The sequence below is a fragment of the Mytilus galloprovincialis genome, chromosome 4 (genome assembly GCF_965363235.1).
Source record: "Mytilus galloprovincialis chromosome 4, xbMytGall1.hap1.1, whole genome shotgun sequence".
In the NCBI taxonomy this organism is placed as follows: Eukaryota; Metazoa; Mollusca; class Bivalvia; order Mytilida; family Mytilidae; genus Mytilus; species Mytilus galloprovincialis.
Window position 1 is genome coordinate 15,915,566 of NC_134841.1, and position 144,179 is coordinate 16,059,744.

General features: G+C 31.5%; 7 protein-coding genes across 15 annotated transcripts; 4 read left to right on the forward strand and 3 right to left on the reverse strand.

Moving 5' to 3' along the window:
• Positions 1-3,041: 3,041 nt before the first annotated feature.
• LOC143071466 (uncharacterized) lies at positions 3,042-6,608 on the forward strand. 2 transcript variants are annotated; one of them, XM_076245767.1, is made up of 3 exons: positions 3,042-3,133; positions 3,723-3,924; positions 5,726-6,608. In XM_076245767.1, the coding sequence occupies exons 1-3, from the start codon at positions 3,066-3,068 to the stop codon at positions 6,230-6,232; spliced, it is 777 nt and encodes a 258-aa protein (XP_076101882.1). In that variant the 5' UTR covers positions 3,042-3,065; the 3' UTR covers positions 6,233-6,608. The 2 variants fall into 2 exon arrangements, with proteins under 2 accessions (XP_076101882.1, XP_076101883.1); XM_076245768.1 differs by lacking the exon at positions 3,042-3,133 and adding an exon at positions 3,385-3,422.
• An 18,605-nt stretch (positions 6,609-25,213) lies between these two features.
• LOC143071467 (E3 ubiquitin-protein ligase RMND5A-like) lies at positions 25,214-33,513 on the reverse strand. Its single transcript, XM_076245769.1, has 9 exons — positions 33,293-33,513; positions 31,217-31,362; positions 30,582-30,719; positions 29,297-29,397; positions 28,636-28,802; positions 28,050-28,215; positions 27,092-27,194; positions 26,419-26,573; positions 25,214-25,794 (listed from the first exon to the last, which is right to left on the reverse strand). Exons 1-9 carry the CDS (start codon positions 33,426-33,428, stop codon positions 25,731-25,733), a joined length of 1,176 nt encoding a protein of 391 aa, XP_076101884.1. The 5' UTR covers positions 33,429-33,513; the 3' UTR covers positions 25,214-25,730.
• Positions 33,514-44,555: 11,042 nt separating this feature from the next.
• On the forward strand, positions 44,556-46,782 carry LOC143071470 (fatty acid desaturase 6-like). The gene has a single exon (XM_076245774.1). The coding sequence runs from the start codon at positions 44,598-44,600 to the stop codon at positions 45,309-45,311; it is 714 nt and encodes a 237-aa protein (XP_076101889.1). The 5' UTR covers positions 44,556-44,597; the 3' UTR covers positions 45,312-46,782.
• Positions 46,783-49,701: 2,919 nt separating this feature from the next.
• LOC143071468 (U5 small nuclear ribonucleoprotein 200 kDa helicase-like) lies at positions 49,702-86,961 on the reverse strand. 2 transcript variants are annotated; one of them, XM_076245770.1, is made up of 44 exons: positions 86,803-86,961; positions 85,833-85,996; positions 84,934-85,105; positions 84,377-84,566; positions 83,478-83,536; positions 82,877-82,975; positions 82,399-82,554; positions 81,338-81,437; positions 80,824-81,041; positions 80,227-80,347; positions 79,801-79,856; positions 79,299-79,436; positions 78,773-78,928; positions 77,998-78,168; positions 77,247-77,305; positions 76,412-76,670; positions 75,625-75,774; positions 75,075-75,136; positions 74,634-74,814; positions 74,225-74,329; positions 72,404-72,506; positions 71,720-72,051; positions 71,289-71,369; positions 70,552-70,742; positions 69,911-70,208; positions 68,938-69,008; positions 68,582-68,682; positions 68,056-68,229; positions 67,415-67,575; positions 66,849-66,947; positions 66,438-66,566; positions 64,081-64,272; positions 63,603-63,857; positions 61,843-62,045; positions 61,499-61,572; positions 61,121-61,197; positions 60,379-60,603; positions 58,900-58,987; positions 58,110-58,231; positions 55,800-55,943; positions 54,944-55,120; positions 53,296-53,456; positions 51,845-51,926; positions 49,702-50,885 (listed from the first exon to the last, which is right to left on the reverse strand). In XM_076245770.1, the coding sequence occupies exons 1-44, from the start codon at positions 86,845-86,847 to the stop codon at positions 50,640-50,642; spliced, it is 6,447 nt and encodes a 2,148-aa protein (XP_076101885.1). In that variant the 5' UTR covers positions 86,848-86,961; the 3' UTR covers positions 49,702-50,639. The 2 variants fall into 2 exon arrangements, with proteins under 2 accessions (XP_076101885.1, XP_076101887.1); XM_076245772.1 differs by lacking the exons at positions 49,702-50,885; positions 51,845-51,926; positions 53,296-53,456; positions 54,944-55,120 and adding an exon at positions 55,152-55,274.
• A 161-nt stretch (positions 86,962-87,122) lies between these two features.
• Positions 87,123-96,217, forward strand: LOC143071469 (tetratricopeptide repeat protein 1-like). The gene is made up of 6 exons (XM_076245773.1): positions 87,123-87,272; positions 89,767-90,255; positions 91,560-91,733; positions 92,354-92,539; positions 92,987-93,041; positions 94,449-96,217. The coding sequence occupies exons 2-6, from the start codon at positions 89,866-89,868 to the stop codon at positions 94,574-94,576; spliced, it is 933 nt and encodes a 310-aa protein (XP_076101888.1). The 5' UTR covers positions 87,123-87,272; positions 89,767-89,865; the 3' UTR covers positions 94,577-96,217.
• Positions 96,218-105,461: 9,244 nt separating this feature from the next.
• LOC143071471 (PWWP domain-containing protein 2A-like) lies at positions 105,462-116,711 on the reverse strand. The gene is made up of 3 exons (XM_076245775.1): positions 116,349-116,711; positions 109,273-110,897; positions 105,462-107,963 (listed from the first exon to the last, which is right to left on the reverse strand). Exons 1-2 carry the CDS (start codon positions 116,495-116,497, stop codon positions 109,280-109,282), a joined length of 1,767 nt encoding a protein of 588 aa, XP_076101890.1. The 5' UTR covers positions 116,498-116,711; the 3' UTR covers positions 105,462-107,963; positions 109,273-109,279.
• Positions 116,712-122,588: 5,877 nt separating this feature from the next.
• Positions 122,589-135,836, forward strand: LOC143071472 (cyclin-J-like). Of its 7 annotated transcripts, XM_076245777.1 has the most exons (6): positions 122,640-122,655; positions 123,538-123,618; positions 126,625-126,971; positions 128,817-129,122; positions 130,996-131,155; positions 133,100-135,835. In XM_076245777.1, the coding sequence occupies exons 3-6, from the start codon at positions 126,689-126,691 to the stop codon at positions 133,353-133,355; spliced, it is 1,005 nt and encodes a 334-aa protein (XP_076101892.1). In that variant the 5' UTR covers positions 122,640-122,655; positions 123,538-123,618; positions 126,625-126,688; the 3' UTR covers positions 133,356-135,835. The 7 variants fall into 7 exon arrangements, with proteins under 7 accessions (XP_076101894.1, XP_076101897.1, XP_076101892.1 ...); XM_076245779.1 differs by lacking the exon at positions 123,538-123,618 and having other exon boundaries at positions 122,589-122,659; positions 133,100-135,836; XM_076245782.1 differs by lacking the exon at positions 123,538-123,618 and having other exon boundaries at positions 122,597-122,655; positions 133,100-135,836.
• The last annotated feature ends 8,343 nt before the right edge of the window (positions 135,837-144,179 follow it).

Consider the following 144,179-nt stretch of genomic DNA (forward strand, 5'->3'; position numbering starts at 1 on the left):
TTCAAAAAGTGTTTATATAGATCTAATTACACCACAGTGAACTATACTTTTTAAATATTAAGGTCGGCATTTTAATTCGCCATCTTGGATTGTAAATAACAGAAAACCTAAGGTCTAAATTTTTAATCAAATTAGCAAAATTTGACGAGGAATGTAGATAACTAATCTGAATTTTCATTTTACAGATTAAATTCATAAGATTTTAATTAATAAATATTAATATTTTTACAAGCGTAGATTATTTTTGCTTGATTTTTAATGTTTTTAAATTAGCATTTTAAGGGGAGATAACTCCGAAATAGTGCATTTCTGAAGGAATCTATATGAATTATTTTTTTCTATTTTTGTCACAACCTGTAGCTTGAGAAAATGACCGGTCGACTATCATTTTTATTGAATTTTTGTACATATCACATTATATACTACATTTTGGCCAAAAAAAAAATCCGCTCGCCAATCTCATTGGTTATCCGATAGGTGTCTGTGTCTCAACGAACAAGAGAACCCGGGGTCGCTCTGTTCGGAGTTCTTGTTTGTTTTGCTTGACTAGTATATTCGAAATGGATTCAGGAGTTCCTAACATCGGTAATCTACTCAGTTGCCTCATGAAATCAATTCCAGAAGCACATGGCAAGAATACAGATTTTATAAGTTAAGACAAATAGTAATATGTACAAGATATTCTTTAAATAACTTGATGATAAAGTAAACTGTCTTTATAAATAGGTTTAAATTGACCATAAATGTACACATAATAACATACCAAACAAATCACATGATACCGTACACATCAAAATATTATTTATGTGTCCAGCAATTAATTAGAAAATCAAAGCATGTCACAGAATAAAGGGAAGACGTGTTTTGATACATGACCCTAGATAAGGGTTAGCGTGTTGTGGGTCAAGATAGTACTATCCGCTTGCATAGGTTCGGACCAGGTGACATGTATCCAAAAAGCACGTCATGTATTCAAAATCGCAAATCATTTTTACATTAACGGTTCAAGCATAGATGTAATACCCATAGATATGGGCATTACATCTTTGGTACAAGTGAGTCTTTTTTTAATTTTTGTGCGATTTTTCAAAAATTGTATTGACTTGGTAGATTGCAATGTCATTGAATGGTCGATTGACAAAATAAAACAAAACTAAATTTTCTTTTGACAACGGGTTATTAACAAAATCGTAATAATTCCTCAATAAAAAGATAAATAGATATAAACAGCTATACACTTGAAAAGAGAACGGATAGACAAAACAGCTATAAAATTGTTATTAACGAGTTTAACCACACCAGCTGGATTAGGAAAAGAGAGACGAAAAACACCAAATTGACACTCAAACACACAAGTTGAACACAAACTTAGAAACAACAGTACACAACACACCAAAGATTGAACAATATAAACCACACTAAAAACCGAGGATGGGCTCAAGAGGATTAAAGAGCACTGTCAATTTTCTTCCTAAACTGGGTTCAAAAGGAAAGGGTAGTTACAAAACCACCAAACCCGTATAGTCCTATATATTTGCATAGTGTCTGGATAGTGATCCAGGCTTCTTTTAGCTTCCTGTATAAATTCTCATTAATTTTTACAACAGTCTTGACATCTTAGAACTTTATAACCCGTCTTAGGAACTATCGAAATTGTATTGCTTTTATATAACTTAACTATATTTTAGTGAATTGTTCTGGTTTTTTTTTTTATCTCGTGTTAATGTCTCGTCCTCTTATTGTTTTCTTCACAGTTTTGACTAATACAAAGTCAAATAATTTATTCTATAAAATCATATTAAAACATCATTATAAACAGAAATTGTTAAATGTTAAGCACAATATACCAAACTGATAACCCCAATTTTTTAATATGTTAAACACAATATATTAAAATAATATGCTTCAGATCTGTTTTTACCACAATATCCACATTTAAAAACACCTTTTCCTTCTCATATCGAATCAGATTTTACGACACGCCTAAGAGAAATACAGTGTTCAGTAAAAACATCTGAAGGTACCCACAAAAAAGGAAATTAGCAACCTCGAACTGGTTCAAACAAGATACCATAATGGCATGTTTTGTGGCCTTGCGATATCCCTTTTCAGACGTTATGTGAACAATTGACATTATGTTTTTCGGGTTTCCCTTTCCTCTTTTATCCTGCTATGAGAATATTTCACCGAATGCCAGCTTCCTCTAAAATTTTGTTCTGTTTGTTCATCCTTATATATAGTTATGCCTATTTTTCTATACATTTAGATGCATAAGTTCTCTCAGTTTGACTTTCTTGTTCATTTGAAGAGAGAAAAAAAAAACCACCACAAAACAGATGTTCCATAATCTTTTTCACAATTTGTTATACATGTACGACAACTAACATGCTCTGTGGATTTGAATATCCATTTGTTGCTGGCTTTTATAAACAAACATTACATGTAAATTATAGCTATAAAGGCAATGTTGATATTATTAATTTTGAAGTCTTCAACTTTATCTCGAAACCCTGTGTTGGTTATATTTTTAAGATCATCCTCTGTGGTTAAAAGCAAACATATTTCATCTGGCAAGGAATATGAAAGAAAAAAATGATAATTTGTCTATATTAATTTTTTTTCAAACAAAGGATCCTTAAATTATTGACAATCCCTGAAATCATATTAGGGAATTTGTAGAATAATGATTAAACTGTTCAGTGAAATCACTGGTCCTTTTCAGGGATTATATATAATTACTAATGATTTTAGTAATTCTACATATTCCCTGAAAAAATCAGGGATTCTACCTAATCCGTGATTATACAAATTCACTGTAACATATACACGAGAAAGAAAAGAAGCATGGTAAGTTAAAGTTGAATTAAAAGTTGCAGTTCTTAGGTATATCTATAGAAAAAGACATATCGAATATGCAAAACGATTGTCTGATTCTGCCGCATATTTGTCAAAGTTCCAAAAACGGAGATATGCTCAACTGATGAATGTCATCCAGGTCAAGTGTGTCATTTTGATGAATGTTGTTAAATACTCCATTTTACCTGTATAAAGGTGTGATTAGTGGGATGAGGATAACAAGTCATGGTACCATAGTCATAAAAACCACGGAGGTAAGAGGTGAACCTCATATAAGGTAAGGTGGGATTGTATGATAAATCAACAACAAGATTCATAGTTATTTCAATAAAGAGTAAATAATATTTTTTATCTGTATTCTACATCATTAAAGTTTGATTGTTCAATACTATAAATTTTGAAATGATTTGAACTGGTGATCAAATGAGGCAATAATGTTGGCGTACAAATCTTAATGTCATATTTCAAAAACAAAGAGTGTGCAAACATCCTTGAGACTACTTGTATTCCACAAAACGTGTGGTCTAGTTCAGATGTATAGGGATGGGAAAAATACTATATACAAGGTAAGGTTACACTTTCAAGCATATTTACAACAAGGATGTGCATAAAAGAGGGACGAAAGATACCAAAGGGACAGTCAAACTCATCAATCTAAAACAAACTGACAACGCCATGGCTAAAAATAAAAAAGACAAACAAACAAAAGCACAGACATGACACAACATAGAAAACATAAATCATGGTTTGAATTCTTGTTAATAGTCGTGGATAATTTAGATACATAATGTTTTGGTTATAATTATTTAGTACATATTTTAATATTTAACGTAATGCATTCCCGAAATAACTTTTTTTATTTGCAGAATGAATACCAGATATGTGTGGTTACTTCTTGCAAGTTTCGTGTGTGGGAGTTTCGGATTTATTGGTGAAATGTTAGATTCTATAGAGGATATACCAGTACGATTTGTCTCAGGCACATGCTTTTTATTATTACATAAAACATATGATCCTGGAGAATTTGAGATGCGTATTCGGCTGAATAAACCAACCATAGATCTTTATGTAAGTATATTCGACTTAGAAAGTTCCTGAGGATATTTAATCCAGATAAGCGCACGGAATGATCAACAATTAAGCAAAGTTGATAACTCTGATACACAGTATTGAACTATCCAGCTGAATAAATGATAATAATGACGAAACTGTTTACATACCTGATAAAAAGCTATAAATGTCCACCTAGACTAATTTAAGCATTGTATTTAATGAATGTTGATTAAAAAGATTAGTATTCAATGTGCAACAGAGATAGATTAGTATGTGCGAGCTTCCATTGTTTACTTCATCTTGATGAAATATAATTTTATGTATTCACTAGTTTTCCCTAATAAATCGTTTTATTCACATACATGTTAAACGAAAAAATACTTCCTATCCTATGATAAATTTGAGTAATTAATTTACATGTCATTTGAGTATGGTCCATTAGATTTTACGACTAAGGTTTACCACAAATATGGTTACTGGTCTGGTTTAGTGACCTCGAATTGATGTAGGCCAGTGTCAGCTTTATAATTCATAATGTTTGTTTTAATTTTTAAATTGCTAAGTTCTTTTTATACAAAACATAAGCGTAACAATCAATATGTGTAAATACAAACAAATTCCGACACATGACATTTGTTTTATTTCTAAATATAATCGAGTGTATCTTCCAGTACCTCAAACGGACTAAAATTTCCCTGGAGTTCCGTGTTTTTGTTATTTTACTTTTTCAAAGAGAGGCAGAATAAAGGCAGCAGTAGTATACCACTGTTCAAAAAATTGTTCGTAAATCTATGGACAAAAAACAAAATCGGAGTAACAAACTAAAACTGAGGGAAACGCATTAAATATAAGAGGAGAACAACGACACAACATTCAAATGTAACACACATAGCAACGGACTAAGCATTAGACAAAATCCGATGAGAATAACCAAATACATGAATTTGGGATAGAAAAGTACCGTGACACGTCTTATAGTAATGTGAATTCACACTCAAATATAGAAGAAAACAAACGACACAACGGAAACACAACGTAAAAATGTTACACACACAGAACGAACTATGATATAACAAAGGCCATTTTCCCGACTTGGTACAGGACATTTTTAAAGAAAAAAATGGTGGGTTGAACCTAGTAAGATTTAAAAAACGCAAAATTAAGAGAGACATGTTAAATTCTAGTAAAACGATACAATCATTGTCGAGTGATTAGATTAGCGCTTTCCTTATGATAAATATTGAATATATATGTCGTATGCATTTTTAGTCATGTCATTTTTATTATTATTAATACACTTTGTCAAGTCACTTTTAATCTGAAGATTTATTACAAATGCCCTAATTTGAAAGCTTTAAGCTGACTTATTGTGTATATAAATACATATTTTCGTGTTAGAAGTATACTTGGTGTGTCATTTACCTTGTAGCCTTCTTATTAATAACATGTCTATATGAAATTGTTTTCTGGGATGCTTTTAACCTTTCTTTAATTAAATCTCAACGTTCTGTCATTATTTTAGCGAATACTTAATTCAACATCAGGAACTCGTGATTCTGTATGGACACGTTAAATATCAAGGTTATGTCTGTAATGTGTATGTTAAACAGATTTAGTAATGTTTTATAATTGTATCTATTGACAAACATTATAATCGTCATAGTCGAAATATCTGATCTATGGTAAGTCTTGAAAAAAGCTATGCGACAGAGTATTCAGATGATACTCAACTTACCTTTCCCAATTGGTAGCCGTAGTAAATATTAAGTTTTGGATTTTCATTTCAATGTTGAAAGATATTTTTTTTATTTTTCAGTCTTCAGACTTCTACTCGTTTGATAGGCAGTATCACGGTATGACATACAGGATAATTAACTTAATACCTTTGAAATCAGGACTTGCTAGCGTTAGATTTTCTGTTGGTTATTTTGGATCTCGTTATCATAGTCCACGCTCTTGGTGTGAAAGAATAACACCTGTAGCGACTCCTACCACTACAGTCCCAACCCCTACTACGACAGTGTCAGTCACTACAACAGCGGACCGAGCGACAACAACAACGTTATCGACTCGGAGTCCAACTACAAGTACAGTATCGCAATCAACCACATTAACCACAACAGTTCCAGTACCTACAACACCAATTGGACAAAACACCACATCTACTACTCAAGACACAACGTCTACTACCCAAGACACCACGTCTAATATACAAGACACCACATCTACTCCTGAAAGTATGACCACTCTACCTACAATCACAACCCCTGTTTTCGGAACCTCAACTCTTGGTACACCGCCACCACGCCCAACACCGGCTTGAGCTTTCAACCATTAATTTGGAGTTTTTGTGATTTTAGGGCCTTGTTAGCACAGGCGGATAGATGTCGCCACAAAACAGCCACGGTGGTGTAATGATAATACACTTTAGTTGAGATCATTTCACGTCTAATTTCGTGTTATATTTGCCATCACTGAGCTATTATATCATGTATATTTGAAGCCTTTTTAAAACAATATGGCAGATGTGTGTTTATTTAATAAATATATTGTAACCAGAAAGTTGCGCAGCTATAAAATATTTCAGATAAGATCATGTCACATCATATGTCACGGTTTCATCAGCTATATTATTTTTTAGAACGTTTTACAATGATTGCAGAATTTCATTATATTCAATAAATGAATTGTGATCCTCGCATTGTTTTCACATGCGTGATCTCTTTTACTTCCTCAAATAGATTGTTATATTTAATAAATTAAAGATGTAAGTAAAAGATAACAGACGAAGCTAAAAGCCAGGAGAATGGACAAACAAAAACAGATATAAGGAATACGATTCCATGTTAGTCTTCTGATTTCATGCGATTCCCTCCGCTTTTATTATTTTCTTGATTGATATCTTTTACTTGTTTAATGAGATTTTAACTTCGGTTAACTACTGTTGCCCAAAATTAAACGACTAAATGCAATAAACATCCACACACATCAAAACCATAACTGGTCTTGGGTGCTTCGAAAAACCCATTGATTTAAAGTCAGTAAAAAGTCAAATGCGGATAGGACACAAATTTGTTGAGAAACATTGTAGCAATGATTGCAATAAATTGCACAATATGAACGCAACACAATTACAAAAAAGACATCTAGAATTCATTTATAAATACAGTATGTGGGGATTTTGTGTCATTTATCGATACATCCTATCTTTTCTTTTCCATTATATCATTTAGACGAGTTCGTCTCTAGTGATATTAGTGGCCGTGGCTTGAGGTATATGCTCTTATATTTTTTTTATAATGGGTTATGGCGTTTTCATTCTTGTAATAATTTCTTTTATTTGTTCTTTTTAATTTTTCAATTTTGGTTAGTTTGAAAATTGTATGTAGGTCAACCGAATAATTTGAAGTATACACTTGCAAAGTTATTTTATATTTTTCTTGGTATGCCTCGTGACTGTCAAACTTTTGTATTATAAAGACGTTTCTGTAAAAAGTAAAATAACATAAATACCGAACTCCCGAGGAAATTTCAAAACAGAAAGTCACTAATCAAATGGCAAAACAAAAAAAAAAGCTCAACCATCAAAAAAATGGATAACAACTGTCATATTCCAGACTTGTACAGGCATTTTCTTATTTAGAAAAAGGTGGCTTAAACCTGATTTCATCATTTATGGTGATATTGTCCGCTATTTATGATGGCAATAGTTAATGTAATGTCTTTGTTAGATATTTATAGATTATGCATAGTTTGTTAATATTATCACGCAGCTGTAATCTTCAGGATAAGAGGGGTTAGCGTGGCATCTAGAATATAATTTCGCTTAACGAAAGTCAAAAGATTTTTGCACAATGCAATTGGTTTTTTTCATTTCCTATCGTTAATTATCCATTTTTAGTCGGTTACGTTCCCTTGTCACCATCTTATATATATAGGGATATAGTTACGATACTGTTGTCATTTCATTAAAGATTGCATATGTTGGCTTTAATATTGATTCACTTATAGGGTCTTTGCATAAGAACTAATCACATTTATTCAAAAAAAATAGTTGTTGGCATGACACGGGTTATGTTCTTCTCATGTATTTTATGATAGTATGATACTAAACCCCTAACGGGAGGGATTGTGCCTGATATTCATATGATGAAAACATAATCTGTCAATCAGTTTAATTGAGGTCTGGAGCTGGCATGTCAGTTAACTGCTAGTAGTCTGTTGTTATTTATGTATTATTGTCATTTTATTTATTTTCTTTTGTTACATCTTCTGACATCGGACTCGGACTTCTCTTGAACTGAATTTTAATGTGCGTATTATTATGCGTTTACTTTTCTACATTGGCTAGAGGTATAGGGGGAGGGTTGAAATCTTATAAACATGTATAACCCCGCCGCAATTTTGCGCTTGTCCCGAGCCTCTGGACTTTGTTAGTCTTGTATGATTTTTAATTTTAGTTTCTTGTGTATAATTCGGAGTTTAGTATGACGTCCATTATCACTGTACAAATATACATATTTTCTAAGGGGCCAGCTGAATGACGCCTACGGGTGCGGGAGTTTCTCGCTGCATTGAAGACACATTGGTGGCCTTCGGCTGTTGTCTGTTCTATGGTCGGTTGTTGTCGCTTTGACACATTCACCATTTTCTTTCTCAATTTAATGCAGTAATGTTTAGTCGTTAACCGATACCACACATTGATTCTTTTTTCCATTCAGACAATGGTTGTTCCACGTGTACTAGAGGGATAAGTAACATACAATCAAAGCGCTGTAAGCGCTGAAGGCAGTTAACCAAAAACCAAGGCAACCGTAATTATGAAAACTGTGTTGCCTCAACATTAAACATTCATATATAGTACATTCATGTTTATCTAATGATTTATTTATTAAGGCAAATAATTTATATGTTATCATGGTTTCAAAAGCAATGCATATATCAATGTATATTTTTTTTTGGCGAGTCTGCAGTGGTACAAGTTCCCAATGATTGCAGTTGTTCTACTTGGTAGTTAACCTTGGTTTTATTTGACTGCTAGAAGTTCAATTTGACGTAGTATGAACATGTAATAGTATGAATGGACTGGTTTCCCTGGAAAGAAAACTGAGTGTGTGTTCTATAGTACAAAAGTTATGAGACACGAATTAGACAAATGTTCACTACAACAGGGATCAAAGATGAGGTCTGACTGACTTGCCCATAGTAAATGTAAATGATTTGTTATTTTGTCCCATACAAATGAATATATATAATTTAGGGGTAGGGATCTCAACGGTTTTCAAGTTCTCAAACAGGTAGGGGTAGGCAGAGGATTTAGGGGGCAGGGGGCCCGCCCCCCCCCCCTTTTGGGGAAAAAATTTGGTTGCTTATATAGGTAATCACTGAAGCATGACTGGAGCGGGCCCCTCTTTGGTCAGTCATTGGGCCCCACTTATGAATATTTCTGGATCCGCCACTGGGGGTAGGGTGACCCTAGGGACTTCCCCTACATTTCATTTTATTTGTTATATTGTCCCATACATGAATATATATGGTTTAGGAGTGGGGATCTCATTGGTTTCCAAGTTCTCAAACAGGAAGGGTAGGGTGACCCAAGGCACTCCCCCTATATTTCATTTAATTAGTTATATTGATCCATACATGAATATATATTGTTTTGGTGTTGGGATCTCGACCGTTTCCAAGTTCTCAAACAGGAGGTTTGGGATGACCACAGGGACTTCCCTTATATTTCATTTGATTTGTTATATTGTCCCATACATGAGTATATATGGTTTAGGGGTATGGATCTTGACCATTTCCAAGTTTTCAAACAGGAGCGTGAACAGTGACCTCAGGGACTCCCCTATCTTTCATCTGATTTGTTATATTGTTATACATGAATATATATGGTTAATGCCCGCGTCACACTGTCCCGATTATTATATGCGATGGACACCCGAATGCGAAAATTGTAAGTTCGTACGAAGTTGGTCCCGATCTCGTTAAAATACCAAAAAGTGACCGAAGCAAGTACGACGAATAACGAAGTCTATACGATGGTGCCGAAATTATATATGATAGCAAAAGATGGACGTACGAAGGTTAACCGAAGACGGGTATTTTAGCTTCATATATCAGCCGAAGCCTACACGATGGATCACGAAGGCTACACGATGGATTACGAAGGCTACACGATGGACTACGATGATGGCGCGATGGCCATACGATGTCTAAAAGATACGAACAGAATTTCGACAACATATCGTTTCTGTACAAGTCTGCCATGCATGGCGGGAAATCGATCTTTTTGTCTAATTCTTATAAAACTTAGTTTATTATCCCCTCGCCTACTACATGTAAGATGCGTGTAGATAAAATTGTTATGGACACTCTAGAACCAAAATGCTCAAAACTTGGTATGGTGTTACTTGTTAAGAATATCTTAAGCGCTATTGACTTTAAAGTCAAAGGTCATGGTCACAGTGGCAGTTGTAATACAAGGCGATATCACCCTTGTGGACACTCTAAAACCAATATGCTTCAAAAGATTTTAACCACATTTAGTATATTGTTTCTCCTTGTAATGATCTGAATTTTTTTACGTTCAAGGCCAAAGGTCAGGGTCATGCCGATGGACTTGTTTTTCCTCCTTGAAATAGCATAATACACAGGAAATTGGTTGCTCATTTTTTACCTGCTAGTTCTAAAGACAATATTAAAGGTATTTCCAGTACTGAATGTTTTGGTTGATTTCTAAAAAAATAGTTTATGTATCAAATATGCATATTCAATTTACCATTTCTGCATGTTTCATATACAAATATAGTGTTCATATTTGAGCCCCAATATGTTACATACGAGGGGATGCCACGCATTGCCTTGTTTGAACTGTAAAATGTGTGCACTAGTCTGAATAATCACCCATAATTATGCACATGTTTACTGATCTATCTTAAAGGTAAGGTAATGGGTTCGTTGATCCCTTTTATTCAAAAAGAGCTCTTTCCAGGAGAATATCATAATAATATAGACAAAGGGAAGGATGTGGGGAAAGCAACAAATGCGGTAAAATATGACATATAGAAAACAAAATGGTAATGGAGTAAACATTCGTGTGACAACAACTCAGACGATACATAAAAAAATCAGAATAATGAAGAAAAAGTTGGTTTCCCTTTATACGTGTGCCTGCAGTGTTGGTGTACGAGGCGCATTTATGATTTTCATTATGTTACTTGATATGAAAAATTGACAAAAATAATATTTTACTTGTAAAAGTAAATCCTGAGCCTGTAATAGCTGCTCTTTTTGTTCCATTTGAATTAATAGAAACAACGCTGTCGCCTTTCTTGTTCTCATAGAATCATATGATATGATCTCCATGTTTTGTGAACATCTTTCTTAACTGTCGTATTAGACTGACCAGTGCATATCGCGCATGGCACTTTAAATGTATTTTAGCGCGAAAATGAACCTACATTTAACTGGATTTATTGCCGTCGTAGTTCCATCTTGTCGCCTTCGTACTTTTATTCGATGGCAACACGACGGGATTACGAGGTCTTCACGAAGTCGTGTTGCCATCGTAAGACCTTCGGGTATCTTCGTGATTCATTCGTGTAGACATCGTAATGTCAAAACTGCCCGATGGAAACGATGGAAACACGAATGCAATACGATGTGCAAAGATGCATTCCCGGTGACATTACGATGGTGAGGATGGTGATACGAACTCAATACGAACTCTCAACATCGGACGCACCTTCGGGGATTTTTTAACACGTTAAAAAATTTACAACCCTTCCCGAAGTTGTCCCCGAAGGCTAGAAAAAGTGGCCGATGGTTCTACGATGGTTAAAAATGGCACTACGAATAGCCCGATCTGGATACGATCAGTCCCGATTTTGAAAATTTCCATTATCGTGTTGCCATCGGCGTAAAAATCGGCACAGTGTGACGCGGGCATAAAGGATGGGGATCTCGACCATTTTTAAATTCTAAAACAGGAGGGGTGAGGTGACCCCTAGCGACTCTTCCTATATTTCATTTGATTTTTCATATTGTCACAAACATGAATATATATGGTTAAGGGGTGTGGATCTCGACTGTTTCCAAGTTCTCAAACAGGGAGGGTGGGGTAACTCCAGGGACTCCCCCTATATTTCATTTTTTATTTATTATATTTTCCTATACTTGAATATATGCAGGGGCGGATTTAGACGGGGGAGGGTTGCGGGCTTGCACCCCCCCCCTTAAATTTGCAAAGCATGGGTTGTTTCTCAGCTTAATAAAGAAAATTCCGATAATTTTACCTCAATTTTTTTTTAGCCTCGCTCTGCTCAGCAAAAATTTAAGTTTGCGCCCCTCCTAACCTAAAATCCTGGATCTGCCCCACATATGGTTTAGGGGTAGGGAGCTCGACCGTTTCCACAGTGGCGGATCCAGGGGGGGTTCCGGGGGTTGGAACCCCTCCCTTTTTTTGGCCGATCAATGCATTTGAATGGGAGCATATAGTTGGAACCACCCCCCCTTTACTCTGGGTTGGGAACCCCCCTTTTTAAAATGGCTGGATCCGCCATTGTTCCAAATTATCAAACAGGAGGGGGTAGAGTGGCCTAAAGAATGCCATCATATGATTTACTTACATTAAGGTATATATATTATTTGTGAAACTAAAGAATGAAACTTTCAGCTACCTTAATTGACCCTTCAAAATTGAGAAAAAAACAAATAGCCCCTCGAAATTGCAGTAATATGTTTACACTTTAAAAGCATCTCACATGCATTATCATGATTTATCATTTATAAAGAAAATTTAGACTGTGACCATGAACATGTATATTGTTAAATATACTGTTCCCAGCTGTCACGTTGTATTGGATTTTTAAATTAAAATTTATCAAAAAGTAATTTTTAGTTTTTGAATAAAATATGTTTCTGCTGTTTCTTTCTTTTACATATATCTTTTGGTTTACAATACTAGTGTTTATATTCATTTACCATGCATAGATGTATTTTTTCACCTGCTTGGATTTATTTTGTAAATGATCGCCAAACCCGGAATTACCCTTATCCGCTTCCGGAATCGGATCCGATTTTGTAAAATTTTGTCTTCACGGCCGCCATTGTTATGTGTTTACAATGTTGTTTTTGTCAATCAGATACGATTTTACTCGAATTTATACAATATTTGTCGGTAATTTTCTGTATAAAGCTAGCGGTTGAACAAAATAAACATCGCCGTCATGAAAAATAATGATAAAAATAAGTTTTTAGCTCGTTTAATTGGAGACTTTGGTGAACATGGTGAAAAGGTTTGCAAAGTAATTTCTTATTTTCTTTCAAATGTAAGGCGACTACGTCGGGCGTAGCTAGAAACCAACTATCCTAGTCGAAATTCCGCTTGCAAAAGTGGGAAGTCTCGGACCACTGCTAATTTGCACACCTGCCTCCAAATTGAAAAGCTACGAAAATTTCTTTTTCTAATTTGAAATTGCCGCCAACAGCATGAACAGTTGAATTATATAATAAACTACTGACGTAGTTGTACTACGTATTGATGACAAACAATATTCCTACGACTTTTGTCATTTAGGAAATCTAAACTGCTTGTCCTAAGAAATTTTCGGCGATTAAATATTTCATACAATTGTTCTTTGACATCTTAGCTAAAAGCACAAGTCATAATGAACTACACAAGGATTTTTAATAAGCACTACTTCTTATGTGTAACTTTAAAACTTTTGGATAAATCGACGATCATTTAAGGTTTTTCTGGTCATTTTTTTTGTAATCCAGAATAAAAAGTATTAAAAAAGTGTTCAATTAGTTATATATAACATAGTAACAAGCTAGATAATAACAATGGCAAGTATTTCAGGATTTATTGGGTAGAACACAAATCTATGCAGCTTAACTGCATAAAAACGTAAAACCTTAAGTATTTTATCTCTCTTATCAACAACTAACTATATTAATGGGATACATTTATAAAACTATTGTACGGTTTAAAACAAAATATACCAATTGTAATCGATAAACTTAGATGAACCAGATTGAAGCGGCCGACTGGACTTCTTTTCCGAAACAATAACTTTTGTCATACGAAGTAGGTTTTTTCGATATAAGTGTTATTTTGAACAGAAAACGGTGCTGTAGTAAATTAAACTTTGTATCATACGAATAGGTATCAAAGGTACTAGGATTATAAGAAGTTTAAAGTATGCATAATTTTCAATTACTGTTTCATAATAAGCATCAATTGCAAGTTTATAAGCTGTTAAAAATTATTTTCTATAAGCTCATGTCAAATTTACTGTTCAAACATCTTTTAACCGTGAGAAGCTATATCCTGATTTTCGTATATTATTAGTTACATGGTGTTCTTGTGACCTAATACGGTATATATGGGGTCAGTAAATTCCATATGGGATGAGAGCGAAGCTCGAATCCCCATATGGAATTTACTGACCGCATATATACCGTATTACGTCACTAGCACACTATGTAATGAATTTATCTTACCAACTATCTTAACGCGTGGACTAATGACCTATCAAAATAAGCAAGTCTTTGATACTGTTAGCATTAAGAAACTACTTCCATCGATCCTACAAAAACAGATGCCAACAAGAACAACTTGTTAGGTTTAAATGTGTTTTATGAATTTATTTCCATCGTAATCATCAATTTCTTCGGCTGTTGATAATGGAATAGTTATGCCATGTCGACATAATAATGGTACATATTCGCATTTAAGTATAATATCAAAAATATAACAAATCCATTTCAACAAGGTATTACCACCGTATATTATATGTTCGTTGCATACATAGTCCGGCCCTGGCTCCTTACCACATTTTAAAGTTTAAATTTGCTCATATGTTTCATCTTCAATGTAGAGCACATCGAAAAAAGCATTAAACGGTTTTCTAATTTGACTGCTATATTCACAATTTTTTTCTGTGACATCCATATAAAAAGATTGATAAAAATTGTCATTTTCATTTTCATTAGGAGTATACAAATCACTAAAATAGGTACTCCACAATTTGCAAATATCCCCGTTATTAGTGGTTATCAAGTTTATATATACATGTATATCAAAACCGCTTTATTTAAAATAACCACACAATAGGTGAAATACACAATCTGTGATGATTAAGATCTAATCATTCTAGTTTCTGATTTCCTTCTAACTATTTTTTTTTGTGTTATTTCATTAATTCTTATAAGATGTTTTTGTCGTAATGATACGTCGGATTTAAAAAAAAATGGAATTAATAGATCCATCATATTTTGTGTAAATATATCTTTTAATGATAGACCTGTTTTACAGAAGGTGTTGGTGTTTTCCTTTTCTGCTGAAAAACAACAACTCATGTTCAACATCTATGGTTCCCATGTTACATTGTCCAGTTTCATAACTGCGTTTCCTTTTCACTTTAAGTTAAAGACAGACCTGATCATATCTTCAGAAAACTTCATAATTTCCGAATTCTTGTGGATAGTAAAATCAGCATTCTGTTACCCATATATTTACTTATCTTACCTCCTATACATTTCTACGAATATGATTGGTTAAAAGCGTCCGCGTGCAAACCGTGTATATTTGATAATTAAGTTAGTAGGAAGGCGGGGCTTATTTCATCCACGGTTAGTAGTGGAGTTACGTCCCTTTATATTCCATATTAGGTAAGAAGGGAGGCGGGGCTTATTTCATACACGGGTAGTAATGGTGTTACGTCTCTTTATAAAAACAAAACGGTACTGAGAAAAAATCTTAAAGGTTTCGAAACGCGCGTCTGGCGTATATACAAAATTTTGTCCTGGTATCTATGATGAGTTTATTTACAACCACTGGGTCGATGCCATTACCGGTGGAGATTTATTTCCCCGAGGGTATCACCAGCCCAGTAGTCAGCACTTTTTGTGCTGACATGAATTATCATTGATATGGTTATATTTATAAATTAACTGTTTACAAAATTTAGAATTTTTGAAATACTAAGGCTTTTCTACATCAGGCATAGATTATCATAGCTGGATTTGGCAAAAACTTTTAGGAATTTTGGTCCTCAATGCTCTTCAACTGGTATCTATGATGAGTTTATTTACAACCACTGGGTCGATGCCACTGCTGGTGGAGATTTATTTCCCCGAGGATATCACCAGCCCAGTAGTCAGCACTTTTTGTGCTGACATGAATTATCATTGATATGGTTATATTTATAAATTAACTGTTAACAAAATTTAGAAATACTAAGGCTTTTCTACCTCAGGTATAGATTACCTTAGCTGGATTTGGCAAAAACTTTTAGGAATTTTGGTCCTCAATGCTCTTCAACTTCGTGTTTTATTTGGCCTTTTTATTTTTTTTGGATTCGAGCGTCGCTGGTGAGTCTTTTGTGTACGAAACGCGCGTCTGGCGTATATACAAAATTTTGTCCTGATATCTATGATGAGTTTATTTTCAACAGCCGAAGAAATTGATGATTACGATGGAAATAAATTCATAAAACACATTTAAACCTAACAAGTTGTTCTTGTTGGCATCTGTTTTTGTAGGATCGATGGAAGTAGTTTCTTAATGCTAACAGTATCAAAGACTTGCTTATTTTGATAGGTCACTAGTCCACACGTTAAGATAGTTGGTAAGATAAATTCATTACATAGTGTGCTAGTGACGTAATACGGTATATATGCGGTCAGTAAATTCCATATGGGGATTCGAGCTTCGTGGAGTACCTATTTTAGTGATTTGTATACTCCTAATGAAAATGAAAATGACAATTTTTATCAATCTTTTTATATGGATGTCACAGAAAAAAATTGTGAATATAGCAGTCAAATTAGAAAACCGTTAAATGCTTTTTTCGATGTGCTCTACATTGAAGATGAAACATATGAGCAAATTTAAACTTTAAAATGTGGTAAGGAGCCAGGGCCGGACTATGTATGCAACGAACATATAATATACGGTGGTAATACCTTGTTGAAATGGATTTGTTATATTTTTAATATTATACTTAAATGCGAATATGTACCATTATTATGTCGACATGGCATAACTTTTCCATTATATAAAGGAAATAACAAAGACAAGAGTAAACGAACAGTTGCAGAGCTATTGTCCTAACATCCGTATTTGGAAAATTACATGACAAAACAGACCTTCATCGAATAAATACTTTAATAAAGACTTTTCCTGATCCTCTACTGTTTGGATTTGTTCCTGAACATAGTTATATCCCCGCTTAATACACACTCAAAGAATGTATTCACTTATTTTTGAAAAGTAAATCTAAACTTTATGTGGGTTTTCTAGATAATGAGAAAGCATTTGATAAGATCTGGCACAACGGACTTTTTCTGAAATTGAAAGAAATTTGTGCAACTGGTAAATTATGGAACATTCTTTTTATGTCTTACAAATCTGCTAGTGCACATGTGCAATATAATGGACTTACTAGTGACAATTTCTCCATTTCCCAGGGTGTATGGCATGTGAGAGTACTCTAATCTTGACTATTTTCTTTGTACATTAATGACTTAATATTATAGCTGATTTCGACAAATTGTGGAATACGAATTGGTTATTTGAACATTCCTGCCTTCTTCTTGCGAACGACACAACCCTTCTAAGTGCTTCGCCAAAAGGTCTACAAGGTCTTCTCGATTATGTACAAACTAATGCGTGTAAAAGGAGACTTAAATATAACGGAACAAAAAGTTGTGTCTTGACTTCTAATAATAATACCGATGTTGACATTAAGCTTGGAAATACAACAATAGCGTGTAAAAATGAAACAATATTATGCTGATACATTGATAACTCACAATAACAATAAAACGTTTGAAAGGACAAAAAATGCGGCAAAGAATATTAAAGAAAAATCTACACTCATTGTATAGTGCTGAAGTTAACCCGAAAGGCCTTACACCGATTACAAACACGTTGATATGGAAACCTTTTGTTTTTCCTACAGCATTGTACTCTTGCGAAGTATGGGACAACTCTCAAATTCTGAAATAGAACTTTTAGAAAGAACACAACGAAATCTGCGCGATATATATACAATGCATGGACAAATATTCACCAACGGACTCAATTACAAGTAACCTTGGTTTATGGTCATTAGAAACTGTAATTGACAAATTCAAGCTTTTATTCTTTGGGCGATTATGTAGGAGTAAATATGGCACAACTCATAAAAAATTGTTCAACATATGCATCAGTCAATTTAATGTGGATGAAAATGCCGAACACTCTATAACATATAATCTTATAACAACTCTTGTTAAAAACGATCTATTTTCCTTCCTTGAAACCTATGCAAATGATGATAATATACCAGAAAAAGTGCTGTGGTCGAAAATTGTTCGTCAGTCTATTGAAATTTATGATGAGAACAGATGGAAAAGTAATTTAGAAAATAGAAACGAACTCAAACGGTATTCCAAAATTCATCCTTCCGTCTGTGAACATATATTAGTTCGGTTGACAGTCTTATATCCCGGTACAAAACTCAAACTGTTAGTACTTGTAGCTTTAGGATCGGCAGCCACTAAGAAAGCTTCATGTACTCTATGTAACAAACAGTCTTTTGATATCGTTAAACATCTAATATTGGAGTGTCATGTTTTACTAACCGAAAGAAATGTTCTGTTTTATAAAATTGTGGATGAACTTCTCATTCAAAAGTCCGTGGATATTTGCAATATACACGACGATGACCTTCTTGAAGTATTATTAGAAGCTGTTAATAATACTGTATACGATCTCGATCCTATAGTTTGATCTAGAAAGATGTATTACATAGCAAAACATGTTTACCCCATGTTTAAAAGAGTCAGACATGTATTATTTGAAATTAATTAATTAATTAATTAATTCATTCATTCATTCATTCATTCATTCATTCTTAATTCTCGTATATGTAAATATAAAGGTAATAATTAACTGACTGCTGATTTTACTATCGACAAGAATTCGGAATTTATGAAGTTTTCTGAAGATATGATCAGGTCTGACTTTAACTTTAAGTGAAAAGGAAACGCAGTTATGAAACTGGACAATGTAACATAGAAACATAGTTAAACATGAGTTGTTGTTTTTCAGCAGAAAAGGAAAACACCAACACCTTCTGTAAAACAGGTCTATCATTAAAAGATATATTTACACAAAATATGGTGGAACTATTTATTCCATTTTTTTAGGATCCGACGTATCATTACGACAAAAACATCTTACAAGAATTAATGAAATAACACCAAAAAAATAGTCAGAATGAAATTAGAACTAGAATGATTATATCTTAATCATCAATGATTGTGTATTTCACCTATTGTGTGGTTATTTTAAATAAAGCGGCCAAGTTTTTGATATACATGTCTATATAAACTTGACAACCACATAACTACGTCAAATTCCATAAATATGTATTAACGGGTCTGCAAATTATCCCTCAGTGACAATAAACTGTCTAATTCAAGTGAAAAGTGTTAAAATGTTTGTTCTTGTTTGTAAACAAGAGGAAACTCAGTGCAATTTAACAGAAGGTACATGTCTTTCTATAAAAAGTAATTTTCCCCAGCAGCAAAAGCAGATTTCCTTTAAAACATGATTTAAAGTAGTCTTATCTCATTAAAAATAATAAAGACAACAAATTATGTTTACCTTCTCCAATTTGTTACTTTACTAGCTGTGAGGTAAAGAGTCTGAAATAACTGAAGACTATAATCTTACATTATCTATTATACTTTGCATGGAAACATATTTCTTCTTTGAAGGTAATTACACTCTATAAAATTATCACAATACAGGTAACAATGCGGTATTTTTGTGTTAATTTCCTTGATTTGATTATTTGTTTTATAATTTTGTTTTGTTTAATATACTGTTTAAAAATTTACACATCAGTAAAAAAATTGTGAATCAGGACTATATTTAAAAAGGAATGATTATAATCGTCGCTAAAATGAAAAAAAAAATGTTGTAAAAAAAGAGAAACAGTTCTTTTGATGAACTCTATTTCTAATGTTTAATCCACATTTCACTTTTGTAAACTTTAAAAATATATGCATCAAATGGAAAGTAAACACTTTTATTCAGTAGAAAATATTCTGCGATGAATCCTTATTGAGTTTAATGATTTTTTTTTCAAAAAGCAAGAAAAAATTAACCAACCAATCAATTAAAAGAAACAAACCAAACCAAACCAACTAACAAACATAAAAAGACGAATACTATTCTATCATTAAACTCATAATACATTACAGAATGTGTTTGAGGTTAACTTTTCTATTGATTGTACTCTGTATACCAAGAACAAATGGTTTTATTGCTGAGTCATTGGAGTCTATGGCAGAACAACATCTTCGGTTTGTTGCAGGAAGGTGTACATTTCATTTCGCTTCATCGTATAAACCTGGAGAACTACAGGTGGTTGTCAAAACAGACAGACCTACGTTAGATTTATATGTATGTACCTCTCAATTCTTAAAAAAAAAAACAGTGACTCGCTAAGCAGTTAAAAATTTGGTTAATCAATGTTTTTCTTTTTATATTTATTTTAGTATTTCCTGTCTATTTGTAATACTTTATTAACGTATTTGACGATGCCATCGATATTTCTTTGTTTTTTACCAATGTCAGTTTACTATCCATATCCGTGAACTGAATCCTAGGATTTTTCAGTATACGGATATGGATAGTAAACTGCACATTGCTAGAAAACAAAAAAATATCGATGGCATCGTCAAATACGTTAATAAAGTATACAAATAGACAGGAAATACTAAAATAAATATAAAAAACATTGATTTACAAAATTTTAATCTGCTAACCGAGTCCCTGTGTTAATTTCCAGTCAAATAGTTATTTCAATTAAAATATTTACTAACGCCAAAATCACGTTTGTTATTTTTACACACACCTGAAGCGTTCATGACCAGATGAAACATTTTAGCAGTAAATTGTGATATAATGAGATAATTAAATAATGACACAAGTCGCATTGTTAACCAACATAATAAATCTATATTTTATTTGTTTTTATTGTGATTTATGTCATTACTCTACAACATTTCAATATCAAAATAAAAAACACAAACTATTTGAAAGACAAGAAAAACGATGATCAAGGGCTTTCGCCTAGCCAGATAATTGAAACAATTTTGTTCCTTGTGGTCAAATGATAGAACAGATGAAAACATATTTTCAGTGGATTATTTCGCACAATTGTCAGATGACCTTGGTATATTTCATAGTGTTCGTTCTTTTCTGATGTAAAACCACAGGGTGACAGGTGCCTGTGTGTGAAACTATTGCACAACGCTTGAAGATAGAGACATACGTACTAGTCAAAGTACATTAAAACTGTTTATGTCAACTTTGCTTATTCAATTCATTTGGGAAATACATCATGTGATGACAAGTCTGACAGATGAAAGGCGTATTGAGCCAGCAGTCCGTAATCTTATCCAATATAAAGTCAGGTGACCTTGGTCTTTGACCTTGATATCAATAGGGGTTCAACCTAGCATATGCAAAACCATTCACAAAGTGTTACAAATGAGGATGATCTTGAGAAAGATGCCTACTTAGGTTTGTTCACATCTCTTTTGGTCAAGGGCGTTAGACATCAAACCAATCTTATACTATAGATCTAGACCTTGTATCTATATAGTGTCATAGATCAAATTTATTCGTTCAGTGTATGTTTACTTGTTTTTGGTCGAGTTGTACCATTTCAATGGATATTTTATAGTGTGTATTTCTATATTGTAATTTTACACTACTTTTTCTTGTCAGGGTGAAAGTTGGTGCCTGTTAAAACGTTTAAATCTCCTGCATTTGTTTTTCACCTGTCCTAATCCAAAGACATTAGCTTATTGTTCAGTGGTTGTCGTTTGTTGATTTGGTTTATAAGTATTTCTCGTTTTTTTAATGGACCTTGATCCGTTGGGTTTCCTGTTTAAAGTGTTTCACACTAGTCATTTTGGGGTCCTTATAGTTTTACATGTTTATTGTTTATAACATCTTTTTAACTCTTTTACTTTCCTATTTTTCAGTCTAAGAATTATGTTTCCCTTGGTAGGATATTTTATGGGATGTCATATAAAATAGTTAACCTGGAACCAGTTAGACCTGGAAAAGGAACAGTGAAATTCACCATTGCATATTATGGTCCTCAACTGTACAGTCCAAGAGCCTGGTGTGAGAAAATAACAGAACAAAAACAAGAACCTGTTACAACTCCTGCACCTGTCATGCTATCCCCAGGTCCACCTAGACCAGAACTGTCTTGAAGAAAACATTTAACAATGTCTAATATTTTAAATAATATTGCATGCATATCTAAAATTGATATATATCAGGATATTAGGTCTCTAATTCACGTTATACATTTTTTTAGCAATAGTAAATCAATACAGTTCTGATGTCACCATGTTGGTGTTGTTCTGTATCTTTCCTCCACTGTCTGGAGAACTAACTTGCTTATGGTAAATATGTCTTGTGAATGAGAAATACCAGAAGTCTTATTAATAACCTTTAGTCTATGTTACAACTGTTAGGAGTGTTATTAATAAAGAACAGTCTGCAAGTCAAATTGACCATTTCAGCCTTTTTTTGCATTTCATTGCATTGCATAAAGACTGTATGGAAAATAATATATTACCCTGTCCAACTTCTTTGACTTCTAGCAAATATTGAAATAAATCTTTTTATCCTTGAGTATATTGTCTTTCCTTAAATCAAAATTATTAGATAAATTTTATCAAAATTAACAAGTAAAATAAAGTTAACATCCTCTTCTTCAGTCCCCATTAAGCAAAATGTGTATAGAACTAAACAATTCAACTGTATGGCTTAGATACTTTAGAAATTTTATGCTCTCAATATTTCATTACGTGTATGTTGGTTTGAGATGCCATTGCTATTCTTTAAATTTTGGCTTGGAGTATTCATATTATATTATCTAATTTACAAAAGGATATTTTATGAAGTAACTTCGTGAATCAAAAAAAAAATCTACCAATATTTACAGTCAGCAATGAGAGTTACATGAAAATTAAAAAACAAATCCTCAGAAAACATAAAATTTACAGATTTTATTGTAAATACTTGCATAAATATGCTTAAATACTCAAAAAGAAGGGCATTTATAATATAAATAAACACATATACTTTAAGGACATGTTTATTCAAATAAGTTCACAACTATATTGTTTTATTTTGTCTATAAATTAAAAAAAAACAAACATCATAACAAAACTTGTGTTTTTTCTGCCAGTCCCTGATTAAAAAGTTGCATTATGTTTTTATGTCAATTATGAAAAAAGGCTTCACAAGTTATAGTAAATCAGTAATGAATAATAGATCACATTGTGGAAGCAATAGTGAATAATTAATGGATAATGTATCATAGTTTGGTGATTCATAAGCCATAATTATTCATGGATAATAGATCACACTTTGATGATTCACAAGCCAAACTAAATCATTGATAGATAATGGACCACACTAGGGTAACACACAAGCCAAACTAAATCATTGATGGATAATGGACCACACTAGGGTAACTCACAAGCCAAACTAAATCATTGATGGATAATGGACAACACTAGGATAACTCAAAAGCCAAACTAAATCATTGATGGGTAATGGACCACACTAGGGTAACTCACAAGCCAAACTAAATCATTGATGGATAATGGACCACACTATGGTAACTCACAAGCCAAACTAAAATCATTGATTGATAATGGACCACACTAGGGTAACTCACAAGCCATTTGTTAATCATTGATGTATAATGGTGACATACAAGCCATAATAAATCACTGATGAATAATGGAACACAATTGTGTTTCATAAGCCACAGTTAATCACTGATGAAAAATGGATCACACTGATGCGATTCACAAGCCATAGTAAATTATTGATGTATAATGAATCACACTGAGATGAAAGCAGTTAGTACACTAGACTACGGCATTATACAAAGTCAAAACAAACAATACACTTGAATTGAAATCAAGTCATATTTATTTACAATTTTGCTGTCAGATTTGCATGATGTCTGATATTTACTGTATTTCTTAAATCTTTACATGAGGAATATGTAAAGGGAAATTATATAGACAGTTGATTCAGCAGTCAATTATGGGTTGCTACCAAATGAATTGTGTTTGCATAATATGGCATGTGAAGACCACATGTGAATAATGATAGAAATGAATAAACAACATGATTATTACAGGCTCTGTATTATGTCAATATTTCCTCATCAATAAAGAAGGGGAGAGATTGATATCTGAACTAAACTGCATCAAGTTGATATAACTTAAAACATTTAACCTAGGTCATCTTACATGAACACAGGATGATGTAATTTAGCTAAAAACGTGATTCCAAGACAGTGATTACTGGTTCATGGTGGAATTGTTCCAATTATACTGTTTATGGGTAAAAAAATCATGAAAACATATAACTCAAGTTTACTTAATAAAAGTATTAGTTTCTTGGTTGTGCTTTCTTGATATCTGCAGTGAAAACCATACCTTATAAAAAGTAAAAATAATACACAAAAGCTTATGCCAACATTGCCTGACCCTAGACATGCACATTACTGGAGTTAAAATTAATATTTTCATAATTAAAAGAAATAAGATGGCATTTTGAATTATGTAAGATAATGTCATATGTTAAATAACCATTGAAGTCATGTGACTAAAAGAAAATCATAATATTGTAACATTTGACCCACCATTATATACAAGGAAGTATGGACATAAGAACTTTAAGTAGTTTATTTTCTAGAAAACCTTCAGACCTGCTGATGGTTCTACATAACTTATGTCTATTATATAAGACAAAAACAATAGAGCCCCATCTTTGACCAGTTAAATATTGATGAAGCTACACCATGTACTCTTCTTCATAGTTAGCTTCTAAATACCAAAATAAACTATTCAAATCATGTTTTTCACCTTACTATTGGTTCATGCCATGGTTACTATGGACAAAGATAATCCTGGCTACACTATCTACAATGTGAGACAGTGTTCATGCACATTTTCCACACAATTTCTATAATTTCAAATCCATTAAAACTATAAAAGGGTGAGAGAAACAATTTAACACTGTCACCAATGCAAGGCTTGTAAATCTCAGTAAAAATCCTTGGCTGCCTGAGATTAACCAATCTTATACTCTTTACAGTGTCAGGTTTGTTATGTCTTACAACCAAATGAATCAAGTTATCTTTGTGTTTTGTGACAATTTGGAAGATCTAAAAATCCTTTGTAAGGGTTTACGTTTTACAAACTGCCTTTAATGTATGTAATGTCATATACAGTATTAAAAACATATCATAAACAAGAAATGCATTGCTTGTTGAATATAAATTAACAAATAATTCCACATATAATAATTACAATATGTAATAAATATATCAACATTGTATTTTCATGAAAATATTTAAGTAACAATGTTTTTCCTCTTGTTAAATTATCCACTGATGATATTTTACTTGAAGCATTGTTCTAAATTAAAAGTTAGTTTAGGACAAATCAGGTTAAAACTAGAAATCCACTTCATTCTGCATTAAAACTACCGGATACAAACGACAAAATATTTTCAATAGAAAAGTCTGTCATTTATATTATACTGTACTTTTGTTTAGCAGATAAAACTCATGAATAAACTTCATCTGAATGTTTATCAAGCTTTCAACAAAATGTCATTGCAGGGTTTGCCCATACTTTCTGATTTTCATTATACCAAACGATAAAGTCTGTATTGGTTGCCAAGAGCATACACACAGTGACTAGAAATGCACTTGTCGGGCATCTGAAGGTGATTGTTCCACAGGACAGTAAGGACATTTCACCCTAAAATGTATTGATAAATATATTACTTCCTCTTTAGTTGAACACAATCTTTCTCTTGGGTTGTATTTAAATATTTACACATTCATACTAATCAATTGAAAAATAATAATATTTCTGTGTTCCTTGTAAAAAATTAAGTTTTTTTCCTTTTCTTACATTCAGATACATCTTCTACAATTTTAGATATTGTTCACTATGTTTGTTTTTTTTAATACGGGGCATAGTTATATGATGTCATATAGGAAAAGCTGTTAAAAGGGAAGTAAGCAATGATCTGTTATTTCAAAGTGTTTGTCTTTTTACTGATAAAAAAAACCAGATTATTAAAGTTGAATAACTAAAAATATCATTGAGAATGTATTTACTTAGAAACACATGTAAACCAAGTAACATTATGTATCATTCAGGATATTTTTACTAAGATCCAAAGGAAATTAACTGCCAGAACCTATCAGTCAGGATGTACTTACACAGAACCTTTGGAAAGTAACAGAACAGGAGCTATCATAAGGTTGTACTTACTTAGAACCAATGGAAATTCACAAACAGAACCTATCACTTAGTATGTACTGACACAGAACCACTGAAGTCACAGAACATGATCTATAATAAGATTGTACTTACTTAGAACCACTGGAGAGTTTGGTTAAAGCATCTTTTGATATCACATGACCACATATTAGTCTCATTGGCGGATTGGTATCTGTACTCTGTTGACGTAGAATTGGACAGGCAAATACGGAATGGTATCGGAAATCAGTTCCCAATTCTATCTCAACCTATCAATACAATATATATCAAGCTATTCTTAAGATAAACATGAAAAGAACAGTTTAATTTTCTCAAAGAATATATATGCATTGTAACAATTTGTACATACACAAAAATACTATTATAAAAAATAATCTGAATCAAGTACTTAATTCCTTTTAAATTTGTGATTTGTATAAAAAAATATTTTCTCTTTTTTCTCTTGTTTCCTTTTCTTTTATCAAAGCAATATAAAAACTATAAATAACTTCAAATTCAATAAAATATAAACAAAATGTGTGGTATGTGGTATTATTTCCTTCATTTTTTTACCCATAAAATAGGATTGCAAATTGATTTATGACACTCTTTATTGACTTTGATAAAACTCTGCACAAGTAAATAAAGATAACTTTACTGCATGTGTTATTGCATAGTAAGAGAGATAACATTGATTTACTACACAGTCAAATTAACAACCATATAGAACATTTTTGGCTTTTTTTATGTTTTCAGATACATTTTTAAAATCTTTAAATCTACAAACCGGCAGTTCATCTTTATTACTCCATACTCCTGACACTTGTCTTTGCTGCATCACTTGTTTTATATTCAGTAATGGTGGCAGAGCAATACAACCTGCTTTAATGCTGAAATATAGCAAATTAATCATAACATAACCTACTTTAATGCTGAAATATAATAATGTATTTACTGCAGCAACATAGAGCTGTGACACTAACTTCTCATTCCTTTTCACACTGTATTTAGAACACATACTTATAAATGCAATGTCAGAAAGCCTTCTCTGGGTGATATCCTTTCCTCGATTAAACCTCTATAGAACTTTTGGAGTTAAAATCATCATAGTTGAAAGACTTTTACAGACACCTGAATTACTCCATTGATTTTGATAGCTTGTTGAGGGAATATTTATAAATATAAACCCTAAACATTGTGCAGGTGTTAAGTGGTAGTTGAGGTGTGTGCTTAACTGCTAAAAAGTAATAGACACTAAAAATATCCAAAGACTTCTAGAATTAAGACAAAGGATACAGATTCTTTTTCTTATTACTGGGGATTCATTATTATTCGTTGGGATACCAATTTTCATGGGTTTCGTGGGTACAGTTGAACCATGAATTCAAATGTTAACAAATAACATATTAATATGGCCGGGTTGTTGTCTCTTTGACACATTCTCAATTGTAAAAATAGGCTTTGTATACAGAGATTAGCAAAACCATGAAATCAAACATCCATGAATATGTAAGTTCTGAACAATCCCAAAAAATTGATACCCATAAAAATAAATGAATCCACAGTATTGTTTTTTTATGATGATTACTCATAAGATCCCTTTTCATAAAAGGGTAGTGGAATATCTATAATTTCACAACAAAATCAAGATTATTAATAAGATGATATACCACCATACCCACAGAAGTCCTTGGTTGTAAACCAACAGGGATTTTAAACAACTTCTAGAGTTTTGGCAATCTTACCTGACACTTAATGGACTCTCCATGGACATGCCCATCAAGGTACATGCATCTCTTGTAAAAATATCACAGATTTCATCCCAGTATATGGTAGAGAGAAGATGTCTATACGATGAATTCTGTATTCCATGTCTTAGAAATAACAAACTTCCCATCAATATCTGTATATCTGTAATATAAGTGGTCAAGGATTGAAAATCTCAACTATTTACTAGTAAGTGTATGGCCAACAATTGGCTAGAGCAAGAACTTATGTGAAATTCTAAAGCAAATTGTTCTAAAAGAAATACAGTAATGGGATGGGTTCATGAAAAGTTAAAAGTATGCATTCAAAATTGTAGAAATTTAATTAAACTCTAGACCTATTCTTATTAACATGTTAAACAATGTTGAGCTACACTGCCAACTAGAAAAACTTATATGCTGGCCTGAAGGACAGACATACAAATATACAGACAGACAGAGGGAGTACAAACCTAAGGTCCCTTCTAATTCTTCGGTTAGGAACTAATAAAAGCAGGTTTGTGTAAATAATTTTCAGTTCGTTTTAAAATATATCTATTAATTACTATGAAGTTCATGTGAATACCTCTAGCATGCTGATCTGCAAACTTCTCAAAATTTTTAGAATAATAAAGTGCAGCTAGTTGTGCTGAAGGTCCTTCTTTTATCAAGTTTATAAACTTTAATCTGTGCAGCTTAAATTCCAATGAACTGTTCATTTCCCTCAATTTAACTGCATGTGTATGTGCCCAACTGAAATACAAAAGTTAATATATTAAGCATAAAAATTTAAACAATTCTGCTTGTTTCATTCTTTTTCTTCATATTAATCTTTTTTCAATAAAAAGAGAAAACATATAAGTGGAGATAACTCTAACTTTTTCATTAGGTTTTTTCTTCTGCTTTCTGAAATCATTTCAATTGGAATCTTTTCATTAAAGTTTTTCTTTATTTTCCTTTCTTTTAGTTCACACTAAACCGTTACAAATGTATAACTGACTTAGCTGTTGCCACAACAAATATATTTTTACTTTGCTTATTTCAACTATTTTGTTAAATTCAGATATTCCATATATTAACTATATATAACTTTGAAATACTTATAGCTCAGTTATTCCAAAATCATATGTCTATTTATTCCAAAATTATATGTAGATTGTACTTTTTATATAAACTATTGAATTTCTCTGATCAAAATTTTTTCCCCATACATTCTGGAATGTTTTATTCAAACTGACTAGACTTACCATAGTGCTGGATCAAGATCATTCATTCTTAAGGCACCAAGTATTCTGTGTAATTCCATAAATGGTTCTTTCTTATCTTCAGCAATGGCAAGGTCTGCATCCTATTAATAAATAAAATAAAATAAATAAATAATAATCTATCTTATTATTGTGTCACATATTGATTGACCTACATATTATACAATAATATTAAAACATACATAGAACAATCAATACCCAGGCTTATCATTTGGCTTATGAGACACATTGCACAAAATATATATACATGTTCTTAAAAATCCAACGACACTTTGAAATACTATATTTTTAAAACTTATAACTATGATTTGAGAGTAATTTCAACATGATGAATAAAACTTAAGTGAAAAAATAAGACTCAAGATACAAGATACACCTACAGAATGGAATTCAAAGTCGAAATATCTTTAATAAGTTAGAGAAACTCTTTCTTTTATGTATGATTTAAGAGAAATTGACAACTCTTCAGTAAGGGTACTAAATTTGCACCTATTTTGACACTTTAGTCACCTTCCTGTGATTTAGAAACTGACAAGCCTTTCAATTTTCATTTTGTATCCTTATTTCCCATTTTCTTCCACAATCTAATTTTAAATCCATACTGAATTGAACTAAACCTTGTAATCAATCGATCAATGTTTTTCTAAAGAAGAATACCTAAACTGCACCCATACTTAACTAGCTAATAAAATTGAGCTTTTCGTTTGTTTTTTTTCCTACACAATTTTTTTCCTATTTTATAACAGTATATGCATATGTGTTTTATATGAAATGGATGTCTGCAACATATTTTAATTTCTCATTTTTCACTGTTACGCTGGACAAAAACCTTAGTTTTATAAAGGTTTGTGTACTGAATGATAAAAAGGAGTGATTTACACATTCATCGAGGTTTACTGGACTTGACTCTTTTGACTTAAAAGCCTCAAATATTTCAATTCTTCATTCTTATAATATATTTTTTTAGACTATTGTTTCTTATAAATTATATTTTTTAGACAATTGTAGCATTGCATGTATAAACATACTATTGTTCATTAATCTGTATTTTCCTAAATGATGTCATTTTTTGCAGTGTAAGTTAATATTTTTTAGACATAATTTCTTTATCTTTAGCAATGAAACTGTAAAATAAGTGTACAGATGTTATCAGTTGTCATCACCTAAACTAGAGCTTTTAAAATGTAAAATATTAGAATTGAAAAAGAATTAAGGTGGTGACAACTATCAAAATCTACTCACTCAAGGATAACATATCAATAAATACCTCAACAATAGAGTCAGCCACATCTAGCATTCCTTGCCTCATGAAATGTTCACATACAACTTCATTTAATAACATAGCTTTCTCTTGACCATCAAATGCTCTATCAACTATGACTGATGAGAAGTCATTTACAAAGTTCTGAAATTAAAGGGAATACTTATAAACTTGATACAATGTAATAAAGTGTACATATTACTTAAATGATTGTCTAATGTGACTTTATCTGTATGTAATTGAACATTTTAGAAATTAAATGAAGAAGGTGTACATGGGACAAAGACGATGCCCAGGCTTGCATATAACGTAATAAAGAGGCATGACTCTGTAACAGTAAAAGTAATGCAGCCAAATTTGAAATTGATCTAGGTTTAGTGATCATTAGCATTGTGTACAATTTTCATAATACATTGTATTAGGTTGAGGGAAACTATGTCATTAAAGATGTACACTTTACAGAGTTCACAATTTTTTTTTCCCTGGTGGTCCTTGAAGAAAATCTGCTGGTCTTCACTTTTAACCCTATTGAAAAATACAAAAATTGTGCCAGTCCTATGCAAAATTTTGGTGGTAAAATCCTGAGGACCACCACTTTTCGCGAACTCTGACACTTTGTCTATAACACATTTATAAAATACCCTGTCCACAGATTTTCCAACTTTTGAGACAGTACTGTGAAGATCTTTGTGCTCCTGGCCATATCTTGACACAGCTTCTTTTAGTCTTCTTAAAGTCTGGATAAGAATCAATGATTGTGTGGCTGTCAACTCATGGTCTTCAGGTCCTTTCAAAATTAACAAAAGGGTCATTTCAAAATGCATACAATAATACGTTTTTGCAAGTTACAATAAATCTTTGTTTAATAATTTCTAATTTAGTGATCTTAGGTCCCTTTTGAATGAGATAAAGGGGTCACTTTAAATATCCAAAAGGTAATGTACTGGATTTATTTGATGTTCAATATTTTTAAATATACACATGGATATAGTATAAGCCTTTTAGTACATTGTACACTTTAAAAAAAAAAACAAAAATCAAAGAGCAGATTGCTCTGAAGGATATGATTGCCATTGTTTTCATTGACACATGTATACATGTAGCTGGATAATATTATTTTCAAAACTAATTCAAGACAAATGCACATGTAAAATGTAATTTATGTAATCTAAATAGTTACAAAATAGCCAATCCCAGATACAAGTGTATGAACAATGTACATGTACTTAGGCCTATTGTGTTTTATTTTTGTACTATCAATTCCAAGTTTACACAGCAATCACGTGAGAAGGTATTTCACTTCGTATCTTTATAATATTATCACCTATTTTCCTACATTGATTCTAGGAGGAACCCCATTCCTAACTCTTTAAATATTTCATTTCCTTTGGGTCAGTGGTCATGACTCCTTTCCGTACACATCCCTCGGTTTAAATTGCGATCATTTTTAATATAATACGACGTTTATCAACAGAAAGAGTTAATTTGTATCGTATATTGGTCTCTCAGAATTGACGGAATTTACTTCCGGAAGGGAGACAACTTAAAACGATAAACTACATTTATTTTAATTTAAATGATGCAGATGATTTAAAGTTATGCAACAACAATAACCCTCAATAGCAGACATACATAGAAAAGATCCCATGAGTTAATCAATTGAGTGGGGAATCCAAAGCAATCATTCAATCTAATACCCCTTAAAGTCAGGAAAACTATACGCATGCGCACAATTACCCAAACAAACCCTGGAGCAAGAACGTGTATTAAATGTTAATTAAACGACCTAGATGGTTCTCTATTTCTTTATTGAAGTACACTATCAAATATCAGTTTCATAACGGTGACATATAAGAAAAACTCCATTTCAGTTCTTATATGACAGAAATAGATTGATTGGAATTCAGAGAACTCTCGCATTTTTAACAAAACTGGGGAATTCCCTCTGACGTGTTTCTAAATTTATAAAAACACTAAATATAAATACTGCTCAAATCTGATTTTCTGTGTTGTTAAAAACAGGCATATAAGTCAAGGGAAATATCAAACATGAAGATTATGAAAAGAACATAATAGGAAAGTTGTTTAAGTTCAATCCCTTTGCTTGTTTCTACCTTTTAAAGCAAGACAATCATACGAATCTAAGATGTTCCTTAGTGTTTGGAATAAAACGGTTGCCGTGAGGGCATAGACCTGAGCCACTGGTATAAGTCTACAGATTGCTTAAAAGCAATCGTATCCCAAAAAAACCACCTTAAACAAGATACATCACCTATATATTATAGTTGTTTACTTCTATGTCATTTGGATAGATTTCTCATTGGCAATCATACCACATCATCTTATATTCATATTGTTTCACTCAATGATTAAGTTTCTTGATACTAGAAATTAAATTGCATGATGTATATAAACACCTTTAAATTGAGGAAATTATATTGCTATTTGTCTGCAATAACTGGACATCAAAAGAACCCATAAATTTTGTCTTCAGATTTTTCACAAGAGAAAATGTTTGATGCCACAAAGGAAAAGTGGCTGTTGGACTACTTTGTAGTTTGTGTGATGTTATTGTTAGCTAACTTCTTACTTTGATAATAATTCTTTAAAAGCAATAATTATTAAACAATTAAGCTTTATTTAGAGTCGGCAAAGTATACAAACACAGACAAAATAAGCTACAATTATGCATTCAACAGACAAAAACTCAAGCACACCTTCATTCAGTTCTTTTTGAATGCTCTGGATGGAGTTCGTCAGTTCATCTAAGTTATTCGCATAATGTTGGTTTAAACCTGTAAATTTTTCAAGAACTTTGTTGACTTCTTTTTCAACAGCTTGGCATGCATCCATACTGTCAATTATCAAACACAAGTTAAAAGAAAAATACCAATCAAAAATATGTTCCTTTCTTTGTTGTCATTTTTTCGTCACCGGAAATAAGAAATGAAGGTCAAGGTGAATAAAAATCTAACTAGACACCAACATCAATTGTTTTAATATTAAACAAGAACGGACTGTCTGTTATTTACAAAACTTTTCCTAGAGCTGATGTCGAAAATAAGTAATTAAACTTATTGTGGCAAGTAGCTACAAATATATGTTAGGAATCGTATTATAAACTAGAGGCTCTCAAGAGCCTGTATCGCTCACCTGATTCTACTTGGGTTTTTGAAATCATATGAAAAAATATAAAATTTGGCTAAAAGTGACAACACAACCTCATTGATAAGGAAAGGAACATGTTTAATTTCATTCAAAAGTCCCCCACTGGCGGCCATCTTGGATGGCGGATCGGCTACAAAGTAACAACACTTGGTCAGCACCTCATAAGGAACATTCATGCCATGTTTGGTTTTATTCCATTCAGTGGTTCTCTAAAAGAAGTCATTTGTATACATTTCCCATAGGGTCCTATGTTAAACTAAGTCCCCTGCTGGCGGCCATCTTGGATGATGGATCTGCTACAAAGTAACAACACTTGGTCAGCACCTCATAAGGAACATTCATGCAATGTTTAGTTTTATTCCATTCAGTGGTTCTCTAAAAGAAGTCATTTGTATGCATTTCCAATAGGGTCCTATGTTAAACTAAGTCCCTGCTGGCGGCCATCTTGGATAATGGATCGGCTACAAAGTAACAACACTTGGTCAGCACCACATTAGGAACATTCATGCCATGTTTGATTTCATTCCATTCAGTGGTTCTCTAAAAGAAGTCATTTGTATGCATTTCCCATAGGGTCCTATGTTAAACTAAGTCCCATGCTGGCGGCCATCTTGGATGATGGATGGGCTACAAAGAAACAACACATAGTCAGCACGGCATAAGGAACATTCATGCAATGTTTGGTTTCATTCCATTCAGTTGTTCTCTAAAAGAAGTCATTTGTATGCATTTCCCATAGGGTCCTATGTTAAACTAAGTCCCCCGCTGGCGGCCATCTTGGATGATGGATCGGCTACAAAGTAACAACACTTGGTCAGCACCCCATAAGGAACATTCATGCTATGTTTGGTTTTATTCCATTCAGTGGTTCTCTAAAAGAAGTCATTTGTATGCATTTCCCATAGGGTCCTATGTTAAACTAAGTTCCCGGCTGGCGGCCATCTTGGATGATCGATCGGCAACAAAGTAACAACACTTGGTCAGCACCTCATAAGGAACATTCATGCCATGTTTGGTTTCATTCCATTCAGTGGTTCTCTAGAGGAAGTCATTTGTATGCATTTCCCATAGGGTCCTATGTTAAACTAAGTCCCCCGCTGGCGGCCATCTTGGATGATGGATCGGCAACAAAGTAACAACACTTGGTCAGCACCTCATAAGGAACATTTATGCCATGTTTGGTTTCATTCAATTCAGTGGTTCTCTAAAAGAAGTCATTTGTATGCATTTCCCATAGGGTCCTATGTTAAACTAAGTCCCCTGCTGGCGGCCATCTTGGATGATGGATCGGCTACAAAGTAACAACACTTGGTCAGCACCCCATAAAGAACATTCATGCTATGTTTGGTTTTATTCCATTCAGTGGTTCTCTAAAAGAAGTCATTTGTATGCATTTCCCATAGGGTCCTATGTTAAACTAAGTCCCCGGCTAGCAGCCATCTTGGATGATGGATCGGCAACAAAGTAACAACACTTGGTCAGTACCTCATAAGGAACATTCATGCCATGTTTGGTTTCATTCCATTCAGTGGTTCTTTAAAAGAAGTCATTTGTATGCATTTCCCATAGGGTCCTATGTTAAACTAAGTCCCCCGCTGGCGGCCATCTTGGATGATGGATCGGCTACAAAGTAACAACACTTGGTCAGCACCTCATAAGGAACATTCATGCCATGTTTGGTTCCATTCCATTCAGTGGTTCTCTAGAAGAAGTTCAAAATGTAAATTGTTAACGACGACGACGACGACGGACGACGACGGACGACGACGACGACGGACGACGACGGACGACGACGACGGACGACGGACGCCAAGTGGTGAGAAAAGCTCACTTGGCCCTTCGGGCCAGGTGAGCTAAAAAGTGGTTCTATAAAAAATTTCAAATGGAAAAGCCCACACCGGACCACAGGGTCATAAAATGTTAATTGTAATTTCAATCTATGTATGTCTAATATAGGAGAATAAAAAGAAATTTTGCACTCTACTTTATTTGTTAATTTCTTAGGAAAAAAATCCACTTCAATGCAAGAAAATGTTGAATTCAAAAGAACTACAATACCACCGAGAAGGTGATATAGCTGTGACAGAAGTCCAGCTAAATTAATGAAACAAAGTTTTTACGCCACAGCCTACAGATCTTATCATGAACTATCTGTTGACTCTGGTATACTTTCAGATCAATAGAACAAAGGAAACACAAGTAACTCCAATTTATATTAAAACAATCCTTTAAAGGGGTACTAGCTGTCAAATTCATGTTTACCGATTGACTTAAATTCTCCGTACAATGTATTTGATTTATAACAATGTAAAACATTTTATACACATTATGACAAGTCTTAAGATAACAAAATACCGGGGATGGCATCGACTATAATGTATCTAATCAGAAATTGACAAATGTATCATTTTTTTTTTCTCAAGAATACATAAAAAGATAAAAAAAAAATAAATGCTTCCGATTTTCACAAATATGATAGATTGTATTAAAAAAACAAAACGTGTCCCTTACTGGTCTGATTTTGTTATTACTAAAGCATGTGATAAAATTTTGTATTTTTGAGGGTCTCTTAAATTTTGTCCCAAGGGATAATTTCCCTCCTGTTACCACTGGTTTTTTCACCTGGGGAAACGTGTTAAAAGACCGAGATTTTATTTCTTGTAATGTAATGAGGATAGCATCATTTCCTGATTGTATGACTCCTTATGTATTGATGAATGGCAACCAGTTTGAAAAATCCGAACTCCCCAAAGATCAGAATTTAGAGACAAACAATTTGGTTGTTCTCTCCTGTTACAGCTTTTTTGTACCTTCTGTGAATATTTCTTTGTCAACACTTTTACGGTAAATGTGTTTCAGTTATAGTATCTTATTAATACAGATGGAAGTAAACTTCTACACAATTCGAATAAACAGACAAAAGTGCTTTGTAGTTCCTTTCTGTTACGTTCTGTCATGTTACCTGATAGAAAGTAACCGAGCATAACCATAGTCAGTAACAGGAAGGATGTTTAAAGACAATTTCACTGATGAACCGCAAAGTTAAGTACTATATATACCATGGTTCTTCGTGACGAGTTAACATATTTAAACAAACGAATCCGTAGGATGAGTTTGTTTGAATATGTTAATGAGTATGACACATGGTATATAACATTTGTAATATAAATAAAATGATTGACAGCTTGAAAACCTTGAGATAATATTGGAAATTAATCACGTTACAGTTTTATCCAATGAAATGGAAGCTCGCGCAAGTCACTTTTGCGCCTCGTGTATAATATTCTGTGCATTTCTTTAAATAGAGCCCAAGAATTTGCAGAAAGTAAATAAAATGTGGGATTTTCCCGATTTTTTAGATTTGCGACCTGTGTATGATCGTATGAGTCATCAGAGAGTAAACAAAAATGTCGGATTCCAGCGACAAGGATTAAATGATTATTCTAATGACCGTTATAATTTTGTTGTTTTTTTTTTGGTTTTCGTGGTATCATACAAATTAATAATAATTTAAAGGTTGTTCGCTGCTCTTCTTCCGTAATTTTATTAATTCGATTACATGTATTAGATTATTTATTAAAACACAATTTTAATGAAAACTAAACAAGTGTATCCATAGATGTAATACGGGTATTACATCCATGGTGTACCCTTTTTGATCGCAAAACGAATCCTGTATTTTTGTAGCCGATATTTATTCCTTTTTCTATAGTTACCCCCATTTTTTGAATCGAGATTTAATCGAATTTTCGTAAAGGAAATGATACTAAATTGTAGTATTGCATTGTATTTGCTTCAGAACTGAAAGAAGAAACTTTTAGTATTTTTTTCCAAAATTAAGGAAACTCGTAACAATCCTATATAGTTTTAAAAAGGTTTCTTAAGATGTGGTACACATGATTTATTGCTTTTTGTTATAAAATGAAAACAAATGAAGATCTTGACCTTTTACGTTTTTCAATTGTCAATATTTCAGAGGCGGATACCTTTCAAAAGAAAGGATGGAGCTTCAGCAATGGAATAACACGAAAATTAATATACTGTACCATAGCTCAGCCCCGCCTTCTTTCCTTTTGATTCTAGTTGAGTTGCATATTTAATTAGTAAAATATGGTATAACATCAAATTGCAGATAATATACCATGGTTTTCCCTCAAAACAATTTTTAAGCAAATTATTTCGTAAAAACATCAAAGGAAAAAATCCAATTTATGTTACAATCTACTATATGCCAACCATTTTATTTAATATAAGTTATGATCATCATATATTAAATAAATCTCAACATAATGAACAGTATATTGAATGAAGAGATATGTTTTTTACTTTTAATAACAGCAAAACATGGTAACAGAAAGGAATTTATTTTAGAATTTTTCATTACCTAGGCAGATTTTTCATGTTGCAAATACAGTTTCAAAACCGGATAACTGACAGTCTTGGCTGTTATCTTCCAATTGTGACCAATCTGAAATTATGCATGTTTCTAAAACTATGAAATAAAGCAATTGTTTTGAAAAAAGCCTTCCTGTTACCAACTCTTGTCCTGTTACTCACGATTTTTTCAAGTTACCGACATATCGGACTATATCTTAGTATATTTCATAACCTTATGTATTGCAAATGCTAGAATACATAATTGGCATTTGATAAACTATTGCAGGATATACCAATAAACCACAAATAGTATCTTAAACTTTTCCCTTATTCCCATTAAAAACTTTTTAAAATTGATTCACTTTGGTAACAGGAAAGAACAGGAACTTTTTGTACCATTTTTAAAATTTCCATTGTTACCACATTTAACAATTGTTTGAATTACAGACTACGGTTCCTAGATCCTCAATGTGTGTTCTTCGATTTGTGCTATTAAAATACCGGTTCTAAAGACATTTTTTTTTTTGGTTTTTCCTATTGCCAAAAAATAGACATTTTCATGTATTGTATCATTTAAAGTCGGGTTGCATATATACATAATAACAAGGAACATTATCTCGTAAGGGCTATTCAACCGACTGATATTAATAAACCAAACATACATCTAATAACATCAGATACATATAGAACCCAAACATACATAAAAAAAAATTAAGCAAAGCAAGATATGATATCAAAACAAATGTCAAATATCAGCACATAATAGCATACAGTATTTATATCCGAGTAGCACATGCAAAATTAAACGCTACAAGCACTAGCACAAGTAAGAGACTGTATGCGGCTAAAGCACAGGTTATGCATAAGCAAAATAAATAAATAGAAAAAAAAATAACTGCAAACCAGATGCTCCGCAGGGCGTAGCTTTATACGACCGCAGAGGTTGAACCCTGAACAGTTGGGGCAAGTATGGACACAACATTCAAGCTGGATTCAGCTCTAAATTTGGATTGTGATTAAATAGTTGACACAGCATAGGTTTCTGACACAGAATGAATGTGTTCTAATGAACTTAAAATTTTTGTTTTCTCTTAGAGCAATTCACTATGCTGTTGAATATTAATCCTCTCAAAAAAATGTTTGAAGAAATTTTCTTTTTTATTTATGAAATTTCAATGAGAAAAATTGAACCCAATTTTTTTAATCACATCCCCCTTTCCCTTATTCCAAAACTAATCTCAATTAAAATTTCTAATGGAGTTTGCAACAATAACTACTCATCTAAATACATCATAAAATATTAAGATGTAAAAAAACTGCTTGTTATCACTGAATGGTAAAGATTATTTTAATTTATCAGTTGGTAGTAAAAAGTGAATATACATTGTATATTGTATATAACAAAGATTTAAGTTGATTCTGGACAAAGAAAGATAACTCCAATTAAAAAAAAAATCTTGCTATTGCACAATATTTTGCAATTAGATATTTCTTGCTTACTATTCTGGACAAAGAAAGATAACTCTAATTAAAAAAAATTTGCTGTTTCACAATATTGTGCAATTAGATATTTCTTGCCATTGCGCAATACTGTGCAATTGAAAAGACTTGCTATTGCACAATACTTAATATAATAATTTTAGATCCTGATTTGGACCAACTTGAAAACTGGGCCCATAATAAAAAATCTAAGTACATTTTTGGATTCAGCATATCAAAGAACCCCAAGATTTCAATTTTTGTTAAAATCAGACTAAGTTTAATTTTGGACCCTTTGGACTTTAGTGTAGACCAATTTGAAAACAGGACCAAAAATGAAGAATCTACATACACAGTTAGATTTGGTATATCAAAGAACCCCATTTATTCAATTTTTGATGAAATCAAACATTGATGAAATCAAACAAAGTTTAATTTTGGACCCCGATTTGGACCAACTTGAAAACTGGGCCAATAATCAAGAATCTTAGTACATTTTTAGATTCAGCATATCAAAGAACCTAACTGATTCATTTTTTGTCAAAATCAAACTAAGTTTAATTTTGGACCCTTTGGACCTTAATGTAGACCAATTTGAAAACGGGACCAAAAGTTAAGAATCTACATACACAGTCATGACAGTTAGATTCGGCATATCAAAGAACCCCAATTATTCAATTTGGATGAAATCAAACAAAGTTTAATTTTGGACCCTTTGGGCCCTTATTCTGTTGGGACCAAAACTCCCAAAATCAATACCAACCTTCCTTTTATGGTCATAAACCTTGTGTTTAAATTTCATAGATTTCTATTTACTTATACTAACGTTATGGTGCGAAAACCAAGAAAAATGCTTATTTGGGTCCCTTTTTGGCCCCTAATTCCTAAAATGTTGGGACCAAAACTCCCAAAATCAATACCAACCTTCCTTTTGTGGTCATAAACCTTGTGTTAAAATTTCATAGATTTCCATTCACTTTTACTAAAGTTAGAGTGCGAAAACTAAAAGTATTCGGACGACGACGACGACGACGACAACGTGATAGCAATATACGACGAAAAATTTTTCAAATTTTGCGGTCGTATAAAAATAAAAACATAAAAATTGTGTTGTGTTCATGACTTTTGTAAGTGTGTATTATATTTTGTTATTAAATTGATTTGAAAAGCTCACCACAGCTCATGTTCATGCAGTTTATTGAATATCGAATCTAAATAAAACTTTGAATTGAATTGAAAATTATTAGTTAGAAGTTCTATAACGTCCGTTCTTGGCTATTTTCTATTAGATCATTTTTTGGTGATAAGTTATATATCTGTTGTTATCAACCATCATCACATGACTTAAAATTGATTGATGTATCAGCTGTCCCTTAATTTATTACTGCTGCCGGGAGATTTCTTGCCATTCGTTCAAAATGTCTAAGAGTAGACCCAAAGCTAGTAAGGAAGTCAAAGTAATCGAAGGAAAGGATGAGAAAAATGTTTATGATTATGTTTCTCTCAAAGAACTTCCAAACTTTGCTGAATTAAACCAACAAGTAACCAAGCTTGTAGACAGCAGTAGTTGGTGGGACCGGCATGGAGTGGACTGGATGATTCTATTCCTCAGTTTTGGACTTGTGTTTGTTGCTCTTTTCTTAATGAAATCAAGCAATATACAAACCGTTGCGTTGGGAGTATTTGTCCTTGGATGCTGTCATTCAACTATAGCTATTAAAACTGCACATTTAGTTGAGGGGGGGCAAGGGGTTTAGCTGTTATGCTGTTATGGGGCATTTTAATTCTTTGTTATCTGTTATTCTGAAAATATATTTGCTGTTAGCTGTTATTGTCTTATTCATTGTTAGCTGTTATTGGGCTTTTAGTTTTTTTGTTATCTGTTATTGTGATAATGTATTTGCTGTTAACTGTTATTGAAAATTGGAATGTTAGCATTTTTTTGACAGTCAAAATCGGTAGAAATTGATGATCATTGGACATTGGAGTCTACCACTACTAATATGTTGGTCCCGTATTCGAAGAAGGATTCCATTAACATATACCCATCACAGAAGTGAAGTCCAGGACAATTCCAGTATATCTTATGATTATATCTTGTAATTAATTCCATTTTTTTTTTTGGAACATTTATTTAGAATTTTCTTATTTTTTTGTATGAGGAGTAATGTTCCTTGTTTCGCGTACGAACATATTAAATAAGAACAGTTCTTAATATGACAAAAAGGAATATCTAGCAAGGATCTCAATTAAGTACTAGGTCCTTACAACCAGTTAACCTTTTATACTATAATATGGTACATAGACTCAGCTCTTTTCAAAGCAGAACCAAATACATTGTACAATGAAAGTTCGCACCATGTACTGGGTTCCGACGCTGCACATAACTCATTACAAACAAAGATTTATTTCGTGTTCAAGCCATTGTTCCCCTATTAAGCTACTATGTATTCTACTAACTAGTAGACTTGGTACATTCAAAAACCTGATAAAAAATGTTCAAATAAGGCCTTTTGAAATAGTGGAATAAATTACTTTTGGAGTGTCAAAATTGGTTTGAGGTACTTGCTAAATTGCATGCTTTAAATATAATTGGTGCTTTTGATTTTTCTACCCTATATATACAACTTTGCCTCATAGTCTTATTCAGAAAAATTCACACACGTCATAAAATGGGCATTTCAAAAAGTCAGAATGCTAATATAAATATTCAAACTCTTTTAGGTCAGTTTTTAGTAGCAAAAAGCACAAGAACTATGTCAATTGGACCTACTTTGATACCATAACTGCCCTTGAATTTTTACTAGATATCATTTTTGTCTCTTTGACATATTCCTCATTTCCATTCTCAATTTAATTACAGACTAGTTAAATTACAAGCATGTGTGAGTTTCCATAACTGTACAACAATAAATGCTGAAAAAAGTATTCTACAACAACAGCTACGCCATGAGCGCATGATAAGCCCGTCGCCTTTTTGAAATATTCGATAACTTCTCAATGTCATACCAGATATTTATCAAAATCGAAAGGTAGCTTCAGTCAATATATATCATGTATATAAACAATACATCAAAGTTTCATGAGAACTGCTGAAAATATTTTTGAGTTATTGTCCGAAAACTGGAAAATACAATCTTTTTTAATGAATAAACCCCTCAACTGAATAACATAAAATCGAAAGGGCGCTTATAACAATAGATATAAACAATTCAGCAAAGTTTCATGAGACCTGATGACAACGTTTTTGTGTTTATGTCCGAAAACTAGAAAATCCCCCTTTTTAGCTCACCTGGCCCAATTCAGGGGCAGCAACCCAACAACAGGTTGACCGATTCATCTGAAAATTTCAGGGCAGATAGATCTTGACCTGATAAACATTTTTACCCCATATCAGATTTCCTCTAAATGCTTTGGTTTTTGAGTTATAAGCCAAAAACTGCATTTTACCCCAATGTTCTATTTTTAGCCGTGGCGGCCATCTTGATTGGTTGACCGGGTCACGCCACACATTTTTTAAACTAGATACCCCAAAGATAATTGTGGCCAAGTTTGGATTAATTTGGCCCAGTAGTTTCAGAGGAGAAGATTTTTGTAAAAGATTACTTATATTTATGAAAAATGGTTAAAAATTGACTATAAAGGGCAATAACTCCTAAAGGGGTCAACTGACCATTTCGGTCATGTTGACTTATTTGTAAATCTAACTTTGCCGAACATTATGCTGTTTACAGTTTATCTCTATCTATAATAATATTCAAGATAATAACCAAAAACAGCAAAATTTCCTCAAAATGACCAATTCAGGGGCAGCAACCCAACAACGGGTTGACCGATTCATCTGAAAATTTCAGGGCAGATAGATCTTGACCTGATAAACATATTTACCCCATGTCAGATTTCCTCTAAATGCTTTTATTTTTGAGTTATTCAAATGAATAGGACAACCGGTTATTGGGTTGCTGCCCTCCAATTGGTAATTTTTAAAGAAATTTTGCTGTTTTTGGTTATTATCTTGAATACTATTATAGATAGCGATAAACTGTAAACAGCGATAATGTTCATCAAAGTAGGATCTACAAATAAGTCCACATGACCTAAATGGTCAATTGACCCCTTAAGGAGTTATTGCCCTTTATAGTCAATTTTTAACAATTTTCATTAATTTGGTAAATTTATGTAAATTTTTTCCAAATATTTTTCTCTGTTACTAATGGGCAAAGTTCATTATAGATATAATTGTAAGAAGCAAGAATGTTCAGTAAAGTAAGAACTTCAAACACATCACCATCACCAAAATACAATTTTGTCATGAATCCATTTGTGTTCTTTGTTTAATATGCACATAGACCAAGGTGAGCGACACAGGCTCTTTAGAGCCTTTAGTTAATTAATAAAACCCCTTATAACTCGGAAACATAAAATATAAAATTTACAAAAAATGAAAGGGAGCTCATGTCAATAGATCTGAACAATTCACCCAAATTCCTTGCAAATTTGTGAAAGGATTTTTGAGATATTATCAGAAAACTGAAGAAAAAAAAACCCACCATTTTTATTGAATAAAACCCCATTACTCAGAAACTTAAAATCAAAAATTTATATAAAAAAAACGATAGTTAGCTGGCGTCAATAGATATAAACAATTTCCCAAAGTCTTATGTAAATTGGTTAAAGAGTGTTTGAGTTAATGTCCGACATGTTGACAACGGACGGACAAGAATATACCAAATATTTCTCTAAAACTCTAAAAATCATGTTCATAGAAAATGGAATTCATTACAAAGGATTATACCCGTAATAAGAAATACTGGATTTGTCAAGGACCCGACTAATTTTAATATTTCATTTACTGTTATCTGTTTTTGTCCATTTTAATTCCTTGTTATCTGTTATAAGCCAAATCAATTTGCTGTTTTGCTGTTATTGGGACCCCCCTTGCCCCCCTCATTAGTTCAACACGGGGCACTTTGTAGTAGTAAAGCGCTAGGCACATTTATGGTCTATTTCGTTTCTGATCTATGTGGCTCATTTTCTGGAGATCTTGGATATGATATCCACATTAAGGTTCATCATCCACACACAAACATCATTGGATTAGGAGATTCTAGCACATGGAAAGTACCATTTGTACCAAGCTACTTATATATGTTTGTAGTACCTTTGTTTTTACCTGTTGTAACTATACCTATTGTACTAAAAGACATATGGGGAAAATGGAAAAGTCTACTGACATATCTAATACTGATGCCTCTTGGACTTACAATTAACTTGTACCTTTTAATGAATATATCTGGATTTTCATTCTGGGGAGCAGTTTTGTGCACTCTTACCTACAGGGCAGTTCTTGCCATACCTTATATTCATGTCAACATTTTCCAGCACATTGGATTAGCAATGTACTCGCCTAAAAGTCGTCCAAAGAGGATTTATCAGATGTCCACTGGTGTACTCAACCTTCCACGGAATCCATTCTTAGATTATACATTTGGACATGCAATTGTAAGTTGCCACATAGAACACCACCTCTTCCCTAAGTTATCGGACAACATGTGCCTAAAGATCAAGCCACTGGTGACTAAATTCATCAAAGAGAATGGTCTTCCATACTATGAAGATACTTACATGAACAGAATGTGGATGTTCATAGAACAATACAATGAACTAATGGTGAATGCCCCACCCATCAGTCATTTTGTTGGGATTCAATGATCGAAAGTTATTTATTTACAGAAATTATATTGTATTATTGATGTTGAGTGTTGTATTAAGTGCTGTTTTTATTATTTTTCTATGTTTTAAAACTGTTTACCATGACATTATACACAGATGTATAAAGTTTTGTTATTTTTATTTTACTTTTAAGGCCAGTCTATAAAATATCAAGCTGACAAAAAACTATTATGACAGCATTATGTTTTAAAAAACAGAGCATACATGAGATGGGCAAAATTTACATCATTAGGAATGGTACATGTGCTTTAAGTCCAACTAGTCTTATTCGTGGCACATTTGTTCGATTATGATGATACCCACAATTTGTATTAGGGAAGCTCATTCCAAGTCAGGAGTATGTCCATGTTTTTGATGTGTTTTGTAATTTTGATTTTGCCATGTGATTACAGGCTTTTCAAATTGATTTTCCTCTGAGTTCAGTATTTTTGTGACTTTACTTTTTTTTCAGTAAAGACTGATTTATAAAAAGGTGTGGTCACTGAATTGAAAGTGTCTTAAGATTGTGATATTTAAATGTACTGCTGCATTATGTTCTTAATCTAACAATTAGAAAGTCATACAAGTACTTACAAGTTAAAGGAGTATTTTTTTCTAACACCCCACTGTATCATTTCCTTAAAACTTCTTTTACACACATTTCAGGTTTAGCTTTTTTTTGTATTACAATAGGTTTGGTAGAGCAGCTTATACCTTGCCAGATGAATGGTTTTGCTGAATCAATACAATACTCATATTTTGTACATTTAATATTTTTTTCACATTTACCTTCTTGCATATGGGTAGCTGTAAAGTCATTTACATGATATAGCAACATTTAAAATCAATAACGGGTAAATTATCTTATTTTCATGTCTCTTTTGAATAAAATTGCCAACTATAAAAAAAGAAAACATTTTTGGTGTCAATGGCATTAGTATGTAAATACATGGAGCTTGAAACTATATGCAATGTATTCAAGGTTTGTTTTTGCTCTTTTATTAAATCTTTGTTGTCATTCATTTTACTTATTTTATGGTTATGAACAAGCTGTCCTTATTCCATATTCATATTAAAGATAACTGTTGTTCACTAACAGATTTCAAAAATATATTTTGAATTTAAAGCACATAAAAGTGAAATTTACTGATTATATATATCCAAAGAAAGATTAATACAATAGAATACATGTACACACTCAAGGTTGTATATTTTATAAATCTGATGTCATAAATGTATTTTAAGAAAGGACTTCCATTCTTTTAACTAAAATTGACCTTGTAGTTTTATTAACATGAGTATTTAGCTGGACCAGAATAAACAGGTTAAATTATTGAATTGTAACCCACTGGATATCTATAAGTTTCTATTATTTTTATTGTTGTTTGATAGCTTGATAATCAGTTGTTGTATGTTTTGATATTTTGTTAAAGGTTGTAACTTTTTAATGAATAAAACAATAGATATTTGACATTTGTTTTCTTAATTGGAATAAACATATTTTTGTCATCTAATTCTGTTGAATAACATGCATCACAATTGTTTCTTCTACCTAAGTGGTTTCATGGTCACCTAAAGTGCAGAAGTTCATATTGGTTAAAACAGATATAACATGAACAGAACTGACAGAGGCCATCAGTTCAAAGGAGCATAACTAAATAATTTCCTTTTGATATGCACATCCACACAGTATGTCCTTATTGTCTACAAAGTTTCCTGTTGTGGGAGTTTCTAAAGAGTTGTGATAACAAGAACAGGACTGATGGACTGTAGTATATTGAGGCAAATAAGTTGAAAGAGGCAGAACTCCTAGAAAAAACTTGAATCATAATTTCCTGTCTATACAATTTATGCACAACTACATAGTATGTCTTTATTATCTATAAATTCTGTTGTGGTTTCAGAGAAGTTGTTATGGCAAGAACAAGACTAGAAGGAATGACAGGCTAATGACATTATATCTGACACAAAAATTGTTTGGGGTATTAAATTAGTTTCTGTTGCTTCTCTGCTAATCACACTGCATTCAGGGTTTTTAGATCAAAGATAGGTTGGGTTAATCAAAAAATATCATGTGTTTGGGTAGGGTGACACATATTCCTGCCAACATAAAAATAAGGAGATGTGGTATGATTGCCAATAGGACAACTATCCACCAAAGTTCAAATAAATTAGACGTAAGCAACTATAGGCAACCATACAGCCTTCAACAATAAGGAAAAACCCATATGGTTTGGTTGGGCTATAAAAGGCTCCAACATGAAAAATATGAAAAAAATTCAATTGAGAAAACTTACAGCCTATTTATAACTTAACAAATTACAAAAAAACAAATATGACAAACATGAACCAATTACAACTACCTAAACCCCAGGCTCCTGACTTGGGACAGGCACATAAAGAATATGGTGGGGGTTAAACACAGAGTGCTAATTTCAGACCAAATAATAAAGACAAGACAAGCCAATTATTACAACTTAGGCACATGTATGATGCTACAAGAGGATAACAAAGCAATGTTACTATACAACAGTAAAAAAAACCTTCAGCATTTAAATTGGCAATATCCATATAGACCAGGGATGGGGTAATTAAAAATGTAATGGTAATTAAGTGTAATGCATTAAATTTTCCATGTAATTGAATGTAATGTGTAATTGAGCATTTTTTTAATTACATGTAATGGTAATTTAATTAATTACATTGAAAAAAGCATGTAATGCTCAATTACTTTTGAATTACATTTCAATTACATGTACTTTTTGGTGTTACAGTTAAGGATTTGTGTTTAATAATTTAAATTGTAAAATTATATATATTTTTCAAATATTAATATCAATGCTTTTTTAATATATGAAGTCTGTAATTTATTCTGAAGTTTTCATATCATTTATTTGACCTACAAATATTTTGGTATAGTCTTATAATTTAAAAAATGTGATAAACATATATAAGGGTTGTTGAGTTTTTAAGAAAGATCTTTAACTAAATAGATTGATAGGTAATAAACACCTTGTTAAACAAAAACAGTAAAATGTGTCACTGTGAAACATCTTTCTAAGACAGTTCATTTAGAATTTAAAATCACTGCATACAATCATGTTGTCAAATTAGTATACACAAAAGGATTATTGAAATAAAAATTAACAGCTGTAAAAACAAACAGCAATTAATTAGATTAAAATGTCCAGGGGCAATGCCACTATTACAGATATTTTATCTAATTAGCAAAATATTGCTAATATTTGGACATTATATACATTGCTTGTACTAAAAAAAAATTTCAATATTGTGACAAGTACACTTTTTAATATTTTTAAAGTAAAATAAAAAAATATTTTAAATTCATTTATAATTTCTTTATTCATATTATGTTTAATTCGATTGAGTTCATTTCTGAGATGTCAAAATACCCCTTGATGTATTGGCAAGTTAATAGGAACGAATTCCCTCTCCTATCAATATAATGATCTTCTAATCATAAAACTTCCATGTCCTGATCAAACAATATCTTGCACAACATTAGCTCCTGTTGAAAGACTATTTACAATTGCTGTTTTCAGACCAGAAGATTCAGACTAATTGACAAAACATTAGATTAACTATATTAAATGATTATCAAATGCAATGCTTAAACTATGCTTACATGAATATTTTACACATGCATTATATAAAAATGTAAAATATTGTTAAAAAATATCATGATGAAATGTAATGTGTAATTTAATTAATTACTTTAGTAAAGTAATTGTAATTTAATTAATTACATTTCAAAAACTGTGTAATGTGTAATTAGTGTAATTGACCATTTTTGCAATGTAATGTGTAATTTAATTAATTACATTCCAATGTAATTGACCCCAAGTCCTGTGTAAACATGAAATATCTGCTAATTGAAAATATATCAATCATTTACAATACACCGTATTGCAACCAAGGGAATTCAATAATTTTTAACCAACTATATCTTTGAAAACAAAGCACTGCGAGGTTGACACTGCAGAGAAGTTTATCATTCACACCAAGTTGTAAAATAGCATGAAAAGTTCATTATCCACATACAAGTTACAGCATGTGTATAAAGACAATAAGCACTTAACATAATCTTATTCATTCTAATTATAGACCATAGAATCCTGATCAAAGACAATTTTGTTAAACCTTACAGGATGGCTAAGAAAACAAACTAGTTGTTGTCTCTTAGACACATTCCCCATTCCATTTTCAATTTCAGTTTTATTGTTTGTAACTTAGATAATGAATTTTTAATTGTAATTTTGAACTTACTGTAATGTCATTCAACAAAGCTTTTTATAAGTGTCAAGAGACCTTATTATAATTTATAACTATACAAAAAGTTTAACTTTATATATACCACCAACACTGTAAAACAGATTTTCATTATTTATTACAATGTACATATACATAAAGCAACAATACAGCACTGGAATATAAAGATGTAGGTTATGAAAATTCCAGTAGAAGTGATCAACTGAATATGAACAACAATTATATGACATGTTAAATGATAATAAACTTTATTTGTCAGAGATTAAATTGCACTCAACATTTCACTTAATTATTTGTGTGATTTTTTTTTATTCCAATAACAAATATCTTAACATAACTAACCATAAATAGTAATCAGTAATCTTCATATTTTTTTTTTATTTCAATAATTAAACAAACAACACAGACCAGAAGTTACTTTTGAAACATAATTTAACCAGATGAAATTTATAATTTTATAATACTTCATATCTCACTAAACTGATTTTTATATGATATATCATGTATAAAAAAATTATATTTACACTTCAAAATTATTTTAATTTACATGTGTAAAATAACAAAAAATTATAATGGACTTAACAAATTATTGCTTTAAATTTTTCAATAACCCCATTTTTATTATCAACAGATCAATCTGTGTTATGTACATCTGGTCCTATTCTCTCTTATCTATGTTTACATATTTACCAATGGTCATCAAAATTGTCATAAATAATCTGAATACATTTGTCAACAATCAGATCAATACACACAGTGACATTATTTACATATCTTGGTCATGTGACAAGTTATGCAAATATAATCAAGATGATCTACATGTTAAAGGTCACACATTGTCATTATATATTTGAAAATTTTAAAGTACTTAAACATGATTTAGATGTGTTTTAATCAGTCAATGACATTGAGAGGATAATCTTATCAATTATTTACTGGTTTTATCAGGTTGTCCAAATTTCACTGTTGACCAGACATCTTTGTCCATCATTGAGGACACGCACCAAAGTTGTATTAGTTGTCTTACTTTGTCACAGTTTAATCACTGTCACTATCACTCTCATCACTTTCACCCTCCTTAACATCTATGCTGAACTTGTACTCCTGATCACATCCCATGTAGGCATCACTCATATAGTATATAACATAGTTATAATGTCCAGGAGAGGGCGCCACAAAGTCCAACTTAATTTTGGCTTTCTGTTGTAATGTTAAACGTTTGATAGATAACAGAGAATTATTTTTGCTGTCTCCAATGACAACCCACCATCCTTCTTCACGTTTCTGTAAAAAAAAAAAATAACACTTTTAAAACTATTGCATTTTTTAAACAAATTTCAAAATCAAACTCCATAAACACTATAGGGAGACAATGCATTCCAATCATACAAAAAGCAGGCGTCATCTTGATAGACAAATCGTTCAATCTATTGTATTTTAAGGGAAATCTTAAACATTTTGATCATAACCTGATTGAAAATAGTGAAGAGGGACCATCTTGAAAACAAGAATGTGTCCATAGTACATGGATGCCTCTGTTGCACTATCATTTTCTATGTTCAGTGGACCATGAAATTGGGGTCAAAAACTAATTTTCCAATTAAATTAGAATTATCATATCATAGAGAACATGTATACAAAGTTTCAAGTCAATTTGACTTCAACTTCATCAACAACTACCTTGACCAAAAACTTTAACCTGAAGTGGGACAGACAGACAGACAGACAGACAGACAGACAGACAGACAGACAGACAGACAGACAGACAGACAGACAGACAGACAGACAGACAGACAGACAGACAGACGGACAGATGAATGAACGGAAGGACCAACAAACCAGAAAACATAATGCCACTCTACTATTGTATGTGGGGTATAAATATGGGGAGAATGAACAATAACACTTCCAAAACAGAAATACATTAAACAGGTTGGGATCAACCCCCAAAATGAGGGACTGTCCCTCAGACAAGGGGTCGTATAACTGAACATCAATTTGTAGAAAAGAAAAAAACTTACATTTTTTCAACTTATAAGGGGATATTTTTTTTTTATATTTGGAACAATTTTTCTAAAAGAGGGGTCCAATTATTTTTAATAATAAAGAAGATATAATCCAGGAAAATTACAAAAATTTTTGACATGTTTTGACCATATAATACCAGATAGATGTATAGTTCTTTCGAAAAAGTTTCTCCAAATAATACAAATGTCTCATATGTCATAGTTAAGTATGCTTACCTGTGGGAAGAACGGAGCAATGACTGGCCCAGCTAACTCATCTTCTCTTTCTAATGTCACCTGTACATTCACAGCTGATCCACTAGTAATAAAAAAACACAAATAGAATATTAAAAATAAAATACTGTAACTCTTAGACATGTTAGATGCAGCCAAAGTTTTTATGTTCTCTTTGAAATACGTAAAATATTATTAGCTGAAAATTAGGCAACCAACAACCAATTAATTAAAATTCATTGTAAAACATACAAGTACAAACTTGACTTTGACTGTTATTTTGTATTTGTGATATGAACACTTCATGACTTGTACCTTTATACTGTTATGGTTTATTTCATGAATTTCTATGGACTTTATCTCAAACATGCATGAAATATTTGCCACTGAACTTTCAGCAACCAACACTCAATCAATAAATCTATATAATTTACACTCACTTTGGTTTAATCTGTTATGATAGAAACTGTACAATCATCTTGAACTTATAATGTTACTTCTATAGGCCCTTCATGGTTAGTTAGGCCATATTGGATAGGGGGCAGATTTTCGTCATGGAGGTAAAAATGGTGTGAAAAATATGGGAAAATATCATTTAAACAGAGCAGTTGCTTAGAAACATGAAAAGGATTTCCCTTACTTTTATACTTTTTCCATCTCTTTAAAAAACAAGAATGTGTCCATAGTACACGGATGCCCTACTCGCACTATCGTTTACATGTTCTGTGGACCGTGAAATTGGGGTCAATACTTCAATTTGGAAATTTTTTTTTTTAAATTAGAAAGATCATATCATAGGAAACATGTGTATAAGTTTCAAGTTGATTGGACTTCAACTTCATCAAAAACTACCTTGACCAAAAACTTTAACCTGAGCTTCGCACTATCTTTTTCTTTGTTCAGTGGACTGTGAAGTTGGGGTCAAAACTTTAATTTGACATTAAAACTAGAAAGATCATATCATGAGGAACATGTGTACTAAGTTTCAAGTTGATTGGACTTCAACTTCATCAAAAACTACCTTGACCAAAAACTTAAACCTGAGCTTCGTACTATCTTTTTTTTTGTTCAGTGGACCATGAAATTGGGGTCAAAACTTTAATTTGGCATTAAAATTAGAAAGATCCTATCATGGGGAACATGTGTACTAAGTTTCAAGTTGATTGGACTTCAACTTCATCAAAAACTACCTTGACCAAAAACTTTTACCTGAAGCAGGACGAACGGACGGACAAACGAATGAACGAAAGAATAGAGGCACAGACCAGAAAACATAATGCCCCTCTACTATCGTAGGTGGGGCATAAAAACATAATGCCCCTTACTATCGTAGGTGGAGCATAAAAATCTGCCCCTTAATATGGCTGAACTAACCGTGAAAGGGCCTATTGTGAGTGTAAGATACAGATTTCAGTGTTTATCTATGGATGTGTATAACTAACATGAAAACTTACCTAGAGATACTTTCCTTATCTTGGACTTCATAAGTTAATTCTATGTTAGGATATCTGTTACAGAATCTGGCAACATCAGCCATTTGTGCTTCAGAAAATGATAATATGGTGTTACGTTCTTCATCTTCCATTTCCATAACATCAAAAATACTCTCTACACCCTGTTAAAACAAGAAATAAGTTATACTCTCTATACCCTGTCAAAACAAGACAGCAATACACCAAAATTACTCTCTTAACCTGGTCATAGAAGAACATCAATACATTAAAAATACTCTCTAAACCCATTCAAAACAAGACATCAATACATTAAAAATACTCTCTAAACCCAGTCAAAATAAGACATCAAGATATAAAAAAAATTCTCTAAACCCTGTCAAAGTAAGACATCAATACATTAAAAATACTCTCTAAACCCTGTCAAAGTAAGACATCAATAAATTAAAAATACTCTCTAAACCCATTCAAAACAAGACATCAATACATTAAAAATACTCTCTAAACCCAGTCAAAGTAAGACATCAATCAATACATTAAAAATACTCTCTAAACCCTGTCAAAGTAAGACAGCAATACATTAAAAATACTCTCTAAACCCTGTCAAAGTAAGACATCAATACATTAGAAATACTCTCTAAACCCTGTCAAAGTAAGACATCAATACATTAAAAATACTCTCTATAAACCCAGTCAAAATAAGACATCAATACATTTAAAATACTCTCTAAATCCTGTCAAAGTAAGAGATCACTACATTACAAATACTCTCTAAACCCTGTCAAAGTAAGACATCAATACATTAGAAATACTCTCTAAACCCCATCAAAGTAAGACATCTATACATTAAAAATACTCTCTAAACCCAGTCAAACAATTTACTCTGTGATATTGTACTATGAATTCAGAAATTAATGGGTATATGTAACAGGGCAATTATAAGTTCCTGAGAGCAATACTCTAATAAACATCTATAGTGGTAATAAATAAATATTGTGGTAGGATTAGTAAAATCTACTACATGTGTATCTTATTAATTAAACCGTTGATTGAAAAATAAAACGCTATTAAGCAATTAACAATTTTAATTTCTCTCGGACTAGCATTTTAATACTTAATAGAAAATCAACTTGACTATAACAATGATCATCTATTTTGTTACAAGTGTTGTCAGGGATCATTAAATAAATTTAGAACAACCATACATTGTCTCGAAATATAAATGTTATTTGTACAAGGCTTAGAAACAGGTAGAAAGTGAGACTGTGCCGAGCATTTCTACCTGTTTCGAGCCGACTACAAATTACATTTATATTTCGAGACAATGTATGGTTATTCTTTATATACTGCAACTCTTATAACTGTTCTAAATGAAGTATTTAGGGTAAAAAACATCATTTCTTAATTCTGAACGGAAGACGTGTATTACCGTGAACCTGTATGTTTTATTGACGTCATAAATAAAACACTACGGAAATGCATTGTCAACATCATAAACAAGGCGATATACGGTCAGTGACTGTATATATCACATACAAATATACAGTCAATGCAATTTGATTGCTCAAATAGCTCATCTGCAGTATATATATCTATATCAACGATATGACTTGTATACCATCTTTTTATGTAATAAAGGATATACCCTTACCTTGTCAACACATTTTTTGACGATTTCTGTTGTAAAGTGTGGTAACTGTTTTAGATATGAGTCTTTGCCCCACATGGCCTGGGTAACCATTTGTGCCAGTTCCATAGCAGCTAAAGCTGGTGTTAACCATCCATTACTACTAAGTACATCGACACAAGCTTGGATCAAACGAATAGCCTGTAAAACAATAAAGCTGGTGTTAGCCATTCATTACTACTAAGTACATTGACACAAGCTTGGATCAAACAAATAGCCTGTAAAACAATAAAGCTGGTGTTAACAATCCATTACTACTCAGTACATCAACACAGGCTTGGATCAAACGAATAGCCTGTAAAACAATATGTACTCTTTATTTCTTTCAGAATAAACACTGTTTTTATTTCTTCAGTAGTCTGGCAGTGAATGATTCTTTTACTCAATATTGTATTCAATATACACACTTTGAATATTTTTATAGACATGGATGATAAACAACAGCAGTATATTTAATAAAAAGAGGCTGACAGTGTGAAAGCAAACTGAATTTTATAACATTTATTTGTGTCCTGTCATTTTTCAAAATCACAAGGACCATAACTCCTGAACAGTGAAAGTGAAAATAGTCAATATTAAACTTGACCTCCATTTTGTCATCAGTAAAACCTATTAACTGGAAACAACATTTTTCAATCTTTAATAACCATAACTCCTGGATGTTGAAAATGAAAATCATCAATATTGAAATTGACCTCCATTTTGTCACTAGTAACAACATATTTTAAAATTTTAAAAAGGATAATGGTTCATAAATCAAGTTAAAAATTGGAGAAATGATGACTGAATGAATTTTTTGTAAATTTAAATAGGTTGTTACCTTGCTGAGAATATCCTCTGTATCTTGTTGAAGTTCAGCTGATAACTGCATCCTAGATAGATGTGCTTGTAGGAGGAGATTGGTCTTTAGATGTGGATCATTGTACTTAGGATTACTAGGTTTGTTAGGTAGTCTGGAGGAAAGCTGAAACAGTACAAATCATCGTAAGAAGAGTGCTCACACCAAAACGTACTGCATACTTTACTAATCATGATTGAATTCGATTTTGAAAGTCTTAATGATCAAAGTTTTACTTGTTGTAAAACATCAAAAGTAAAAACTAATATCAGACAATCCTTTTTTTTTGCACTTTTTCAATAATTTTACAATTTCTACCAGAAAAGCCGATGTCTAGCAAACCCACAGTCACATTTTGCACTTTTTCTCACAGAGTGATTGTAAAAAGACTAACATAAAAAGAAATCTTCTCAAAACCTTTCAAGTATTTTATCATTTTCTAATGCAAGAATTTCACCTTTAATCTGAAGCTTTAAACTCTATATGACTGTACATTGTGTTGTGTGTTTTACCTGTCTCAGTATATTGTCTTCATGATTAACTTAACATACAAACTACATTGTGTGGTGTGTTTTACCTGTCTCAGTATATTGTCTTCATGATTAACTTAACATACAAACTACATTGTGTTGTGTGTTTTACCTGTCTCAGTATATTGTCTTTATGATTAACTTAACATACAAACTACATTGTGTTGTGTGTTTTACCTGTCTCAGTATATTGTCTTCATGATTAACTTAACATACAAACTACATTGTGTTGTGTGTTTTACCTGTCTCAGTATATTGTCTTCATGATTAACTTAACATACAAACTACATTGTGTTGTGTGTTTTACCTGTCTCAGTATATTGTCTTCATGATTAACTTAACATACAAACTACATTGTGTTGTGTGTTTTACCTGTCTAAGTATATTGTCTTCATGATTAACTTAACATACAAAATTAACTTAACATACAAAATACATTGTGTTGTGTGTTTTACCTGTCTCAGGATATTGTCTTCATGATTAACTTAACATACAAACTACATTGTGTTGTGTGTTTTACCTGTCTAAGTATATTGTCTTCATGATTAACTTAACATACAAACTACATTGTGTTGTGTGTTTTACCTGTCTAAGTATATTGTCTTCATGATTAACTTAACATACAAACTACATTGTGTTGTGTGTTTTACCTGTCTAAGTATATTGTCTTCATGATTAACTTAACATACAAAATTAACTTAACATACAAAATACATTGTGTTGTGTGTTTTACCTGTCTCAGGATATTGTCTTCATGATTAACTTAACATACAAACTACATTGTGTTGTGTGTTTTACCTGTCTAAGTATATTGTCTTCATGATTAACTTAACATACAAACTACATTGTGTTGTGTGTTTTACCTGTCTAAGTATATTGTCTTCATGATTAACTTAACATACAAACTACATTGTGTTGTGTGTTTTACCTGTCTAAGTATATTGTCTTCATGATTAACTTAACATACAAACTACATTGTGTTGTGTGTTTTACCTGTCTAAGTATATTGTCTTCATGATTAACTTAACATACAAACTACATTGTGTTGTGTGTTTTACCTGTCTAAGTATATTGTCTTCATGATTAACTTAACATACAAACTACATTGTGTTGTGTGTTTTACCTGTCTAAGTATATTGTCTTCATGATTAACCTAACATACAAAATTAACTTAACATACAAAATACATTGTGTTGTGTGTTTTACCTGTCTCAGTATATTGTCTTCATGATTAACTTAACATACAAAATACATTGTGTTGTGTGTTTTACCTGTCTCAGTATATTGTCTTCATGATTAACTTAACATACAAACTACATTGTGTTGTGTGTTTTACCTGTCTAAGTATATTGTCTTCATGATTAACTTAACATACAAACTACATTGTGTTGTGTGTTTTACCTGTCTAAGTATATTGTCTTCATGATTAACTTAACATACAAAATTAACTTAACATACAAAATACATTGTGTTGTGTGTTTTACCTGTCTCAGGATATTGTCTTCATGATTAACTTAACATACAAACTACATTGTGTTGTGTGTTTTACCTGTCTAAGTATATTGTCTTCATGATTAACTTAACATACAAAATTAACTTAACATACAAAATACATTGTGTTGTGTGTTTTACCTGTCTCAGGATATTGTCTTCATGATTAACTTAACATACAAACTACATTGTGTTGTGTGTTTTACCTGTCTAAGTATATTGTCTTCATGATTAACTTAACATACAAAATACATTGTGTTGTGTGTTTTACCTGTCTCAGGATATTGTCTTCATGATGTCTAATAGGAATGTCTTCATACTCAGCAGCATTAGATATGATCTCCAGTAATCCTTTGATCTTTGTCTTGCCATTCAATGACATACTGAAAGTCTCTACAATAGTATTTTATATCATCACTTTCACTATTCAAATAAATTGCTTAGCCGTGCACAGCTGGATACAACCGCAGAGGTGACCAACCCTAAACAATTAGGGCAAAAATGGACACAATATCCATGCTTGATACAGGTCTGAATTTGGATTGTAATAAAATATTTGACACATAATAGGTTTCTGACATAGAACTTAGAATTGGTTACATGATTTTAATTTATATTTAATTTTTTGCTTTTGTGCAATACACTATGCTGTTACAAATAGACACATCCCCTTTCTTTTTGCTTTTGTACAATTCTTTGTTTTACCATTCAATGACAGACAAACTTTACTATACCCTAAAAATATGAAACTGTTTGGTTAGAAAACTTAAGATGGAGGCTTAACTGCAAATCTTTCAGATAAAATGGCCTTCAATAATTACTACAAATGATAATGTGCTTATGTCAAGTAAAAATAGGTCAAGTATTTCATGTAAAGAATCTATCTTATTATTTGGTTCTATATGTCATAGTGGTATCATTAAGAATTTTCTCAATATGTGAAGGTATTCAGAAGGAAAAAAAAGTCTGTATAACTGTTATTTTTAGAATCCAAAGCATGTAATTTCCGCTTATGGCCATTGGGTATAAGTTATAACTAGAAAAACAGCTAATCCACTTACCTATAGTAGTATAGTTGATGTAGTAGTAGGCTGCAATCATACCAAGATTGAGTGGTGTCACATCCATTTCATCTTCAATACTGATACACTGAAATTGTGGGAGAAGAAATTATGTTATTTTCTTTAATTTTATATTTAAACTGAATTCACTTATCTTTCATTGGAGTAAACATGGTCATGTGTCATTAAATAAATTGCAATAAGACATTCAGCAGGAATTGTCAGTTTATTCCCTACTTGTGATTTTAGAGTTATGTCCCTTATAGACACGATGGACCACTCCCCCTCTAATGACTGAACCAAATCATTATCTCTTGGTGATGAGGTAAAAAAAAATTATCAGTCAGTATGTGGTAAGAATATCATGGACTGTTTGCATCTGAAAATAAATTGCTTCGCCAAGTGCAGATGGATATGACCGCAGAGGTCCAACCCTGAACAGTTTGGACTAAAATGGACACTATTTTCGCGCTTGATGCAGGTCTGAATTTGGATTGTAATTAAATACTTGACACATAATAGGTTTTTAACACAGAATACCTGTAGTCAATGAACTTAGAATTGGTAATATGATTTGAATTTATATATTTTTGGCTTTTGTGCAATTCACTATGCTGTTGTGAATTGAACCCTCCCCCTCCCCCCCAAAAGGAAGGTTAACCTGCCTTATTTGCTTTTGTGCAATACACTATGCTGTTTCGAATTGACCTTCCCCAAACCCACCCCTAAAAAATGTTTATCCCCCTTTATGTGCAATACACTATGATGTTGCCTATTGACCACCAACCCTTTTTTGCAAATAGTCCAAAACCTGACACTTCTTTATACATAATTTACAAGTAGTGCAAGGGAGGTAAATCCAAACATACACAAAATTGTGTTTTAAATGTATTTGAATTACCTCCCTTACACTGTGTTTTAATTGTCCATTAACCAGAAAAACCTAGTTGTCCCCCTTTTTTGCCCCTAATTCCAAAATGGTTTGAGCCATAACCCAAAAAAAGTTGATCATAACCATTCCTTTGTGGAATGGAAACTTGAGGTATAATTTCAGAGAGATTCATACACTTAAACACAAGTTATTGTCTGGAAACTACAAAAATGCTTATTTGGGCCCCTAATTCCTAAATATAAACTGTTGGGACCATTAACCCCTAAATCAATCCCAACCTTCCTTTAGTGGTATTGAACCTTCTGGTAAAAATTTATAGAGATCCATTCACTTAAACTAAGTTATTGTCCGGACACTAAATACGTCTTCGGACGACGATGCAAACGACAACATGATAGCTTTATATGACACAAATTTTTTTTTGTGGTTGTATAAAAATACCTTAAAAATCCACATGTATATTTTAATTTCAGAACATCCCTAAATCATGAGATTATCGCTTGTACTTTGACTGTTCCAAGTCACTGACAGCAATTGGTAACTGTTCGGACATGATATGATATATGTATATAATGAGACATCCTTACCTTTGACTGTTCCAAATCACTGATTGTATTTTCCACCAATTCTGACATATGATCAGACAAATGACTGTGTGAGACTCCTTGCAGATTGTAATAATTAGGATTTTGTGTCATTCTTCTGTATAAAAATGTCCATGTTAGATAATCTACTGCATCCTGTTTGTTCTCTACGGTTTTGGTCACTATTTCAGCACTGAAGTGGTCGTGTAAACAATGATCAAGATGGCTCTAGAAACATATAATAATCACTGTTATTATATTGTAGTCAGGATTACTTCTGTGAAAGTATTGCAATTTAAGGGATACTAATTTCATTTGATTTTATGGCTGTGTTAAACCATATTTATTATAAATCCTCAAAAGTACAATTCTTTTATATTAATTTATTAAGGAAGAAAGAAAGCCAAAATAAAATGTGTCTTGATACAAACAGTTTGTATTAGATATTGCAAACACACAGTTCTGGTTATTCTAGATTACAACATTTTGATGAACTCTTAAACATTGAAGAGCACAAAATTGTTCTTTTCTATGAAACAGCTACCATTACATTTTTCATGCTTCCATAACATCATAGAAAGGACACGATTTAAGTTGCATAAAATTTTTGACATACATTCATGACTGTCTAAACTTGATCATGTTGATACAAAAATGTGTATGCAAGTAATAAAGTAATTTCAATAATCACAACAGATAATTGTATGGTTGATTATAAAGCTATGACATCAAATTCTACATTTACCTCTACTGGAAGTGGTTCATACAAAAACTTCTTAAAGAATTCTTTCTTTGTATTCTGACAAAGAATAACAGCTCTCCCTAAAATTTAAAATAATAATCTATATAATAAAACAATCCAAACAAAGAAATATATAGTAGCGTCCTATATCTAGATAACATGCTAACCAATCAAAATAAAGAATACTCAAAATAATTTCTTCCAAGTAATATGTAAACAGTGATCCATGTGGTAATTATCAATATTTATTACTCAAAAATTTCCCAATTATAAGTTTTTAAAAGAAATAAAATACACCCACTTATTCAGCTATAGCTCAACTTTATTTTTTAACATCATAAAAATACTGCTACATGCATAATTAGGTCAAAACTGAATTACCTTCTTGGTCTGTCATTGGTCTGTTAGCTCTGCCAATCATTTGTAATACATCTGTCACTGGGTAATCTTCATATCTATAATAACATTAAATATATCAGATTTACAAATAAATGGTCATTAAAAAATGCATGAAATTATGTCATAAATTAATTTTCTAAATTTTCTAAATCCTAAACCACAAAATGAACGACCATTTTCCAAGGGTACTTCTGACAGATAGGATGTCAAGATACTTTATGGTTGAAGAAACAGTATTTCTCAAAATTATATCTGTTTATGATCACTGTAACAATACTTTTGTATAATGAAGCAATTAACAAAGCATAATAAATCCATGTGCTTACGAGTGAGTTTTTCCATCATAATACTGTGTATCCATGACTACTACAAGATGTGCTGCGACATTCATTCCCCATGATAGATTCCGTGATGAGACAACCACCTGAATGGCTCCACTACTAAATAAATGTTCCACAGCCTTCCTCTCAATGTCTGCTAATCCTTCATGAAGGTATCCTACACCATTACTTAACGTCTCCTTTAATGTCTGAAAATACACAGAATGTCAACATTGATCTCAATATTCACTTTAATGAAAGCACTGAAAATATTAATTTCATTGAGCTTAAACTTAAAACTTTACTTTAAAAGTAATGATTTTATTGGATTATAGTGAAACAACTGTCATTAGACCATAAAATTTAAACAAACTCTACAGTATGGGCTTTGCTCATTGTCGAAGGCCATAAGGTAACCTATTATTGTTAATTTCTGAGTCATTTAGTCTCTTGTGGAGAGTTGTCTCATCTGCAATCATGACACATCTTTTTCTATATCTATTCTAATATAAGAAATAATTGTTCTCCAGTGATCGGAAAGGACGTGCGCCCTACGCCTATAGCACATATTGACAAGAAATGGCGCATACAGTGACAAATGTAAGCGCCCACGTGGCGCACGATATTTTTCACTTTCGTTTCGAAATGTTTAGATATCGTCAAATGAATTTCCGATAGTGTTCCGTGCCGCCATGTGTGTGTACACAACTGTGTAATGTTCCTCCAATAATAGGAGCACCTATATATTTTTGGGACGTCTCGGGTGTTTCCCTATCATAATAGAACCATGCGATTTAACGTCTCGGTGTTTTCCTATTGTAATAATAGAACCTTGCGGTCTAACTGATAACCCGAAAAACGTAATTAACCATCATTCATGATATATTTGTTTATAAACAACTTTAAATTTGTGAAATTTGGCTAGTACAGATGAGATTTAACTCTAATAATAATCTCATTTAGTTTAGCATGCTATTATTTCGATTGAAGAACCCCAAGACTTTTTAGGAATATAGTTTTTGTCTCCATAAAAGATGCCTAACTGTCCTTGTCATTTTTTGGTCTTTGGCTCGTTTTCACATTTTGTAAACATGACTTCAGCGATTTGTTGTTATGTTCTATGAATTAATGGTACTCTATACTGTTATTCTTGTCACCGTGATGAAGTTATAATAATACAAGAAGTGCAGAGGAAATGCCTGAAATGTCCTCTGATATGGAACGTCTAGAATAAGTATGGTATCAACGAAGACCCAAATTTAATGTACAAAAAAAAAACATGAACATGAACAAGGCAACAGTACCAGTTTAAACATTGTAAATAAAGGATGACTTAAATATTGTTGGGGTTGGAAGAAGTTATTGTATATTCATTGAAATTGAAATTATAAAATCACAAGAACAATATCCATGATTTTATTTAAAATCATAAAGGTAAGTATCAACACCTCTTTGCCAAAATATACTGATAATTTTTTTTTACAGAAGTCAATTAAAATGGCCCACTCATTTGACAACATGGCCCATTATTTTTTAAAATGGCCCATTGAATTTATTTTTGAGGGGCCCTGGGCCCATAGTGAAAAAAAATTCCAGATCACTGGTTCTCAACAATTAGATAAATATTGTGTTACCAGTTTTGATCAATCTTTTTGATATTAACACATCTTTTTAATCTATGTTTCTGGGTGATGCTTTGTTGACCATGATCAAATCTAGTTTTTGTTAGGAGCATACATTTACATATTGAAACTCCATGTCCATACCTTGTCATTTATTTTCTCCAAGAAAGGTTGTATATCCTCTTCCTTGACATGTAAGAATCTACTGCGTACAGATTCACTGTCTGGGTTCATCTCTGCAGCACTAAATGTTAGAATATCTACAGCCGTTAGACGTGTCTGTTTTCTGGATGGGACAAATAAAATGACTGGTTTCCTCGGAGAATGACGTACTATAGCTTGATATGCTGGCTTGGCCATAGCAATAATTCTAGACTGATTATGGCTTATATTGAAACCCTAAAAAATAAAAATGATAAAAAAAACTATTGATATATAGCAATTATGTTATACTAAATTTTCATTCAAATCATAAATTAATAAGATGTGATATTGTAAATGTCTATTTCTTACTTCAGGAGATATGTCTTGCCTGTTTGACATCACAAACTTAAAAATAAGTTGATTCCCTGTAACTGAAAATATGTCAATTTCTAATGTCACTAAATGTAAGTGTAATTACCTGTATGTGTAGTTCTAGTGGGACTGGTCTGACATTAGGATGGAAGTTGAAGAACCCTGTTGTACTACATCCTAACCACTGTGAGATATCTCTAGCATTGGACAGTGATGAACTCAAGGACACAATTCTGATGTTTCTCTCTAGTTGTGAAGAAATATACCTCATTCTCGAACATATTACTTCCAGTATTGGCTGAAAAAGATAAAATGGTGGGTGAAACTTCATAAATTCATGAATCAATGAATTTCAATCCCTTAATTATGATATCATACCTTTTGGCTTCTCCATCTAGAACTTTCTATATGTATTTATAACAATATCATTAATAATTGCATCCTTTTGGTATCATGTCTTTTAATAAAAGCTAAATGTCTTTTGATAATGCAAATGCAGGCTGCTATTAGTGAAGGACCTAAATGGGTTACGCTATATGGCAATCCACTAAATGACAGAGGCATGCTTAAATCACAATCAAATAGTTAAAGTATATTAAACTTATTACAGAGATTCAAATAATCCCCAACTTACCCCGACATCTCTCAAATCAGGTGTAACTCATCAACAACAAACTGATTGATAACTTACCCCAACATCTCCTCCAATCAGATGTAACTCATCAACAACAAACAGATTGATAACTTACCCTGACATCTCCTCCAATCAGATGTAACTCATCAACAACAAACAGATTGATGACTTACCCCTACATCTCCTCCAATCAGGTGTAACTCATCAACAACAGATTGATAACTTACCCCGACATCTCCTCCAATCAGGTGTAACTCATCAACAACAAACAGATTGATAACTTACCCTGACATCTCCTCCAATCAGGTGTAACTCATCAACAACAGATTGATAACTTACCCCGACATCTCCTCCAATCAGGTGTAACTCATCAACAACAAACAGATTGATAACTTACCCTGACATCTCCTCCAATCAGGTGTAACTCATCAACAACAGATTGATAACTTACCCCGACATCTCCTCCATATCAGGTGTAACTCATCAACAACAAACAGATTGATAACTTACCCCGACATCTCCTCCTCCAATCAGGTGTAACTCATCAACAACAGATTGATAACTTACCCCGACATCTCCTCCAATCAGGTGTAACTCATCAACAACAAACAGATTGATAACTTACCCTGACATCTCCTCCAATCAGGTGTAACTCATCAACAACAGATTGATAACTTACCCCGACATCTCCTCCAATCAGGTGTAACTCATCAACAACAAACAGATTGATAACTTACCCTGACATCTCCTCCAATCAGGTGTAACTCATCAACAACAGATTGATAACTTACCCCGACATCTCCTCCAATCAGGTGTAACTCATCAACAACAAACAGATTGATAACTTACCCCGACATCTCCTCCTCCAATCAGGTGTAACTCATCAACAACAGATTGATAACTTACCCCGACATCTCCTCCAATCAGGTGTAACTCATCAACAACAAACAGATTGATAACTTACCCTGACATCTCCTCCAATCAGGTGTAACTCATCAACAACAGATTGATAACTTACCCCGACATCTCCTCCAATCAGGTGTAACTCATCAACAACAAACAGATTGATAACTTACCCTGACATCTCCTCCAATCAGGTGTAACTCATCAACAACAGATTGATAACTTACCCCGACATCTCCTCCAATCAGGTGTAACTCATCAACAACAAACAGATTGATAACTTACCCCGACATCTCCTCCTCCAATCAGGTGTAACTCATCAACAACAAACAGATTGATGACTTACCCTGACATCTCCTCCAATCAGGTGTAACTCATCAACAACAAACAGATTGATAACTTACTCCTACATCTCCTCGAATCAGATGTAACTCATCAACAACAAACAGATTGATAACTTACTCCTACATCTCCTCCAATCAGATGTAACTCATCAACAACAAACAGATTGATAACTTACCTCGACATCTCCTCCAATCAGGTGTAACTCATCAACAACAAACAGATTGATAACTTACCCCGACATCTCCTCCAATCAGGTGTAACTCATCAACAACAAACAGATTGATAACTTACCTCGACATCTCCTCCAATCAGGTGTAACTCATCAACAACAAACAGATTGATAACTTACCCCGACATCTCCTCCAATCAGGTGTAACTCATCAACAACAAACAGATTGATAACTTACCCCGACATCTCCTCCAATCAGGTGTAACTCATCAACAACAAACAGATTGATAACTTACTCCTACATCTCCTCGAATCAGATGTAACTCATCAACAACAAACAGATTGATAACTTACCCTGACATCTCCTCCAATCAGGTGTAACTCATCAACAAAAAACAGATTGATAACTTACCCCGACATCTCCTCCAATCAGATGTAACTCATCAACAACAAACAGATTGATGTTGTGTACATTCTTTCTCTGTTTCCACCTCCTTGACAACACATCCCATTTCTCTGGGGTACTGATAATTATGTTGCCCTGAAGTATAATATATTAATAAGTATAATGTTATAAACATTGTATGCTTTATCAAAATTCACTTTGTTGTTAAGTATAACAACTGTTCTTATATAATGAATTGAACATAAAAGACGTTTACATCAAGTCACCATTTTTAGCTGGATGAGAATTCAACATTTTATGAATATTGAAGATCTTAAAATTGGCTTTCAGCTCCAGTACTTAAATGACATTGAAATTGTTTGTAGTTATTGCTTCCAATAACTGTGTCACACTTTATACATATATTGCTGGACATACCTTTGCTAATAGTTTGAGATCTGTAGCTGTTTCTCCAGTCAACAAAACTACCTTTTTACCCAACTGCTGCCCAAACTTCACCTGCCATTCAATGTACATCTTCAACAAAAATATAAAGGGATTAACATCCAAGTATTGATTAAATTCAAATAAGTATCAATGTACATGGAAAATAAATCATATTTTAACACATATTTAGCTGACAGGTCTATTTTTCAATATATGATAACAATTCTATATCAAAACCTATATCACATGCCCTGTATTGCATATCTTGTTATGAATACTTGTAGAATAAGCATACTTGAGTATATAATGAAGTGAACAGTACATGGTAGAATTGGTATTGCATGCTGTACCAACCCTCATGACATCTAATAGTTTGTTTCAGGTGACTTGACCTCAGGTCTACGTTCCTTCCACATGGGCTATTATATAATATTATGACACATGGTATTATTCAAAACAGCTCACTATAAAATTATAAAAAGAAATAATGAACTCATATGATTGTTTTTGTAAAAAAAATATATATCACTGTATATCAGGTGACAATAAAATCTTACCTGTTGTGCAAGGGCTTCCAGTGGGGTAACAAATACACATCTTCCATCTGGACTCTGTGAGAACAATCTGAGTAAAGCAAATTCTGCACAGATTGTTTTGCCACTCCCTGTTGGTGCCCCAACAAACACATTGTCATCACTGTTGTAGATAGCATTAAAAACTGAAAGAAAAGGCAACAAAAAATTGTTATATTAATTAATCACTAGAATCATGTCTTCTCAATCAAAACTGCTGAACGTTAAGCACACAACAAAAAATACAAATAAAAAATATTCCTAATTTTCAAAAGGCCATATACTGAATCAAAAGATAAACATTGCTTCGTAAAATTTGAGTAGTGAATAAATATTCTTACTGTTTTTAAAATCTTAGTCCTATTGCTCTTTCTAGGTCATTGCCTGTATCATGTCTAGTACATTCATAATAATGAACAAAACAACACTATTTCTTTCATATACATAGATAAAACTTATATTGAGAGTCTACTTAAAAAGATTTCAAAAGTAAACTCTACAATTAAGTATGGAATGATATTGTTATGTTTGTGTTGTAATAAATAGCAGGTAACACCTGTTTAATATTTTAATTAGTAAATCTAGGTCTATTTTAAAATGCATACTCTTTGACTACTTTATCTTACCTTGTGTCTGGATAGGATTGAAGAAAGGGAATTTATCACTGTACAGAGTTTCAAACTGTGGATTCCTGAGAGCGGAAACAGGAAGTGGCTGTAGATCTAACAACTCTGTGGGTGGTGGATACTTCTCAGGGAGGATTAAATGTCTGAAGGATACTGGTAACTGGGTCTCAGCAGCTGAAATCAATAATATTTATAAAACTAAGGAGCTTGGTATATTGTATGTACACTTCTGTATCACTGATGTATTATTGCACATTTTTAACGATTTTAAAATGGAAAATATATCCTTTGTTATAATGAATAAACACAAATCAGTTAACATAATACTTTTGTTGCATTGGAAATTAAAATCACAATTTTCCTTTAATGTGTTCTGTTCTCAGATTCTTAACTTTATTGCATAAGTCAAGCACATACTTTGTGATATTTATGGATAGATTACTTTTTCACTGACATTTACCAAATAATTGTTAAAATTTACATCTTTCATCTTGATGCAATTTTCCTTAATAAAAAATCCACTTACCTAGCCATCTGTCTGACACAACTCTGATGAAATATTGGGGTGGTAAAGGTTCAAAAACTGGGACAAAGAATTTAACCACATGTTCATCGCCTGCAAATTTGCTGAAAAAGAAGTAAAACCATAGTTATATCTATTTTTTTTTTTGGCAAGGTGTAAATTTGAACAGAATACAATTTTGTTTTGCAAATATTTGAGCTTTTGTAAGAAAGTCTTTTTGCAAAAAAGAAATATTTACAAATCTAATGTTTTGAATCATACGATTTTGTAAATCAAAACCTTAAACTTGATCAGAACTGTTATCTATCAATTGACTTGACAGCTCTGAAGAAAACATATGTGCACAAATGTAAACTTACTTCTTCAAAAGAAAGTATTCATGATGTAATATCACTTCACTGTCAACATCTTCTACTAAAATCCAAAATGCCTACAACATAAACAGGTTGGTTGTTAGTTTGTTCCATTGTATTATAAGATAAGGGGTCATCCATAATTGTCAACCATTTTCCAAAGTGCAAAAAACATACACTAGGGGGGAAGGGGTTAAAAATCAACTTTTTAACTGTATGCTTTTTTTTTTTAAATAAAAAATAAAGCAGTGAGATATGTTTCAGTTTATTTTCAATGCAAATTTCTATATTAAACTAAATTATGATAGACAGGATCTTCTTTTTTTTTATAAGAATGATTGATTCTTGTCTTGAAATCTAAAAATGGTTGATGTACACTTTTTCAGGGAGGGTGGGGGTCTGAAAAAGTGTATGTTTTGTACACTTTGGAAAATGGTTGACAGCTATGGATGATCCCTAATATAATGATGCAGGGAAAAGGAATCAATCTGAGTAAAGTTATTATGATATACACTGTCATGATTGTATGTGTTTTATTCTACATAGAAAATACACAAGGAACTAATTGTAATAGTTATACACAACATTTTATGGGTTATCTGAAAAAGTTTGTTGTAAAATTGCTTCAGAAATATTTTTTTAAGAGTTTGAATAACTATAAATAGCTGAAAAAGCTGGAAGGCAAAAGATGATATCAACATCATGCTACACATTGATTTCTGTACATTTATTAAATTTCAAGAAAATTGTGTTTATATATGATACTACTAAAAAATTAAGTAATTCATTTGTAAATCATTGAAAACATATTTTTGATGAATGAAATCCATTAATTTAAAAATCAATGAATCAACAAAATGAGTAGTGGATTCTTTTATATTCTCTGGATACAAAATACTGGGAAAATATGATCCACAAATTGATGCCAATAAACATAGCTGGCTTTACAGTAATTAATTATTTAATAATGATACTCTACCTCTGACTGTCCATGTATTTTCTCTTCCCACTGGAAGTCAGGTGCTATTGTCAGTTCTACTTTTAAGGTAGACCTTGTAATTGGTTGTACATGAACTGATAGATCAAGCTTAGGAAACTGATGCACATATTTATGTATTATCTTTCCACTCTTTGCCACTCGGACAAGTTCTCCAATCTCATGAGGGTTCAGATCATACAGTCTCTCAAATGGAAAGTTTTTCTTCTCTATTTTCTTGATAATCTCTATAGGCATCTTCCTGTCTACAAACTGTCGTAGAGGACACATAGACTGCCACCTGTAGGAAATATTTGAAGAATAAAAAACATTACTTGATTCAATAAAAACACTTCTGATTTGGTAAATTTTAGCAAGCATGTAAAATATGTAGAAAATAGCTGTAAAATTCAACTTGTTTAACCCACCACATTATTTGTACAGTCTTTCATTTTGTGATTTCTCTTTTTGGTGTATACCATACGTGTTTTTGATATATTTTTATGGCTAGCTAAGCTAGTTACCCAATAGAAGTTAGCAATTTTCATTTCCTTTCCAAATCATTTGGTATCCCTTTTTTCCTTGTTAATTTGAGAAAATTCTTAAATAAAGGTTTTGAACATATTTATGAAATGAAGACTTACATTCTTTTGTTGACCATTTTACATAAAGCCAGCGCTTTGTCTGTCAGCTGTGCCCATCCTCTATGTAGAACAATCTCAAAGATAGCTCTAATTAATCTGCCTGCTGATTGGGTTATAAATACCATATCAGACATTAAGGCAAACCCTTCCAACTTCAGCTGTGAAATGTAGGCTTGAAGTAACACATTCACCTAAAATAAAGGATATCAAGCATTATAATATAATTTCATATATCTATTTTCCTATTTCTGCATGCTGTTATATCTTCTTCACAATGACTTAAAATCATTGGTAGTTTCATAAGCAACAGCACCATTTTTGTCCTTTCTAATCATTAGGTTTTACATAAAGATGGAAAAACAATTGGGAGAAAAACTATTCTCCTTCTGTTTGCTTATGAACTGCAACATTTCCCCACTCTATATACAGTTTAATTCTAGAAATACTACAGTTCTGATGTTGAAAATCTAAATTTAAATTGAATGTAGAAATATCATAGTCTATTCACCATAGAATTCTATTTTTGATGATTTTTTTTGAAAACGTATATTTGTTTTGTGCCTTAACATGAATGTGACCTGTTACCGTTACTGAAATATCATATATATTGCATGCAAGGGATATGGGTAGCCAAAATGTTTGGAAAAACATAAGTTGGAAGGCCATTTTAGTTGAAGTACTTTCAAACACCTTAATTATTAGATCTAAAAAAATAAAAAAAACAATAGTTGACTTACTTTTGCACTAGATTCTTCAATACTTTCTTTGATAGGTATTGGCACTCTTTCTAACAATTTTAGAAGTTCTAGTTTTTCTTCCTACAAAGAATACATAAAATTAAATTATTAATCACAACAAATAAACAAATGAACACTGTTTTTTAAGCAACCCAAGAGAAATCAAAAGGCACTTGTGAAACCATTAAAAATATAGGCTTTAAACAGTCACTCAACTTGAAATACAAACATAGGTTTGAATATTGTTTCTGGAAATCAAAAAAATCCTAGTTTTTTACCCCAGACTCCACTTACAAAAAGATCACCAAATACAAATATCTTGTCCATTTCCAAGCCTTACAAATTGAATCCTGTTTTTCCTGTAACAAGCTTACAACATAAAGTACCTAAAATAAGGGAAAGAAAGTAGAACATTTTATCCATTTCCTTACCTCCCTGACAGCAATGTACTTGAACTCTGAAGACAATGAGAAGACTCGGAACAGTTCTATTTCACTAAGTGTAGGTTTCAACAGTTGGTTGTAAGTAGATACTGTCTCATTTGTTAGATAGTAGTGACTAGCTATACGTCCTAGCTCTGTACTTAGAAACTGTCCCGTCTTCTTGTCATACTTAATCAAGTTATTTTTATCCAGTGCTATGGCTGCTGTATGTATGATATCTTTACGTCTTTGTTGTAACAGTGGATCATCCTTCAGTTGATCATGGCTGACACCATACAGAGATGGAGATCTCAACATTCTGATGTATAAATAGGTGTATCCTGCAAAAATAGGAAATAGCTTTAACAATGATTCACACCAATCTATCATTGAAGACAGTCTGTTGGGCTGTAGACAATGTTGATAGGGTTTTAAAGAGTAGCTTGGTTGCTGTGTCATGGACATAAACCCCAAATTTTCTATTAAAAATGTGCTTAAATATATTCATAAATTAAATGAACCATTATTTTATGTATTGTCTTATTATCTGTCTAATACTATCAACATTTTACAAATTAACAATCAGGTGTACTCTGAATGTATTCTTAATTGTTTCTCAGTCTCTATTAAACTCACCAGACAGTTCAACACAGAGAGGACACTGAATAAGGAATTTAATGTATCAATACTAACCTAACCAGTCCACAGCATCTTTGACACTCTGAACAGTACCAAGCACTACCTCAGCATTCAACATGTCTGGTAACTTACTCACAAACTGACTTTCTATAGGCAACTACAATATATAACAAAGCCAGATTTTGTCAAAATAAGTCACAGGAATAAAATAATCAAAAACAAGTATAATGTATCTTGACCTAAAAATAAATGTCGGTAATAATTGAAATGTATGAAGTCTGAATGGTTTCTTTTTATATAGAGTGGTTGCAGAATTCCATGTTTTACCCTAAGTAATCCATAAAGTCAAATCCAATTACATTATCATGGACAATTTGATCTTGCTGTAAAGTGTAGAACTGTAAGTTCATCACTGAAGACCTTTCCACATATGTCATGTTGAAGTGCAGCAATGAAAGCTATGTTCGTTCAAAATATTCTTCAGGAACTTTATGAAATATTTTTTGTACATACATGTATATCCCAAAAATATCATTTCTTATCTTACTAATTAGCAGCAATAACTTTCTACTTTATGAGGTCTATTTGGTTTTCCAAATTTTTGGATGGAATTATAAATAACAGTTTGTATGACAATTCAAACTTCTAAAATGAACAAGAGTGCACACGCTGAAATGTCTCGCCTTCTATACTAGTCACTGATATTATGTTGATAGTCCTAAGTATAAAGCTAAGCTTTAATACAACTGTCACATAAACTTAACATTAACCAAGATAACTAAACAAAGACTAATGAACTTTGAAAATGAGGTCAAGGTCAGATGAACCATGCCAGGCAGACATGTACAGCTAACAATGCTTCTATTCAACATATATAGTTGACCTATTACTTATAGTTTAAGAAAAATAGACCAAAACACAAAAACTTAACACTGTGCAATGAACCGTGAAAATGAGGTCACGGTCAAATAAAACCTGCGGGACTGACATAAAGATCATAAAATATTTCCATACACCAAATATAGATGACCTATGGCATATAGTATTAGATAAAAAGACCAAAACTCAAAAACTTAACTTTGACCACTGAACCATGAAAATGAGGTCAAGGTCACATGACATCTGCCCGCTAGATAAGTACACCTTACAATCATTCCATACAACAAATATAGTAGACCTATTGCATATAGTATGAGAAAAACAGACCAAAACACAAAAATTTAACTATAACCACTGAAACATGAAAATGAGGTCAAGGTCAGATGACACCTGTCAGTTGGACATGTACACCTTACAGTCCTTCCATACACCGAATATACTAGCCCTATTGCTTGTAGTATCTGAGATATGGACTTGACCACCAAAACTTAACCTTGTTCACTGATCCATGAAATGAGGTCGAGGTCAAGTGAAAACTGTCTGACAGACATGAGAACCTTTCAAGGTAGGCACATATCAAATATAGTTATCCTATTACTTATAAAAGAGAATTCAACATTACAAAAAATCTGAACTTTTTTTTCAAGTGGTCACTGAACCATGAAAATGAGGTCAAGGACATTGGACATGTGACTGACGGAAACTTCGTAACATGAGGCATCTATATACAAAGTATGAAGCATCCAGGTCTTCCACCTTCTAAAATATAAAGCTTTTAAGAAGTTAGCTAACACCGCCGCCGCCGGATCAATATCCCTATGTCGAGCTTTCTGCAACAAAAGTTGCAGGCTCGACAAAAATGATGTGAAATTATTCTGTGCGGTTTTCCAAATTTTTGGACTGAATTACAAATTACAGGAATTATGACAATTCAAACTTCCAAAATAAAAGATGATGTGAAGTTATTTTGTTTGTTAGTAACACAATGAGGCCTACCTGTTGGTTCATCAGAGACAGGTAATACTGTAGTTCACTGTGGTTAGTGATCATGATACCCTCACCCTTAGTGTCATACTGTGGACGTCCTGCTCTACCTATCATCTGTAAAATAGGATAAAGTATTATATTTAAGACATTCCTGACTGAACCTTAGTATATTGTGTAAATCAAGAGAAGAATCTAGGATTTAAGTTTTATAAATGTAATTTACAATATAAGGGAAACGTTAATGCTTAAACATATATAGATACATGTTGAAATATTATAATGCAAATTCATATTTCATTTATAAACCATCATTTCATTGCAGCCTTCAAAAACATTAACTTCAAATGAATTTTTCATACAGCATGCTACCATTCAGATCACCCAAAAGGCTCTTTTCACTTTCTTCCACAACACATACTTGCATAACATCAAGAGCACTGAGTTCCACCCATCTGCCTTTCTCAGGGCTGTAAATCTGTGTTCCTTTAATGATGACAGTATGTGCAGGTAAATTCACACCCCAAGCCAGAGTAGATGTAGATACCAACACTTGTATATGTCTGTCTGCAAACAAATCTTCCACCAGGATACGGTCAACTCTAAATAATACATTAAATATAGTGATAAAGACAAGGATAACTTTTTAAAATAACTCACAACTTATTCACTCATATACATGATCTTAAATCGACTTCTTGAATATAAAGTAAAGTAAAAAACTGCTTCCCATGTCAAGTACTTCTCCATATACTTTTATTTGATGCCATTAAGTTTCAAAAGCTGTTTATCCATTTTATATTTTCTACTAGAATAGCCTTATTTAGAAGAAAAAGAAGATAATAATATATTTGTAACTTACTTAGCCATTCCAGCATGATGTATTGCAAAGCCATATGGTAAAAGATCTTTAAGTTCCATATTCTGAAATCACAAATGAATGTAACCCATTAAATATTTCTCTCCTAATATCACATCACTTTCAAACAAATACAATGTATGCAGGTAAAGTACCAAATATGGCATAGTAGTTTTAATGTAATTCTGTGTGAAATAAGTATGAAAATTGTTATTCATAAAATTAACATAATTTTTCTTATAAAACAGCATTTGGTCAACTTTTTTTGTGCATTGGTATTTAACTGTTGGCATCAGTTATTTTGCCTATGTACTCATTCATTTCTTAATAAGACTCAGAAAAAGAATGTTAACACACCATTAGGGCACTTTTCCATCATTGAAAACTGTATGACCTCTATAAATCTATTTTGCTCAACTTGTATTGTTGAATTTCTGTCTCCTTGATATAAACCTCACTTCTCCTTTTATTCATTTTACAAGAATAATTTCTATATAAAGTAAAATTTCAAGTGTGCATTTTTTAATTTAGCTTGACTGTCCCTGTAACCTACCTTGACTTGTTCTGCTTCAGTTCTCAACACAGCAGTAGAAGCTGAATATTCTTTGAGGAACAGTCCTAATGTATCCTTCTCTAAGCACATGTCTCTAATGGCTCTTGCTGTTTTACCTGTCTCTTTTCTTGAGTGGACAAAAACCAGCAACTAAAACAGAAATATGAGTTTATTTTACTTGTATTACACTTCTTAACAAAGTTCGAAAGAATAATAATGAACAGCCTGCACTAGTAAAGAAAATTATTCTGTATATAAGATAAAATTTACATAAATCTTTAAAAACTGTATGTTAAAAACGAACAATAAGGAAGTTCTTTGCAAACTACTAAGGAAGAGTTAACCTGCAGAAGGAACAAACAAAAGAAAAGGTTGGTTTTAATTCTGTTTAATAAAAGTAATTAGCTGATGCTTCATTCAAGATAAAGAACACCAGATCATTTGATTTCATAATATTTTATGAAAAATAAAACATTTCCTATTTTTAAATCTTTAAATGTTTCTATAATTCAATCAAAGCAGTCTAGTGTTCTCCCTAGACATCCCAATAAGCATACTGGCAAACAGGGCAATTTGAAATACCATCTTGTTTCTAAAAGCTATTAAATCACATCTAAAACATAATCTATATGGAAAACAATTTAGACAGCATCACATTCAAAAAATATAGCATCACTTTAAATTGATGCTAAAAGCTCACATGGGGAACACTGATCACATTGCCTGAAACACAGAGTAGGAGAAATCTGTGATGAGAAATACATCATAGAAGATCACATTATAATACCTGATTTTTTCCAGCATGCTCCATGACTTTTTCATAGACAATATCATTCATGATCTGAAACCTTTTGACCGCCTTCTTTTCTGTGATACCAATAAACTGTTGTTCCAGCGGTACAGGACGGTAACAGTTGTCAAAGAAGTACAGACCCTCAGCAGGATCTACACGGAGGAAAGTAGCTACATCTTCATAATTGGGTAGTGTAGCACTAAGTCCTACTAATCTAACATCTTCTTGGGTCGTTTCTACATTACGAATTGTTCTGAAACAAAACCAATGATATTCTTTAAAACATGAAATTTAAATCTAATAATAAACATTGGTACTGTAAACATAGAAGTTTCAATTGATTTAAAAAAAAATACAGGTATTTCATCAAACTTAATATAACTTTAACACCTGTATACATTGCCTTCCATGAAACTTGTATTTAAAAAAGGTCATTAGAAATTTGAAACACTCATTCATTATTTCCTGATTACACAGTTAATTTTGTTATATTCTAAATATTTCACTACTGACATAAATCTAAATTCATTGATATCTTCCTTCAATGGGATTATTTCATTTGAACATGTATACCAGAAGAAAATATAAATTTGGATACCTGCAAGACAAAAGTTTTAAGGGTTATTTAAGATAAAGTTATCTGAAGGTCTTTTATTCTCAAGTAAGAATAAGTAAAGAAAATAGAGTAAAATAAAATATAGTTTTTATTCTGCTAATTGTATATCAATGATGATAGAGTTAAACTTGTATAAATGTTATTTTAATCCATCATCCTTCAATCCATAAAACATCAGTTTTATGATTTTGTTTTCATATTGAATGTTTGTACCTGGCAACAAGAGCCTCTAGAACTGGTCCTCTGTCGTCATGCAACAGATGGATCTCATCCTGAAAAAAGAAAGAGATCAGTGATTAATAGGTTAAATAATTATGTTTGATGTTTGAGGCGGTGAACATTTTGTTAGGGCTAAAATATTGTTATGATGTACATTTCAAGCTTATCTTTTGCTTTACATATTTTTCTTGTTAATCTTTTATATACATGTTTCCAAAAAACAATTCAAATTTTAAAAAAGCTTTTTGTTGAACAAGTGTTCATAAACATCAGTTTTACAAGTTGTGTATAAACTGTTTTATACAAAGAGGAATTGCTTATAATGTAAACCAACTTATTTCCGCAGATACTTTTTTTCATGTTAAACCTTTTCCACCCCTTTTCACAACAATTTTATTTGCAATTTTAAAATATACTGGAAGAAGTTGAATCTAAGTTTTACATATTTGTGACAATTTACATTTGTGGCATTTTTCTACTCACACAAGATGCAAAATTAATCATGTGCTAAAAAAAGTTGGTTAACAACTATTCCATGTGTTGATACAAATCTTAAAACTGTGTATAAACTGTGAAGAATATGTGAATTAAAGAAAAATACTTTGCATGTTATAATTTGTAATCGATCTACAGAATGTCCAGGTATACAAGTGACATGTCACAAAGTATTTACATTACAATATAAGAAATAAGTGAAGTTCCTGCGTTGTGTTGGTGTTGTATTTACAACATAAACTGTACTTACAAATATCATCAACCTGACAAGCTGTGTGTACGATCTTTCTCCACCTTTTCTTGTTATAATGTCCCACTTCTCTGGTGTACATACAATAATCTGGGTTTCATTTATTTGTTCCTTGGTAAGCTGATGGTCTCCAGTTAACTCTGCCACTTTAATTTTATAATGTTCTAATCTCTGTCAAAGTATAAACCAAACAGTTAATATTTCTATATTTCCTTGTGATTAGGTTACCTAAGAATTTCAGCATAATTAAAAAAAAAATCAGTATACAAGATTGTTATATAAAATAGAAGTAAACACATCCTGCTAAAATTACTGCTAATTTTTTATATTTTCATTTTAGCATTTGTTCCTGCCAATCTTTTCTCCTGCAGATTAATCAAAATATCATTACTGTTCAAAATAGAAACGTGTATGCTTTTAAACTCATTTGCTCTTTGCATTAATGCAATACAATTTTTTTTTACTTTGAACTATATGAAGTATGTATGGATACACAGTATATGAATTGGATAATATGGAATTTGATGCAACTGTTATAAAGTGAGAGGTTTAGCTAGCTATAAAACCAAGTTTATTCCACCATTTTCTATGTAAGAAAATGCCTGAAGCAAGTCAAGTATATGGCAGTTGTTATCCATTCTTTTGATGTGTTGGGCTTTTGATTTTGCCATTTGATTAGGGACTTTCCATTTTGAAATTTCCTTGGAGTTCTGTATTTTTGTCATTTTACTTTTTGTATATCTACATGAACATTAAAACTTTAACCCATTCATACCTTTCCAAAACTGCCAACCATTTCTTGTACTAAAGATCTCATTGGAGCAACATATATAATTTTGAACTCATCAGTATTGATAGTTCCATCTGGGTTCACATGTTTACCAATCTCTCTAAGCATACACAACAAAGCTACATTGGTTTTACCAGCTCCCTGTTAAAATACATATATGTAAAATGCATTAATGTTTTTAAAAAATATGTATAAGAATACTGGAAAAAGAAAATAAGTGGTCTTAATGCATCAAATATCATTCTTTCCTAATTTGAAAGTTTAAGTGAAATAGTTTAACTTTTTTTTCAATATCAATGCAGCAGTTTTTTTTATTATCTATTTTTTATGGATTAGGCTGGAACTTTATAAAGGCTTTATAATATTTACTACTGTTTTTCTAGCAGCCTTCGATAAAAAGAATTAAGAGATCCATTTGGACAAACTGGATACAAAATGAGGAAATAAAACACAAAATTTAAAATGTTGAAACAGTTCAGGTCAATATTTCTATTGACCAGTAAATACTTACAGTAGGAGCACACAATAGGATATTCTGGCTGGACTCAATGGCAGCTTTGAATAGTCTACTCTGTATTCTGTTTAAACAATTAAATCCATCAAACGCTGGCTGGGCATACTTTGGTAGTTGGTCAATAGGGACTAAAGACTGAATATAAAGAAAAATCAATAAGATAATATATTAAAACAATAAAATATCTGGATCATATTTTAACTTTGTGAAGGTAACATAAAGTTTGTTATCTGACAGAACCAGACAGCACATACACATTAAATTCATCACTACAGAGATGCCTATAATAATGTATTTAAGAAATATAATAGTAGATTATCATTTGTATCATTTAAATAAAGGCAATACATGACTTTTTGTCAGTGGATAGATTAATGTAATTTGCAGTTCCAACTGCAGAAATGAGTTTAGTTAAATAAATAACATAGATTTTAAATTCATAGCTAAACTGCCGAAAAACACATTTAAATACCAAAAATGTCATATTATAATGTATTACCTCATCGGCTTCAAATGTCTTTGGTTTTAGAGCTGGAACATGTACTTCCTCATATCCTATAAAAAAATAAGGAAATTGTTCCAATACTTTCTTTGATAAAATCTGTATTAGCAATGTGAATGTTGAATGCTATTTAATACAATCATTCAAATCAATAACAGTCAATAAACATATGCTTGTGAACTATCAAATTTAATAAAACATCATTAACTACAGATATAACCACAAATATAATGTCATAAGCAAAAAAAAAGATAATTGAATGTCAGTTTTATTAAAGACAAGGTCAAATAATTCTTGATATACTTCCTCCTTTTTGGTGTTTGTAAGTGCATGAAGTTTAGATTATCTTTTTTAGCTAACTTTCTATGAGAAAAAAATGTTGGAAGAACTGTAGTATATTGTGATGCTATTTAGTAATTGTACCTTTTCTCTGTTTTCTGTATGAACCATCAGGAAGCTGACATCTTTTATTGGCCATAAAATGACTTCCCTGAGCAAATGTCAAATCATCTAGATCTAATGTTTGCACATATCCCAAATTTTGCTGAAAATAAAATTATAATATGCTCAACATTTAAAATATAAATACTTGTATAATCCTTAATATGCTATATTTAGCCGTATTAAGCATTTGGTTAAAAACAATTTAGTCAGCATTGTTTACCATCTTTGAAAGATAACTTTGTAATAATTTGAAGATACAATGAATTTATTATTTGAGGCTTCTAATAATACCACCACAGATTAAAATAAACCCCCAATTAATCATGCAATAGAATCTTTACATTCATTAGGACATACAGCAAAGCTTATGTTCAGATTCCAAAGAAATTTCAAGGAAATAAAGATTGATAGCAAAGAATCCGGCACTGGATTTATAATTGTAGTCTCTTTTAAACTAAAATGTTGTTTTTCTACCATTATTTCTTCGTTAAAACTTCCTTTCTCAGATTTATTCCTAAAAGTGTTACAACTATCAAATTTTAAATGTTCAAATTATTGCCCTTTATATTATGAAACCTTTTGTTCATCTGTATCCATAGCTTGTATATCAGCTGCTACACGTGATTGTCTAGCTTGTTGACGTCTAGCTCTCTCCTCGGATACAATGTCCTCTTTGTCTGTTGCACCTAAAGCATGTAGGAATTTAGCCAGTTCTGGATCATTTGACATTTTCTCCTCTATTTTCTTCTTCTCAGCCTCAGTCTGTGCAGAAGCCAGTAATGTACAGTAAAGAACTGAAAAATATCAATAAAATTCTTAATTAGAGAAAATTGTACCATAAACTGCTTAAATGAAAGATATTAGAATGTGTAAATAATACAACATTTTAAAACAGGTCCTCTAGATCATGTTTATGATAAATTTTTTGCTCACATATAACTGACTTACAACAGGAAGACAAAATAGACATACATGTATTTATCCTTTTTCCTATCTTTTTCGTTTTTTTTTGTCTCACTGATATTTTTCCCAATAACTCTTAACTCAATTAAATGCATATGGGTTAGACAACCAAAGAAAGTGAACTTACTCATGTTCCTGTACTGTCTGATTGTTTTGATGAAATCAAACTGAGTAAATCCCAGTAATAATACCAACTGATTCTCTACCTCTCTGTCATCACTGGAGGTCTGAAATTATCACATAAATTATCTAACCAATAAATTAAATTACTGCAACTAACTAAATAGTGTCAGTCATAAAAGAGATAGTATCAGTATTAGAAGAAAAAATGTCATGCCCTTTATAGCTTGCTGTTTTCGGTGTGAGCCTTGGCTCCATGTTGAAGACTGTACTTTGGTCTAAAATTGTTCACTTTTATAAATTGTGACTTGGATGGAGAGTTGTCTCATTGGCACTCATACCACTTCTTCCTATATCTTTAAACATAATGGCAATATATCTTCTTTTTCCAAGTGTAAAGAATACTTAAACATATAAATCCATCAATATTTCTTTGTTATTATATAAAAAATTATAAATGGTTTTGACAATGTAGTGTCTTACACAGGTATATTTAAATACAGATCACATTCATATTTCTGTGTAAAGAGGTAAAATTTTGATGCCTTTCGACGCCTGTGTAGTACATCAGTTGAAATGCTTTGACTTCAAAGTGTCTGCAGTAGACTTAATAGAATTTGTATCCAATATGAAAAGGAATATCATAGGAATATCTGACTTAAAATGACGCCTTTTGACGCCTGTGTAGTACCTCAGTTGAAATGCTTTGACTTCAAAGTGTCTGTAGTAGACTTAATAAAATTTGTATCCAATATGAAAAGGAATATCATAGGAATATCTGACTTAAATTTATTAGATGAAAAATTTGTTTTTTCGGAGTAAAGTACATTTTATGGAGTAAAGAGGGAGGCGTCAAAAGGCGTCACTATGTAGGAAAGGGTTAAGTAATCTCAATTTTACCTAAAATAGATAAACTAGGATTGTGTCTGGTTTCCATTATAAAGACTTGCTAATGCAAGTACCAGATTTCTTAAATAATTTCTTAAGTCTTACAATGATATGTGTGCTTAATATCCTTCATATTTGTGATTGAAGTAGCAGCAATTTTCAAATGTTATATATCCTTACTTTCAATATATCTAAAATTTCTCCAGCTTTAGTTTGAGCCATCGTAGGATCGTCAGTATAACTTTTACTGAGTTTTCTCTGTAACCAGAACGCATCAATATCCCGAGGATGGAGCCCTGATTCAGATTTACCTGCTTCTTCACGTCTTTTTTGTAACTGAAATTCAAAATTGGGTTAACTTAGTTGATAAGAGTTTTCCATTCTCCAAAAAATATTTGACTACAAGTTATAATGCCCAAAAATTACTCTATTTATAGAGCTAATAAATGTTTTTTACATGAATAAAATGATTAAACCTTTTAAAATACATTATCATTTCAAGAAAATACTAAAAATATAACCTCAACTAACATGAAGAAAAATTATATTGAACTAATAAGGAAACAACTTTGTCATAGCTATTAAAAGTTTTCATTTTCATTCCATGACATTTCATTTTGACTCATTCAATATACCAGACCATTGAAATGATGCTTACGTTAGCTGTTAAAGTTGCATCCACTTCAGCTTCTACCCCTTCCTCATCATCATCCTCAGCATCTTCTTCTTTTATCTCTCCAACAACATCAAAATCATCCTACAGAAACAGAAATACACATATATAGATAATTTTTCATCATCAGTCCAAAAAACAATACAAGTTAAGCAAGAACAGCCTTGACAACTAAAGTAGAAGAAAACTCAGATTCTAGGGCCTAGGCAAAGATAAAATTTTCCTGTTCCATATGCTTAGAGGACAAATAAGGAAGAAATAGAAATTACATTATGAGGTATATTAGGTTTAGCTAGTGTTATTATGTTGCATCTGCCTTAATTCTCCTTTTATCTGTGAATTTTGGATAGGAGAAAAACAGCAATGCCTTGTAATACACTTTTGTATAAATATCAAATGTATTCTGTATTCTTTATGTTTTGAAAAACAAAAATTCTTTTAAAAGGTTTGCATGAGAAAGATGCCTTGTTCAATATCTATCAGCCTTCCACAGTTCTTTCATAGCCTATCACATTTAGTTATACCTAACTAGAACCTATATTTTACTGAACCTTTACACTGCACTGATCATCTATCTAATCCTTACCTCATCTTCAGATTCTTCAAACTGTACATTAACACCATAGGTCTCATCAATGTTGTCATCTGTAAAAGTCACATATATATATACAGTTCTAATTACAATTATTAATCTATTTTTATTCTGAAAATTTGAGAAAAAATGTAAAGTGACTGGTCATTGAAAACTAATATAGCAGTACAAGAGTAGAAATTACACCAAAGGAAGAATCTTGTCATACAAACTATAACTACTCTTAAAATTTCCAATAAAATTTATATATATTAAAACATATGTTAATTTAAATGAGCTGGATGCAATATAATTCTTTGCACATCAATTATGTACATCAAATAGACCCCAAAACATGACAATATTACTTGATCAATAAGATTCATGTCTTCATTGATAAAAAATCTTTAAAAAAACCTGAATCATTGTGCTATGTAATGTATGCATGCAATGAACTGGTTCATCATTTTAAAACTAGTTTCATTTTCTGTTCTTATGTTATTTCAGTAGCTGACATTACATATTTAGACATTTATTTTTTCAAATATAAAATGTGAGGTCAATTAACAGACCAAAAAATAACAGTTATCCTGTATGAGAAATTGTCAAATTATATGATAATGAAACATGCTTTACAGTTAGGAGATAACTGTATTGTATTTTAAGCTCTGACGGCATCAATACGTCATTTGATTGTTGCAAATTAAGCATAGTGTTAGCGCAGCCAGTAAACAGGTATTAGCGACTGCATCAAATGACAAATTGATGACGTCAGAGCTTAAAAATATACAATATTGTTATCTCCATTCAAATTCAAATGACAGAAAGGCGTCCAATCATACAATTAAAATCTGCCATACACTAGCTATGTTAGCGTGTATATTTTCATAGCATCAATTAGAATGAAGTATTACCTGTCTGCATCTTCTCTTCTTGTCCCCAGTCAGAAATTTTCTTGCCAAGATTTACTAAGAGAGCAAACCTTTCTTCAGCAATTTCACCTAACAATGATTCTACATCTTTTTTCTTTTCTTTATCTTTCATTCTGTCATTCTTCAGTACAACCAAGACTTCGTCAGCGGCTCCACATAGGACATCTCTTGGCTGAAATATACAAACATATTTATAAGAGTTCTAACACTAGTGTATTTAAGTGGTTATATGATAAATGTTGGACAACCAATAATATTTGACACAGGGATTCAATTAAGAAAAGATTGTTATTTCTTCAATGAAATCCTAGCAAAACCAGTTGTTTCTCTATTTTTTACAAAACAAAAACTAGTTTTTCTTTAGTTTTGACATCAGAAAACACTTTTGAACTCATTGTATTATTTGGATTTCTTTTCAGGTTCAAGTAATCTAGCCTTACATTGGTTGAAGTGCAAAATGAATGTAGAAAATTCTTCTTCCAAAAACTGTCAAGATTATTGGTTACTTAAAACTTTGTAGAGTATTTTGAATGACCAACCTGATCACCAATTGCAGCCTGTATAAAGCTAAGGATAACTTCATAAGTTTGTCTTGTGTCCTGTGTCTTTGGTCGATACTGTATCCCTACCATTTCATCAATACCCTCAGACAGCAATGTTGTTCCTTTCATTTTAAGCATGTCATGCTGTGCTTCATCTCTTTTCCTACGTCTGGAAAATACAACAAAATATATAGTCCAATATCTTCACACTGTTTTTTCTTTTCTTTTAATCAGATGGCTATGATACGTAACAACTTTACATCTATCATTATACTTCTTAAATCTTAAAATTTTGAGAAGAAATTTTAATAGGATACACACTTTACTTTATTATTAAAATTTCACAATTTTTAGATGTTTAGGTCACTTGTCTTCTTCGTTTTCTGTTTTCCCCCTCATAATCTACATGGTAGACAAGTCACACAAATTACAAAGTCTGAAACACTGAGGTGTTTTTACCACCAAGCATATATTACACTTAAGCCATATTTGGCACAACTTTTAACATTTTTTGTTGTTTTTAAAGCTTTTCAACATGGCATTTGATTTTGCCTATCTGTAATAATTTGAGCACCCTTGATCAGTATTATATTGCAGACAAAACTGTGTATTCAAATTTCATACCATATTTTAATTCATTATCTTTGATGAGTTTTTAAACAGGTATAACAGTATTGTGTAGTGAATTGTTATAGAGATCATTTGCATAAGTTTTTTTAAACTAAAAATCACGAATATGAGTTTTACTACTCATAACATGCATATTTCACTACGTGTACTGTTGAGCACAAATCCTAATAAATAGGAGAACATTAAACCAAAACACCTTCGCTGGTGTTTGTCAGTTTTGTGCTGTGATAAGTGGTTCTCTAGTCAAGAGATTTATATGTACATACTTTACTTTTCTTTCTTCCATCTGTGGTGGTCTGGTCCTCTGTGCCTTATCACCCATTCTTGTGCCAAGTAACTTTCCAGTAAGAGAAACAACTTCTCCTGTAGATTCATCACGAGCTCTCCTGTCAATCAGTGATCTATCTGCTTGCAATACAAGATTGGAGTTCTGAAAAGCACAAAAGTTTCACCACGACTATTTTTTTTTTCAAATAAGAGAGTATGTACAGTAATATGTTTTACTCTGATTGAAAAACATTCTACAATAAATGGGGAATGGATGGACACCGATGATGCCCCTGCTTGCATTTAATGTTATAAAGGAACATAACTCAAGAACTGTTAAAGTGACTCTACCCAAATTTGAACTTGATCTGAGTTGTTGGTAATTAGCATTGTGTATGTTTCATAATATTTAGTGTAGAAAAAATTAAAGATAAGACAACGGAAACAAAAATTCAGCTCTTTTTCCATTTGTAAAGGGGCATAACCATAGAACAGCAAAAGTGATGCCATCAATATCGGAATAAGTTTATTCATCTTCAATGCCCTGAACATATATATTTTTTATTAGGGCGAACAGACTCTATTGGCGAACGAACTCAGGGGCCCTGAGTCAGAGCTTAGCAAACGGACCCAGGGCAAACGTTATTAGGGCGAACAGACCCTATACCTTGTGAGTGTTGATATGATTTTTACAAGCCCAATACTGTCAGAGTTAGTTTTACAAGCCTGGGATGCTGTGCCTGTTGTTCAGCATGAAAACATGTAAAGCATGTAAGTTCAGAACATTTTAGGCTTAAAGGTCTCATACCAGTGTTAATCTTATAATCTAAATAGATAGCTAAGATAACAGTCTTCATAAACCACATATTTGTTTAATCGCTGTTAATTTTCTAAATAAAATGCTATCAGTCGGTAGAGTTTATCAGACATAAGACATAATTTTCTGGGTCATTTATCAAATTAACTTACAGCCTTGTACTCATATTGAAGCGATCTGGCCGCTGCATCAGCCATATTCCCTCCTGTTGATCCTTAATTAAATATTTGAGCGTTTGTTTTCTATTCCATGCGGCTACGTTTGTATTTCGTTTCGCTTTTGTTCCAGACGCTAGATGGCAGAACACTTCCGGTTTAAAGTTCCGGATCGTTTTGTTTTCTTTGTTCTGAATAACTCAACTGTTATATCCCTCATCAAACTATTTAATTCTGAAATGAACACTGAATCATTCAATAAAGTTATTTCTCGGTGTTTTTCTTTCGAAAGAAATTCAATATGAACGATAAAGAGCTCTTCTATGTTTCTTTCCCGTGTTCGATTTAAAATTAGAATATCGTGCTTCAAATCATTCAAACGTTTTATAAAACATATGTCTACATCTATTTTAAAGCTCAAATCTAACACCGACAAATTGAGAAAAAGAAAGTACAATAATTTGCAGGTACATGTATGCTAGTTCAGGGACAGTCCTTGGCTTTATATTGCAAGTCACATAGTCCAAACTATTGATTTAAAATTATTAAAAATGATTAGTACAATTAAACAGATAAATGGTAATTTGGTGCCAAAAAATTTCCCAATATTAAAGACTTTGCCTTTGCCTTTGCCTTTGGGTTAAGCTTGTATTTTCATAGTCCAAATAATGATGACGTCTGGTAAGGCTAATTTAAAAAAATTATGGGACGCCTTGCTAAGACGTTCCAGAAAAAATTATTTGGACTAGTATTTTCCTTATTGACCAGACTAACAGATTTGATTTAATTTTTGGTATTTCAACGCCACTTTTAAGCCTCACATTTTGGCTATTTGTGGCGGCCAGTTTTTATTGGTGAAGGAAGCCTGAGTGCCCAGAGAAAACCACTAACCTTGGTTAAGGAAAACTGAAAATCCTAGTCAATTTAAAAGAAGATTGGAATCGAGTGCACATGCATGAACGGGGTTTAACCTCAGTGTTGAGTGGCTAGTGATTACAGTAGTAACTGCTTAGACCACTCATCCACAGAGGCCAGACTGAGAGAAGGCTGTAGCTACAAGAACAATCAAGGATTTGTATAGTAAGACTACTTACTATACCAATCCTTGTTACAATGCAGCTATTTAGGACTTATATTAAATTGGTATATAAAAATGATCTACATTTAAGTTGTAGAATAAGAGATTTTTAATGAGTTTCAATAGGTGCAATAAGTGTAACCCTTGTTTCTCTTTCTGTCAGTCCTACCAATTTTACATTTTATGCCAAAGTTTTTTTCATCTAACTTGTATGAAACTTAAGCACAACATTTTCAGACATAGTTTGAAGCAGGGCAGTGAAACTGTTTAACTTAGAAAATTGAGAAAACCCTTCGATACCAAATTAGCAGGCTGCAGCCAGTGTTTGTATCTACAATAAAGTGGTCATGATGGAGTACATCATTTGTACATGATATATGGGGAATTTTGCTATGAAGATGGATATATAAAAAAATTCTTAAAATGCAGAAAAGAGCTGCAAGGATTATACTTGATGTACCAATATTAACACCTAGTATAAATTTATTTAAAGAGCTAAAATGGTTGAATTTCAAATCTAGAATTTCATATCATAAACTTATTCTTGTTCATAAAAATTCTAAACGATAAAGCACCTGATTACTCAAAGGAACTCTGTTGTCCAATTGTTCACCTACATGTATATAGTAGAAATCTAAGGTCATCTGCAAATAATAATTTAGCTGTTGAAATAAAATGTTGTGAAAACCTTGACACTTTTAAACAAAAATGTGTAGATTTCTTGACTGTAATTCATTTATAACAACTCACTCAAATATTCTAATTATTGATAATTTTGTAATTTATGTATATATATGTTCCGGACCATATGAGTATTTGGACCATACGCATATGGTCCTGACCATGTGGGTATATACTCATATGGTCAGGGTAACAAGTTTACTTAAAACTCTTCATATAACCCTCCTAATTGTCACGTCATTAAAAAGACACTACCAAAAAAAAAAGAAACTTCCATTTTATTATAGATCTAGTATAAATTAATAATAACAAGATCAACTAAATAGAATAAGCAGTTTCACACAGTAAATTTCATCACTAGTCAAAACTATAGGAAACACATTTTAAACCTATGGTCATTACTGATATGTTATTACGAGTGAATGGAAAAATGCAGACTTTTGAAACTTTCTTTGATTAACAAGTACGATATTGGAGATCTAGAGCTTCTTAAAACACTGTAGACACATCGGAACGACCAGGACCCAAGAAAAGCTATGATACTGTGTGGAACATAAATGTCACTCTAAGCATACATACTAAAATACAATTAGCGATGAAAACTAACTTTGGCATTAATATTTAATGTTTATGTAGACCTTTGAATTGTAAATAATACATTTTCATGTAGTCATCATTGGTGTTTTTTATAAAGTTTTCTAATGCATATCATTGAAAAAAACCTACATGGTCCAAATACTCATATGGTCTGGCCCGTTAATAACAAAACGAGTATATACTTATATGGTCTGACCATACGCGTACGGTCGGACCATATGAGTATATGCATATATGGTCATGACCATACGTGTATGGTCCAAATACTCATATGGTCTGGAACATATATATATATATATATATATGAATTTATTTTTCTCTTGTTTTACAGACAATTTATAGTAAGCATGAATATTGCACCTACATAATATGTCCAAAATTGTAAGCTTTGTAATATTTGTACTGTTTGTTCTTAGTGAGGGCCTCAAGGTAAATTAGCGAAAGCGAATTGAGTCACCCTCCTTCAATTAAGTCATTACTTACTTACTTACTTACTGTTTTATTCTCACTTCATATTGAAGGTCAAATAATACACAGAGAAATTTAGAATAAAAAGAGTAAAAGCATTTTAACATGATTAATGAAAATGTGAAGTTTATTTTCAGGAAAAAAGATTATAATGGTAATGGAGAATTTACATGTGTAAAGAAAACTGAAGTGGATCACTGTTAAAACTACCCTGGAAATTAAATTGAGCTGTAACAATGGATCAAAATACTAATTGCAGTAAACAGAATGATAATTCTTATTGTGATAATGAAACAGTTCATGAAAATAAACAAAAATCTGATAACAATGCACCACAAGACAATAATGAGATGACAGAAGAAATTAGTAAAACCAGTGAAGGTGTTGTGACAGATACATTGACAGCTGATAGAGTACAGACAGAAGAAAAAGTTAATGAAAATAAAGTAAATGTTAATACTAACAGTGATGATTTTAAGGTAAATGATGACAAAATAAATGATAATACTGATAGTGAGGATTCTTCATCAGAGGAGGAATATGAATCTGCTGATGAAGGAGAAATCGAAATAGAAGAAGAAAAACTAAAGTTGGAAGAAGAAAAGTTGACTGAAGAAGAAAAAAATGTAAGATGTCAAATAATATTTACAACAACTCTCATTAAGCTTGGAAATATATGTGGTGAAAAAATATATGAAATAAAAATACTTTTTTGTGTAAAATAATATACTTTTATTGCATATATTAGTTAAAGGCGATTATATATCAGTCATACTGTCTTTATTGATTTGTACTAATTACTGAATCATGATAAAAGTGGCAAGAAAGTTTGTACATATTTATATCAATACAGACAATACTAAAGAGAAAACAGTACTAAAATATTCATTGTAGAGAAGTATCAAGAATAAATCTTTTTAGAAATATTGATATTGAATTTGTATTTTTTTATGATACATTTTTAATATTACATGCCCATTTCTCAGGGATTCCATTGTTTTGATTTGCATCACAGTAATCATGTGGAGTTATAAAAGGAGACTCTTAAACTCAACATCACTGTGCATGCCTGTACATGCTACTAATGACAATGGTACAATAATGAGCAGGAATAATTAAAACAAAAAAAACATGAACATTGATTTTACTTTTTATTTACTGGTTTAGTATTTTATAGAGTGGGGTGCTCATTTTGGCCATATCTTTCCATGTTTTCTACAGTTTATGTTCAGGTCTATATGTTTTTGAAGTATACTGATATTTCTATATGAAGATAACTTCAAATGCAAAACATTCCTAAGCTTGAAAACATGCTTGTTTGAAAATAATCATCTGTAAAGTTAGATTAAAAGGTGTTTGAAATTTCCTTAAGTTTTGTCAATGGGGGACACATATTCGCCGTTTTTACACATCTATTTAAAACCATAAACTGCAGCTTTATATAATATTTATCAAATAAATTTCATTATAGATGAACAGCAGACATCTCAAAGGTGTAAAAAAACAGAAATTTAGGCCAATCAGTCAAAAAAATGCTAAGAAAAAAATCTTTGAAAATCCTGTTTTTCATTCAGGAAATTGACCAAAATCGTTGTCCGTTTTTCGATCTTTTGCAGTAAGTGCCGTAATTTTGTTTAAGTTTAAAAAATAATCATATTTGTTATAAAATTATAATTTATCGGCATATTTCTTCCATTTCAGCCATCCTTTGAAGTGTTTACACCTTAAAATCATAAAACGGCGAAATTGTGTCCCCGGCGAATATGGGCCCCCCACTCTATGGTTATAAAAATTAATACTTCTTTTTTTTAAGTGTTACAGGGTTGTACATTTTATATCTACAGAAAGAAGCATTTAATTCTTAATTTAATATTTGTATCCAATTTAACCTTATCACATATAAATCATATATTTTTACTGGATTTTGCAGCTTAAGAAAGCAGAAGCTCAGAAATATAAAGATGAAGGAAATAAAGTGTTCAAAGATGGATTCTATAAAGAGGCAATCAAATATTATAGTAGAGCTTTACATACCTGTCCATATTCATACTTCAAAGAAAGGTCAATTATGTATTCAAACAGAGCTGCTTGTAAACTTCATATGGTAAGAGTTTGAGAAAATTCACTTCCTTTACAATTAAGGATGTTTCTTAATTGTATTGAAATACTATTTGATGCACATAACCTGATTCAGTTAATTCCATATCACATTTTTCTTATATCGTTTGTTTGTCAACAGGAAAACATTGCCCATGATGTACCAAAGCATTACTCATATTGTATGTTTTACAATATTTATATGTGAAAAATGAGATTTGAGGTATATGTGGATGAGATAGCAACCCAATTAAACAAATAACCAAAAGATATTTAGAGGTCAATATACATGATATACAGACAATATATATAACTTTAAACTTTCCTACAAAAATCATTAGTGAGAACCTTGGTTATGCACTATGCAGTAAAAAAAATACCATTTTAAAGAATATTTAAGGTAACTGAAATCATGCTCAGAGCATCTAACCTGCTGACATAGAAATAGTACATATTATATTTCTAATGTTGACCATTACTCATGTACTTTTGATTTTATGCAGCAATATTAAAAACAATGTGAAAAGCCCATTTTGTTCAACATGTTCGATATTCATTGTATATTTATGCAAAAATTAAAAACAGAATTTTATTGTAAACAACTTTACCTGCCTCTTTTTATCTTAGGAAAAATATGATGAAGCTATAAAAGACTGTAGTAAAGCAATAGACTTACACCCACATTATCTGAAAGCTATACTTCGAAGAGCAGAATTGTATGAAAAGGTGGAAAAATTAGAGGAGGCTCTAGCTGATTATCAAAGAATGATAGAACTTGATCCTAGTCATTACATTGCTAGAGCAGCTTGTATGGTTGGTATATTTTTTTTTAAATTTTAGATACTCAGAAAAATTGCAAACTTATTTTTTATCCTTGCAGACTGCAATGCTCCTCCCCTGTCCACCCTTTTCAATGAAGAGACTTATTAACATTCATTCATACCATTTTTATAAATGCTAGATAGATTTTATTTCTTATAGCTTCACAGATAAATCGTCATTTCTGCATACAGTTTATTGAGAAGGTTTGAAAGAGATTTCTCCTATGTTTATTTTGATATGAAACAAATCTTTGCCTGAAACATTTAATGATTTTTATTTGAGCCAATAGTTTTTTTAGAGTAACAGTCCTTTATATCTTGAAAATTTTATATTTTTTGTAGACATGAGCTGAAAAAGAATCCAACTGTTTATAAATGTACAGAATTTGATCACAATGTACATCATTTAATACAAATAACACATGTCTTTCTTCTCCAGAGACTTCCTGATCAAATAAAAGAAAAGAATGAAAAGATGAAGGAAGAAATGATGGGTAATTATATGGGGACACAGAAAAATCAATAAAAAAAAATTTTAAAAAAAATCGGGAAAATTTTCCCAATTTTTTTTATGTCATGTTTTGAATTCCTGCATCTGCGCAGAAATCTACAATGTACTTCCTTTTTCCGGTCTCGTTTGTATGAAACTTTGAGTAAAACATATATTTATCAGTTAGTATAAAATAGGAAGGAACGCAATACCAATTTCATTTTTTAATAATTCCTTCATATGAAAAAACGTTACCTGATGAAAGCGTTTCTTTGTTTACATTGCATATAACGTCATAACTTAAATAACGTCACAACTAAAATCCCTAACAACAGAACCAAAATCGGAAACGTAACGGTATTTCCGCTTCTTTTTTTTAACAAATATGTAAGTTACAAAAAAATTCGTCTCCATTTACAGGTAATGCCTGCCTCATATTAGATAGAAATATATACAACAGAAGTGCTTTAAATTAGTTTTTTTTTTATTTGTTTTTTCAAAGAACAATGTAGAATACACAAAAAACTTGATCAACATGATGAAAAATGTACATCTAGTTATCCAAAAGGGTTTGATTATTATTATTAATAAGATATTTGAATTTTATGAAAAGGGATGTTATCCAAGAAGGGTTGATTATTATTAGGGCTATTCCAGAAAAAAATGTATGGGGGGGGGGGGGGTTGGAAGGCACATTATCTTAATAATACATGGGTGATGGCTATCAGAGCAACTTTTCACACTATAATGCACTATAATTCTCAATTACAATTGTCTGGGTGGCGGGTGCTGACAAAAACTGCCTTCCAACCCCTATCCCCCCCCCCATACATTTTTTTCTGGAATAGCCCTTACAAAAAAAGTATCAATAAGATATTTGAATTTATTTTTATTTAAGGAATGACAAATATTTTTTCTGTCTATGAAGAAATAACATAAAAAATGTGGTGCACACTGAATAACGCGCGTAGCAGGTTATTTAACAGTGTGCACCACATTTTTTATGTTATTTCGAATAGACAGGAAAAATATTACAGTCATTTCTTATAATTTAATTCTAAATTCCATTTTAAACCGTAGAAAACCATGAAAAAACGTTGATAACGTCACGGTCACATGACTAAATTATGTCTATGGGCTCATAACAAAATAATTTCAGCCAATCAGAAGACGAGTTACATCCAAAATTAAATTATATATATATATTTTTATGTATTTCATTTTAAGAATGCAAACACAAAAAAGAGTAGAAAAAAAAAACACGTGAAAAAAGACAGAAGAGCATTCAAACTTGATAAGAAATGAAAGCAATGAAAGAGGGCGTCTTTAGATCCACAATGATCATTCATATTTTGTGAAAAGGGAATGCAATTAATGATAAATTGTTCTATTGTATACTCATAATTTACAGGTAAATTAAAAGACTTGGGCAATATGGTTTTGAAACCATTTGGTCTTTCTACAAACAATTTTAAAATGCAACAAGATCCAAAGACTGGAGGATATTCAGTGAATTTTCAACAGAATCCCGAGTCATGACAACACATCAGACTGTAGAAACTTGTGGATGACTTTTGTTTTGATAGAATTTATTGAACTTTAGTAAGCTGTTCATTTTAATACATAGTTGTGTTACACTACACTGGAGTATTAAATGTAATTCTTATACATGCTGTTTTTTTGTATGAAAGAATATTTCTATAGGAATACATGAATTTTGACTTTTGACTTTTATAAATCATCTTAGTTTAATTTAATTTTTTTGCCAGTGGCTTCTTAGATTTGAACAAAATCATGTCTAAATGCTTTTTTCATTGTCACAATGCACTGCATTTGTATATAAGAGGGTAAAATTTGTACAAGTCTAATTATTTCTCTTGTAGAAGTATATTGAATATTGTTGTTATGTTTTAAAAATGTAAGAATGAAAGGCAGTGACATGTACATTGTAGTATGATTTTATTTATTCTACCATAAAATGAAGAAAATCCTTTAAAAGGGCATTTTGTCTGGGTTTTATTCCAAGAAAGTATTGTTTTTATTTTGTTGTTCAAAATTTAAGAACTTTATGTCAATTTCTTGTTTAATTTTGGCACCTATGGAAACTATCATAAGGTAATCCATTATTTTGGTAGTGTTATTAACAGCTGGTCATATTACTGTTCAATATTTCTTTGATAAAAGCATGACTTTGGTATTTTAACTCAATCCTAAATTGATTTTTCAACTGATAATCCTACACTGTAATTCATCAAACTACAGGTTGTCATAAAACAATGTATTTTTGTACACACACGAAAAGAGGAATCATGAATACCCTTTTTTTTTCAATCTCACTATCATTTTTCTTACATTAAAGAAAAGAAGAATTTAAAAAGAATTATTTTAAAAACAAATATTTATTTTGGCTGTTTGCATGAATGGAAAGAATTAAATGCTTACAAACATGTCAATGAAGGATTTAAGTTTTGTTCTGATAAAAGGTTGGTAAATGACCTGAAAATATTTTTTGTAACATCTGTAAGAAGAATTAGAACTAAACATTTTTTTTTTTTTTTTTTTGAGGGATTTTTTCAAGACAAAACATTGTTATTTTAACAATTTCAAACTCTACTGCTAAGACAACTGAGAAGATACCATACTTTGAATTTATGTTGATTATCAATTAGTGAATCAATCTTTTTATAATCATCTTTAATTTTTTCAATGGGATATGAAAATGCTGATGTTATTTTCTTCATTTTACTTCTTGAAGTTTTCAACTTTTTAAACCTTATAGGGAAATTGTTTTTAATTTGCTGAACAGATTTATCTGGATAGCAGTATCTTCTACTTAATAAATATTGGTAAATTATTGTTAAAATGAGTTATCTCCTCTTGGAATTTTTAAAAATCAGAAAAATACAGAGTTATTTCCACTTAGATTAGTTAGGCTATGGAAATCGATCAGCCCACATAACTTGATATAGTAAAATGGAATGCTTATTGTTTTTTGTCTTTTATATAGATAATTTGTATGCATATATTTTTCAATCATTTATTTATTTTGGGGGCATAACTTTATCTTCATGACAGGAATAATTGCTTGTGAAATATAAATAATGTTTGGATATCTGGGAAAATGTTCATTTACAGCATCATTATTTCAGCAGACAGTGGAATAAAAAATATAACACATAACTTATCTTTCTTGTTATTACTTCCTCAAAATATCTTGTTTTTAAACCTTTTTCTTCACCATTGAGCATTTTAAATTCATAGGTATATGTACTGTGGTTTCATTATTATTTGTTGGATACCAATGTACTGTGGTTTCATTATTATTTGTTGGATACCAATGTACTGCGGTTTCATTATTATTTGTTGGATACCAATGTACTGCGGTTTCATTATTATTTGTTGGATACCAATGTACTGCGGTTTCATTCTTATTTGTTGGATACCAATGTACTGTGGTTTCATTATTATTTGTTGGATACCAATGTACTGTGGTTTCATTATTATTTGTTGGATACCAATGTACTGTGGTTTCATTATTATTTGTTGGATACCAATTTACTGTGGTTTCATTATTATTTGTTGGATACCAATTTACTGTGGTTTCATTATTATTTGTTTGATACCAATGTACTGTGGTTTCATTATTATTTGTTAGATACCAATGTACTGTGGTTTCATTCTTATTTGTTGGATACCAATTTACTGTGGTTTCATTATTATTTGTTACATACCAATGTACTGTGGTTTCATTATTATTTGTTGGATACCAATTTACTGTGGTTTCATTATTATTTGTTGGATACCAATTTACTGTGGTTCCATTCTTATTTGTTGGATACCAATTTACTGTGGTTTCATTCTTATTTGTTGGATACCAATGTACTGTGGTTTCATTATTATTTGTTGGATACCAATGTTACCAATTTACTGTGGTTTCATTCTTATTTGTTGGATACCAATGTACTGTGGTTTCATTATTATTTGTTGGATACCAATGTTACCAATTTACTGTGGTTTCATTCTTATTTGTTGGATACCAATGTACTGTGGTTTCATTATTATTTGTTGGATACCAATGTACTGTGGTTTCATTATTATTTGTTGGATACCAATGTACTGTGGTTTCATTATTATTTGTTGGATACCAATGTACTGCGGTTTCATTATTATTTGTTGGATACCAATGTACTGCGGTTTCATTATTATTTGTTGGATACCAATGTACTGCGGTTTCATTCTTATTTGTTGGATACCAATGTACTGTGGTTTCATTATTATTTGTTGGATACCAATGTACTGTGGTTTCATTATTATTTGTTGGATACCAATGTACTGTGGTTTCATTATTATTTGTTGGATACCAATTTACTGTGGTTTCATTCTTATTTGTTGGATACCAATTTACTGTGGTTTCATTATTATTTGTTGGATACCAACTTACTGTGGTTTCATTATTATTTGTTGGATACCAATTTACTGTGGTTTCATTATTATTTGTTGGATACCAATTTACTGTGGTTTCATTATTATTTGTTGCATACCAATTTACTATGGTTTCATGTACTGTATAAACTGTGTTTGAATCTGAATAGTTTAAATAAATGACTATTGAAAGATAATTATCTACTGTATCACTGAGCTTGTGAATTTTCAAACCCCGTATTTGAAAGTTGCGTAAGACTTCAATCTTTACTGCTTCGGATTGTCAGTTTTCCTGCCAAATGATCCAACCATGAAAAAGAGGTTAAGGTCAGATGAAACCTGTCAAACTGACATAATTTTATACCAATTACAGTTATTCCATACATCACATATAGTTTACCTCCTGCTTATAGTATTAAGTTGAACCTTGATCACTGATCAAATGAAGTAGATGTCAGGTGAACCCTGTCTGACTGACATGAAGACGTTCCAAAGAACCCATATACCAAGTATGGTCTTCCTATTACTCTTAATAAGTGAGAAATTCACATGACAAACAAATTCCAACTTTTTTTTAAGCAGTCTTTGAAATATGTAAATGAGGTCAAGGACATTGGCATATGACAAGACGGAAATTACATTACATAAGGTATCTGCATACAAGATATCAAGCATTCAGGTCTATTACCTTCTGAAATCTAATGCCTTATACACAAAATTTATGCAGTCGTGGCAGGAAAGCAATTCCTGTCGCGCATTCTGTGATTTTCGTCGCAGTCTAGACCAAATTCACCTAATTGTATTGAGATTGGTTTACATTTCCATCAATATTAAATTAAGTCTTGATAATTAAGAAGTTATGGGTTCAATCCCAAAGACTAATATTGGTAGTTGTTTCCACCATCAAGTGTGACAGTAGGTGATACAAAACATCTTCGTTGCAGTAAGATCAGACTTGTTTGAAAAATGAGTGGAAGAGGAAAAGTTGGAATAATCAAAGCGAAAGGAAAAAGTAAATCATCAAAAGCAGGTCTACAATTTCCTGTCTGTAGAATCCATCATCTTTTAAGGAAAGTGAATTCTGCTGATTGAGTTGGGGCTGGTGCATCTGTTAACAAGCAGTTGTGTTGGAAGATTTTGCAGCAGAAGTGCTTGAATTGGCGGGAAACGCAGCGAGAGAAAATAAGAAGAGCAGAATTATTCCAAGACATATACTACTAGCTATCAGAAATGACGAAGAACTTAAAAGACTATAAGGATCTGTGACCATTGCACAGGGAGGAGTTCTACCCATCTTTCAAGCAATGCTTCTACCGAAAAAGATGTTGAAAAAGCTGCTGGGGTATCATCACAATCACAAGAATTTTAAATCTAAATTACTTTTTCTGTTTATAATAAAAAGTGTATTTGTCAGTCTGCAATAAACTCTTGTAAATTAAAAAAAAAAAAAAGTGTGACAGTAGACTGGTAGGCCCGTGGAATAATAAAAAAATTATAATTTACTGTAAAGATGCATCTTGAGGAGTATTGTGTAGTCCTAAGTATAAAGCTAAGCTTTATTAAAACTGTCACATAAACTTAATATTAACCTAGAAAACAAAAAAATGACCAATGAACCATGAAAATGAGGTCAAGGTCAGATGAACCATGCCAGGCAGGCATGTATAGCTAATAATTCTTCAATACAACAAATATAGTTGACCTATTGCTTATGGTTTAAGAAAAACAGACCAAAACTCAAAAGATTAACTCTGAGTAATGAACCATGAAAATGAGGTCAAGGTCATATAAAACCTGCGTATCTGACATATTATAGATCATAAAATATTTCCATACATCAAATATAGTTGACCTAATGCATATAGTATTAGAAAAAAGACCAAAACTCAAAAAATTATAAGCACTGAACCATGAAAATGAGGTTAAGGTCAGACGACACCTGCCTGAGTTGGATATGTACACCTTACAGTCCTTCCATACACGAATATACTAGACCTATTGCTTTAAGTATCTGAGATATTGACTTGACCACCAAAACTTAACCTTGTTCACTGATCCATGAAAAGAGGTCGAGGTCAAGTGAAAACTGTCTGACGGGCATGAGGACCTTGCAAGGTACCCAAATACCAAATATAGTCATCCTATTACTTTATTATATAATATTAACTTTTTTTTCAAGTAGTCACTGAACCATGAAAATCAGGTCAAGGACATTGGACATGTGACTGACAGAAACTTCGTAACATGAGAATCCATAAACAAAGTATGAAGCATCCAGGTCTGCTGCCTTCTAAAATATAAAACTTTTAAGAAGTTAGCCAATGCCACCCACGCCGGATCACTATCCTTATGTAGAGCTTTCTGCAGCAAATGTTGCAGGTTGGACAAAAACTGTAAATTTTGCCCAACATAAAATCAATTGGTCAGTTCCTTGTAGGAGGCTAATGAATACAAAGATGCATCTTTGCAATAAGTTATATAATTGAAGGAAACTTAAAATCAAAGGTGTGAACTGGGACAAAAACCATATCTTTTATTTATTAAAGCATATAGTATAGTTAAGAAGGATTTAATTTTTGTGGGAGGCATATATACTTCCTCAGATGTATCCTTACACCAAGTTACATATTTGTACATACTTAGTAACTGAGGCCTAAAACTTTATTAAAGACAAAGAAGTATAAATATAAATCCATGACAATTTTAAGGAATTATGCTACACTTCTTGTGATAATCCTGACACCAGGTTATTTGATTTTTATCACTTGAACTCGAAGTAAGGCACCTGTAATTTAGTAGTTTTCATTAGTTGCTGTACATCTTATTTGTTTTTACGTTTGTTACATAAATTAAGCCATTGGTTTTCTCATTTGAATGTTTTACATTTTTGATTTGATGGCCCTTTTTATAGCAGGCTATACAGTATGTTTTTTTCTCATTGTTTAAGTCATACGTGACCTATAGTTGCTAACCTCTACATCATATAGTCTCTGGTGGATAGTTGTCTCATTGGTAATCGTACCACATCTTCTTATAAATATTGAAGTTTAATCTTAATTGATGTTGACTAATTTATACTTTAAGAGCCTATGACATTTCTTGATGAAATAACATAATATTGTGTTATAGGATGTGTATGTATATCAATACCTAAACAAATACAAATTGCTCATTCTTCATTCAGGTTTTATTTATCATTTAAAAAATTGAAACGTGCACCAACAATTCACAAACTGAATGTGAAAACAGAAAACAATTTCAGTATCCTAGTTTGTATAACAAAACTCTCCCATATTGTGTGTGTTTCTTATAGTTAATCTTCATTGTACATTCATGTCAACAATTTGAGAAACAAAATATAGTAGAAATATTAAGCTTAATTTCTGAATTAGTTCACATATATTACAACAAGCAACTTACCTGATCATCTACTTGTCAACAATGTTTAACTGTTTAAACATTTTATTACTTCTAAAACACTATATTAAATTTATTAGTGTTCCAGCTTGGATATGAAAAGATATGACATTTTTTTGTGCAACTGAAAATCTGATTATATTTAGCAGAATCATTTTAACTTTGCAAACTGGTCAAGTCCCTTAAGTATGATTTATTCTTTCTAATTTTTTTTTTAGTGGATATGCCAGATGACTATAATGAAAATTGAAAAGATATATTTTAAAACTTCACTATGAATTAAACTCTGTTTTGTGAACCAAAGTCTGTGTGAATCATTTCGATAAGAGTTCCTGAAGAGGATACCTTGGTATGCAGGGTTGTCAAACTATGCAAATGAATGCAACTATGAACTGTGCCAAAAGAGCAGACATTTCACCCTGTGAAAAATAACCGTCTGGAACACTTACAATTATTTATATATAAATTTTATAAGTTTTTTATTGATGAAATTTCACATTAGAAAAAATGAAATTTATTAATATGTAGTTTTTTGGTTAGAAATCCTTATCTACTGCAAGTCCTCCACAATTGGTACTACAGTGAAGCATCTGTAGATGATTCATAGATTCTTTAATACTTAAAATAGCATTGATAACATAATATCTTTATACAGAATATACCAATCTCTAGATAAACTTTGACAATAAAAATAAATTGCCACAATGTTTACATGCCATAAATAACATAATAACTATCAAGAAGTTCAACATCAAAAACATATGCAGAGTAGGTAAAATAATATCAGGTTTTCTCTTGAAAATACAGGTTAATGAAAATCTCATAAAAATCAACATTTGAAACACATGCAATTAAAAATTATTCAAATCATAGGAACATTCATAAAACGCATTTCTTTAATGCTTATTTAAAAGGGCACTAGCTACGCGCTATATAACAAATCTAAAGTTTGATTTTTTTCCTGTTCAATCAATAATGAAAGTGAAATAGTGAAATAACAATTCGCTTTTTGCAGCCAAAAAGGTTCAATTTCATCAAATTACGCCAAGAAACATTGATAGTTAGTAATTCACTTGCAAGTGAATGAGTCGACCTCTTTAAATCCGTATTCATGTGAACTTCAATTTAACCCCTAGCAAGAGATTGACAACGCATGCATTGTATGTGTACTGGTTATTTAAAGAAAAAGAATGTCAACAATGAAAGTGAAACTACGGTAAATCATTTGATTACTAATTCGATGCATATAAAATCATTCTTATATGGTTAAAAGCAATGAGAAACATCTATTTATAATCTATAAAATAAAATCAACCAGACCAATAAAGATCCAATTGCACGTGTTGGTTTAATCTATTCATATCTTTATTTATGTTTACATCGCTTATATGGTCATCTGAGGTCAAATCAATAGTAAATTTGATGGCGTCTGGACTAAAATACACACGAAACGAACCTATATTATCTACCCCATGCTCTGTAAACTGTTTATTTTAGACTTTTGATAGTTTGGATAAATGTTTTACATTGTTATAAATAAAATATGAGAATTTGAGTCAAATCGGTGACCATGAATTTGACAGCTAGTGCCCCTTTAACATAATGTAAATCATTATCTATATAAATTCAAAATCAATGATTCATTAAATAAAGAACATTCATACTGTATACATTAAGTACTGTATATATGAAGTCTCAGTCCTTTTAACATAAAAGATATGTACAATTGATATATTGATAAGATAACTCTGGAATGCACTCCCAATTTCTATCATATGACAGTTAGTAAAACTGTTATTAAAATGGCTTGGTTTTGACATTAACAAATCAAAAACTGAAAGACTATGTCACTGTATATCTACTCATTTGTACACTCATTATTCCCTCATAAAGGAGGAAAATTATCAATGCAAATTCATAACTTTTTGTTATTTGACATGCAAGGTAAAAGCTACTAGCCTTCAATAAGTAAAAATATCATGTATGTGAATTAGGTTTTATTATGAAATAAAATTGTTTTTAAGTTGAACAAAAGTCAACATTCATTTATTTAGCTGCCTATGTTTATAATCTTTTTTGGGGCTCATTTTGGCACATAAACAACAACATGAACAAGAAATCTCCAACGGAAGGGAAATCATTCCTTTTCGTTACCACCTATATTTCTTTAATATTTATTGGACATGTGTGAAGGTCTATTGAACTAACAATTTGAAATTTGAAATGTAAAAAAAAGTTACATATGACGTCATGCAAAACATTTCCCCACTTGCTTTCTTTTTATTGTATATTGATGAAAAAGTCTATGCTCATTAGGTATAATCAATTTTAAAGTATCCCCAACATGAAGTGACTGTTTATAAAATCTGTAAATGGCTTCCACTATTAAAACATCTTAAAGTTGAAACCAAATATAAAATCCTTCCTTCAGAAGCTGAGTAATATTAAATGAAAGTTACAGATGGACGGACAAGATCATCGCAGAACATATAACATTCTATGTATGTTAGGGGGATAAATTACCTTCATCTGTATCTGTATTGTATCATATAACAACTAGGTTATAAAAACTTAATATGACAGGTTGATAAACAGAAGTTTTCTAAACTGATCATCAAGCCACCTACTTGAGACAAGATGAAAGTATGAAAATTTTATGGTAACAGATGCCAGACAATGATAGACCCAAAGTTGACATGGGCCAAATTTAAGAACTCATTTTAAGTAGGGTAAAAACTGGATATTATATGTACAAACTCCATCTCAAAAAGACTGACCAAAGCTTAATGAGTCCACTGACCATGCTGACAACAAGGATATAGCCAACTTGTCTAGTCCCTTAATAGGTAAGGCAAGTGTGCAGTTGATGAACTATCACTGAAGTCTCTGTATCATCTTACATTGTTAAACCAAATAAACCAGTTAACTTAGTGAGCCCTTTTTATACCAATTCTATTCATGCCAGGATGTCACTTATTTCTTATTAGAATCATCTCCCCTTCTGCAGGCTTTCTTCAGTATAGCAGTATAATTTCATCTTCATGAGAGATTAAATGCTTGTGCCACGAAAATATATCAACAATTAAAAATATTACCAAACAAATTTCGTATAACAACATAGTAAAAGACCAACTTAAATCATTTTTAAATATTGTTTTAAACCCCACAACAAAACAAATCTGACTGAAACTTAACAAAACATTATGTCCTAAAACACACTTCTGCTGCTTATTATAGTAGAAATTATAAGTAAAGTACAAAATTGTGTTACACGCCTTGGAACAGTAAAAAATATTTATACTGCCTATTAATCCTACTTAATACATTTTACACTTTGTAAATGTACAGGCAGTGAATATAAATCTTTATACATTTGTACATGTATATAAAAGTGACTAGACTAGAGTTATATATATTCTTGAACTCAATATATATTAGTAAATCTAAAATAAATACTATAATGATTGTTTAAACTTATTTAACTGGCCTCCAATGCAACAGTCATACAAACATTGACTTCTTTAAAATATAATTATGAAACAGCATATTGGTACTTCGGAATAAAAACAAACCAGATGCTCCGCAGGGCGCAGCTTTATACGACCGCAGAGGTTGAACCCTGAACGGTTGGGGCAAGTATGGACACAACATTCAAGCTGGATTCAGCTCTAAATTTGGATTGTGATTAAATAGTTGACACAGCATAGGTTTCTGACACAGAATGAATGTGGTCTAATGAACTTAAACAAATTTGTTTGCCTTTGAGCAATTCACTATGCTGTTGAATATTAATCCTCTCAAAAAAATGTTTGAAGAAATTTTCTTTTTATTTATGAAATCTGAAATGAAAAAAATTGACCCCCCAATTTTTTTTTCACATCCCCCTTTCCCTTATTTCAAAACTGATCTCAATTCAAATTTCTAATGAAGTTTGCAACAATAACTACTCATTTAAATACATCATAAAATATTAAAATGTAAAAAAAAGTGCTTGCTATCACTGAATGGTAAAGATTGTTTTAATCTATCAGTTGGTAGTAAAAGTGAATATACATTGTATATTGTATAAAACAATGATTTAAGTTGATTCAACTACTATTCTGGACAAAGAAAGATAACTCCAATTGAAATCCAATTGGAATTTCTTGCTATTGCACAATATTGTGCAATTATATATTTCTTGCTATTGTGCAATACTGTGCAATTGAAAATATTTGCTATTGCACAATACTGTGCAATTGAAGATTTCTTGCTATTGCACAATACTGTGCAATTGAAGATTTCTTGCTATTGCTGAATACTGTGCAATTGAAAATTTCTTGCTATTGCACAATACTTAATATAATAATTTTGGATCCTGATTTGGACCAACTTGAAAACTGGGCCCATAATCAAAAATCTAAGTACATGTTTAGATTCAGCATATCAAAGAGGCCCAAGAATTCAATTTTTGTTAAAATCAAACTTAGTTTAATTTTGGACCCTTTGGACTTTAATGTAGACCAATTTTAAAACGGGACCTAAAATTAAGAATCTACATACACAGTTAGATTTGGCATATCAAAGAACCCAAATTATTCAATTTTTGATGAAATCAAACAAAGTTTAATTTTGGACCCCGATTTGGACCAACTTGAAAACTGGGCCAATAATCAAAAATCTAAGTACATTTTTAGATTCAGCATATCAAAGAACCCCAAGGATTCAATTTTTGTTAAAATCAAACTAAGTTTAATTTTGGACCCTTTAAACCTTAATGTAGACCAATTTGAAAACGGGACCAAAAATTAAGAATCTACATACACAGTTAGATTCGGCATATCAAAGAACCCCAATTATTCAATTTTTGAAGAAATCAAACAAAGTTTAATTTTGGACCCTTTGAGCCCTTTATTCCTAAACTGTTGGGACCAAAACTCCCAAAATCAATACCAACCTTCCTTTTATGGTCATAAACCTTGTGTTTAAATTTCATATATTTCTATTTACTTATACTAAAGTTATGGTGCGAAAACCAAGAAAAATGCTTATTTGGGTCCCTTTTTGGCCCCTAATTCCTAAACTGTTGGGACTTAAACTCCCAAAATCAATACCAACCTTCCTTTTGTGGTCATAAACATTGTGTTTAAATTTCATTGATTTCTATTTACTTAAACTAAAGTTATTGTGCGAAAACCAAGAATAATGCTTATTTGGGCCCTTTTTTGGCCCCTAATTCCTAAACTGTTGGAACCAAAACTCCCAAAATCAATCCCAACCTTTCTTTTGTGGTCATAAACCTTGTGTCAAAATTTCATAGATTTCTATTGACTTAAACTAAAGTTATAGTGCGAAAACCAAGAAAATGCTTATTTGGGCCCTTTTTGGCCCCTAATTCCTAAAATGTTGGGACCAAAACTCCCAAAATCAATCCCAACCTTCCTTTTGTGGTCATAAACCTTGTGTTAAAATTTCATAGATTTCTATTCACTTTTACTAAAGTTAGAGTGCGAAAACTAAAAGTATTCGGACGACGACGACGACGCCAACGTGATAGCAATATACGACGAAAAATTTTTCAAATTTTGCGGTCGTATAAAAATTAAGAAAGATAAAACTCAACTCTCTTAAACATGTTCAAATTCAAAAATTATTCAAGAAGAAGTTTAACAAGCCATGTACATACATAATGTATATGTTCCAGACCATATGCGTATTTGGACAGTACGGTTTAGTACGAGCAGACCATACATGTTATTGGATCATATGAGTTAAATTTAAACCTACATTTATCAAAATCTTTATTTTTAGTTTTATAAAAAAAAGGTTAATATTAATATTACAATTAGTTGGCTAAAGTGAACAAACGAACAATTGAAATCAAAAAATTGTTTAATTGTATATCTGAATCCTATTTTGGTACTATCGCCAAAGGTGACACTTGCTACCACAAGTTACGTAATAATTTTTACATTTACATGTTTGCAGTTCATACATGTTCCTTGATCTTCCTTTGCATTTGCATTGTTTTGGTTAATTTGTTAAATATATATTCTAAAAACAACATTATGTTTACTTCCGATAACTTCAATTTCAGTGAGCATAATTCAATTGATGTATTACTGATCAACATGCTAAATACAAGAGATTAACAGATTTAATTAGCGTGACTTAGTTAAAATATAAAGTTTTTATTTCAATTACAATTGAACTTTTTATATTATTCGAGAGTTAAGTTATGTTGATTGTTATATGCATTTTTATCTAATAAACTTGACCAACTTCTTAATATTAGTCAGACCGTACGTGTACGATCCGACCGTATGAGTATTTTGAAAAAGTACGCCTACAGTCGAGACCGTATGCGTACGGTCCGAATACCAGTACTCATACGGTCTGGAACATATACATGGCAACTAATTTTGAAGCTTGTAAAGCATATAACAATGTATAATTACATTGTACATGTTTATGTTATTCTAAAAAAGCTATGATTTGTCAATTTTTATCACGTTTCAAAACCTGAATAGTAATTTATGCACATGTGTTTTATGAAACTCACATTACTCAATGTAAGGATTATTTTTTATACCTATTTAATGACTTAAATTTATAAAAATACAAATGCAGTTTTATGTTTAGTCAACATATATATGTACATACTTTATATATGCATTATTATATAATTATCATGATTATGACTATAACATGCTTTTAATATTCACGTCTTTTTATCTGCAACAGTCTTAAAAGGTTAAGATTCATAATAAAAGGAATAGACCTGTACATACCTTAGCTGAAAATTGTCTGTTTAGTTTTTACACAAATGTAAATATTTTCTTTTCATATTTAAACATGATAAAAAACATACTCTGCTAAAAAAAGTAATTGGAATGAACAAAACTTAAAAAGATACATAATATAAATTAAACTAAAAGAAGCAATTAAGAAAGAAAATCTGGGTAAAACTGGACTTGAGGCAAATCTGGTTTTGATGGTAGAACTTGGTGGCTGTTTATTGATCTGTATTTAGGCATGTTGGTGTTTATATCTGTCTGGTAATTATAAGAAGCACTGTTAAATTAATTTTCCTGAGTATACAGTAAATCTGAAATAGAAAAAAAAATCAAATCTAACATTAATTTTTAAAAGTATAAAAAACATTTAAAAATCATAATGGAAATTGAGAGATGAAAAGTATGTTTTTAATTTCAACTGCAACATATTTCAGTCATGTCAGTATGCTGTATGTGTTATAAGTGTTTGTTAATAACTTTTTGTTGTAAGTCAAGATGCCTCCTTAAAATACATGTCATGTATTAAACAAGTTAAATGTAAATAATGAAAATTAGAAATATCTGCTATTGAATCAGGTAACTTTCACAATAACCAATTTGTTCATGTTGGTATCTATAATACTAAAATTACGAGGTCCAATTTGTCAGCCATCATCGGGTAAAAACGACAAATCAAAGAATTCAACTCTATATATAACTAATATAGTACAATGGTGTAGATTAAAAATTACACAACTCCAGACCCTTTTGTTTTCAACATAATTAATATTGCCAATAATTAACAAGTTCCGGGTGTAATCCGATACCGTTACCAATAGTATATTCACCTGTTAGTTATTACCTTATCTGTACGTTCCGCATTGGACAGGCGCACCACCAAACGGTGTATTTAGGATTTTGCTATATACACGGGTCATAATCAAAGGGCTGACACTACTAAATTCAATCATTGTCAAATTGTTCCCTATTGTAGTTTTATTCAGCAATCAGCAAGACTTTCTAAGATAACTAATATAGGACAATGCTGTTGATTAAAAAATACTCCATTCCTGGCTAGCCAGGACCTTAATTAATAATTAATATTACCAATAGTTGATAAGTTCCAGGTCGACGGGTTCAAACAGAAAGATTTGAAAGCAGAGAAAACTTTGTATCGTATAATCGACATGACTTTATCAGATGACAATACTAATTACTAAAATAAGGCTTAGGCATAGTTATATACTTTAATTCAATCACAGACCCGCGATATCACGGGTGTGTACTTGTACAAATACATTTTCTGATGTACATATATGTGCTATACATTTTTAGGTACAAGAATTAGGCAATAATTATACTTCATACTTGTATGCTACATTTACATGTCCATAAACAAGGAAATTGGTATCTCATTCTGCTACCCTTTTTAAACCTTGAACACAGACTTGCATTTTTGCTAAAAGAAATATATCCTGAACCCTTTGTTACAAACAATACATTTTGCTATAGTAAATGTACATGTATATTAAAAATAGTTATAATATTTTAAATAAAACAATATAAATAGCTGTTTTTTTCTTTTAAGTAAGCATTTAACCACTTTTGCTATAATATTATCTACATTTAATATATATTTACCTTTCATTTATAAATCGAATTCTGTAAAATCAATATGATGTGTATTTGTGAGACTTTGTGCTGCAATTGTTGCCTGTTTAATTGCCATCTTATATGGACCCCTTTTCTTTTTATTGTAACGAACTTTAAAATCTTCCAGAAAAGGGTACAAGTCTGAACACTGAATATGTGACATTGTGGAGGATCCAAACCAAGCTAAATGTGCAAGCTGTCGTAAAACAACACCACTCTCTCTTGAACTAACAGTTATTGATAATACCCGTCCTGGCCACCATGGAAATCCTTTAATTTTACCCCAAACAATATCCCCTAATTGAACAGTTCTTCCATCAGTTTTAATACATTTTGTCACATCTCTAGTTTGTATTTTCATCATTAATGGACGAAGAACTTCAATGTTTTCATCAAGTTCAACAGGAGGCCCATCTGCCTCTTCCTCCTCCTCCTCATTGTCTTCAGCACTACTCTGACTATCCTCATTGACACTACTAGCATTGAATTGAACTTCGTTGTCATCCTCACTCCCAGCTGACATTATGACATTGTCATCACTCTCTGACATTGAAGTATGGGAACTATCACTAGACACACACGATTCGTTGACTTCTTCAATCGATTTTTCTCTACTTCTCAGTCTATATTCTTTTCTTGGTTTTAAATCTATTTTATCAATACTTTGAACACTTTGTTGAGGTGACATTTTAATATTGTAGGTATTGTCTATATCTCTCCTTGGTGAGAGCCCTTTATTTTGTCTCCATGTATATAGCAAACGAGGTCTTTGAGACATAATTGTTTGTTTATTTGAATCACAATACTGTAAATTATCATTATTTTCATCACATTTTTTAACCATATCATCTGCAGAATTTTTCAATTCTTCTTCATGTTTCCTTTTGTGCTTTCTTTTATGTTTTTTATGATGATAAATGTCAGCTGAAATATGTTCAGCAACACTGTCATTTTCACATTCCTTTTCAAGCTCCTTAAATTTCAACTTTTTTAATTTCCTATGACTAGAATCATCTAATTGATTTACAGTTTTTGGTTCAGAAGATTTGCTATCACCTTTATTAGATACACCATCCACTTCATCTCCATGAAGACGTGGAGGAATTTGTAACACAGTACCCGCTCCTATATTAATTTTTATAAATGGACTAGCTTTGGTCATATTAGTGTTCATCATACTAATTTTGTCTGGTAACTTTTCTAGCTTAATAGTTTTAGAAACACTGTGGTTTTCTGCTTTGAGGTTTTGATTACTAGGTCGTCTGCGGAAGCCTTCTTTGGACGGTGAAGCTGTTGTTTTATTATTTGTTGTGTTTTCTGGTTTTGTACCTTGTTTTGGAACAGCAGTTATAGGTACAATACCTTTATCAGTTTCTTGACACATTGCCTTACATTTGTTACACAACATCTGTCGAGGTCTTAGACGAATGTGTTGCCGTGTATTTTTATCTTTGTGTACATTCTTCACAGGAACATGTTCCTTCATCTTATTTTCATGTTGCATGTAGGTATGTCTGAAATATGTGGCAGGAACTTCAATATTTCCATCCTCTGTTTCTATACCATTCCCTTCAGCTCCTTTAAATCTTGAGCAGACACCATGAGGTATATTTCTGAAATAAAAAATGTTTTTTTCAAATATTGAGAAACAATTTCTGTTTATCCTCAGTCTAGTTTTTTATGTTTTGTGAACTGATCTGTTGACTTATTCTTTTTTGCCATAGTGTTGTCAATTTGGTATCTTTCGCTTCTCTTTTTAGACAAAATGTGGTGTTTATAAATGATTACACAGCTGTTAAAACAAAATCCTGAAAAATTCACCTTTTAATTATTCAACTTCCAGATATACATGTACAAATATATGCAATAATTTTTTTATGTTTTCTGATCCAACTTTTGAAGTTTTCTGCTTTTAAATTAAATACCACCTGTTCTGTTCAACCTCAAAAGGTTATGTATATATAAATTACAAAAGTAAATATTTTAACATTATGTAATAATATCTGATATTTCTTAGAGTTAGTAAGAACATCAAACAATCAAGAACGAGCACAACAAACTGTACTTATCAGATTGAATTTTAATTGAATAAAGAAGAGACCTATATTAAACTGCTTGCAATAATATTGAACAAACCTTTGATATCCCCTACCACTAAGTTGACTTAATTAAGTCCCCAAAACATTACATTATCATGAATTCAAATTGGGACAAGTTTGTAAGCTGTGTCACTTAAGAAGAGAGAATTAAAGACCATGTCAAATTAAAAGTATTATTTTAACTACTTTTTCTTCATAATTCAGAGAGAGTTGCATTCAGACATTGTATTTATGTTGTATAGTTGGATCATCATATGGAACTCTTGCCAAAAATGACTGAATGCTGTTAACTTCCAGTGCCAATTTTAATTCAAGTTCAGGATGACTTGCCCAAAAAATAATTTGAGTAGCTTTGGAAGTCTACTATGTTATTGTTTAACATATTTCTATTTGTATCCATCTGACGACTCTTAATTAGGCCTTCTTGAAGTTTTTCAATTGATTTCTATAGTTTATTCTTTATGTTGTACTTAAATAGTGTTTCCTCCAGGTTGTTTTGGCGTGCAAAAGTGCCCTGCCCTTTTAAGGAAAAATTATTGGTGCCGTGGCTTTTTCCGTCATATAGTAGATACCCCACATGGTTCATCAAGTCATCTTTTGGCAAGACCATTTCGAGTTATTTCCCTTGGAACGAAATCAAAATTTTAATGGGCAACATTTCATTGAATTTCGTAATTATGTTTGAACAGTTTTGAAAAGACAGAGTACAAAATCGATCCATGATTGAATCTAATTGGTACAACGCCGATTACCTGATTAACGAATGTAAAATATAGACAATTTAAAAGGGAACAAAGCGATCTTTTGAGCTATAACTTTACCTTGCATGGGATGAAAATAACCATAATTTGTTGATGTTAACAGTCTGATGTTTGTTTATCTATAATACTAAAATTACGAGGTCCAATTTGTCAGCCGTCATCACGTAAAAACGACGAATCAAAGAATTCAACTTTATATACAACTAATATAGTACAAAGGTGTAGATTAAAAATTACACCACTCCAGGCCCTTTTGTTTTCCACGTAATTAATATTGCCAATAATTAGGAAGTTCCGGGTCGAGTCCGATACCGATACCAATAGTATAATCACCTGTTACCTATTACCTTATCTGTACGTTCCGCATCTGACAGGCGCACCACCAAACGGTGTATTCAGGATTAATATGCTATATACACGGGTCATAATCACAGGGTTGACACTACTAAATTGTCAAATTGTTACCTATTGTAGTATTTTAATCCGTAAGACTTTCTAAGATAACAATACGAATACTAAAAATCTGGACTAAAAATAAGTTTCAATTTGTTAGCGGGCATGATGTAAAACAACGAATCAAAGAATTCAACTTTATTTATAACTAATATAGGACAATGCTGTTGATTAAAAAATACTCCATTCCAGGACCTTTTGTTTTCCAAATAATTAATATTACCAATAATTGATAAGTTCCAGTTCGACGGGTTCAAACAGAAAGATTTGAAAGCAGAGAAAATTGTGTATCTTATAATCGGCATGACATTATCAGATGACAGTACTAATACTAAGATAAGGCTTGCGCATAGTGATATACTTTAATTCAGTCACGGACCCGCGATATCACGGGTGTGTTCTAGTATTTTCTATTTATGCTCTTGAGTTATGACCTCAGAATTTGGATGAGAATTTACGACGGCCTTTATACTGTTTTTATCTTAATAAAAAAAATTTAAGAAGTTTTGAGTACCACCAACATTTCAATAAAAAAAAAATAATGCAAAAAAGATGAAAAGCAGATGAAGTTTATGTAAAATAATTCTTGCTTTACAAATCTATGAATATTATCCTTAAACAATTTGTACAATTATGAGCCAAGATTATTTGATTTGATTAAAAATGCAAGGTCCAAAAAGTATTTAGCACTTCTTTTGTGCATCTAAAAAGCAATCCATTGCATATATATGCTCTTGGTCATGCTATAAAGTCCACATTCACAACGTTACCACATTCTTATAATTACACAACCAGACTCAGTGGTCCAGTATTAAACTTAATAACTGGAGTAATTGACTGAAATGAGGAAGTTGTACAAATTTTTATGAACATGATCAAAATTCTTTAAGCTGAGTCTAGAAGTGTAATTTTATTACTAAAAGGAATTAAATTTACAACTTAATAGTAATATATATATATATCTGCATTTCTTGCCAAAAAGTATGAAATAATGGTATATTCAACATCTATGCAAAGAGTGCCCTGCCCTTTACAAAAGCTGTAGGAAACACTATGTACTGTAACAGCTTAGGGGAGGGTTTTAACCTGGCCAGTTTCTGTATGTGCCTGTCACAAGTCAGGAGCCTCTTTTAGTGGTTGTCTTTTGTTGCTGTGTAACATTAGTTTTTTGTTGGTTTTTTTTAATCAATTGGGCAGCAAGTTTTCTCATTTGCATTAAATTAAATTTGTCAAGTTGGGGACTTTCAAGGCCGACTATGCAGTATGGGCTTTGATCATTGTTGAAGGCCATATGGTAACCTGTAGTTGTTAATTTCTGTATCATTTGGTCTCTTGTGAAGAGTTGTCTCATTGGCAATCATAACACATCTTCTTTTTTATATTTGTTTGTTGCAACCATATTGAACAGGGGGCAGATTTTTTTTTATAGAGGAGAAACTAGTATGAAAGTAAACGAAATCCTATGTAAATGTTTCCAAGCAACTGTTCTATTTAAGGATTATGTACCCGTGTGTTGATTCAATGCTAAAAATATGGAAATTTTATAGAAAATCCACAGCCTTTCTCCTTGTACTCTCATATTTGGCAAGTTGATGCTTAATAGATAGAGGATATTTGAATGCAGTGCTAGCAATGATTTCCTTAAAATAAGTTTATGAATATAGATATTGGTTAAAACAAATAAATATGAACCAATTCAAGTACACATTAGGGTGGGCTCGGCACAAGGTGTTTTGGAATTTAAAGGTTGTTTAGGACTTATTGTAAACAAAAATTTGTAGCACAAATCATAACAAGCAATTATATGATTAAAATTATATAACAATCAAAGAGCTGAATAGCTCTGAGGGGAAAGACGGCCCTTGTTTCAATTATTTTCTTTTGTTGTAAAAGAGAGGGAGGGGGGTATCTTTTGATAGTCTTCATATAAAGAATGAAAAAAGAACAACTAGAACATGTAGAAAGGTTGACAATATTGAAATCAATTGTTGTTTAATGTAATTTTGTTTCCTTAGTTTAGGATTCAATTTGGACCATGGAAGAGATCTGCATCTTCTAAATCTAAACATTCCATTAAAGTTGATAGTAAATTATCTAAAATTCAACTGAGTTCTGTCATTCAAAAACGACTACAATATTTTTTTGGAATCTTAATTGTGTACCACTGAACTGCAGGTTAGGGCCATATTTCATTTTTTGTGACAGTACTCTAAGATTTTTAATTTTTTTCTTAATAAGTTAGGACTGAAAAATCTATTGAGTTTTAAATTTCCATTGATAAAGTTCCCAGTTACAACTCTCATCACAGGGATACAGGTACTAATAAAAAACAATATGATCCTACATTTTGAAATATTTGTAAATTTCACGAATATGTAGGTTTAAACTACAAAATGCAACATTTTTATTTTTTTTTTCTACCATTACAAAAATTATGTTGGTACACAAAATTTAGTTTTAATTGAAGACTACTAATCATATACTAACTGTCACATTTCAGATACATTAACTTTCATTTTATTGGATAATTTCTCATCAATTGAGGTGCTCCTGAATTAGAGGAAGATTCTCAAAACAAACTTTTACGTTTCTCTCCCCAATCTCATGTATCCCCACAATCTTTGTTTACTTTGAAAGTTGTTGACCTGCAAATTATTGCATGTTTGAATCATCAACAGCAAACATTAAATATGTTTAAATCCAACAAATACCATTTTTTAATTAGTGCACGAACTCTGAGAATTATTTAATAACCAGTGAAGGATATCCCTGCTTCTATGTAGTGTGGCATTCCCACAATGATGTCACTATTAAATATAACGTAAGTTGGATATATTTAGAATATCTCGTCATACCGATTTTTGCGGAATGTAAAAGAAACATAAATAGTGTAAAGGAGAGTTCAAGATACAGTAATTTCAAGAGAAACAGAAGGGAAATGTGTAAAAAAGTGTTTAAAGTCAATCTATACATGTGTGTGTCTCCTTTTCATCAATCTCAGTAAGATTTGTTGGGAGGTTTCCACACTATCTAAACAAAATGAATGACGTGAGGGGATGTCACTCTGGTCAACCGCATTGGGGATTGACGGCTTCAAGCAGTCTTTCCTCAAAAATCTCTATATAAAGTCTGTGGATTTTCTACAAAATCTTTGTTTTATTTTTACCAAATTCTCTTTTTCTACTGCAAATTAATTTAATTATTAAACTATAAATAATATAAATAATGCTTTGCACAAAGTGACCCCTTAGTATATGTACAAAATGGCCCATCTCTTTCATTCATTATCTTAGCTGTTTTGATACTATTGCAGTTTGAAAATTTGTAATTCACAGGCCACAGACAATGACAGAGAGGGTCATAACCCTTAATTTGGATAAAAATTATGTTTTCAATATTTTCCAACTATGGGGATGAATTATCTTACCTGCTTTAATTTTGGCTCTTTGTGACACTTATTACCTTGTTTCTGGTGTCTATATCAATATAATACAGATATATTTAATACGGGCATTCTCAAAACAGATACATGCAACATGAGGCATCATCAATAATCATTGTAGATTCTCCCAAACTATTGTGACATACAAAATCAAAACTTTATGGAAAGTTGGACTATGTTTACAGTTTAATAATTCATTGAAGTATGTCATTTTCATTCTACATAAAGTATTTTATTTGTGACATGGACAGATGTTTACATCAAAAACAGACGAATATTCTAATCAGATTTGGGTATATTTCTTGCTACCTTTTATTTGAATCCAATAAAATGCCTCTATATTTTCGAGCTCCATAATCGAGACACACAATGAGAGCGTCCTCAATAGCATCTTCGATGGTTACTGGAAGCTTTGACCCCTTCGAAATTATTTTATTTTGTCTTCTAGTCTCCGCCATATTTTCAGGGGAGCTCCATTTGTAAAACGCATGCGCGAGTAAAATATTTGCCCTGTTTTCTACGACAAAAACTTGTATAGAACAATCTTTTGTTGGCTTAAGTATTGTCTCAATGTTAATTGATATTCCAGAGTCGTATCCTTCTTGCTGTTCTGTAGTATCTTATGACATTTTTGACCAAATCACCAATTCGTGGTTTAACAAGGGAAATAACTCTGAATTCTTTAAAATTATTCCCTCCCCTTAACCTACAGTAGTGCACAAAAAAATCCATTTAAATTTGGGATCTCGGGATTTCGGGATCAGGACCCTACCTATCCCCCCTCCCCCTAGATTTATAGTCTAAAAGTAATCAGGCCTTGGTTTCCTTTCCCCTTTTAACCCACAGGCACTTGCCTCAGACAATTTTTTCCTATAGACCTTAATATAACAGGTTATATATTAAGGTATATATATGGGAATTTTTTTTTCTGAGACAAGTGCCTGTGTTTTTACCATATTAACTAAAATTATGCATTATTTTAAACACATAGAAAGATTAAAAGATGTATTGTAACTATTTTACATCAAAAAGAATAACTTCAGTAGATTAAAAAATATTTTTGTTAGTTTTCCGAGGAACCAAGGATTTGTAACTATAGAAATTCTTTAAGGAACAAATCAAACTTTGTAAAAACACTCAGGTAAGGAACAAATCTCATAAATCCGGAATTTATTTCACCAGACCTGTAACGAACAAATTTCAGCAACCCGGTATTTATTTCACCTGGTAAAGTGTGGAACTTATTTTATAGAGATGGAACAAATTACAATGTATATATCATCTGCCAAAAAAATGTGATAAGTCATTAGTAAGCCACACATTATCAATCATGACTTGATATATGCATGCATGTGCAGAATGGAACCACCCTAACAAAGCAACAAAACACAAATTGAGATGGTAAAGCGTAAGGGGCTTTCTAGACATGTTCATATACAAACAAATACCTAAGAACATCATCAGTTTATGCCATGATAAAACAGCTATTATTGTTATGCACATATGTACATTCACTGTCCTATGATCAATCTGCCGATACCTATATATATATTTGGCTTTGCAGAAGGTCGTAGTTTTCTCTGACTCGGTTAATAACGTCTTTACACTAAATGTCCGAAGTTTTGTATTTTTGTTAATTGTATTATATAAAAGTTGTCATCAATTTGATGAGTTACATTCTTTCAAAGTATTTTTAAAGTTGTTTTTTTTTTGTGTATTCTCACAATACTTGTCCCGGGTGCGGGAAAGGGTTTGGCGCAACATATTTAACCCCGACACATTCGGTTTGTGCTTGTCCCAAGTCAGGTAAATCAGTGGTTGTCATTTGTTGGCTGTACATATAAATATTTAGTTGGTTTATTGTTTTGTACATAAATTAGGTCGTTATAGTTTATCGTTTGAAATGTTTCAGAAAAAAAATTTCCCCACCTTAGTAGCAATATACCAACTTCACCTGCATATGGGATATATATTTCCCAACTTATTCGATATTCAAGAGCTTGCAGCTCCTACTCAGACTTTGTAAAACGTCATCAGTGTCTGAGTAGAAAGATGATGAACCAGGGGTATGTCAAAGAACGTCTCGCCCTTTTTCTAAATAAGTTCATCGGAAGGTACCAAGACCTTGTTGATAAATATTCCGTATCAACTTCACAAATAATACACGATGGTCTTGATGTATAGATTCTGCGTACTGATGTTGTTTATCATCTCAACAACGTGTTTTATAGTTCTTTCATTTGTCTTTGTTGTATTATTAATATTACTTTTACTGTTGAATGGTTTTATGTGATATCCGTTTGACGTGGCTCGGTACTTGTACATCTCGTCAATGTGAAACATGAAACATGAAAACTTAATTAAACGCCTATTTCTACATATACAATATGTATTCAATGGCGTTGTACATAAATGACATATAAAATACAAAAATACAATATGTATGTACTATACCAAAAATTGAAAATATACACTGTGATACACAAGAAAAAAGTCAGAAAAGTTCAAAATAATTTTCGAAATACAATGTTTTCAACCGACATTTAAAAGTATCCAAAGATTCAGAGTTTCTTACATTTGTACCCAGTTCATTCCACAATTTTGGCCCAATAGTACTAAAGCTTCTATCTGAAAAAGTTTTCTTTTTGTTATATGGGACTGCATAACAACCAATAGATGACTCTGACGACCTTAATGAACGTTTCGACACTTGAGGATTTATATTAACAAATTGATCAAATATGACGGTGCATTTCCTACATGACAGTTGTACATATATGTTAAGATTTTGAATGTAATTCTGGCTTTGATCGGAAGCCAGTGTAAGTCAAACAATGCCTGCTTGGCACTATCATACTTAGAACGGTTTAACACAAGTTTGGCACACATATTCTGTATACGTTGCAATTTATATAAATCAGTTTGTGAAATTCCAAAAAGTATAACATTGCAATAATCTAAATGTGATATAACCAAAGATAAGACCAAAGTTTCAGTTGCTTCTTTCGATAGATAGGATCTTATGCACTTTATTTTGTAGTAGTTCATCATTGCTGTTTTACATTTTTTAGTTATATGGTCTTTGAAGTTTAGAGTCTCATCCAGAAAAGCTCCTAAGTACCGTATACATGTTTTTGATTTTATAACATCTCCACAAATGATTATTTCTTTTGTCTGACATTTAGAGAGTTGATGTCGACTGCCAAAGAGAATGAACTCTGTTTTCGCATTGTTCATTTTTAGTTTGTTACTGTTCATCCAGGTGTTTATATGAACAGCGCAGTCCTGTAAGTCACAAATTGCATCCATCTCATTCGTTAATGTTGGCACGAAACGTTTATTAGCAGTATGGTCGTCGGCAAATCCGTACACAGTAATAGATGGTGGAATAATGTCGAATAGAGTTCCGGCGTAGACTAAATAAAGCCAGGGACCTAAGCAACTTCCCTGTGGTACGCTACACTCAAGTTGTCGCTCTGATGATGTTGTAGAGCTGACATTTACACGACAGCTTCGAGGTCTCAAATAGGAATCGATCCATTTAAGTGCAGTGTTTGTATTGTCTTTCAATTTTTGGTGGCGTGCTTTGTATATTCGACTTTTTGTATTTCTTTGGTTCTTATAACGTGACTCTGTACTTTAAAAGATCCCGTCAGTATGTTATTGTTCTAGTTTATGTCATTATGATATATTTCTATTATGAATTACAAAATACGTTGAATCATAAACGTCAAAACCATCCAATCGCGTAGTGGAATTAACTATTTGTGGATTCTTATAAATACTATATATAACTTTTGGACTATTTTCAATCTCGGTCTATTTCTGAAATTTATTCTTACATACTTTTGATTTTTCAACCCTATATGCTAACATTGCCTATGTAAATTTTAAATTGTTTGTAGGCACATTGAACGACAAATTTATGTGACGTTTAAAATTTTCTGACGGCAGAGAACGTCTCGTCCTTTTTCTGTTCTATCTGTATGAATAAATTGTTAATAGAAAAGAAACTATATTGGGTATCTTCCATGCATGACACAAAATTAGTATATGCACAACAAACAACACAAAAAGCAAAGAAACAGCGTTTTTAATGCCGTTAGCAGGTGTATTCCAACAAGACTAACGTCTATTGAGAACAGCTTATACTGGATACTGCATGCAGGTTCCCTTACGAAGGACAGACATAAGAGACAGTTGATCGCTATTACAGAATGAAAATTCAAAGTTTGATGATTGTTTTCAACGCATCTATTCCGACCTTAAGTCTGTCTTATATCTTGACATACATCTTAAAATTGACAATGAAAGAAGGCTGAGAATATATAGATAAGCGACAATTGTGGTAATTTTGTCTTCCCTTGGCTTTTGCGAAATTTGTATATACAATGTAGCGACATTCCAGCAGACCATGGAGTATATATCATGTATCCCAGTTTGTACGATAATCCAGAGCTTTCGTTTCCGATTATAATTATTTAAACAGTTGCTTTTTACAAGGATACTGACGCCATCACGAGTTTGTTGGTCGTTATGGAATAGCTGTGTAACAGATGACCAGGGATATGTGCCAATTGTTTCCTCACTTTAGGAAAGACTCTTGAATTAAAAAGAGTCAAAATAGGAAAAACGGATTATATTAACCGGAAGTAAATAAAGGCAACAGTAGTATACCGCTGATCAAAAATCGTAAATCTATGGACAAAAAACAAAATCGGGGAAACAAACTTAAACTGAGGGAAACGCATTAAATATAAGAGGAGAACAACGACACAACATTCAAATGTAACACACATAGCAACGGACTAAGCATTAGACAAAATCCGATGAGAATAAGCAATGTAACATCAAAACCAAATACATGAATTTGGGATAGAAAAGTACCGTGACACGTCTTATAGTAATGTGAATTCACACTCAAATATAGGAGAAAACAAACGACACAACGGAAACACAACGTAAAAATGTTACACACACAGAGACGAACTATGATATAACAATGGCCATTTTCCTGACTTGGTACAGGACATTTTTAAAGAAAAAAATGGTGGGTTGAACCTGGTTTTGTGGCATGCCAAACCTCGCACTTTAATGGCATTGTTAAATATAACATTAAAATGAAAACATAATAATACAGGACTTCAATATAAATAAATAGGAGAACGTATTAGGCAAAGAAAAACATGAATAATAGATAACAAAAGGCATCCGGTTTAAAATTCAATACGTCAAAACCGCGCCTCGTCCACACAAGACTTACCAGTGACGCCCAGATATAAAAGTTCGAAAGTCAAAAAAAGGTACAAAGTTGTACAGCTCTGAGGATCAAAAGTTGAAAAGGTTGTGCCAAATACGGCTAGGGTTTTCTGCTTGTGATAATAACATCCTTTTTATTGAAAGATTTACATGATAAAACTGACGTCCTAACTAATTACAGTAAACAAAACCCGAATACATAATACATTGAAGACCAACACAGAAAATAGACACACCCGACTTGGTCCAGGCCTCAACGCAAAAAGTCATAAAATGACGTCACATACGAAGTAGTAAAATATAACTACAATTGCGTCTTTGGTTCCTCGATTATGAATGTACATAATGTCTTATGAATATAACCGATTGTATATGTAAACTTACCAGAAGCAACAAGACAAGTGCCATGCTCTACTCGTCTTACCCTTTAGAAGCATCGGAGACCATCCCTAGTTTTGTTTAAAGAGGTTTTCTATTTTTTTGTGTTTTTAACTTTTCAGTGTCTGATTTGTTTCTTCTGGTAACAGCTGCTTATCCTTTGTCTTGAAACAAAGTGTTTCAATTACAAATTTCATATTCGGTTCGGTTTTGTAGGGTAAAAAATTTACATAACCGATCATTTACGAATTTGGCGGTGATAAACGCGTCAATTACCAATCCGCTATATTTATTGTGTGGCTGCCTAACTATCATATCAACGAAATATATAGTAGCTAGTAACACGGCGGGTGAGATATATATGTGTAGTAGTATCTGTCTGCTTACCCCTCCGAAGTTTTTGTGGACTCCAGGTGCTTAGTATTTAGTTTTCTCTGTACAGTAGTGTTTTGTGGACTGGTTGTTTTTTTTTTTTTTGTCGCTTAGTTTTTGTAGTTTCTTTTCAACTCAAAACACTTTGAATGTCCCCTTGATATATTCGGCCTATTTTTGTTTACATTTGTAGATCTAGTAAAGTGCATGTAGTGAGTTACTATTCTCAGAGGCGGATTTATAGGGTTTTTCAGGGGGCCGGGCCCTCTATTGTGGTACGGTTCTATGTTGGTTTTGACACGTGTACTATTGTTTGATCTTTTTCTTTATTTTTTTGCCATTGCGTTGTCTGTTCATTTTCCGCGACATATGATTTGATAATCATATTTTGAGCATGGGAATTTCCGTTATGAATTTTCCCTGCAGTTCGGTATTTTGGTTATTTTTCTTTTTACCGTAGAAATTGGTCCGGTATTGGTACAGTTTTATTAATACAAACTCATTAGAACGTTTTACTGAGGGGTTGAAACTGTTAGATGGTGAAAACATTTTAGACTGTAAAAAAATATTTTAGTGCCAAGACTTTTAAAAACTTGTTGGTGTGTAGGTAGGTGAGTTTTGCTTGTATTGAGCAGCGACCACGTGTCTGGTCTGTAACAGACCATAATATCATTTTCTTTTCCTATGGTTCCGACCATTGTGATTTGTAAAGATCTAAAAACAAATTATAAATATATCCCAAATTATATAGGGGGAAATACTTGAAATAGAGTTTTGAACCAAATTTCACTGACATCTAAGTATGGACATTTTACAGGCTTTTTAACAGTGTATGAAAATTTTGTGTAGCACTTGGTGTAACAGGGCCTTTCTATACTAACTAGTCCCTTGGATGGAAGGACTAAATATACTAATAGTAATAAGACAATATATAGCTTCTGTCATTTATCAATTAAGTTCTTGACTATTTTGAACAGAGACATTTAAGAATAAGAATAATTTATTTTCCAATTTACAGGATATTTTATATATATATCTCTGTTTTTTTAGTGCAAACCAAATCCAAAGCGGCTTTGGGACCAATATAAATGCATAAATCAAAGGTTGCACATAATTAAAAAAAAAAGGACAAATCTTAAATATACAGTGCAATATTTAAAAGTGTTTATAGCATACAGTGGTACACATAAAAATGAACATCATAATGTAATCTTTATATTATATCATATAGATTACTCATTTTAAAAAGTTTGAACAGTTTTAAGTGTTAAATCTTATTTAAAGTTCAAATAGCTGATATCATTTTTATTTTGATATAATATATGTCCAGATTTATAACAATAAATAATTCCTTGAGGGTAATTAACTGGTTTAAGTAAACATGTTTCCTGTTGTCTTGTTCATTTCCAGGATCTAATTATCCCTCCAATTCATGTACATGTGATTAGATCATTAGTGTTAATAATCCAACTGTTTGTATTAAATTTAGCAGGAACTCAATAGTCATATTAACTTGCCTCAAATTACTTTGAACACTTCAGATGTTAGTGTGTGAAGACCAGGTTGGCAGGTAAGAGTTGTTATTGCAAGGACAATATAAAATCCTTATTGTCTGTTATAAATAGTGCTGCTCTTGTTAATATTGTATTGTAAATCAGAAACTTAGAGAGGTAAGACTATGTAATTGATTGAGGATTTAAATCAAAAATTCCCTTTTAACTAAGAGTTCATCATTTTTTGTATTGAAATAACAGTCACCCACCAGATGTGCACATCTTATGCATACAATGTTACACATTGATCAACATCATTTAATTGACTGAACCTAGTTAATCATTCCACTGAAGTATTATATTAGGTCTGGTCATATATGTGTTCCTTGCTGGGTTTATACATCTATGGTCAGCCTCATGGGATGATTCTTTATTAAGTTTTTGTCTGACCTGAGCTAATAAAATAAGTTGACTAAAATATTACAATATCCAGTTATCAGATTTCTTTTACCAGTGTAAGTTATTAACTGATTACTTCTTATCTGAGAATAAGATTTATTTTGTATTATGGCATTACATGTCTTTTTGTCTATAGTACCTGGTTGTAGATGGGGAATATTGTTTATGAAAACAAAATCTTCATGTAATTTATGACTTTATCAGTAATCTGAATCCCTAGTGGTCCTTATAAATTTACATCAAGATTTCCCAGTTGTAAACATGTAATTAGAAAATCTTCAGGGATGATTGTTAACCCTCTGGTGGAAATACTGACTGAATGAATGAATGATCCGACACTTATACATAATATTCAAGCAGAGCTTTAGTTCATATCCTGTTTTTTGTATGTAATAAAAACATATATATCACAAGTAAAACAGTAATAGACATCTATAACCCAATGCATTCGTATATATTTAACAAGTTTTTCATGTTATATTTGAAAAGCAAAGAACAGTTGTAATACAAATGGTAAATATAATTTAATACTTTTAAATAGTTCAGTTATATTAATATACTACAATTCAATTGTCTGTAAGTTTAGGAATGTTAAATTTAAATTCAAAGCATTTTCCTTACTAAAATAATGTATGGAAAAGTATTTAAGTTTTACCACTGTATTTAATATGTTTTATTAAATTTAATACTCAGCTATCATGGTCTTTTAATTAAAAATATTATTTAGGTATTAAGGGTATTGGCCATATCACAGTTGCATGAATTAGATTTGAGGGTATAACCAATAGGGGTAAGGGTGGCACAGGTTTTATGTAGGAGATAAAAGTTATAAAAAAGAAGCTTTAATTAGCATGTAAGTGTTTTTAATATTAAGCATATTATATTGTAAAATTAAGTTCCTGTTAGAGAAGAATGGTGTTCTGGCTTCAGGCAGTGCAATTTCTTAGTTAAATGATAAATAAGAAAACTTTTGTCTGTAGTAAGAGATTACACATGAATCTTATTACAATTGTCAATTAGATATTGCTATTAGGCAATCACTTAAATTTTCTAAATTGAAATGTTTTAAATGGAAATTTTAAAGTTTGTTTAGATATTTATTCAATATAGAATATAAGAAAACTAATTAAAAGCAGTGTTTTTAATTTTGTACTATTCAATTAATTTTATTGAAATATAGAGGTAATCATTTTGAATTTGTGCTTGGGAATTACCCTTAATTTATTTGATTTTTGCATTGATGATACAAGAATATCCAAAGCAGTCACAATGGAGTGTTTCATAATATAAGAAACAGACGCTAGATTTCTGATAAAAAACTCATGACAATTTATAAGAGAAATCTTTGGCCCTCCTAATCTGTATTAAATTAAACAAACCATTCTTTTTAAATTATTTTTTTTTTAAGTAAAGTGGTATGTATAAATTAATATAAATAATTTCACACAATATTTTATCAGACATTGTATATGACATGGTATTGAATTAAATAGAATTTTTTTCCTGTCAAGGTATGGTTTTCTAACTAATCAATTATTTTATTTTTAAATAATGTTCAAAATAAGCACAGTAATAATTGATTATTTAAACAAGAAAAGGGTTGAGCATAGAAAAATCCACAGTCATACAGTGCTATTTCATACATTATTAAATAAGTGTTATCCTCAGTAAACCATGTATATTATCATAGTTATTTGAAATTTTTCAAAGGTTTCATTAAAATCTATTTTCTGAATAAATATTACTTCAATTTGATTTAATTTTGATTTATTGATTCATGAATTGTATACCAAGCACTATTAAATGTGGTGGAGTGGTAAAGGTCATTATCAAATTAAAACTAATCCTAATTACAAGGGTCTGTTTACCCAGATTAGATATTATTTGATCCTTGACAGAGCTGGTATTGTGTAATTTGAAGATAGATTGTATCTGAATATAATGACACTTTTTATCAAAGACTCAACATGAGGTTGGCCTACAGCTTGGCTTTCACACTCACATGCCCATTTTTATGGTGGACAATGGACTGCAATTTCTTGTCATCTTTATATCAGTGAGAAAGGTTCAGTCAGATGGTTGAATATCATTTCCTCTTAAATGAAAAATATTTTTGAGGAGATCAAATTTGTGTTGCCAGGATGTTATAAAGATTTTAAGAAGCTTTGATAATAAACATTAAGAGGTTTGTTATTAAGAGAAAATGTTATCACTTTGTGTTCAGTATTTAAGGAAAGGATTATTGTTGGCTATTGAAAATGAGTTTTTAGCTTAAGGTAACATAGTGAAATCTGATTTACAAAGAGCTGGTTGTAACAAAGAAAACATATCTTTTACTAAATTATTTATATGCAAAGGAGAAATATTTTAAGAAGGTAGAGTTTTTTATAATTTTTTACTGTATAATATTACAAATGTGAGAAGGTGTTTTATATTTGTTCTGTTTAAAAGGAAACTTAATATGACTATTCAAATGAGATGGGATATAAATTTGGTGTTTAAATCAGTCTTAACAGCAACTTGAGCAGATATTTTGCATTCAAAGCAATTGATTTATAAAATTAGAATATCAAATTCAGATTTTTGTCCATGTATCTTTTTTCATTTTTTTCTATTTTTTGTAGGACACACTAGTATAAAATCAAGAAAAGAAGAAATTAATGTTACATATTTGGGAAAATTTTCATAATGGCAATGACAGTGGAATGGTGGAAGGACAAAGTTGCAGAGGATGTTTATGACACAATGAGAAAAAAGGAACAAGATAACTTTTCAACATACAATTGCCATTCCACACAGCTATGGGCTAGAAGACAATTAGTGGATTGGATATCTGTTATAGTGGAGAATTTTAACTTAGATATGACTTCCCATCATCTAGCTGTATATCTGTTAGATTTTTTCATGGAAAAGTTAGAAGTGGACACAAATCATTTATATCTGCTGGCTATAGCATGTATTTGTTTAGCAGGTAAAATTCAAATTCAAATTCTTTATTTACTTTGAGCCTTATGGCTCATCAGTATAATCAAGTACATGTACAGTGTATACATATGGCATATTACAAACAATATAAACAATATGCATAATAAACAATAGGTGACGGTCAGAAGTTTCATCAATACTAAATATCTTTTATTACAATAAACTGTTTCTTCATTTAAAAGAGAAATGTATATACTTTCCCAAGTTACAAAGCTGTTTTGTGTTTTCACCTGACAATAATTCTATTAATTTAAAAGTTGATGGTCTAGACCAGTAATATTTTTTTTTATATATTTTTTTTTCGCAAGTCAGTTTATCTACTACATTGAAGGATAAAATGAAATTCATCCTATATTACTCCAAAATCACAAAAAATACAAAATCACTTCCGACAAATATCATTTTTATTACATGTACTTTTTTAACGAACATATTTCTGTCTTGATAACAACTGGATTTCCCGACAAATAATTTGTTAAAGTCAAACTAATTAATATTGATAGTCATTGATGGTATATGACAGTGATATATCCATATATCTTCAACTATTACTGTGAAGACATAGAATCTGTGTAATATTACATAATAAATGTCATAATATTAACAACAGTTGACACAGTTGGCCAGAAACCATTACTAGGTGTAATGTACACATCATACATAGCATGTATGGTCTTAAAATATTAATTTTCAAATAAAGCTTGATATGCATGAAATTTCATGTATTCAGGCTATACACAACAAATATATATTTATTTAGTTTAATCATAGTGCAGTTTGTTATTTGTCTATTAAACATTTTAAACTTAATGAAACATTATGTCTAAAAGGCTTAATATCTGCACCTATTCATTTATTTAAACCTCTTAGACTACAAATTAAAATATTATATTTCCAAAAGTGTAATCCTTCCCAATAGTATTATACTAGAAAAGTATTAAGTGGATTATAGAGAATTATAATGATATGGCTGCATGAAATAATAGAATTATAGAGGGGTGTTTATTTTCAATATAGTATTTGTTTATATGAAGAACTAATGAAATTATCTCCCTTGGATATACCGCCTTATATTAATATTTCATGCCTGCTTTTATCTAATTGGTCTAAAAAAGAAATATTTGATTTTTTTTATTGAGCTTGACATTCATATAACTAAAACAAATACCAAGATCAATAACAAACGCAAGATATATCTAAACCTATGTGTTTAAAATTTTGGTATAACTACAAAATCACAATTTGTGACAAAACTTCGAATTTGCTACTTAAATCAGTGATTTAAAAATCACTTACTTCAAATAAGTCCCCTGACTGATCAATCATAAGTTAAATGACAGAAAATGCCATACCTAAAAAGAAAAAAAAAACCACAATAGTCCTCAAAACACTACACAAAAAAAATTAAGATTGAGCTCCACGAATCTTAACCCCCAAAAATTGGAGGTTAGCTTAAGATAAATAGCTAGTTTAAATGTCTTTATACCATAGCTCTTGGACAGTAGGGTGTTGAAAGAGGTGTTATTGAACCACTAGCTAGTACCATTGTTTAAATTTTCTATTGTATAACATATGATTTGCCAATACAATGTCATGTAGGTTTATGGAAAACAATATATGTGCTAAAAAAGAGCAATTATTCATTTATTGCTTCATTTTAAAATATTTTCTATCATTAAATGAATTTGAAACCAATAGATATGTAGTCCTGTCCTTCATACTGGCGACATTTCTTGGTTCTTAAATTTTTTTGATAAAAAATCTTACCAGCTTAATCATGAATTACTTAATTATCTCATGTGATATCACATTCTGTTTCATTTCTTTTTAGTAAAATATGAGGAACATTGTGAGAAAAGACCAAGACTAGCTAGTTTAAATGCTTTTATCCCATCTCATGGATTACTGGACATTAGAAAGTACACAGCATCAGAATTACGATCTATGGAACTAACAGTGCTAAGTTACTTTAACTGGAATTTATCTATTCCAACATGTGCTCAATTTCTACCATATTATTTATTAGTCGCTGTGGACAATTTAGACTTGAGAAATGGTATTCCTATATCTAGTAAAGAAGTTGTGGAATCATATGTACAGAAACATACTCATTACTTTCAGGAGATTTCTTTACAAGGTACGTAAAAAACACTGAAGTATATGCATACGTTTTATGTTTGAATGTGGCTAAAAAGGGCAATTTAAAGGTTGAGATATTGTGCTGGCATTTTTCTATTTCCAAAGACCTTATGCCATGTATGTTTACCTCTGTCCAAAAAATATGTACGGTAAATTCATTATTATTTGTTGGATACCAATTTTCCTGGATTTCATTGGTACAGGTAAACCACGAAATTAAATGTTCATTAATTGACAAATTTCCCATAGGCTTACATGCAGACTTCAGCAAAACCATGAAATTCAATATCCAGGAACATGTAAGTTTTCCTTAATCCATGAAAATTGGTACCCTAAAAAATAAATGAATCCACAGTACAGTATGTCTTTTTGGCTGATTTAGTTTTGTTGGGTTGCTTCATTAATGAAATCACATATACCCCACATCTTATATTCACCAATGAGAAGGATATAGGGACCAAGGAGGTTATATGACCTCCTTCCTGAGACACATTAACCAACAATCATATGTCTATTGGGAATAAATTAAAGGGGAAAAATACTTGTTCAATTTACAAATTTGTACAAAATTTAAAAAAAAAGCTGTCAAAAATATTCACTGGTAAGACAGACTTACACTAGATGAATAAAGAAGTTGTTGTTGTCTGTATTGATAAACATTGTCATTTTGGCCAATACCAACTAATTCCAATTAAAAAAAATCATATGATATAAGAATTTATACTGTTTTATCAATGTTTGTGGAGATCATTTATTTTAGTTTGTTTGTAATGATGTTTGATAAGACTTGAATTCAACAAAATCTTTTTGATTTTTTATGACAACATGTCAAATCACCTATATCTTTCATTTATTAATTATCTTTAAATGACCTGAAGAATAAATTTCAAAGTCAGCATAGGAACCTTTAACCCCATGTGTAGTATCAAAGAAGAGTTTGTCCACACAAGACTGTCAGTTAAGTGTGGTAGATAAACTTAATCATGCTGACAATGATAAAGTTGTGTCTGCCTGAGATAGACCTAGCAGATGGGACTATCATTGACTATCTTGTTGAACTATCTTGTATGGACTATCAACTGATAGGTTACTTATCTAAATTGGCTTGTTGATATTAACAAATTGTAACTTGTTTAATTTTAGAATTTTAAACATTTTTAATATGGGTTAAATTTTAAAAACCATGTGCCTTATACATTCAAAAATAACAGGGTGCAGCTTTGTTTTGTTGCTATTCACTTGCAGCCTATGCCCTAATAGTTCTTTGCATATTAGTTTTGGAAGGCTTATACATATGGATTAATGCAAAAACATCTATTTAACCTATGGAAAACTTTTCTAAAAACAAAAATACTATATATCCAAAAAACAAGACATTAATTTATTGAATAATTTATTTTTTATAAAAAAAAAGTCACCTGATCAACTTTGTCTGTTTTCAGACAAAATTGCTATCATCTTTAAAACAGTGCCCCTCTGTCATTAAATCCTAGCTAGAACACAGATTATACTTAGTTATTAAATTAAAGTTGAGTGAACATTGGCGAAACATTTAATATAGAGATATCACAGAGTGGTTTGAATAATTCAATACAAAATTTAAAGTACATTTAGTAGAATTAATTCTAATGTATTTAAGATTATTTATAATTGATTGTGCATGTACTTTAAATTAATCTGATAGAGAACATTATGCTTAAACCATGAATTAGCTGTTTATTTGAAATGTTCAATATGCCGAAATTGTAATAATTTTATAATTTTCAGCCATTTCGCAAAACATCTCTTTCTCCTACACATTAAACATCTTTTACCAGGATTTGCCTTCACATGTAGACAAGCCATTTTAATAATAGCACTATATTTTTCAGAACACACTTTTAGGAGTTATTTCCCCTCAATGATTGCTGCATCATGTATTGCTGCCTCTAGAATCTGTCTCCACTTGACTCCAACATGGCCAAAGAGTTTAGAGTTAATGTCTGGGTATTATATAGAAGAATTATTACCTTGTGTTCATACCATGATCAGGTAAATATAACTATAGTTTTAAGATACTTATTAAACTTATGGCTCCTGAATAGCATTTTCAATAAATTTGCAAAGCCTTCTGGCATAGAAATTTTCAAAACAGCATAATATTTGGCATCTATGTAAACCAAATTCCTTACAGGTCCTAAGGATTATGACCTATTAATAATGCTAAAAAAAATTACTTAGGAAGCTGCTTATAACTTAACAATAACATAGAAAAATGATCAGTCTCAAACTCATATTAATTGAAGGGGTCAAAATAAGAAGTCTCCCATTGGCTTCCAAAAGGAAAAATTTGAACAAAAGTAAAATTGCGCGCTCGAGTCTAGGTATGCTTATGTCATTTATTTACACTGTTTAAAGGGAAATTTAATTTCATTGTTGGCAAATCAAGTTAAGAACGAGCCTGAGCTAGCCTTATAGGCAAGTTGGACACTACAACTTATTTGAACCCATAGAATTGTATGAAATATACATGATACTTATAGTTTCTTATTGGTTTAGTTCTTAAGTATGTCTATAATACTTTAAAAAAAATGAAAAAAAAAGAAAATGAAACCTCATTAATATCAATGCCAAAAAAAATTGTGTGACACTTTGTATGTAATGATTGATATGCATTTTTTACTGAAACATATTTTATATAATATGTCATAACAATTTACCTTTGAAAGTTTACAACTACACCTTTATTTGAATTTGGTTGACTGCAATATGATAAAAGGCTTAAAATAGTTGAATAATAGTTACATTAGATTTAAAAATTCTTTATTGCAAGTAAATATTTTCATCTGGGTTATTTTTTCCTCAATTAAAGTGATACTTCTGGCAAAATGATGTCAGAAGAAACTTGACAAATATTTACTTATCTTTTTAAATGTGCACATCATAGGATTTCAAATTATTTGTTGAGAGATAGTTCAAGTACTAATTTACGTACAGTGTCTGATAACATTTTCCGGTTTAATTATCGTACTTAAAATCTACATAAAGAATTTCCTGGTCAAGTTTATCAATCAAAAGATTTAAATATTTAAAACTTATATTCAACAAGATTACTATAAGCTTCACAATACAATTAATCAACTCAATAAATTAATAATTGATATCTCCTAAGCATGCAGACTAGTATGTTATAAATACTGAAATATTTTTTTTTACATGAGAGATAATCTCTATTCTCTATCCATAAGTCTTCATTTGAATTCTTCAGTAATTAAGGTCATGGAGCAATGTTTAAAAACTTAGAATTGTAACAGATATTTGGTATGGTCACATAAGGATGAGTTGCAGGGTTTGATATTTATTCCTTCATGGCCTTTGCAATAAAAGAAATTCATACAATTGATATTTATGTGGTTTGACTTGTACATTTAGGCATTGGCGCATCTTAACTGAGGCCTATTGATTTTTACACCCTCCTTCTTTGGTTTCTAATTTTGTCTCATTAGGAATCATTTATACACATCTCTATTATTTTATGATTTATGGAAAGATTTGTGGATGGTGTCTGATTTAAATTGTCCTTGCAGTGGCGGATCCAGAAATTTTCATAAGTGGGGGCCCACTGACTGACCTAAGAGGGGGCCCACTCCCGTCACGCTTCAGTGATTCCCTATATAAGCAACCAAATTTTTTCCCAAAAAGGGGGGGCCTGGGCCCCCCCCCCCCCCCCCCTAAATCCGCCTCTGCCTTGTCAGGTCAATGTAAATGAAATTACTGTCCATGTGCCATTATACAAATGTAACAGAGTTGTCAGGATTTTTTATTTTTTCAATTAAAGCCAATTAATCTGTAAGGATATTGAAACCTACTCTTTATACATGATATAAGTATGTTTGTGCATGTCTTAATGTCTTTTATGGAAGTTGCACTGTTAGTAAGAATACTGTGTTAAAAAAAAAAGAATACTATTTCTATTAAATTCTTTCTATATTGCAGATTGCAGCAACAAGATAAACAACAGCATTCTGATGTACAAGTAGTGCCTTCTAACCCATCTTATTATCCTGTGATACAGACTCCATTTATAGAGAGTCTTTACAAGCCTGCTGTGATACAAACTCCTTTTATGGATAGTCTCTATAAACCTCCGTTTACCTCAGTGGAATATACATCTTTTCATGATGACTATAATAAATCTGTAATGTATGCTCCCACCAAGTCTCAGGTCATAGCTGTAGGAAGGGAGTCATGACTAGCGTGAAAACTTACAGTAATGTATGCTCCCTCCAAGTCTCAGGTCATAGCTGTAGGAAGGGATTCATGACTAGTGGTAAAACTTACAGTAATGTATGCTCCCTTCAAGTCTCAGGCCATAGCTGTAGGAAGAGAATCATGACTAGCTTCAAAACATACAAATGTGCTTTAATATAGTAAATTATTACTGAAGAAGTATTAGTGCCTATTGGTGATAAAATCATCAGATAAATAAACTGAAGTATAATACCAGAATTATGGAAACCATTTTCATGTGATTAATGGCAGATAAATTGTTCCAGTCAAATGTTCATGGAATTGAAACCTTTAAGCATAATGAAAACTGTTGCAGGGTACTCCAGTCATTAAGATTCAAATGTAAATAATGTTGGTTTTTATGATTTATTCTCACTTTATTCAAAATAAGTTGAAATTTAGATACTTTTCACAACTGTGCAGTATGGGAGATAACTCTTCACAATTTTGTTCATAATCTGTCTCAGGTATTTATTTTGTAATCAAATTTTATTTTTATATCGTTTTGTTTCAATGACCTTGTAAAATATTTTTTTTATTTATTAAAAAACATGCATTTTACTGTACATTCAAACACATTATGCAATTACCTTCTGAATGAAAAAAAATGACTTCAAGTTCATTGTGGATTTTCTTTTTCAAATAATGAAATATGTCGTGAGCACTTGCAATAACTCTTTATTTGAAGTTTAAACTAACAGCATTTAATGTTCAGTTATATAAAGAATGATTGATTGTCAACTAAAAGAATAATAATCGTAAATCCTTTTTTAATTATAATGTCTTCTTATTATGCATTTGAAGTGATATTTTGAGCATTTGCAATATAAATATAGATAAATCATTGTTAGAATTTATTATTATATTCTCTCTGTTATTTTCCAAACATTTTGATTGTGTTTGATCTTTCCGTCTCTTGAACACCTAAACATAATAATAATACAATAATGATCTGATGTAGTTTGTCAGGTATTGTATTATTAGAATCTATAATATAAAGTTATAAAGGTTTCACATTTCTTAGGCTGGATATTAAATGTGTACTTGAATAGACCCTTATCTAAATCCCTATTATTAAAACTACTATTGTGTTTCATAGTGAAGTATTAAATATTCTGATGGATACAATTATTTGGATTATTCAGATCTTGTAAGACTTCTCACTGACAAGGCATCCAACACTTCATTTAAGTATGAAAAGTCACATTAGATGAGATAAACCAGCTAAACAAGACCATTTTAATGAATATTTCCTCCCGCTTATTTCTAAGAGATCTAGACTATGTAGAAATAGCCTGAAGCAGATTTGTGAAGAATAGCACATTGATTACCTAATTATTGTACTGGAAAAAATATGACAAATTTTAATGATGTTAGACAATGTTAGACACTACTTTAGAAAATAATCAATATAATTTTTCTTGACATCTGTTTCTAATTTGTTTTCTTATATTTCTGTATTCTTCAAGTTCCTGAGAACTATAATGGTATCAATTTATTTCAATTTGATCTTGATAAATTCTCTATGGGTATTAACAAGTGATTTGTTGGATGAATTTTATAAAAAAAAATCATCTTGAATATTTGATAAATCTATTCCTGATAAAATTGGAAAACATAAGATTTGAAAATGAATTATTATACATGTAACAAACTAATTCAAATGGCTGAAGATAAAAAAAAAAATGGGTGATCATTCTTATTTAGATATTTTTTTTATCAAGTATTTATACTTTTTTGTTGCAAAGCCTCCAGATAAATTTTAATGTTTATCAATATTTTTACTGCTTCATTTATTTTGCATGTAAGGAATGGATTCATAAAGGGTTTTTAATTGCCAAAATTAAAAGTTTGAACATGACAGGAATATTGTTGCAGAATGATAATATTAAGTAGAATCAAAGTTAGTTTAAGTAAATATAGCTTGATGTCATTGTCACATCATAATTATGAACTCTGTCTCAGGAAAATGTATATTTTATAAATAATATACACATGCAATGCTATGTTTGAATAGCTTTTTATTTTTAGAAAACATAAGACACATGCTCAAAAGGAAATGATTGTTTTGTGATATTGTGTATCTTTCCTTTATTTTCATTTGATCACACACATGTTTGTTTTCGCCAGAAAGAGCTAAAGGAAATATTGCACTTAAATTTCTTAAAAGGGAACATTTTTATAATATCTTGAAAAATGTCCAGTTTTGGAGATAAGCTGTATTAAATATATTGAGCTCAAAGATTCTGAAAAAAACCCAGATAAATATTGTTTTTATATTAACATTATTTGGTGCAAAACATGGTATTCCTGGAAACCTACTCCTTAACCATTATTTAAGGTTCTAAATGTGATAAATAATGTAATGTTTTAATTATTACCTTATTGTGTTCAATAATATTGTTTGTTCATAATTGTTACAATGTTGAACATATAAATAAAAAATTGAAGTAAAAAAGTTTTTTTTATAACAAAATGTCCTGTTTTATATTGCTGAACTAGAATTGTACCTAGATGTTTGTCACTCATTTAATTCACAGTCACACTATACAAACAGTATCACAAAAGCTATTCCAAAAATCTACTGACCAAATTGATAACCTTAAAACAGATAGTATTAATACAGCTAACCCTCACTGTTTTTGATAATGAAATCTTGTATAAATTAATATAAAAAAATCACTGAGATGGAAAGTGATTATTGATATTTTATCAGACCGCAGCCACAGTTTAACAAATTTCTTAAAAAGCCTATTATTTCAGAAGGTAGAAGACCTAATCCTTCATACTTTGTATATAGATACCTTCTGTTATGAACTCTCTATCTGTTATATGTCCATTGTCCTTGACCTCATTTTCATGGTTCAGATACTACTTGAAAAAATAATTTTAAGATTTTAAATATTCTTGTTTTCTATTATTATGAGTACACGTAATAGGATAACTATATTTGGTATGTGCATACCTTGCAAGGTCCTCATGCCTGTCAGACAGTTTTCACTTGACCTCCATCTCATTTCATGGATCAGTGAACAAGGTTGTTTTTGTGGTCAAGTCCCTTTCTCATATACTATAAGCAATAGGACTTCTATATTTGGTGTACACAATGATTGTAAGGTGTACGTGCCAAACTAGTTGATGTCATTTGACCTTGACCTCATTTTCATGGTTCTGTAGTTAAAGTTAATTTTTGTTGTTTAGTCTGACTTTCTTACACTGTATGCAATAGTTCAGCAATATTTGGTGTATTAATTTTTTTTTACAATGTACATATAAAAACTAATATGTGGTATGATTGCCAATGAGACCAAATTACACAGAAATTCACATGTATAAGTGACTGTACAGCCTTCAACAATGAGCAAAGTTGATGCCCCATATGTCAGTTGACAGGCTATATTTTTAATTGACCTAACTTTTACAGTTTAATGCTCAATTCTAAGTTTTGGTTATTTGATCTGTTTTTCTATACTGAAAGCAACATGTCACATATATTTGGTGTATGGAATGATTGTAAGGTGTATATATATGTCTGACCTTGACCTCATTTTCATAGTTCATTTGTTTTTCCTGGTAAAGTTTGTTTCCTAGATACTATATGCAATAGGTCAACTATAATTAATCATGCTAATATGAATGTATGGTGAACATGTTGGGTTCACGTGACCTTGACCTCATTTTTACGGTTCATTGATCAATGTTAAGTTTTCCTGGGTAGTAAGTTTGTTTCTTTGATACTATGTGCAATAGGTCAACTATCCTTATAACCTATTATGTGTATGGAATAGCTGTAAGTGGTCCATATATTTCCAGGTTGGTTAGTCTGACCTTGATCTCATTTTCTTGGATCATTTAAAGGTTATGTGAAAGTTATAGTCAAGCTTTATATTTAGGACTCAACATGAAATCAATGGTCAGTGCAGAAGGTGAGACATTTCAACCTATACACTCTTGTTATACTTTGTTGTGAGGTTTAAGTTTTATGCATGCTTCAATGGATCTTTTTGTATGATAATTTTTAAATGATTGAAATATTACAGCAGGAAAGCCGTTTGGTATATAAAAAAAAAGGGGGGGGGGGCTTTGTTTTGCTTTTATGCTAAACCTACTGGAAAAATACAAAACCGTCTTATTTAAAAACATGTTTGTAGTTATTCTATTATGGTAACATTTACATGTATTTTGTATTATTTTCGCCATTTTTACCCGTTGAAATATAACCTGGGTATACTTACTTACCGTCAATTTGTAGTATGCACAATGTTCTTCCTGATTAGACTAACATTTGGTATGTTGAGTTACATTTCTGAGAGATCTTAATGTTTCAATTGTATTTTATTACACATTGCAGAGTCCCTTTCCTTGACTTAAGAGTAACATGAGAAATTGCCGACTAATTCAAAGTCACTGGAACATGACCTGCGGGAACTCCAATAAGTGGTCAACCTAATATCTACCGATAGTATATCAATTGATCTACCATGCACAAGAATTTCATATTAAACTGAATATAGCAGAAATCTTAACAATTGTTGACTCCTCTGCTGCCTGAATAGCAACACATACGTATCGCTTTCCGAGACAAAAATACCGTTTTAAAAGTTTTGTTTGCCATGTACAGTAATTTAGATATATTTGAAATGGTAATTCGAATATTGAAATTGGACATGTATGATGCAAGGTTATATTCATCAGCAGATACTATAAAATGAAATGACAAAAATCGTTATTGTTCTGGTATTTTCCATTTTACTGTCATGTTTATATTGTCAAGTTATATGAATCGCAAATTTGCATTTCCTGAATAAATCTTTATCGGAGAATCAAAGGAAGATTTATTATGTTTTATTTTTTCGGTATAATTTCTTTAACAAAAATTTACTATGTTTAACATATTTTGAAGCTCAAGTCAGTGCAGTAATGTATATTTCCTAGAAACTAAAACCAATAATCAATAGCGTTTTATTTAGAAACAAATGCTATGTTTTTAAAGTAAGGACAATAAAACACAAGCTTACACATATTGAAACAGTCGATGACTAGTGCAAAACCATTAGAGAGCATATGTTGAACTATTTAAATAACTACTTTACTTAAATTGTGCTGTTGGGTGATATGCTGTTTCAATAATTTTATTTTACATCCGAACTCCTTTTATATCAATGCTGTATACATACATGACACTTTCTAGATAAAAAAATATTACTGTTTATTGTGCCATCCATTAAGAAATAAAGAAACTGTAAATTTGATTCTTTAAATGAATATGTTTCTCTTTTTCGTTCCCATCAAACAGAACTATAAACGTTCAGCTTCAATCGTTAATGTAATTTGCTTGTCTCAAACGTAAAAAGTATTGATACCAAATACTAATATGTAAATGTTTTTGATGAAGTTTTAAGTTGTAATTTTGGAATGTCTAGTATTTTTTATATAAAGACCATTAATAATAATTTTTCAGAGAGCATAACAGGACAAAACACTTGATTTTGTCTTTTCTTGAAAACAGACATGAAATATTTACATTGTCACGATGCTCGTACAAGTGTAGTAGCTTGTATAGCGAGTTGAGAATCAAAAGATATGAATATAAAAATAAATAATACCAAATGAAACAAGGCAATGTGGTGTGGTTATTGGAGACACAACAATGAACCATAAAAGAACAAGAAATGGGAAAATTTAAACTGTGTACCCAATTTGAGGATTGGTTTAGAAATAAGCAAATATTAAATTTAGAACAACACATATGAAGCTGTGTCTCTCTGAATTTAAATAAGGATTGCAAATTTTCCTCTTATAAATAATTTCAAAGAAAACTCGCTTTACTTCTATATAGTTTAAAGCAAAGATAGAATGATTCTTTCGTTTTTCGTCATTGACACTCTCTACTGGTTTCTCTTGGGTTGTACTTCTTGTCATGTTTATGTCCTTACTGCATACAACCTGCTGTGGTGTAGTTTAAATCTGAATTCAAGTGAGGCAAACGATTTCGGTCTTGGCAGTTAAAGCCTCGATTTGTGTTCCGATAATGTTTTCAAATTGTACTTGTATATTATGCTCTGTATCGATCTGACGAAGTAAACACATTTCAACTGATTTTAAGAGTTTGTTCTTTGTTACACTGTCCCAGGTAAAGGGTTTTGGCACCAGCAAACATGTTTAATCACGCCACATCATGTACACATGTGCTCGTCCCAAGTCAGGAGCCTGAAAGTCAATGGTTTGTCTGTTGTTTATTGTTTTGTTCATATGTCAGGTCATTAGTTTTCGCGCTTGATTGTTTTGCATTTTGGCCATTTGGTGGCCCTTTAAAGCTTGCTATGCGTTATTACGAATTTATTAAGTGTTGTTTTCACTTTTTAACATTGTTGTATCAGTGCTTTCTTTAAATTTTAGTTGTTTGGGAAAGGTTCAAAATATGTACTTTGAAAATCAAATAAAAGTACATCAAAACAAATGAAATTTGATTCGCATTTAGTGCCATTCTTCTTTGCGTCAGAAGCAAAGTTTTAGAAAAAATACAATTAATCTCTATACAAATTGTATTGGGAGTGTATTTGTTGAATCAAGTTTTGTCTCTGTAGCCGCATACCTGCTCTTTGTAGTAAGTTTAATTCTTATTTGCTTAATGGTTTCGTTTTCTTTTTGTACGTGGCTATATACAAATACAATGAGACGCGACGTCTTTTATATATGATTCATTAGTTATTATCTATATATGATTTCTGTTGATCTTCGTGCAATCCCCAGGCGTCTACTCCTTCATCCCTTTCTCTCTTATGAGATTTTTCTCCTGCTTATCCATCGTTAAAAGTGCAGATGATCTATTCCACGTACTATCTATCTACCATGATCTTATAATATGCGGTCAGAACACGCGAACGCGGAAAATCTTATCGAGAATTCAAACAAACGCTACATGGTGTTATTTATGCGAGTTTAACTGTTCATCTTTGTTCCGTGGAAATGAAATTCCTTCTTCCGTTCAGCTTAGCCTATTAATCACTCATGTTCGCACTCCGATCGTATAAAAACGCAGTATCTTTATCTCTTTTGTTCTTGACGAAAATGTTTTTTTGTCATCGATGCAATATGTTAATGACCAACTTCAACTGAATTTGTTGATCCGACCAGGTCAAAATAATTAGTCGACTTAACTATATGAAAAATTAAAATCACACTATTTAGTATTTCTTAATATATAATATAATTAAATATATAATTAAGAAAGTAAGTTAAAATATTGATACTAGTATTCAAATCATTCGTTTAGACTTATTGAAAAATAATGTTGTCATATTACTGGTTACTAATTATGCTTAGTACTGGCATATTTCAATTTTGAAACACAACAGAATGATTCAATCATTTTTAGTTTTAAAAAATGTGTTCACATGCTTACTTCAGCATTCATGCATTAGACAAGATCGGTTTCTTCTGCACTAGCTACTGTGAGAAATTTATACGTGTTTTTATAATCTGTCATCTACATGTAGCATTCATCAAAGTGCTTTTTCTCAGCTAATCTTTATGTAGTGTTCATCTGTATAATTTGTTTGCAATTCTACTAATCGAGATAAAATAAAGGGGAGAGGTAAGATTTGGTATTGACAAAATTCGCTTAACCGTACCACATATCCATGTCTGTCTATATCCATTGATCTCGACAGTAGTTTGTTGAATGTGTATACCTTAATGTTATTTTTATATTGGAGATTTGGTTCTAATCAGAGTTTTGCCATTCTTCATCAGATGTAGTTACAACTTTTATGTGATAGATCATGACCTATAGTAGGATAACGAATCTATTGTCTTGTTGTGCTTTTATTTGGGTTGCTGTTTTTTTATAGACTTAACAACACAGACCAAAAGAAAACCATTGGTGAACCGAGCTATATAGGCGTGAAGCAAGATGCCCTTGGTTTTAAAGCTGTTAATGCTCTAGTAGTTGTTCAATTTTTAGATACACTCTTTTTTTTTTCGGCGTGATCTGCGTAAACTATTCCACCTGTTTAAAATTTGCTGTTAAAAAAATAAAGATTTTGACAAATCCTATTTAATGATATTTTTCAGGTTCAATGAAATGTAAGTGAAATTCTGAGCACTTATATGAATTGTACTGCATCTTTTAGTGTAAATATATTTTATTAATTAAATTCAGGTAAAGTAATGTACACAAATAGGCATTTACAAAATAATACAAGTGAAATAATTGATAGGATCCAGAAACAAGGTGTTAGCTTACATTAATCCGTTTCCTTTGATTTATATATTGCTTCAGTCTTCTGTGAAATCATTGGATCACATGCATTTGTCGAAGTGTGAGTCATTTAAATATATAGGAGAAGAAGAAGAAAAAAAAAGACACAGCAACCAACTCTAATCTCTTTTAAACAAAAAATAGAAGTATATAGGAACAATGTCGTGACAGGAATTAAAAAAGTTGGAAAAGAGAATGACATAAAATTAATTGTCAAATATTTTTACAAAAGTCTAAGGTAGACAGTTTTTTTTTTCTTCAGATTACAATAGATTTGAGAAAGTTCAATTAATACAGGGGCGGATCCAGCCATTTCAAAGGGGAGGGGTCCAACTATATGTCCCATTTCAAAGGCATTGAACGGCCAAAAAAGGGTGGTTTCCATCCCCGGATTCGCCACTGTCTTATATACATATCTTTAGGTTGACTGTTTTCTTCAATTAAATAAAAACATTCGTTTCTTGCATATATAAGGACATTTCCACAGATTCATCTACACGCGGACCGAAATATGAACTACACTTTGATATAGCTTTAGTCTGATTCAAAAGCTACATAGAACTGCTTATTTCCATGATATTATCTTCCTCCCAGGGTAGTCTTTATATCTAAGTAATTCGTCTCCATCAATAAGTAATGAATATATTAAAATGAAAAACAGTTGAACAATAGGTCAAATGAATTGTTATCTGGACTAAGGGCAAGAATTCCGAGACTGGAAAATTTTATTACATATTTGTATATATACATTGGAACATTGTTGGAGACCATGAATTGACCTCTACATGATATTTCTTTTGTGTCGCTGTGTTGCTGTTTCATTGACATACACCTAACATTTTAATCAAAATGAAAATGTTTGCATGACTTCAAACAGGTCAACCATGTACAAATCCAACAGCTGTTACAATGGTTCTATCATATATGACTTTTCCAAACACCAAAGTCTGTATGAAGTAATGTGCATTTATTTAAACCAAAGAATAAAATGAAGCGTACCATCCCAGACAAATACACAATTAAACTTACGATACCGGACCATGTGAAGTCTAGGCAATCATATATCTATTCTTCTCCAACTCAGTTCACTATTAATAAGTTATTAGATATCTTTAGTTTTTGTATTGTCTTCAATTTCTGTTGATTTACTTCGGTTTCGTGCAATCCCAAGGCGACTACCCTATCATCCCTTTCTCTCTTTTGTGTTTTTTCTTCTGCTTATATGATCCATCGCTAAAGTCCTGATGATCTATCCTGTCTACTATATATCTATCATGCTTCTAACAAGTGAGTGAAAATATCTCTTAGGACTATTCGGGAATTCAAACAAATACAACCTAGTGTTATTTATGTAAGCTTTTATACATCATCTTTGTTCCCTGGAAACGGAATTCCTTCCGTTCAGTTACGTATAATCACTCATGTTTGCACTCCCTCTATTATTCTTGATGAGACTGAACTTTTGTCATCGTGCAATCGGTTAATGAACACTAACTTCCATTTAATTTTTTGGACCCACAATGTCAAAATCATAAGTAGTCAAAACTACCGTTATGTTAAGAATAAAAAAAAAATCCCATTATTAAGTATTCCTTGATATAATTCATAAAGAAAGTAAGTTAAAAAATTGATACTAGTATTCAAAACATTCGTTTTAACTTATTGACAAAGAACTTTATTGTCATATTGCTGTTACATCATTGTGCTTAGTACACTCTGAGATTTAATATCAATTCGCTTTTTTCATTTTTTTTAAACACGACAGAAGGATTAAATCGTTTAAAATTAGTTTTGAAAAATGTGTTCACATTTGTTCACATTTTTCCTTCAGCATGCATACATTAGACATGATCGCGTTCTTCTGTACTAGGTACTGTGAGAAATTTCCACTTGTAGTAGTTTTTTTTATAATTTGACATATAAAAAGAATTCAGATAAGTTCTTTTTCTTAACTGATCTTTATAACGAGATTAACTGTGTAATTTGATTGCAATTCTTCTGATCGAGACATAAAAAAAAAAAAAAATTTCGTAAGGGTTCTGCGGAACACCGTGTCTCGCCTAATGTTGCTGTTAATCGCAGGCTAAACAAAAATGAGGAAACAAAAAATAATGAAAATTTTACTCATGATACTATCTTTTGATTGTAAGAAGCTCTGTCCAAGTTTGATAAAAATCCAGGATAGTTTATGAATCTAATAAATGTTTTAAAATCTTTAATTGAAGACTGTATTTAATGCACTGGAATAAAAACTAAGTCCATTTATAAATAAGTAAAATACGAAAAAAAAAACAACCAGTATTTGTTTTTACAAAATTTACTTCTGGATACTATCTTATGATCATAAACAAGCTTTTGATCAACTTTGGTACAAATTCAGGATAGTTTAAGAAAGTTATTAAAATTTTAAAAACTTTAACCACAGAGCGAATGATATGTTTCCTGGCAGAAAAACTAAGTCCAATTACAAGTTACATACGGGAAAACAGGATTTTTTTTACAAAATTTACTTCTGAATACTAT

Excerpts from the sequence above, each read along its gene's own strand:
- LOC143071467 (XM_076245769.1), bottom strand. The coding sequence starts at position 33,428 with ATGGATGCATGCCAAGCTGTTGAAAAAGAAGTCAACAAAGTTCTTGAA. Across the intron at positions 29,398-30,581 it reads TGGCTGACTCTATTGTTGAG|GATGCAGACCTTGCCATTGC; the intron begins GTATTTATTGAT and ends ATTTATTAATAG. Across the intron at positions 28,216-28,635 it reads TGCAGATCAGCATGCTAGAG|ATATACAGATATTGATGGGA; the intron begins GTATTCACATGA and ends CTTATATTACAG.
- LOC143071468 (XM_076245770.1), bottom strand. The coding sequence starts at position 86,847 with ATGGCTGATGCAGCGGCCAGATCGCTTCAATATGAGTACAAGGCT. Across the intron at positions 79,857-80,226 it reads ATACAGAAAACAGAGAAAAG|GATATGAGGAAGTACATGTT; the intron begins GTACAATTACTA and ends ATTTTTTTATAG. Across the intron at positions 70,743-71,288 it reads TTGAAGAATCTAGTGCAAAA|GTGAATGTGTTACTTCAAGC; the intron begins GTAAGTCAACTA and ends CCTTTATTTTAG.
- LOC143071472 (XM_076245779.1), top strand. The coding sequence starts at position 126,689 with ATGGCAATGACAGTGGAATGGTGGAAGGACAAAGTTGCAGAGGATGTT. Across the intron at positions 126,972-128,816 it reads AGCATGTATTTGTTTAGCAG|TAAAATATGAGGAACATTGT; the intron begins GTAAAATTCAAA and ends ATTTCTTTTTAG. Across the intron at positions 129,123-130,995 it reads TCAGGAGATTTCTTTACAAG|AACACACTTTTAGGAGTTAT; the intron begins GTACGTAAAAAA and ends TATATTTTTCAG.
- LOC143071466 (XM_076245767.1), top strand. The coding sequence starts at position 3,066 with ATGAGGATAACAAGTCATGGTACCATAGTCATAAAAACCACGGAGGTA. Across the intron at positions 3,134-3,722 it reads AGAGGTGAACCTCATATAAG|AATGAATACCAGATATGTGT; the intron begins GTAAGGTGGGAT and ends TTTTATTTGCAG. Across the intron at positions 3,925-5,725 it reads AACCAACCATAGATCTTTAT|TCTTCAGACTTCTACTCGTT; the intron begins GTAAGTATATTC and ends TTTATTTTTCAG.
- LOC143071471 (XM_076245775.1), bottom strand. The coding sequence starts at position 116,497 with ATGGCGGAGACTAGAAGACAAAATAAAATAATTTCGAAGGGGTCAAAG. Across the intron at positions 110,898-116,348 it reads TTATTGGATTCAAATAAAAG|AAATATACCTCATGGTGTCT; the intron begins GTAGCAAGAAAT and ends TTTTTATTTCAG.
- LOC143071469 (XM_076245773.1), top strand. The coding sequence starts at position 89,866 with ATGGATCAAAATACTAATTGCAGTAAACAGAATGATAATTCTTATTGT. Across the intron at positions 90,256-91,559 it reads TGACTGAAGAAGAAAAAAAT|CTTAAGAAAGCAGAAGCTCA; the intron begins GTAAGATGTCAA and ends TGGATTTTGCAG. Across the intron at positions 92,540-92,986 it reads TTGCTAGAGCAGCTTGTATG|AGACTTCCTGATCAAATAAA; the intron begins GTTGGTATATTT and ends TTTCTTCTCCAG.
- LOC143071470 (XM_076245774.1), top strand. The coding sequence starts at position 44,598 with ATGGTCTATTTCGTTTCTGATCTATGTGGCTCATTTTCTGGAGATCTT.